Source organism: Durio zibethinus, chromosome 27 (genome assembly GCF_047325235.1).
Source record: "Durio zibethinus cultivar Kanyao isolate XHJ-2024 chromosome 27, ASM4732523v1, whole genome shotgun sequence".
Lineage (NCBI taxonomy): Eukaryota > Viridiplantae > Streptophyta > Magnoliopsida > Malvales > Malvaceae > Durio > Durio zibethinus.
Window position 1 is genome coordinate 17,229,994 of NC_143188.1, and position 142,423 is coordinate 17,372,416.

Below are 142,423 nucleotides of genomic sequence, written 5' to 3' on the forward strand. Positions count from 1 at the left end.
AACCTAGATTCTGGGAGAGATGTCCATGTCCAATACTGAGGTGTCTCTCCCCATATAATTGACAGTGCTCTTGCCCCTAGCATATAGCATTTTTTCCCAGTCTCTTTCTCCAATTGAAAGCTCTATTTAGACACCAGCAACCTTAATTTTTCAGATAAATGCACCAAATGGAGCAAAACAACACATATTTAAACCAAATAGTACAAACTATGCATGTTTAGCTTTGAAGAAATTGATCAACTTAGCCATGATTCCTTCTGGTCCATTATCAAACATCCCTTAAAAATGCTATACATAATTAAAATTATTCTAAAAATTAAATTTAAAACATCCCTTAAACAGATGTTCTTGTAGCACAAAGTTGGAAAGTGGATACAGGGTCAAATTTGAACTTACCATGGTACCATTTTCAATCAGAATGGGATGAAAGGAGAGATGAAAATAAAGATCCTTCTTTGCCCGTGAAAGCAATGACGTAGATGAGTATCTTGAAATGATTTCCTGATAATCACAAGGCAGAAACCTCTCCCACACATCATCAGAGTCTGCAACTTGTCTCAAGGCAGAAGAAACCAGGGCCGATCGACATGCGTCTCGAGGCGAAGTCAATGATATGATCAGACACACGCACTCTTCAGGCAACAACTCTGTAAAATCCATTGTTCTTCTAAATTTTGGATCAGACATGAAATAAGGAAAAATGGGTTTTCCCCGGTTCTCTCTTCACTTCCTCGTAATCACTTAATTTTTTTATAGTATTACAGGACGGTTGTCTGCTGGAGATTTTTTTGTTATTTTTTTTATTATTACAGGTCGGTCGTGTGCTGGAGACGACGTGTCTAGGTTTGGTTCACAAAATTTTCACTTAAATCCTTTGCCGTTAAGTTTCGTTGACTACTAGAATTTAATAATTATTTAAATTATTTATATTTTATTATAATTAAATAACTTATAATTTTTTTATTTTAGATGAATTAAACTTAAACATTTATTTTTATTTCAATTGGAATCCTCAATTAAATAAAAATAAATATTAATGATTAATCACTTTTTGTTTAATAAAAATTTAATTGATAAAAATAAATATTTAAAAATTTAATTAATTATAATAAAATAATAAAATTTTGGGTGATTATTAAATTTTTATTTGATGATTTTTTTTTTATCTTTTAACTTAATTGTTTTCTCTGTTAAATATTTGATAAATGCATTTTTTAAAAATTTAATTAATAAACGGAAGAAATATGTATACTCATTTTCTTTTTTTTTTTTGAAACTCATCTAAATATAAATAATGATTTTGTAAATTACTTTGAATATTCTATAACTTATAATTTCTTGTTAACCTTATCTCTATTAGTTCTTTCATCCAATTAAACAAAGCCACTTAACATTTAAACCCTATCTAATTTGCTCAACAAATTAGAAAAATCAATGAGCCTCTTTTAATAATCCATTCCTCTTCAAAATTTTCCCTTCCCTCATGTTTCTATCATTTTTCTCTCTTCTTATTTTCTTGTTTATTCTCAATTTTTCGTCTAACTATTATTTTCATAAAATTTCACAAATAATTTATTTAAAAAAATTCTTATCATATCTTTAAAAATTATTTTGCAAAAACTAACAAGAAATTAACTTAATTGTTAAGGATAATTCACTTAGATGTAATCATTTTAGATCTTAAATTTGAATCCAATTAATAATTTTTTGTTAAAATCATCTTAAATATATAATTTTTAATTATTATTTTTAATTTATTAAATACTATATATTTTATTTTAATTTATAAAAATTGAATAATCATTTCGAATGAATGATTTTTTATTATTACAAATCGATCGTCAGCTGGAGACAACTTATCTAGGTTTGGTTGACAAAATATTCACTTAAATCCTTCATTGTTAAGATTCGTTGACTACTAGAATTCAATAATTATTTCATTTTTTATATTTTATTATAATTAATTAAATTATAAAAGTTTTTATTTTATGTCAATAAAATCATAAATATATATTTTTTAATTTGAATCCTCAATTAAATGAAAATAAAAGTTAACGGCTAATCATTTTTTGTTTAATAAAAATTTAATTGATAAAAATAAATATTTAAAAATTTAATTGATTTTAATAAAATAATAAAAATTTGGGTGATTATTGAATTTTTATTCAATTGGGTGATTATTGAATTTTTATTCAATGATCTTTTTATCCTTTAACCTATTTAATTTTTTGTTAAATATTTGATAAATGTATTTTAAAATTTAATTAATAAACAGAAGAAATATGTATACTCATATCTTGCTTTTTTTGATTTTTTAATTTTGGTTATTTTTAGAGGTACAATATTCTTTTATTTAAAAGAATATAAGTTATTTGAATATTTCTTTTAATTTAATATTTTGTAAAATTTATAATTTTAGTAGAATTTTGTAAATCTTATAGCTTATGAGATAGGTGTCACATATTTAAAAATATATTCTGTAATTATTTTTTTTAAAAAAAATCTCTATAATACTCTTAATAATTTACAAAACTCATTTTCTTTTTATTTTTTTAAAAACTCATCTAAATATAAATAATGATTTTGTAAATTACTTTAATATACTATAAATTATAATTTATTGTTAACCTTATATCTATTGGTACTTTCATCCAATTAAACAAAGCCAATTAACATTTAAACCCTATTTAATTTGCTCAACAAATTAGAAAAATCAATGTGCCTCTTTTAATAATCCATTCCTCTCCAAAATTTTCCTTACCCTCATGTTTCTATCATTTTTCTGTCTTCCTAATTCCCTGTTTATTTTTAATTTCCCATCTAACGACTATTTTTGTAAAATGTCACAAACAATTTTTTTTTTAAAATTTCTATCATATCCTTAAAAAATGTTTTGCAAAATCCAACATGATTAAATCAATTGTTAAAGATGGTTCACTTTGACATAAAAGTTTTGGATCTTAAATTTGAGTCATATTAATGATTTTTTTGTTAAAGTTATCTTTAATACACGATTTTTAGTCATTATTTTTAATTTATCGAATATGATATATTTTATTTTAATTTAAAAACTCAACAATTTATTTATCATGAAATTTTGTTAAAAAAATGTTTTGTGAAAAGTAAATTTTGTAGTTTTTTTTTCAATTAATGATAAGTTCTCAATCTTTCCCTATATTTTTCTTTTTATCTATCAGTATTAAGACTAAGACTAGAAATGTAAATCATATATTAGTCTTAATAAGTTATACGAGTTCAATTCGAATAAAATTCGAATTCGGTTCAATTATTATTGAGTCGAACTTGAGTAACTCGACTTATCAATCGAGTCAAGTTCAAACATTCTTATACTTAGATCAAGTAACTCACGAACATAATCGAATTTTTATATTTTAATATATTTTAATTAATAAAATATCTCGAATTAAAGCTCGAGTATAAATAATTAAGCTTTTATCGAATATAAGAATCGAATTTATTTTTACATGTTAATTAAACGTAATCAAATGAGCTCGAATAATTTAATTTTTATCTTGAGTCGAATTCAAACTAAAAATATAAAATTCGATCGAGTTTGAATTAAGTTTTAAATCTCAAATTTCAAATCAAATTTGAGTTTAAACTTGATATTGTGTCGTAACGATTTTGGAGCTGTCCGACGAATTTAGAAATTAAAGCAAAAAAAATAAAAAACAGAGTCACCACCAATCTTTTTTGGCTAGGTGCAATTGACCACTTATTAAAATTAGTTAAAATTTATTAAAAAAATAATTTTATGGTATGTAAAATAGTCTAGATCCAGGAGTCGGTTATACGTGGAGAAGGATTAGTACACCCATAGTGCCTATTTAAAAACGGTACCACTTAACTACGTATTATCCTTTGATTTTGATAAAAATAATCTCATTTTCGATGTTTAAAAAATAATTTTCTTGATTTTTTTTCATTTATTGGAAATTAGTTTTTTATTTATATTATATTATCTTTTTATTATTTATTGTTCAAATTTTATTCGAGAAAAATAAATTGAAACCCTTTTATTGAAATAATTTTTAAAATATTCTAGTACTTTGATAACATTAGAAGAACTCTTTTTCACCTAGAGATTTCTTAAGTATCGCTTCTCGAAATACCTTATAATCTCATCTTCAGAGACTCGAATTTATCTTTCGTAAAAACTATGCCATGCATGCAATACACATGATACTAAGTTAATGCACACATTTTATTAATCCTTTTTTTAAAAATTTTATTGATTTATTGATTTTTATTATTTAAAATTTTAGAGAAAAAAGGAATTTTTATTATATTGAAGATTTTTCATAAATATTTCAATATACTGGTAATATTTTAAAAAAATCTTCTTACTTAGGTATTTTTTAAAGCATCTCTATTCGAAATATTTTTAGAATTCCGTCATCGGATAAAATTTCTTTTTTTCCATTCATTTTTTGATCACTTATTCTTAATTTATTAGTTAATTTTTATTTTTTAATTTTGTGACAGGAAAAAAATTTTTTTATTATATTGAAAACTTTTTATAAATACTCCAATACACTGGTAGTATTTTAAAAAAAATTTTTCACCTAGAGATTTTGTAAGTATCACTACTTGAAGTATCTGTAAATCTCATCGTTGAATAAAAATTTTCTTTTCTTACACTTTTTATTATTTTATATTATTGGAAAGTTCATTTTTATTATTTTATTATTTTTTAAAGTCTATTTTTAAAATTAACAAAATTATAAAAATTTTAACTACATATTTTATCATTTATTTTTATTTACTTTAACAAAATTTATTCTAACAAATATAAATATTTTAATATGCATAAATATTATAAAAATAATACATATAAAAAATTAAAAAAAAATTTACCTGAATTGGACCTATTAAGGGTTTGGTCAATGCAGGTCCAATCGGTTTAGCGGTTCGATCCAGTTTGGTTGGTTTAGCGGTTCGGCTCGATTCAACGGTTTGAGGTTGATTCGGTTCGGTCTATGTCGATTCAACTAGACCGATCGTAGGCTAAAGGAGAAACAGGTTGTCGGATCGAGTGCACGGACCCCAAGTCGGGTCATAGGTTGACGCGTGAATCCTTGGGTCTCAAAACGACGTTGTTTTGATGCTTATTGAAATGACATCGTTTTGGCCCTTGGCAATTTCTATAAAAGCTTAAATTTTTTTTTCATATTATTTCTTCCTCTAAAAAAAAAAAATCTCTCTCCCTACTCTTTCTACCTCTTTCCCCAGTTGGTCGCTGATTGCTATGCCAACCGCTGTTAATGGTTGTCAACCGCTGCGCCGATCACCAAAAAATCTCAAAACTTACCCACAAACTCCTCTCAACCCCTTAAGCACAAATTCGACCTTCCTTTCTCCAAAAAGGGTCTAAAATTCCCTAGACCTACCTTCTAACTTTTGGCCAAACCCCTATCTTTTTTTTTTTTAGGTATTTTGACTTGCTTGCTTTTTTTTTTTAGACTGATTTTGTTTTTTTCTTTTTGTGGGGGCTCTCGGCACTAAGTTCCCCATTCCAGGGGACTGCATTTATTATTATTATTTTTGTCTGGTAGAATATTTTTTTAACAGGGGTCTCTTTTTTCTCTTTTTTTTTGGTCTAGCACAGAGCTCTATTTATAGCGCTCCGGCCATGCCTTGTGCCTGGATGAGTGGCACAGGGCTTACCAGAGACAGCTCCCTCTTTACCCCATTGTTCTTCTGTATTGTCTAGTCTTGGCCCTGTGCTTGAGCAGGTGGCACAGGGCCTAGCATGGGCGGGTGGTGCCAATGGTATCGTGCACGACACTAGGCACCAACTCCCTCTATTTTGGTTTTTCCTTCTCTTGTATTCTTCTGTTTGTTTTTTTTTTCTTTTCATTTTTTTGTGTATTTTGTTTAATTTAACAAAAATAAAATAAAAGGCAGGTTGGGCCTAAAGAACAAAATGGGCTTTAGGCCCGTTAGAAATCAAACTTTAGGCCCTGTTGAATTAAAATCGGGCCTGAAACCCAATTGAATAGAAATCATGTCTTGACTCGAGAGCCCGAGAACTATTAAAATCTGAACAAATTTAGTGTCTACAGTTGTCCCTCTTTGCACATTACTGAGAGTCAGGAATAGAGCAAAGACAAAGACAACAATTTTGTCCGAAATCCAAAGAGATTTTTTTTTGAACTTAAACTAATCATAAAGCTTTTCTCATCAAATCGAAAATGCTCCCCTCACTTGAGGTTCGATAACTTTTAAAAATTTAAAATATGAAAAAGGCTCATATTATTAGAGGCTCAACAGCTTTAAAATTTTATCTTGAAAAAGCTCCTCTTAGCAGAGGTTTAATAACTTTAAAATTTTTATCTTGAAAAAGGCTCATCTAAACAGAGGTTCAACAACTTTAAAAAAATTTTCATCTTAAAAAAACTCATCTCAGTAGAGGCTCAACAACTTTAAAATTTTATCTTGAAAAAACTCTTTTCAGCAGAGGCTCAATAACTTCAAAATCTTATATTGAAAAAGACTTCTCTAAGCAAAGGCTCAATAATTTTAAAAAAGTTCTCATCTTGAAAAAGGCTCTTTTCAACAGAGGTTTAATAACTTTAAAATTTTATCTTGAAAAAGTTTCTCTCAACAGAGGCTTAACGACTTTTAAGAAGTTCTTATCTTAAAAAAAGCTCTTTTAAACAGAGGCTTAACAACTTTAAAGGAATTCTATTTTGAAATTGAAATGCCATTTTTGAAAAAGCAAACTTCTCTCTTTTTCTTTTTCTTTGGAGTCTTTGATCATTATCCTCATCTGGAGACCAGAATTTTGTTTTTTTCACTAAAGAATGAAAAATCTTTGTCCTTGTTATAACTGTTCATGGATACGTGCACTAAGTGTTCTAGATGCAATGCATATGATGCAATCAAAATTGTTTATTTCCAATTATGGAAAAAAGATTCTTGAAATTTCTCGCCTTCTTACCTCTTTTTTTTTTTAAATCTTAGCAATCGCCATATAACCAATATGTTCTTAACATATGACTGTTGCATTCTTTCTCAACAATATTTTCTTTTTCAAGAATCTGGAACATTAATTTCTTGTCATGCTTTTCTTATCTTTTTTCATTTGTCTTTGTCAACTTTTTTAAAAAAAGTAATGTTAAGATCTTTTGTGTTTGTTTTTTCATCATTTTAAGTCAAGACAAGCAAAAATGCAATCACACATTTCTTTCATTCATTTGTAAGGTGAACAAAGATATCAAATGAGGTAAAAGAATAGACAAGTGTTATTTCTAAAGAAAAGCTAGCATATTTCATTAGACTGATAATATGTGCATGACAACAAAAATGTTTGAGTCGAAACAAAGGTGCCCAAGTAATAATCACAAGATAATCATGAACAAAATATTTTCAGATTCTTTTTCTAAAACAAAATCAGATGACTTTTCTTGCTTCTTCAGAGTTCATCAAACTACTTTTACCTTCTGTATTGTAAGTAAATCCAAGCCATATTTTCAAGTTTTCAGCTTAGATGAGTCATTATTTTTCATTATTTTGATTTTTTTCTATTATTTTGATTTTTTTTTCAAGCAAAATATTTTTTGTAACATCTAAATTTATCAAAGTAGGTAAATCACTCCCGTCCATTTCTGTCAAAATTAATGTCCTATCAAAAAAGGCATTTTTCACCATGTACGACCCCTTCCAATTTGGTGTTCATTTTTCTTGATTGTCATGTTGATTTAGAAGGATCCTTTTCAGCATTAAGTCTCCTTCCCTAAAGCAACGAGGGTGAATTTTTTTATTACGTGCTCTCATCATCCTCTTTTGATATAATTAATCATGACAAAGTGCTGTAAGTCTTTTCTTTTCAATGAGGTTCAACTGCTCGTAGTGATTTCGAATCCATTATGCTTTTTTTAACTCTACCTCTATCAGGGCTTTCAACAAGGGAATTTTCACTTCAACCGACAGCACAACTTCTATTCCATAAACCAAAGAAAATGGGCTGGCCCCAGTAGATATTCAGACTGATGTTCTATAAGCATGTAAAGCAAAAGATAACTTCTCATGTTAATTTTTATAAGTATCAGTCATTTTCTCTAAGATTCTTTTGATATTCTTGTTTACAGCCTCTACTGCTTCATTCATCTTTGGACGATATGGTGTCGAATTACAATGATGGATTTTGAACTGAATGCACACTTCATTCATCATTTTGCTATTCAAGTTTTTGGCATTATCAGAAATAATTATCTCTGAAAGCCCATATCTGCATATTATTTCTTTTTTTATAAACTTGCATACTACGGATCGGGTTACGCTAGCATACGATACAGCTTCTACCCATTTCATCAAATAATCGATCATTACAAAGATGAATCTATGCCCATTCGAAGCTTTTGGGGTAATGGGTCCAATAACATCCATGCCCTATATAGAGAATGGCCATTGAAGAGCCAAAACGTGTAATACTGATGGAAGAGTGTGAATTTTGTCAGCATAGATATGACATTTATGATACTTTCTAACATAATCAATACAGTCACTTTTCATTATCAACCAATAATAGCCAGCCCTCATAATTTGTCTAGCCATCATATGACTATCGTATGTGCCCCACAAACCTTATTATGCACTTCTTCAATAATCTTCTTTGCTTTCACTGCATTCACATACCTCAAAAGCACTTAATCTTGACTCCTTTTATAGAGGACATCTCTATCAAGGAAAAAACTCATAGCCAACTTTTTGATAATTCTTTTATCATTTTTTGATGCATGTTTTGGGTATTGTTGGCTTTTGATGTATTGCATAAGGTCATGATACCATGGCTTCCCATCAATTTTCTTTCAACACCCGAACAATGTGCTGGTTCATTTTTCACATCCAACTTGATAGGTTGGATCTTGATATTTGCATCTATTTTAATAATTACAGCTAAAGTAGCCAATGCATCAGGAATTTAATTCTTCTCTCTAGTTAAATGCTCCAACTGAACTTTTTTAAATTGTTCGACTAATTCTGAGATGTATTTAGGATACCAGACTAATTTAGAATCTCTTGTTTCTTATTCTTCTCGTAACTAATAGATGACCAGAACTGAATCTCCAAACACATCTAACACTTTGATTTTTTTTTCAATTACTGCTTGTAAACCTATAACACAGGCTTCGTATTCAGTCACATTGTTTGTGTAATTAAAATTCAACCTAGCTATGATGGGATAATAATGCATGTCGAGAGATATTAAAATTGCCCCAATACCATGGCCTAAAGCATTTATGGCTCCATCAAAATATATTCTCCAAGACTTTTCAACAGGTTCATTTTTTTCAATGGCCATCACATCTTCATCAAAAAAATCTAGGTTCATTGGTTCATAATTTTCGATAGCACGATCAACAAGAAACCCATCTACTACATTTCTTTTTATAACCTTTTGAGTCATATAAATAATATCATATTCTGAAAGCATAACTTACCACCGTGCTATTCTTTCCATCAATGAGGGTTTCTCGAAGATATACTAATAGGATCCAACTTTGTTATAAGCCAAATGGTATGATAAAGCATGTATTGTCAGAGCCTTCGAGCTGTCCAAGCCAATGCACAACACATCTTCTTTAATGGTGAATACTTGGACTCCTAATCAGTGAATTTCTTGCTTAAATAGTAAATTACTTATTCTTTCCTGTTAGTTTTATCTCTTTGCCCCAACACAATCTCATTGAATTTTCATGTACCGTTAAGTACAAAATCAAGGCTTTTCAGGAACTGATGGCACCAACACAGGTAGATTTGATAAATATTCTTTGATTTTGTCAAAAGTTTCTTGACATTCATCATTCCACTCTATTGGATCATGTTTTCTAAGAAACTTAAAAATGAGATCGCACTTGTACGTGAGTTGAGAGATGAAACGAGCAATATAATTTAATCTTCTTATAAAGCCTCGCACCACTTTCGGGGTACGAGGAGGGGATAAGTTTTGGATGGCTTGTATCTTATCTGGATCGACTTCGATTCCTCTTTCACTGACCACAAAGCTCAATACTTTTCTTGATTTAGCACCAAATGTATATTTAGTAGGATTCAATTTTAACTGAAATCTTCTCAACCTATCAAACAACTTTTTGAGATTGACTACATGATCCTCTCTTTCACGAGATTTTACAATCATATCATCCACATAAATTTCTATCTCTTTATGCATCATGTCATGAAAGAGAGTCACTATTATTTTTTGATAAGCAGCACCAACATTTTTTAACCTACAAAACATGACTTTGTAACAGAATGTCCCTTCATATAGTCACAAACGTGATTTTCTTCATATCATCTTAGGCCATCTTGATCTAATTGTAGCCTGAAAAGTCATCCATAAAGGAAAATGTCAAATGCCTAGCAGTATTATTCACTAGAGTATCGATGTGAGATAGAAATAAATTATCTTTAAGACTCATCCTATTCAAATCTCGATAATCAATATACATTCTCACTTTTTCATCTTTTTTAAAAACTAGCACTATGTTAGCTACCCATTTAGGATATTTTGCTACCTCCAAAAATCTTGCATTAAATTACTTTTTCACTTTTTTTTTTACTTTTTAGTAGCATCTCTGGTGTCATGCACCTTACCTTTTGCTGCACTGGCTTGCATTCTAGTTTCAAACGTAACTTGTGCTCTATAATATCAGTGCTAAGTCCTGACATATCCTGGTAAGACCATAGAACATATTCACATATTCTCGAAGCAGTTCTTCTAGTTTTTACCTTTCAGCTAGTAAAATGGATGTTTCAACTTTGACTTCTCTTCTGTTTTCATTATCCCTCAAATTCACTAATTCAATAATTTTTTGATGGGGTTCAATTGATTATCTTCTTGTTCTATTAATTTTAACAAATCAGAAGGTAATGTGTAATTATCTTAATCTTTTTCATTATCAAGTTTGTCAACATGAATTAAGTTTTTAAAATTAAATCTGAGATTATTGCCATGATTATCTTTGTGTTCATTATTTGAGACCCTATAAAGGGTAAGATGAACAGACTATTGGCACACAAAAATGAAATGACAAGAAAATAATGAAAAGAAAAAATAGAAAGCAAAATGAAGATGAAAATAATAGAAAAAATACGGATGTATCTTCTAAGTCTTTTATTAAAATGACAAACATAATGACACCACAAAAGATCACCTAATGCTTATGAAAAGTAATTAAGGATTTAAAGTTCTACAACACATTACTTTTTAGAAGTTTTAAAGACAACAGACAGCTCTATGACTCTCCAGTTATTTAGCTCAAAATCTGAATGACAAAGGTGTATAAATAGCTTTTCATCTCGTATATTCTTTTCTTCGTCATTCATTATTTGAATGGCCAGCTTGGAAAACTCTTCCACGAATCCTACACTTAAGGCTCCAGGCAAATTTGGGTAAATATATCCTCCTAAATGAAAAGAATCATAGAGGTATGGAATGACCATAAGCTCTGACTCCAGCTCATATTCTTCAAAATTAGCCATTCTCTTATCTTTTTTCTCATTCACCATCTTTATTATGTCCCCTTTTATTGACTTATATCCTAAGCCAAATCTGTCTTTCTTGTCATATACTGCTAATGGCTTTATGATTCCTTGTAGGTTCTTTCTTAGTCCAGTTTTAGGTTACCATCCCATTTTAGTGAGCTGCTTAACGATCATTTTAGTAGTTATAGTAGGTGTGGTGAATATAATTTAGATCCTTCAGTTATATAAGTTGCGTTAGCAATCTCAAAAGATTTATAAGAGCACTTCAAGGCTTCATTTGCTGCTTTCACATAAGAAGTATTTACTAATTGAGTTACAAGTAAATTTTTTTCTCCTACCACACATGTCAATTTTTTATCAATAATGAATTAACTTTTTAATACAATGAGGATGGAACAATACCTTCCATATGAATCCACAGCCTACCCAACAAGCAACTATATAAGGAAAATATATCCATAACTTAAAATTTTACGTTGCAAGTACATGAGCAATCTGTAATGGCATTTCTATATCTCTCAGCACCTTTTTATGGGTCTCATCAATGGCTTGAACTATCATATGGCTAGATTTTATGTAAGATTCATCTACAGGTAGTTTTACCAAAGTAATCATAGGCATAACATTGATAGATGAGCCATTATTGATCAAAACCTTAGCCATTATATGACTTTTGTATTTTACAGTAATGTGGAGAGCCTTGGTACTTCCTCGACCTTTAGGAGAAATCTCTTCATCACTGAAAAAAATATAGTTTGAAATTATCAGATTGTCAATAAGCTGTTCTATGTACTTAACAAATACATTATGAGACACATATGCTTGATTGAGCACTTTTAATAAAGTATTACAGTGTGACTCTGAGCTTAGCAATAATGACAATAGTAAAATTTTAGCTGGCATTTTATTCAACTGTTCTACCACACTATACTCATTATGTTTTATTAGCTTTAAAATTTCATAAGCTTCACTTTCAGAGATTGACTTTTGACATTTTTTATCTGGGATTGTGATAAGATTGTTATGTTTTTTTTTCTTCTTTCACCATTGCTTCCTCTTTTTTGGCTTTCTTTAAAGCTTTGGGAGTACAACACCTTTCACTTCGAGTTATACCTTTTATGCCCGTTATGTTTGCAATATCTGAATTAACTATAACATCACAATCATACTTCTATGGTACTGCTTTATCATTATAGTATGAAAAAAGGTCAAGAACTTTAATTGTCACACTGGTCGAGAATGAGCTCTTCTAGCCTCAGTGTTGATTTCTCATCATAATAAATTGTTACTGGTCTACGTACAAATTTATTTTTTGAATCAATGGTAGACACTTCAGCTTTCACCAACTTTTTTCTTTCTTTATAAAACTTTATCTGACCCATATCCATCAACTTCTGCACCTTTTGACAGAATTGGTCAAACTTTCGATAGAATGCCCCAAAGCACCATTGTGATAGTCACATCTCTCAATTGAATTAACCTTTGCAGAGTAATTTTGAGGCTCTATTGATCTTAACATGTCAGGTTTAACTAAGATTTCAAACACTTTAGCCATCAGAGTTTTATCCTCTTTTATTTTTTTTTCACATAGCTTGCTTACCCATTAATCAAAGCTTTTATTAATGATTTAGTGTGGTTCGATGGAGGGTTCCCATTAACATTTGGAGTTCTTCGTTGGCTAGTTTCAAAATTTAACACCCCTTCATTGATTAACTATTGCATTTTACGCTTTAAAGTAGTACAGTTCTCAGCGAAATGACCTGGGTTCCCATAATGATAATCACAATGCGCATTGGGGTCATACCATTTAAGAAATGAATGTTTCAAGGGTTCAACAATAACAGGAGTAAGTAAATAGTTTTCAACAAGTTGAGGATACAAATCTGTTTATGTCATGGGAATGGGGTTAAAAGTAAATTTTTCTTAGGTATTTTTTGGGGGTTTCGGACCATTATTTAGACTAGTCTCCATTCTAGTCTTGTAGGTGCAGCAGGATGATTATAGGAATAGGTGGGTGTTTGAAAGGATAGTTGAAACTGAGATGGATAAGCTAGTTGTGGTAATGGCTGGAATGGCTTATATGGATGAGAAACAGATGTAATATTATTTATGAGAGGGTAGTGGGTTTGGTACACTAGAGTGGGTATGGAGTGAAACTTTTAAACTGTTACCCCACGTAATTCATTGTTTGGGTTTCATTTGCTTTCTTTTTCAGTGCTACACCTCTCTTTGCACCACTTGTCTCTCTTACATCAAGCTTGTCATTCTTTATGATATTTTCGATAATCTCATCTGATATCACCATATCTGTAAAGTTTTTGATTGCATTGCCTATCAATCTTTTATAGTACGATACTTTTAGAGTGTTCACAAATAAGACAGTTATCTTTTTCTCAATGAGAGGAGGTTGGACTTGTGCAACCATATCTCTCCATCTCTGTGTATATTTTTTAAAGCTCTCAGTTACTTTTTTTTCATACTCTATAGAGATAGATGATTTGGAGTAAAATCCATGACATACTGATATTATGTAAGGAATGCCCTTAGAGCTTTTGTCAGGAATGAATATGAGTCTTGTCTAGTTAAACATACCATCTGACTATAAATCACGTAAGGTTATCTTGAAATACATGGATTAACAACTTCTCGTCACGAGCATACGCTATCATCTTACGATAATACATGACGATATGAGTAATTAGACATTTCATACCATCATATTTTTTAAATTTAAGGACCTTAATTTAGGCGTAATGATCACATCTATGACCAAACAAAGCTCAATTGCATCTGTGGAGCCATAAAAATTCATTCCCTATACGGCTCTAAGCCTTTCATCCAATAACTTCATAATCTCTTAGGCACTGATATCTTCCACTTTTTCAAGTATCTTTATCCCTAGTTTTTCTCTCTTTAGAATCATCCAAGTCAGGAACCAAGATTGGCTCCGGTGGTTTTTCTATCATAACAAGATTAAAAAAATTTTGGAACTATCTTGGGGTAGTTGTTGATGTCATTCCTGGATAAGGATTGAAATATCCTCTGGGAGTAAGAATTTGAATTCTAATTCCTTGAGAAGGTTAGGTTAGTCGTGGTTCAAACCCTAAAAGGTATATAGGATTCGCCATGTCTAATGATTGCTCTTGGATGCTAGGATTTCCTTCCACTGCTTTTCTTTTATCCAGATTCTTGAGCATATCCATTATTCTATTAAGATCCTCTTTTAGTTCTTCTTAAGCTTTTTCAATCTTTTTAAATTGATTGGCCTACTCTTATTTCATGATTCTTGTTTGAGCTCTCGTGTTGTATGAATGGCAAGTAGATTGAGTCAAAATTTTTTATGGGCGAGCTATTCTTGAACCTTTATTACAATAAAAATTTTAAAAAAATCAAAATGCCATGTGTTGAAAATTTTATTTTTTTGAAAAAAAAATAAAAATGGTGTACATGATGCATGAATACAAGTGGAAGATATTTGTTCTTGGATAAATTTTAACACTAAAAATTTTCATTAATTTCATACAATTTTGTTACATGAGACTTATCATCCTAAAATTATATCCATAAAAGCATTTAACTTGCTTATAATGATCTTTGACTTCATTTAGAAAGTATACTAGATGTTGTCTATATTCTCCTATAGGATTTACTTTTCTTCTTAATGTTTTTACCTTTTCAATCATCTTTCATGCTTTTCTTACTGCCTTGTAAACTTGATCGATTATGTGCTCTATGTACTGTTACCTCTTTAAATTTTTTGTTTTTCATCTCATACGGGCATCTCTTTTTGAATCACATGCGAATATCCATTATTTTTTCCTTTTATGCCACTCATCTATTATTGTCGAAATATGGTGCTTATGGTCTTGCAATTGTAGCTCCAACGATTGGATCACTTGGCAAAGTGATTTTTTTTATTTAGTACTTCAAAGTGCTTTCTTCTCTCTTTTGCAAGCATGGCTTTTAACCATTCCTTTTCTTTTTGGCATTTCACCAATCTTGCTGAAGTTGTAGAGTATAACCCCTTTCAATTCTAGCATTCTTGAAAAATTCTGGTGACCTCCTCTTACTTTTCTTGAGCTTTGCCCTTCCATTGATTCATTTTCTCTTGGAGCTCATCCATTTCACTTTACCGACTAAGGTAAGACTTGATGACTTTCTCAGTTTTGAATTAGACTCGTAACCTCTTATTTTTTTAGTGCAGATCTTTCAAATCACTATTGGCCACATCCCATTGTTTTATGACTTTTTCTAATCTGCTCTATTATATCTCTGCTTCATATTTCAATTATCCTACCTTTTCATGAAGTCTTAAATTTTCTTTTATTATTTTTTTTCAGCTTCTAATTCTTTCTTGACAAACTCAACTTCTGATAATTATACCTCTTCCAAAAGATTAACTGATTGATTTGAGCAATCATCAGGAGGGAGTATTATGTCTCTAAGCCACTTTGTTTTCCAAATTTAATAATCAATGGTGACTTTGTTGATGAGAAGCCCTAACCTCATTCTTCGTATTTTCTTTCATGCTTGGATCAACTGCTCTAAGGTTCTTGATGAATTCGGTTCCTCATAAATAAATTTTACTTGGATCAGGGCGTGAGTGATAGGAACAAACTATTTTACACCAAATTACCTAAGTACCATTAATAGAGCATAACTTACAACACCCTATAGCCCTAATAGCGGTATCCATGGCTCGTTTCTTCCACGATACAACAAGTTCACCCAAGGCATCCAAAGCGCCATTCATTCAATTTTATCCTCGGTAAGCCTTCGCAAGAATAAAATCCACTATTTCTTGGTCTTCAATGTCGGCTATTGACTTCTGCAGAACTCTTCAATTGGTGCCTTATTTTGAAGATACGACTTTAAAAAAGCATTCTTTTCACACTTGAAATAACTTCTGACCCACACATACAATAATGGCGCACATCCTATGAATCGTACCTTTCCATTTCATCGACAGAAATTCAATGATCGGATGGTTTCTACTAAGACTATTAGCGTGAGATTAATTACTTTGGTTTCAATTTGCTCAAAAAAATCTACCATAGTTATCTTAATATAACCCAAGGTCTTCGAAAAGATTACCATGCCATACAATGCTAGAGCGAACACAGTCATACCTTGATCATCATTTAAATGCCCTTGAATGAAGTTTCAAAGAAAGTTCCAACGGATGTCGAGATGTTCACCTTTAGGCTTCGTGAAAGAATCAATGGTTTCTACTTTAACCTCCATAAGCTTGGCTAACCTTTTACGATAACCTGATTTTGGCTTTTGGGTAAACACTTTATTTGGACATTGTAGTTCTATCCCAAGTAAAACAGAGTACTTTTCAATAGTTGGCATCAAATCTTCTTGATTAAAAGTGAAACGTCTATAGGACAGATCCCAAAATTGTATAGTTTCCATAATCAATTGTTTATCCATCATTACCGAAATAAGAAATACGATCTACCTGTACTTCTTGCAAAAGGTTTTTTTCTCTCTTCATTTAACTGACCCCAGATGATGGTTAAGTCTTCTAAATCATTCTGTGTGAGATCCAAGTGTACTTTATCGGGTAATATAGACACATAATTGGTAGGCAAGCAATCTTCATTCTTTTGTTGGACTTCTTTCGACCAAACATATACTTTATTATATGGCTCACATAGGATACTAATTGAGAATAAACAAATTTGTAGTTCTACGAGATCCATGAAGACTTCTCGGGAGAAATATGTCCTAGAGTAAATACCTTGATATAGAATTATATGATATGATTAATGAAAAAAAACAAAACAAAACAAAATTGAGTTAGTGTGAGAATGTGGTTTAAGAGAAAATATTTTTTTATGTTTCGAGGTTTTTTGTTTTGTTTTGTTTTGTTTTGCATTACCCATAACTTTTGGACTTAGGTATTTTCTACAAAGGGGGTGGATAAGGCTCTACCTAAGGTTAGCTTTTTAGGCTTATTACATGCTGGGTTTTGGTTAACATACGTCTAAAGGTTCTCAAATTATTCTTTACTGTCGTCCACACTGGACTAGTAAGGTACCCCTATCCTCACCCATCACAGGTTACAAACGAAAATGATTCAATTTGAGTAGAATTATTTTGCTTGTCATTGCGGAGGTTATCGCCTCACAAGGGCATAGGTACTTTACTTCCTCCTATGAGGGACAGAGCTCGGGTATAGAGCTTATATATGAGATGCATCGTTCATTGTGTGTGCACATATTTCCTAATTTATTGAGAATAATAGATACGAAAAAACAATAAAAGAAATGTGTATGAAAATTTTTTCTTTTCGTTTTTTGGTTTGTTTTTGTTTTGTTTGGCCTCTTTTTTTTTAATTGAAAGTAAAAAGAATTTAAAAACTAGAAACCGACTAAGATTGTTTAAATCAAAATTTAAGGATAACACGTAGTTAATTTTGACCTGACTCTAAAAAACAAATGACATCCCCAGCGGAGTCGTCATTAGCTGTCGTAACGGTTTTGGAGCCACCAGATGAATTTGAAAACGAAAACAAAAAAAAAAAGTTGCCACCAATCTTTTTTGGCTAAGTACGATTGGCCACCTATTAAAATCTATCTTTTTAATAAAATTTTAAAATTAATTAAAATTTATTAAAAAAATTTTTGGGATCTGCGAAACAGTCTGGGTTCAAGAGTCGGTTACGTGTGGAGAAGGATTAACACCCCCATAACGCCTGTTTAAAAATGGTACCAATTGACTACGCATTATTGTTTGATTTTGATAAAAAAAAATAGTCTCATTTTTGGTGTTTTAAAAAAATTTCTTGATTTTTTCATTTATTGGAAATCATTTTTTTATTATTAATTTAGTACTTAAATTTTATTCGAGAAAAATAAATTAGAACCTTTTTATTGAAATAATTCTTAAAATGTTTCAGTACGTTGGTAACATTAGAAGAACTCTTTCTCACTTAGAGATTTCTTAAGCATTGCTTCTCGGAATACTTTAGAATCTCATCATCGGAGGCTCAAATTTATTTTTCACAAAAAAACTATGCCATGCATGCAATGCAAGTGATAATATGTTAATGTACACATTTTATTTTTCGTTTAGAAATTTTATTAATTTTTATTAATATTTTCATTTTAAAGATTGAAGAAAAGAGAAATTTTTATTATATTGAAGATTTTCTATAAATATTCTAATACACGAGTAATATTTAAAAAATATATTCTACTTAGAAATTTTTTAAAGCATCTCTACTTGGAATACTTTTAGAATCCCATTATTGGATAAATTTTTTTCTCATTTTTTATTACTTATTCTTAATTTATTAGTTTTTTTTAATTTTATAACAAAAAAAAGAAAATTTTTTTTGTATTGAAAACTTTTTATAAATACTCTAATATACTGGTAGTATTTAAAAAAATCTTCTTACCTAGAGATTTCGTAGATATCACTACTTGGAGTACCTACGAATCTCATCATCAGATAAAAATTTTCTTTTCTTATATTTTTATTTAATTTATACTATTAGAAAGTTTATTATTATTATTATTATTATTATTATTATTATTATTATTATTATTATTATTATTATTTTCAAAGTTTATATTAAAATTAACAAAATTATAAAAATTTTAACTACATAAAAATTTATTCTAACAAATTTAAATATTTTAATATGCATAAATATTATAAAAACAATATATATAATATAAAAAAATTAAAAAAAAATTTTTTTACCTGAACCGAACCAGTCAACGGTTCGATCAATGCTGGTCTGGTTCGGTCTGGGTAGTTCGATGGTTCAGACCGGTCTGGTTTGGTCCGAGTCGGTTCAACTAGACTAGTCTGGGTCTGGGACAGAGGTAGGTAACGGGTCAGGTGCGCCGATCCTGGGTTGGCTTAGGCTGATGCGCGAATCCCTTTATGGTCAAAACGTCATTTTAACCCTTTAATGAAACGACGTCGTTTTAGGCTATCAGCTTTCTATAAAACCCCAAAATTTTTTCTTTCTCTCATTTTTTCTCTTCTCTCTCTCTCTCTAACTCCTCCCTTTCTCAGATCGTCTATCTCTACCTGATCGGTCACCGTCGATTGTCCTTGATGATCGATCGTCGGTTGTCGGTTGCCGTAATCAACTATCGAAAAATCCCAAAAAGTCCCAAAACAATCCTCTCGACTTCCTAAACCTAAATCTGGCCCACTTTAACCAAAAAAGGTCTCAAATCCCCTAGATCTACCTTCTAACATTTTGTTGAACTTTTTTTTTTTTGTATTCTGACTTTTTCTTTTAATTAACTTTGCTTCTTTTTTTGCAAGAGCTCTCAGCGCTGGGTTTTTCATTCCCAAGGACTGAGTTTGTTATTTTTCTTTTTTGTGTTTTTTTTATAGAATGCTTTTCTCTCTCTTTTTTTTACAGGGTTCCTCTTTCTTCCTTTTTTTGGTCTGGCACGGAGCTCTATTTATAAAACTCCGATCATGCTTTATGCATGGGTGAGTGGCATAAGGCTTAGCAGAGGGGGATGCCGCAGCATCAACCCCTTTTCTGCTTCATTATTCCTCTGTATTGTCTAGTCTTGGCCATGTGCCTAAGCAGGTGACACAGGGCCTAGCATGGGCGGGTGGTGCCAGTGGTGCCGTGCACGACGCCAAGCACTAGCTTCCTCTCCTTTGTTTTTTCCTTCTCTTGTATTTTTTTGTTTATTTTTTTTTCTTTTCATTTTTCTTCCTTTTTTCTTTTTTTTGTGTATTTTGTTTAATTTAACAAAAATAAAATAAAAAAATAAAATAAAATTCAAGTTAGGCCTAAAGAATAAAATAGGCTTCGGGCTCGATCGAAATCAGACTTTAAGGCCGGTTAAATTAAAATTGAGCTTGAAATCTAATTGAATTAAAATCAAATATTAACTTTTGAACCCGAAAACTGTTAATTAAAATTCGAATAAATTTAATATCTACATATTATATCAACTCAAACTCTATTATTCAGTACTTTGTTTCCATTGTTACTTATGGAGTGAGTCAGTTAATAGAAATTTGGAGTTGTCCAATAAAGCTTAAAGACGAAGCAATTTTTTTTTGTCTTTGTGCTTTAATGCTATACCTTAAATGGTTGGTTTATATCCAATTTTAGGTATACATATTTTTAGATTTAAAAATATATAAAAAAATTGATATTAAAGGGAAACAGGTAATTTTTCAGGGTTATTAAGTTTAAAAAATATAAAATTTTAGTGTTTAGCTAAAAATTATTTAATAAAATATTTTTACTATATTATTTTTGATAATATATGAGTAAAAATATAAAATAACTTATTTATTTAATTTTTTATAAGATTTTTAATTATAAATTATTTATAAATTTAATTAAATATTTCAAATATTTTTAATTTATTTATTTAAAAAATAAAATGACAATGGTTTCCTCTTAATAAACACCTTCTCATATATTACAAAATTTATAAATAAAAGTATAAAAATAAATTTCCAATATACTTTTAATAAAATTATATAGTAAAACTTGTAGTTGTTGAAAATTACTAAAAAAAATTGATAAAAGAATGTTATATTATGGAATATAAATTTACCTTTTTTTAACTAAAAATATTAAAAAAAATATGAATCATTCCAAAAGATAATTTATTGAATGTAAGATATCAAATGATTTTGAGTTTTATACTTTCAAGTTTTATATTTTCAAAATGAAAGGGATTCATTAACATTATTGTCAGATAATGATCATAAATATTTACAATCGAACATTTTTATAATTGACATTCTGAAATAAGAAAACGTAGTAAAGATTAAAATATAACTTTTTTTTGGCAATAAAACATCGTTTTTTTCCCAAATTTTTTTTTTATTTGTTAGAAGTGTATAAATTTTTTAATCTTAAAATTTTTTTGTAATACATTTTCAATAAAAACTGTTTTTTTAATTTTAAAAACGTTATCTTTGTTAAAGCTATAAAATTCTTAAAATTTTTTAGTTTAATATATTTAAAACAGAGATTGTGTTTTTAAAATAAAAAAATGTGGTTTTAAAATATATTAAAAAATTTAATTTCATAATATCTTATAAAAAATTATCTCATTTCTAAAATAAATAATATTGTATATAATCCAAAAATGTAATTAAATGAAGGTAAATAAAAAAAAAATTCCGATGAGATTAAAATTTGAGAGTAAAAGGTTAAGAATTGATATTTCTTATTACAACTTGTTTTCAATTTGAAAATGTGGAAGAGAGACTAAAGCAAGATAAAACTATAACAAAGTTTAATTAGCTATATTATAAAAGCCATTAGTACTTTTATCAAGTCTTCCTCCTCTTATTCCACCTCCAGCAACCCTAGCTTTACCATTTCCACCACCTCATGCTCCTCTTCGCCACCAGCAGCCACAATACTTCCACTTCCACCATTATTACCACCAAGCCCCCTCCAACTGCTCCACCTCCACCACTACCTCTTGCTCCACCAAGAATACCATCACTTTTTAATCAGCTTCCTGCTCCACCTCCTAGGCCTCCACCACCACCTCCCACACCTCCAGCAGTACCGAGGCCGCCTAAACCACCACCAACACCTCTACAATTTTGTAAAGCACGAAGGGCAAGTAGTCCAAGTTTAAGCATTAAAGACCTCCAGTCCCCTTATTATCCTTGAGGAAAAATGAACGATGATGCAAACTCTTGTCATCTCCATTAACATCATGATCAGCAACTGCAAAACCATCCACGAGAATAACACACAAGAAAGCAACCACAAAAAAAAAAATAAAGAGCAAAAACAAGCATCACCATCTAAAAGTTTCAGCAAAAGCTTACTCAGAATAGTCTAATTGTAATGTCAAACAAAATAGAATTACATTTTTTTCCTAAAAAACTAAGAATTTTTTTCAATCTTTTCGAATTTTTTCTTTCTTTTCTTCTTTGTTTTTGTTTTTATTTGCTGGTTAGCTTGTCAAAAAATAAAGAATGAGTTTATATTTAATAGAATATCAATGTATAAATTTTACATTATCTGTGAAGATAAAATCACCTCATTAAAAATAAATATTGCTCTTTAAAATAAATATATAAAAATAATATTTTTTTTAAAATTTATTCGTTAACTAAATAATATCATTTAATTTCACTGATAATGTATTAAATTTATATATTAATAATATATTGAATATAAATTCGTATGAAATTTATTAATAAAAAGGATTGAATTTAAATAAAAAATCAAATTAAAAGGCTAAACTTAAAGCGAAGGTGTAAAAATCGGCGCACCAGTCACTAAAAATCATTACATCATTTACTAAAAAAAAAAAAAAACTATATCGTAAACCATTCAACTTGGTAACCGAATTTGTTCCCCCTTTCTTCAAAACAATCAAACAATTACATTATTTTTCAGTATTCCCAATCTTGATTCTGTCATGAAAATGATTAAAAAAACGTGGATTTTGCATGTTAAATAGAGCACGCATGGTTTAACCGGTTCAACCAAGCTAAAGCAATATCAACAATGGCAACATCAATCTCAAAAAAATCTTCATCCAACGCTGCCCGACCACCTCAGGCAGTAAAATTTGCCCGAAGGACATCAAGCGGTAGAGTTATGAGCTTATCCAGGGACGATAACGTAGACATCTCTGGTGACCTATCAAACCAAAATGACTATATCAATTACACAGTTCTTATGCCACCAACACCTGATAACCAACCAGGCTCAGAGCCCTCTTCAGACTCTAAATCTGAGGGGCAACAAGGCACATATGGGACATCTCGGTTCACCTCAGACTCGCAACGTATGAGAAGTCGAGGAGGGGAAGAGGAAGGTGGTGTGAATGAGCATGGAATGGGGGCTAAAGTACATAGAAGGATTTCAGTAATGAAGTCAGCAAATAACAAGTCCATGTTGTTAAGGAGCCAGACGGGGGATTTTGATCATAATCGTTGGCTGTTTAAGTCAAAAGCAAGGTATGAGACGTTTATCAGAAATATTATATGTGACACAATATAATTAATATAGTTAAAATTAATTAATATTCAACTAACATGATACGATATAATAAAATTAACATGATTATATATGAATAATACGATTAAATACGATTAATTATCTAAATAATATCGCGTGACATAACACAATACAATTAAAACGATTATATATAAATAACATAATCAGACACAATTAATCATTTATTTAAACAAAAAAATGATTTAAATAGTATTTAAATTAAAAAATTCAAAAATTAAATATTTTTAATTTATTTAAACACTAAAAGAATATGATAAATATAATTATTAATTTATTTTTTAAATAAATTAAAAATTATAAATAATATTGTATCTTAAATGTATCATTATTGTCTAACATAAATACAATATGAATAATGTCATATTTTAATCATATTGACATGATTAAAATACGAAATACAATTATATTAAATTTATATACGATTTTTTTCATATTAATTTTATATTATATTATCATATCGTATATAAAATATAATGTCCTTATGAAATTCTAGATTAAATGAATTTTGAAATTCCATCCCCTGCATATTATATTTTATTAGATATATCTTATTATATTTATATTCATGAAAAATATATATTTATGGATGAAATTAATATACAAATAAAAATAAAATTTACTGATTTATAATATTATGAAAAAAACAAATAAATAAATAATTTTATTTAAATTATGAATGATGTTTTTTTATATATAAATAAATTGTTAAACAATATATTTTTTTTGAAAACAAGAAAAATAAAATACATCTTTAAATAATTTTCTTTAAGATATTTTCTAGCAGTTTGCTAAATGGTCCTAAATCTTTGCAAGCAAGAAAAGATCTAAAATAGAATTTAAAGTAAAAAATTATATGCATTAATGATTAATAGTTTGTATATATACAAAATAAAAGAGATAGTAAGCTAGCTTATCTCATCTAATGTTTTTTGCTTTTAAACTAGTTTTATCTTAAATTTAAACAACCTAAAGAAAAAGGAAAAAAAACATTTGGAAAAACAAAAAAAAAATCATTTTGATTTTTTTATTTTAGTTTCTACTTTCTCACTACCTTCTCATAAAAATAAAAAACCTAGCCACCACCATACAGTTACCGTCCCTCGTACTCCACCATTCTGTTCGTTGTCTTCCGCCACTCGCCGACGCCCATTCATCACCAAATTTCATTTTCAAACTCCTTTCAATCTATTCTTTTCCTTCTTCGTGTTGGATTCTTACAAAAAGAGTTGGATTAGTCTAGATCTAATCCGAAACCCAATTGCTCCTCCCCTCTAAAACTCTATTTCGCCTCTACCAACACTAGAATCAAACCTAGAAATCCTTTCCTCCATCAATTTCCCTCTATTTCAATCGTTAAAACATCAAAAACACCTAAGAAAATCCTTACTTTTGCAAAAATTGAGTGAAAATAAATAACAAACAACATTTTCAGATTTGTTTTATCTTGAAAATTTGTCTACTGAGGTAATTTCTACAAGAGAAAGAGTAATCCCTTGCCATGTACAAACAAGGTGTTCATTAAGCGGTTGAAAACATGAAATCGAAAAAAATTCATGGTTGCTCTTAGAACACTATCCTAATAAAAAAAACAAGAGAAACAAAGAATAAGATAAGTATATCTACAATCACATGTTTTAAGTTATCAGATATGATATATTTTATTTTGATTTAAGAGATTGAACAACTTATTTACCCTAAATTTTTACATACAAAAAAAAATATTTTAATGGGATAAATTAAAGTGATGTTGATGAAATTATGATCAAAGTTCAGTGACTAGGTAACTAACATATTTTTCCTATCCAAAGGCCAAACACAAGGTCAAAAACAGACAACAAGAACATGCTTATTGCCGATATTGTAGATGCTACTTGTTAATTTCTTGTGTTTCTTCTAAGCCAAGGTTCCAAAACAAAATTTTGGATCTACGCACAGCAAGCAGACGATCGTTACTATTTCAATTACTCCCGGCTTATATCATATCTTAACAAATTCCATCTTTATGCCCGCATCACCACTTGGGCATGCAGCAGACAGGTAATGGATTTTACAGCCGGTCGATTTGGTGATCGAACTGAAAAATTAATAACCGAATTAACCGACTCTATTAAAAAGGTTGAAACCAACCAAACCATTCTCAATAACCGATATGTTAATTGGCACATCTGCCTTAGGGGCAAAATGTTTCCACAATATTAAACTTTACAAATATATTACTTTCAACACAATCTGCCTGCGGGGCAAAATATTTAAACATTATTGGAAAGTGCATGCCATAACTTTTTCTCCTCAAATACAAAAAATTAAATATTTAAATCCTGCAAAGGAATGTTGAACCAAATAGAAAGGAGAAGATTATATTACCTACCAATATTTTTAGGCCTCACCTCAATTCCTTCAATAATGAGGCCACGCTTAGAGTAATTACAGTTGATCTCCCGAAGGGAAAACTCCACTGTCCCATCATCTCCATATTCATTCAAAAACTCACCCATTTCAATCTCCACCCACCCATCTCTTCTTTCTTGAGCTTGTTGGGGAACATTTTGTGGATAGTCTAGAAACACACTCCTCACTTCCCCTGTTGTGGTTCCTTCCACATTCACATGCACACCTACAGTGCTATCTCTAAACCCATAGCTTCTCCTATTAAGCTTAAACACAAGGTATGCTGCATAGTTTGTTCTGGGAGATAAATTTCGGGTCTCAATCCTTCCCTTCACTTCCAGCCACCACACTACTCTGAGCTCAGCAACTTCAGAGAACCTGTCAATATGTTGGAGACAGAACCACAATAACTTGAGCTCATCAACAATGTCATTCTGTAAGTTGTAGATTTACGCAGATAAGCATAGTTTTTTTCTTGGCAATTGATATTGTTTTTCCTAGCCAACACAGTCGCTTAATCTGTTGATAAAGTACTAAATCAGGGATCAAACCCTGACAGCCACAAATATAAGAAAAAGGACATTGTTTTTCCTAAGCAGCAGTATTGAGTCATGGCCAATTAAGATCTTAAGATGTGAATATCATTGAACAAATAAAAACCAAAAAGAAGAAGAGAACAAACCTAGATTCTGGGAGAGATGTCCATGTCCAATACTGAGGTGTCTCTCCCCATATAATTGACAGTGCTCTTGCCCCTAGCATATAGCATCTTTTCCCAGTCTCTTTCTCCAATTGAAAGCTCTATTTACACGCAACCTTAATTTTTCAGAAAAATGCACCAAATGGAGCAAAACAACACATACTTTAAACCACATAGTACAAATTGTGCATGTTTAGCTTTGAAGAAATTGATCAACTTAGCCATGATTCCTTCTGGTCCAGTATCAAACATCCCTTAAAAATGCTATACATAATTAAAATTGTTCAGAAAATTAAATTTAAAACATCCCTTAAACACATGTTCTTGTAGCACAAAGTTGGAAAAGTGGATACAGGGTCAAATTTGAGCTTACCATGGTACCATTTTCAATGAGAATGGGATGAGAGGAGAGATGAAAAAAAAGATCCTTCTTTGCCCATGAAAGCAATGATGGAGATGAGGATCTTGAAATGATTTCCTGATAATCACAAGGCAGAAACCTCTCCCACACATCATCAGAGTCTGCAACTGGTCTCAAGGCGGGAGAAACCAGGGCCCATCGACATGCGTCTCGAGGCGAAGTCAATGATATGATCAGACACACGCACTCTTTTGGCAACAACTTTGTAAAATCCATTGCTCTTCTAAATTTTGGACCAGACATGTTTCTCTCTTCTCTTCCTTGCAAACACTTTTTTTTCATATTATTACAGGTCGGTCGTCTGCGGGAGACGACGTGTCTAGGTTTTGGTTCACAAAATATTCACTTAAATGCTTTGTTTTTAAGTTACGTTGACTACTGGAATTAAATAATTATTTAAATTATTTATATTTTATTATAATTAATTAAGTTATAAATTTTTTATTTTAGATGAATTAAACTTAAATATTTGTTTTTATTTCAATTTGAATCCTCGATTAAATAAAAATAAATATTAATGGTTAATCACTTTTTGTTTAATAAAAATTTAATTGATAAAAATAAATATTTAAAAATTTAATTAATTATAATAAAATAATAAAATTTAACATGGTTGGTTTAGATTTTGGTTTATCTTTTCAATGGTACTTGGTAACGGCAAGATTTATAAAGTACAAACCCAAAGTAAAAAATAAAGGAAGAAATAAACGCAAATGACTGATGCGGTATCTACCTCGTCCATTAGATAATGATATGAAGAGGAGACTTCGAGAAGTCAATGCCACAGTAATGAAAAAAAAAATAATTCAGATTTGGCTCATTAAATTAAGATATTATTATAAAAATATTTTGGGTCAGACTTTTAAAGACAATTATATATAGTATCTACAATTTTTTTACTTTTTGAATCAAATTGTTTAAATAATAAAAAATATTGTTTTATTTATTTTTGTAATATAAAATTTTTTTTCATTAAATACGAATATTTAAATATAAAAGATAAAATAATTAAAGTGAAAATGAAATTATATATTTTTAATTATGAATGATAATTTTATTTATTTGTATTTTATTATATTTTTAAATATTATCCAATTTATACCCTTAAGCTTAGGAAAGTGTTTATTTTTCAAGACTTTCTATCATTTTGTAAATTTAAATGCATTATTTTTAAATTTAAATTTGATAATTATATAAAATTTGAAAATAATTTATGAAAAGACAAATAATCTATTTTCACTTAAAAAATTCAAAAAATAAAAAAATTATAATAATTCATTTTTAATGTGTCTCGAAATAGTTCATTTTTAATGTGTCTCCAAATTAGAAAATAAAACCACTCCGATGACTAAAGATTTATTTTGATAAAAAGAAAGATTGATTATGATAAAATTAAAAATAATAGTGAAGATAAAATTAATTATGACAACAGTAAAATTTATTATTATAATGATGATATTAAAATCAATAATAGAAAGATACATTTGGATGTAAACACAATAATAACAATGAGATGAATTGTGATGAAAAAAATAATTATTAAAGATATTATATTAAAATTTATATATAATAAAAAATTTTAATTATTTGACATTTATGAAAAGAATTTAAAAATAATAAAATTATATTTATGTCAAATAATAAATTTTAATAAATAATTAAAAATTAATAAAAAAAGATAGTAACATATCAAATGATTTTTTAAATATGTATAATTAAATTATCAACTGTTTTGACAAAATGGTAATAAAAGAAGATTTATAGGACAAATGAGTAAAAAAAAGATGCGATGGCGCGCCGCATCCCTTTCTCACCAGAAGACAATTGAGCTTTCGCCGGTGCCATATCAGCACAGTCGTGCTGCAACTGTGTTACCCAAACAAAAAAACCACAAATCTGCGACACGTTTACAACCAAAGGAGGCTTCATCTGACCAAACAACGGACACGATTGAATCCCAATCATGCCAAAGTCAGCCTCGCAATAAATTAACTTTGGTGGTGTATGGGACCAATTCGGACTAGTCCTTTCATAGTCCGAAAACAAAATACAAACAATTACGTCCCAACAATTGCAGAAAAGCATAGTACGTATCAATGCCTTGTCATGGAAAGGACTAATAAGTAGCTGTGATTGTTATAAACATGGGATGTTGAAGCTTGATTTTAATAATAATATTAAGTTTTACAAAGACATTAGTTAGGTTTAAGTTCTATCATACTTAAGTTTGATTTAATTTTATAATTTTATATTCAAATCATCAAATTATAAGTTAGTTTATTAATTAGTTAATTTATTTGTTTGATTTTTTATATAAAAGTCGTGATACAAGAAATAAAAATATTATAAATATTAAAATTTAAATTTATTAAATATTATTTTTTAAAAATAATTATATAAATTAATTAAATTTAATTTTAAATTTAATTTTAAATTTAATTTATTTAATTGATCTAATTCATTGATTTTTTACATAAGATGCAAGTAATGATTTATAGTTGTAATTTTTCTTTCAATTATAAATTCACGAAAAAAATCGTTTGTATAGATTCCTTAAATTGCTGGGTTGTAGGGTCTAATGGAGGCATTCAAAGATACGACTCAAGATAGGATCAGCACTTTGTCTAGACAAAATCGTGGCGACCCTCAAAGTTGGATGCCTTTTGTTTGCCAAAGAGTGATGACGAGTCTTACAATTGATAGTTATTAAAAAAAAAAAAAAAAAAAAAAGAAAAGGGAAAGGGAAATGATTCAAGATATGCAATTGCTATAAGTTATTGTCTAGGTTTGCTATTACTCTGTAATTTATCGTCGTCGTATTATATTTTATGTCAAATATAATTTTAGATATAATATAAATAATTTTTACATAAATATGATATAAATATATGAATAATTTAAATACAAATATGATATATTTATCATAAATATTATATGTGATACAAGATAATTAATATAGTTAAAATTAATTAACATTCAATTAATACAATACGATATAATATAATTAACATTATTATATATGAATAATACAATTAGATACAATTAATTATCTAAATAATATGACATAATACGATACGATTAACACAATTATATATAAATAACACGATTAAACAAAATCAATCTATTTATTTAAACAAAGAAATCATTTAAATTAATATTTAAATAAAAAATTCAAAAATTAAATATTTATAATTTATTTAAACACCAAAATGATATGATAAATACGATTATTATTTTATTTTTTAAATAAATTAAAAATTAAAAATAATATTATATCTTAAACATATCATGAACATGATATAAATAATATCATGTTTTAATCATATTAACATAACTAAAATACAAAATATGATTATATTAAATTCATACATAATTTTTTTATATTAATTTTATATTATATTATCATATCATGTATAAAACTGTCAGATCAAATCCTTATGAAATTTTAAATTAAATGAGTTTTAAAGTCTCATTCCCTGCACCAACGGATCTGACCTTAGATTTTAAGAGATCAAATAATATTATACTTGGCTTTATATTTTATTAGATATATCTTATTATATTTATATTCATGAAAAATATATATTTATGGATGAAAGTAATATACAAATAAAAATAAATTTACAAAATAATAAATTTATTGATTTATAAATATTATAAAAAACAAAAAAATCAAATAAATAATTTTATTTAAAATTATGGGTGATGTTTTGTTATATAAATAAATTGTTAAATAATATATTTTTTTCAAAACAAGAAAAATAAAATACATCTTTAAATAGTTTTATCTAAGATGTTTTCTAACATTTTACAAAATGGTCCTAAATCTTTGCAAGCAAGAGGAGATCTAAAGTAGAGTTAAAAGTAAAAAATTATATGCATTAATGATTAATAGTTTGTATATAAAGCTTATCTCATCTAATGTTTTTTGAATTTAAACTAGATTTATCTTAAATTTAAACAACCTAAAGAAAAGGGGAAAAAACATTTGAAAAACAAAGAAAAAAAAATTCATTTTGATTTTTTTTTTATTGTAGTTCCTACTTTCTCACTACCCTCTCTTAAAAGAAACTCTAGCCACCACCGTACAGTCACCAGCCATCGTCCGCCACCATTCTGTTCGTTGTCTTCCGCCGCTCGCCGACGCCCATTTATCACCAATCTTCAATTTCAAGCTCCTTTCAATCTATTCTTTCCCTTCTTCATGTTGGATTCTTACAAAAAGAGTTCGATTAGTCTAGATCTAATCCGAAACCCAACTGCTCCTCCCCTCTACAACTCTATTTCGCCTCTACCAACACTAGAATCAAACCTAGAAATCCTTTCCTCCATCAATTTCCCTCTGTTTCAATCGTTAAAACATCAAAAACAACTAAGAAAATCCTTAAATTTGCAAAAACTGAGTGAAAATAAATAACGAACAACATTTTCAGATTTGTTTTATCTTGAAAATTTGTCTACTGAGGTGATATCTACTAGAGAAAGAGTAATCCATTGCCATGTACAAACAAGCACGAAACAGAAAAAAAATTCATGGTTGCTCTTAGAACACTATCCGCAACCACTTGTCTTAAGTTGTCAGATACAATACATCTTACCTTGACTTGAAAGATTGAACAACTTATCTATATTGAATTTCTTCGTACCATAAAAAAAAATATTTTAATGGGATAAATTAGAGTTCAGTGATGTTGATGAAATTATGATCAACGTTCAGTGACTAGGTAAATAACATATTTTTCCTATCAAAAAGCCAACACACAAGGTCAAAAACAGACAACAAGAACATGTTTATGCTGATATTGTAGATGCTACTTGTTAATTTCTTGTGTTTCTTCTAAGCCAAGGTTCTAAAACAAAATTTTGGATCTACGCACAGCAAGCAGACGATCATTACTATTTCAATTGCTCCCGGCTCATATCATGACTTAACAAATTCCATCTTTAATCTCGCATCACCACTTGGGCATGCAGTAGAGTGGTAATGGATTTTACAGTTGGTCCACTTGGTCGATCGATCTGAAAAATCAATAACCGAATTAAACGACCATATTAAAAAAGTCAAAACCAACCAAACCATTCTCAATAACCGATATGGTAATTGGCAAATCTGCCTTTGGGGTAAAATGTTTCCACAATATTAAACTTTACAAATATATTACTTTCAACACAATCTGCCTTTGGGGCAAAATATTTAAACATTATTGGAATGTGCATGTCATAACTTTTTCTCCTCAAATACAAAACATTAAATATTCAAATCCTGCAAAGGAATGTTGAACCAAATAGAAAGGAGAAGATGATATTACCTACCAACATTTTTAGGCCTCACCTCAATTCCTTCAATAATGAGGCCACTCTTAAAGTAATTACAGTCGATCTCCCGAAGGCAAAACTCCACTGTCCCATCATCTCCACATTCATTCAAAAACTCACCCATTTCAATCTCCATCCATCCATCTCCTCTTTCTTGAGCTTGTTGGGGAACATTTTGTGGATAGTCTAGAGACACACTCCTTACTTCCCCTGATGTGGTTCCTTCCATGTTCACATGCACACCTACAGTTCTCTGTCTAAACCCATATCTTCTCCTTCTAAGCTTAAACACAAGGTATGCTGCATAGTTTGTTCCGGGAGATAACTTTCTGGTCTCAATCTTTCCCTTCACATCCAGCCACCACACTAACCTGAGCTCAGCAACTTCAGAGAACCTGTCAATATGTTGGAGACAGAACCACAATAACTTGAGCTCATCAACAATGTCATTCTGTAAGTCATAGATTTATGCAGAAAAGCATAGTTTTTCTTCTGGTAATTGACATTGTTTTTCCTAGCAAACACAGTCGCGTAATCTGTTGATAAAGTACTAAATCGCGGATCAAACCCTGACTGCCACAAATACAATAAAAAAAGACATTGTTTTTCCTAAGCAGCAGTATTGAGTTATGGCCAATTAAGATCTTAACATGAGAATATCATTGAACAAATAAAAAAAAAAAAAAGAAGAAAACAAACCTAGAATCAGGGTGATCTGTCCAATTCCAATACTCAGGCGTCTCTCCCCATATAATCGACAGTGCTCTTGCCCCTAGCATATAGCATTTTTTCCCAGTCTCTTTCTCCAATTGAAAGCTCTATTTAGACACCAGCAACCTTAATTTTTCAGATAAATGCACAAAATGGAGCAAAACAACACATACTTTAAACCATATAGTACAAATTGTGCATGTTTAGCTTTGAAGAAATTGATCAACTTAGCCATGATTCCTTCTGGTCCAGTATCAAACATCCCTTAAAAATGCTATACATAATTAAAATTGTTCTAAAAATTAAATTTAAAACATCCCTTAAACACATGTTCTTGTAGCACAAAGTTGGAAAAGTGGATACAGGGTCAAATTTGAACTTACCATGGTACCATTTTCAATGAGAATGGGATGAGAGGAGAGATAAAAATAAAGATCCTGCTTTGCCCATGAAAGCAAAGATGGAGATGAGGATCCTGAAATATTTTTCTGATAATCACAAGGTAGAAACCTCTCCCACACAGCATCAGAGTCTGCAATTGATCTCAAGGCAGGAGAAACCAGGGCTAATCGAAGTGCGTCTCGAGGCGAAGTCAATGATATGATCAGACACACGCAGTCTTCTGGCAACAGCTTTGTAAAATCCATTGTTCTTATAAATTTTGGATCAGAAATGAAACAAGGAAAAATGGCTTTTCGACTGTTGTCTGCTGGAGATGGCTTGTCTAGGTTTGGTTGAGAAAATTTTCACTTAAATCCTTCGTTGTTAAGTTTCATTCACCACTAGAATTCAATAATTATTTCAATTATTTATACTTTATTATAATTAATTAAATTATAAATTTTTTATTTTATGTCAATAAAATCTTAAATTTTTATTTTTATTTTTATTTGAATCCTCGAATAAATGAAAATAAAAGTTAAAGCTTAATCACTTTTTGTTTAATAAAAATTTAATTGATAAAAATAAGTATTTAAAAATTTAATTGTTTCTAATAAAATAATAAAAATTTAAGTGATTATTGAATTTTTATTGGATAATCCTTTTATCCTTTAACCTAAATAAAACTAAATAATTTATTTATCTTTAATTTTCGTTAAAAAATTGTTTTGTGAAAAGTAAATTTTTTAGTTTTCTTTTTCACTTAACGATAGATTCTCAATCTCTCCCTCCACTTTTCTCTCTATCTATCATTATTATGATTAAAAAGTATAAATAACATATTAATATTCATAAATTATTTGAATTTGATTTAAATAAAATTTAAATTTAATTCGATTATTATTAAATTGAGTACGAATTCAAATAATTTGATTTATCGATCGAGTTGAATTTAAGTATTTTTATATTTGACTCGAATCACTCGTGAGTTTAATCAAATTTTTATATTTTAATATATTTTAATTATTTTAATTAATAAAATATTTACTCGAACTTAAGTTCGGATATAAATAATCGAATTTTTATTAAATATAAAAATTAAATTTATTTTTATATGTTAATCGAATTTAATCGAACAAATTCAAATAACTTAATTTTTATCTTAAATTAAATTCAAACTAAAAATAAAACTCAATTAAATTTAAATCAAATTTTGAAACCAAATTTTAAATCAAACTCAAATTTACACTTAACATTATATAAATTCAAACTTAATCGATTGTATTAGGACTTTGATTCCGTTGTTACTGTTGGAGCGAGTCGCTCAATAGAAATTTGGAATTGTCTGATAAAGCTTAAAGACGAAGATTTTTTTTTTTTTTTTTTTTTTGTCTTTGTGCTTTGACTGGTTTATTAACTCAACCTGCATTTAATGCTATACGGTTGATTTTTAGATTTAAAAAAATATTAAAAAAAAAAACGATATTAAAGAGAATAAGTAATTTATGAGGTTTATTAAGTTTAAAAAATATAAAATTTTTGTGTTTAGTTAAAAATTATTTAATAAAACATTTTATTATATTGTTTTTGATAATATATGAATAAAAATATAAAAATAACTTATTTATTTAATATTTTATAGATTTTTAGTTATAAATTATTTATATATTTAATTAAATATTTTAAATATTTTTTAATTTATTTATTTTAAAAAAATGGCAATGGTTTCCTTTTAATAAACACCTTCTCATATATTACAAAATTTATAAAAATATAAAAATCAATTTCCAATATACTTTTAATAAAATTATATAGTAGAACTTGTAGTTGTCAAAATTACTATAAAAAAATGATAAAAGAATGTTATATTAGAGAATATAAATTCACTTTTTTTTTAAATTAAAAAAATAAAAAAATGTGTGAATTACTTGAAAAGATAGTTTCTTGAATGGAAGATAACAAATGATTTTGAATTTTATGCTTTCAAAATGAAAGGAATTCCTTAACATTAATGTCAGATAATGATCATAAATGTTAATAATTTGACATTTTTATAATCGACGTTATGAAATAAGAAAATGTAGTAAATATTAAAAAATTAACTTTTTTTTTGCAATAAAACATCGTTTTTTTTCTCCCAAAAAAATCCTTTTATTTGTTTGAAGTATATAAACTTTTTAATCTTAAAATTTTTTCATAATATATTTTCAACAAAAATTGTGTTTTTAATTTTAAAAATATTATTTTTGTTAAAACTATAAAATTCTAAAAAGAAAATTTTTTAATATATTTTAAATAAAAATTGTGTTTTTGTTTTAAACTATATTAAGAAAAAATTTAATGTCTTAATATCTTATAAAAAATTATCATATTTCTAAAATAAATAATGTTGTATATAATTTAAAAATACAATTAAATGAAGGTAAAGCGTGCTTTTGTTAGGAGAATCAATTTTTTTCCTTTTGATTTTTAAAATATGAATTCAAATTCAGTTCTTCCAGCAAAGATAACAGAAATATATCTGCTCATTACTGAATTAAATATTTCAAATGCCAATTTTTTAATCTAATTATGATGCCCATTCATCAAAATAAATAGTGAAATCGATGATATGGTAGCAAATTGAAGGTTAGGGACAACTTTTATATATTGTTATTGATAATATATAATAGATTTGCTTATTATTTTTAAGATTCTATCATGAGAAATTGATATATGACTAAAGAAAATTTGCATTTTGTTTGATATGTATGTGTGCACAATAATCTATGTAAATTTATGTGAAAGAACTACTTTGTGTGATGAAATACACATGTAGAGGCCATGTTCAATTGTAATGCCATGATAATCTTTGTAATGTTAAAGATATAAAGAATATATCCAATCTTGTGAGTTGTGATAATATATATATATATACACACACACATAAGTAACTATTAAGTTTTCCATGTCCTTTAAAACAAAAATAATGAACGAACAAAATTACTCAGCAGTGTTAAATTCATTTTATACTTCCACGGGTTATCTCATTTTATGGTTTAAGTACACATTATGTGAATTATATGACAATGAATTGAAACAACCATAAGCCTAGAATTGACTGTGGAGTACTAGTTACTTACATATTTGTAAGACCATAATTATTTAAATCAAAATAAAATTCTCAAGAATTGAGCATTAAATTTTTTTTTGAAATTGTAGATCTTCATTGAAAGAATTAAGTACATGTGCTATTGTCATAAGTTCATATTTTGTTTCATACTTGTACTTGATTAATCTAGAGAAGAATGCATGATTTATAGTAATTTATTTATTTATTGTTTCAATGCTTATATCTTATTGATTAAATATTTTATTTATGTTATGCAAGAAAAAAAACTTATCATTTACTTCAATTTCATTGAAGAAGTTATATGACTCTTGAATAAACATGGAATTAAAAATAAAAAACTATTAACCATGAAAATGAATAAAAGGTAACATATTTTTAAGGGAGGTTTGTAGTCTATGTTACTAAAAGGTTAAAAGGAATCGCGATCTAATCCATTTCATTATTTGACATGTGAACTCATGATTGGCTTATTTTACAAATTTTATTATCAATTAAGAAATAGTTTTCACTACAAATGAATTTATAGCATATATTACTTGTATGACAAAATTTTCTAGTCAAAGGCAGAATAGTGGAAACGGAAGAGTATAGGCTTTCACACCTAAGCCCACTATTTTGATATGAAAAAAAATTTTATATAAAAAAATGTCTTACTTGGTCGGTAGTCATGAGTTTAGCTAAAAAAAAAAAGTTTTGAAGATAACAATGTGACTAATTATTATATTTGAATATGTTTAATTTGATTATTGTGGGCCATAACATATATGATTGCATTGGTAGATATAGTTTGAACTAGATAATTTATGGGTAAAAGAGAATTATCTCTCTTTGTGTGATCTAAATGAAAAATTAAAAGAATAGAACTTGATATAATTAAAAGGTTCATGACAAAAAAATAAAGAAATATAAATAAATTAGTAGAGTAATTTTAACAAAATAATTTTAATAAAATGAATAAAATTTATTTTTATTAAAAAATTTTAATAACATTGATGTTGACACATAGATGACTCAAGATGATAAACTTACCTTGATATTGGAGTTGATATTGATGTAGAGGCTTGTGCTTTCAACTTGAGAAAAGAACCAACTTACGTGAACAAAACATGTGTAATTATATATATTTTAGACTGAAACATAGTGTCCTGAGTGACGCGGTCAAGTACATTATTGCTTGTTTTGTAATTATCATTCAAGTACCAACCATCCGGTTGGAGCCAATCGTTTTTGTTGAAAATTCATTGCTTTGATGCCGGAAATTTGAGCTGCAAGAATACCTATTTGGAGTCCATAATTCCATTTCTCATTCAATTTTGTTAGCTATTTGCTGTTGTGATTTAGAACGGTGTACATTAAATTTTTATTTTGACAAATAGATTTAATGTTTATATTAGTTATTCATGTTTTGAATAATTATATTTTGAACAAAACTATTTGTTTATAATTGTTAAGAATAAAAGAGTTATAATTATTTATAATAATTGATAATGAAAAAATTATAACTATTTAAATATGTTTAAACATTTACCTATAAAAGTTAATAACAAAAGTTATAATTATTATGCTTAAACATTTTTATTTTGTAATAATTATTTTGGAGATCGCTTGACGAATTTACGAACATAAGGTATTACCATTAATATTTTTTGATTATATGTGATTAATCACTTATTAAAATTTATTTTTTTAATAAAATTTTAAAAATTTATTAAAATTTATTAAAAAAATTTTTTTGAATATACAAAAACAGTTTAAGCTCAAGAATACAGTTAAACATAGAAAAAAATTAACACATTCACATTCACATTCACATGCACACCTACAGTTCTCTCTAAACCCAGGTCTTATCTTATTAAGCTTAAACACAAGGTATGCTGCATAGTTTGTTCCGGGAGATAATTTTCTAGTCTCAATACTTCCCTTCACATCCAGTCACCAAACTAGCCTGAGCTCAGTAACTTTAGAGAATAAGTGGTGAGCAAAAATTGGTTTGAACCGATTAAACGGATCGAAATCAATTAAATTCAATTGAATCGATTTGATTTATTCGATTTTATTTATAATTAATTTTTTAAATCGATTAAATTAATTAATTCGATCAATTTTTTATTTTTAAAATTAATAATTGAACTGACCGAATTAATCGACTTTCTAATAAGTAAAAGTAAAAAAAATTAAAATAAATATTTTGATTTATTTTTTTTATAAAATATTGTTGAAATTATTAAAATTTTTAGTCATTTAGTTTGAATGATATTTGAGTTTGAATTTTATTAAATTGAATTTATGATTAAATAATTATTCATAATATAAAAAAATTATTAAAAAAATTAATTATTTAACTGAACTGAATCGATTTTGATCGATTCGGTTAGAATCAGTTATTTAATAATATTCAATCAATTCGTTTATTTGTTAAATAAAAATCGATTAAATCGATTATTGATTTTTTTAAACCGAACTGACCGAATCGAAACCATCCAAACCATTCTCAATAACCGATATGATAATTGTCACATCTGCCTTTGGGGCCAAATGTTTCCACAATATTCAACTTTACAAATATATTACTTTCAACACAATCTGCCTGCGGGACAAAATATTTAAACATTATTGGAATGTGCATGCCATAACTTTTTCTCCTCAAATACAAAACATTAAATATTCAAATCCTGCAAAGGAATGTTGAACCAAATAGAAAGGAGAAGATGATATTACCTACCAATATTTTTAGGCCTCACCTCAATTCCTTCAATAATGAGGCCACTCTTAGAGTAATTACAGTTGATCTCCCGAAGGCAAAACTCGACTGTCCCATCATCTCCATGTTCATTCAAAAACTCACCCATTTCAATCTCCATCCATCCATCTCCTCTTTCTTGAGCTTGTTGGGGAACATTTTGTGGATAGTCTAGAGACACACTCCTTACTTCCCCTGATGTGGTTCCTTCCATGTTCACATGCACACCTGCAGTTCTCTGTCTAAACCCATATCTTGTCCTTCTAAGCTTAAACACAAGGTATGCTGCATAGTTTGTTCCGGGAGATAACTTTCTGGTCTCAATCTTTCCCTTCACATCCAGCCACCAAACTAACCTGAGCTCAGCAACTTCAGAGAACCTGTCAATATGTTGGAGACAGAACCACAATAACTTGAGCTCATCAACAATGTCATTCTGTAAGTCATAGATGTATGCAGATAAGCATAGTTTTTCTTTTGGTAATTGACATTGTTTTTCCTAGCAAACACAGTCGCGTAATCTGTTGATAAAGTACTAAATCGCTGATCAAACCCTGACTGCCACAAATACAATAAAGAAAGACATTGTTTTTCCTAAGCAGCAGTATTGAGTCATGGCCAATTAAGATCTTAACATGAGAATATCATTGAACAAAAAAAAAAAAAAGAAGAGAACAAACCTAGATTCTGGGAGAGATGTCCATTTCCAGTACTCAAGTGTCTCTCCCCATATAATTGACAGTGCTCTTGCCCCTAGCATATAGCATTTTTTCCCAGTCTCTTTCTCCAATTGAAAGCTCTACTTAGACACCAGCAACCTTAATTTTTCAGAAAAATGCACAAAATGGAGCAAAACAACACGTACTTTAAACCATATAGTACAAATTGTGCATGTTTAGCTTTGAAGAAATTGATCAACTTAGCCATGATTCCTTCTGGTCCAGTATCAAACATGCTCTAGATAATTAAAATTGTTCTGAAAATTAAATTTAAAACATCCTTAAACACATGTTCTTGTAGCACAAAGTTGGAAAAGTGGATACAGGGTCAAATTTGAGCTTACCATGGTACCATTTTCAATGAGAATGGGATGAGAGGAGAGATAAAAATAAATATCCTTCTTTGTCCATGAAAGCAAAGATGGAGATGAGGATCCTGAAATATTTTTCTGATAATCACAAGGTAGAAACCTCTCCCACACAGCATCAGAGTCTGCAATTGATCTCAAGGCAGGAGAAACCAGGGCTAATCGACGTGCGTCTCGAGGCGAAGTCAATGATATGATCAGACACACGCAGTCTTCTGGCAACAGCTTTGTAAAATCCATTGTTCTTATAAATTTTGGATCAGAAATGAAACAAGGAAAAATGGCTTTTCGACTGTTGTCTGCTGGAGACGGCTTGTCTAGGTTTGGTTAAGAAAATTTTCACTTATATCCTTCGTTGTTAAGTTTCGTTCACTACTAGAATTCAATAATTATTTCAATTATTTATACTTTATTATAATTATTTAAATTATAAATTTTTTATTTTATGTCAATAAAATCTTAAATTTTTATTTTTATTTTAATTTGAATCCTCGAATAAATGAAAATAAAGGTTAAAGATTAATCACTTTTTGTTTAATAAAAATTTAATTGATAAAAATAAGTATTAAAAATTTAATTGTTTCTAATAAAATAATAAAAATTTAAGTGATTATTAAATTTTTATCCTCTAACCTAAATAAAATTAAATAATTTATTTATCTTTAATTTTTGTTAAAAAAAGTTTTGTGGGAAGTAAATGTTTTAGTTTTTTTTTTTTTTACAATTAATGATAGATTCTCAATCTTTTCCTCTATTTTTCTCTCTATTTTACAATTAATGATAAATTAATAAAATTTAATTTGAATAAAATTTAAATTTGATTCGATTATTATTAAGTTAAGCACATATTTAAATAACTCTATTTATCGATTGAGTTGAGTTCGAGCACTTTTATATTTAATTTGAGTAATTCATGAATTTAATTAAATTTTTATATTTTAATATATTTTAATTATTTTAATTAATAACATATTTTGAATTCGAACTCAAGCTCAAACATAAATATTTGAGTTTTTATTGAATATAAAAATTAAATTTATTTTTATATATTAATTAAACTTAATTGAATAAACTTAAATAACTCAATTTTTATTTTAAATTAAATTTAAATTAAAAATAAAATTCAATCAAATTTAAATTAATTTTTAAAATCAAAATCAAATTTAAATTTAACACTATATTAATTCAAACTTTATCGATTATACTTTTAATTAAGATTTTGATTCCATTGTTACTGTTGGAGCGAGTCGCTCAATAGAAATTTGGAATTGTCTGATAAAGCTTAAAGACGAAGCTTTTTTTTGTCTTTGTGCTTTGACTGGTTTATTAACTCAACCTGCATTTAATGCTATACCTTAAATGGTTGATTTTTAGGTTTAAAAAAATATAAAAAAAACGATATTAAAGAGAATAAGTAATTTATGAGGTTTATTAAGTTTAAAAAATATAAAATTTTTGTGTTTAGTTAAAAATTATTTAATAAAACATTTTATTATATTGTTTTTGATAATATATGAATAAAAATATAAAAATAACTTATTTATTTAATATTTTATAGGATTTTTAGTTATAAATTATTTATATATTTAATTAAATATTTTATATATTTTTTAATTTATTTATTTAAAAAAAATGGCAATGGTTTCCTTTTAATAAACACCTTCTCATATATTACAAAATTTATAAAAATATAAAAATAAATTTCCAATATATTTTTAATAAAATTATATAGTAGAACTTGTAGTTGTCAAAATTACTATAAAAAAATGATAAAAAAATGTTATATTAGAGAATATAAATTCATTTTTTTTTTAAATTAAAAAAATAAAAAAATGTGTGAATTACTTGAAAAGATAGTTTCTTGAATGGAAGATAACAAATGATTTTGAATTTTATGCTTTCAAAATGAAAGGAATTCATTAACATTAATGTCAGATATTAAAAATTAACTTTTTTTTGCAATAAAACATCGTTTTTTCTCCCAAAAAAATCCTTTTTTGTTGTTTGAAGTGTATAAACCTTTTAATCTTAAATTTTTTTCTTAATATATTTTCAACAAAAATTATATTTTTAATTTTAAAATTATTATTTTTGTTAAAACTATAAAATTCTAAAAAGAAATTTTTTTAATATATTTTAAACAGAAATCGTGTTTTTAAAATTAAAAACGTGATTTTAGAATATATCAAAAAAAATTATTTAATAATATCTTATAAAAATTTATCATATTTCTAAAATAAATAATTTTGTATATAATTTAAAAATACAATTAAATGAAGATAAAGCGAAAATATTTTTAATTCCAATGAGATTAAAAATTCAAAGCAAAAGGTTAAGGATTGATATTTCTTATTACAACTTGTTTTCAATTTGAAAATGTATAAGAGAGACTAAAGCAAGATAAAACTATAACAAAGTTTAATTAGCTATAATATCAAAGCCATTAGTACTTTTATCAAGTCTTCCTTCTCTTATTCCACCTCCAGCAACCCTAGCTTTACCATTTCCACCACCTCATCCTCCCCTGCGCCACCAGCAGCACCAATGCCGCCACTTCCACCGTTATTTCCACCAAGCCCAATCCTTCAACTGCTCCACCTCCACCACTACCTCTTGCTCCACCAAGAATACCATCACTTTTTAATCAGCTTCCTGCTCCACCTCCTAGGCCTCCACTACCACCACCAAAACCTCCATCTGTACCGAGGCAGCCTAAACCACCACCAACACCTCTACAATTTTGTAAAGCATGAAGGGCAAGTAGTCCAAGTTTAAGTATTAAAGACCTCCTGTCTCCTTCTTGTCCTTGAGGAAAAATGAACGATGATGCAAACTCTTGTAATCTCCATTAACATCCTGATCAGCGACTGCAACACCATCCACGAGAATAACACACAAGAAAGCAACCACAAAAAAAATAAAAATAAAAAGAGCAAAAACAAGCATCACCATCTAAAAGTTTAAGCAAAAGCTTACTCAGAATAGTGAAATTGTAATGTTAAACAATATGGAATTACATTTTTTTTTCCTAAAAAACTACGAATATTTTTCAAACTTTTCGAATTTTTCTTCCTTTTCTTCTTCCTTTTCGTTTTTATTTGCTGGTTAGCTTGTCAAAAAATAAAGAAAGAGTTTATATTTAAAGGAATATCAATGTATAAATTTTACACCATAAAATAAATAAAATCACATCATCAATAAATAAATATTGATCTTTAAAATAAATATACAAAAATAATATTTTTTTAAAAATTTACTCATTAACGAAATAATATTATCTGATTTTATTGATAATATATTAAATTTATATATCAATAATACATCAAATATAAACTCATATGAAATTTATACTTAAAAGAGGGTTGGATTTGCATAAAAAATCAAACTAAATGGCTAAGCTTAAAGTGAGGGAGTAAAAATCGTCGCACCATTCACTAAAAATCGTTGCATCATTCACTCAAAAAAAGGAATTATATTATAAACCATTCAACTTGTTAACCGAATTTGTTCCCCCTTTCTTCAAAACAATCAAACAAACAATTACATTATTTTTCAGTACTCCCAATTTTGATTCTGTCATGAAAATGATAAAAAAAAAAACGTGGATTGTACATGTTAAATAAAGCATGCATGGTTTAGCTGGTTCAACCAAGCCAAAGCAATATCAACAATGGCAACATCCATCCCAAACAAATCTTCATCCAACGCTACCCGACCACCTCAGGCAGTAAAATTTGCCCGCAGGACATCAAGCGGTCGAGTTATGAGCTTATCCAGGGACGATGACATAGACATCTCCGGAGACCTATCAAACCAAAATGACTATATCAATTACACAGTTCTTATGCCACCAACACCTGATAACCAGCCAGGGTCAGAGCCCTCTTCAGACTCTAAACCTGAGGGGCAACAAGGCACATATGGGACATCTCGGTTCACCTCAGACTCACAACGTATGAGAAGTCGAGGAGGGGAAGAGGAAGGTGGCGTGAATGAGCCTGGAATGGGGGCAAAATTAGATAGAAGGATATCAGTAATGAAGTCAGCAGACAATAAGTCCATGTTGTTAAGGAGCCAGACGGGGGATTTTGATCATAATCGTTGGCTGTTTGAGTCAAAAGCAAGGTATGGGATTGGAAATGCGTTTTGGCAAGAGGATGATGGGGATCAATACGGAACAGATGGTGGAGTCACAATGTCGGATTTCATGGACAAGCCATGGAAGCCACTCACTAGGAAGGTTAAGGTTCCGCCTGGAATCCTTAGCCCTTACAGGTGCACAACCTGGACATCCATCTACATATTTAAAAACTGTTTCTGAATTGAATTTTATTGACAAATCAGTAGTATCGAAAATTCTATGTAATTTTCTTATGTTGAGTTATTGACTGGCCTAAAATTAAATTAAAAACTAAAAAAAAAGTTAAATAAGTGAAATAATATCTCATAGTAACTTTTTATTGGAGTAATGAGATCATAGTCATAATATTTTTATAAATTTAGAACTTTTAAATTTAACATAAAAAACCTTTTAATAATATAATTTATTGAAAGTATAGAGTTTACATAATATTGTAATATTTAGTATATTAATTGTTAAAATGACAATCTCTATATATAAAAAACAGGTTGTTGATAGTGATACGTTTGGTAGCTCTATTTCTTTTCCTTGCTTGGCGTTGGAGAAACCCAAATCCTGATGCAGTGTGGCTCTGGGGAATTTCCATTGTTTGTGAGTGTTGGTTTGCCTTTTCTTGGCTGCTAGACATCCTTCCCAAGCTCAATCCTATCAACCGAGCCACTGACCTTGCTGCCCTCCATGACAAGTTCGAGCAGCCTTCTCCCTCCAACCCAACTGGCCACTCGGACCTTCCTGGCGTCGACGTCTTCGTCTCTACCGCTGACCCTGAGAAGGAACCTCCCCTTGTGACTGCCAACACCATTTTATCCATCCTGTCTGCTAACTATCCTGTGGAAAAACTCTCTTGCTATATTTCAGATGATGGTGGTGCCATACTCACATTTGAGGCCATGGCCGAGGCAGTTCGTTTTGCTGAGGTTGATTGTTTACAACTTTTATGTCACCTTTTTTCCAACGGTGAAACCTTTTTATGTCTGTTTTTAATTTGATCAGTTGCTTAATGGATTTTTTTTTGTCTAAATTATATACAAGCAGGTGTGGGTGCCATTTTGCCGAAAACATGACATTGAACCGAGGAATCCAGACAGCTACTTCAACTTGAAAACTGATCCAACCAAGAATAAGAAACGGCCTGATTTCGTGAAGGATCGTCGCTGGATCAAGAGAGAGTACGATGAGTTCAAGGTAAGGATCAATGGTCTCCCTGAGGTAATACGTAAACGGAGTGAAATGTACAACTCAAGGGAGGCAACGAAGGAGAAAAGGCTTGCCAAAGAGAAGAATGGTGGCTCACTGCCACCAGATTTCAAGGTCGAGAAGGCCACCTGGATGGCCGATGGAACGCACTGGCCTGGGACATGGTTCAATCCAATTGCTGACCATTCCAAGGGAGACCATGCTGGAATCTTGCAGGTAATCACTCAGAATAAAATTTTTTCCCTGAAATTTTGTGGTTCCTTTTTTTTTTTCAATCAAACTAATGAAACCCAGTTTTGAGAAAACATTTCTTTTTTGAGGATTATTGAATTTTGAACTATATCAACCTGAATTCTGGAATTTGTCATAGGTGATGAGTAAAGTCCCAGATTATGAACTAGTGATGGGTCACCCGGATGAGAAAAAGTTAGACTTCACAGGGGTAGACATCAGGATACCAATGTTCTCGTACGTTTCAAGAGAGAAGCGGCCAGGTTTTGACCACAACAAGAAGGCTGGAGCCATGAATGGATTGGTTAGAGCTTCAGCAATATTGTCCAATGGACCATTTATCCTGAATTTGGATTGTGACCATTACATATATAATTCTCTAGCCATTAAGGAAGGAATGTGCTTCATGATGGATCGTGGCGGTGACCGTATTTGTTACATTCAGTTTCCACAGAGATTTGAAGGGATTGATCCATCAGACCGATATGCAAATCATAACACTGTCTTCTTTGATGGTAATGTTCAGAATTTTTATCTGTTATTCTTATCCTTTTCTTGCTGTACAGAAAAATAGAAGACATTATATAGTTTAATACTTTGTCTTGTCCTCTTTAAACTTATGATTACTCAATTTAGTGTTCTTCTTACTGAAATTTGACATTGTTTTGGTCACAACAGGAAGCATGAGAGCGCTTGATGGTCTTCAAGGCCCGGTGTATGTAGGAACTGGGTGCATGTTCCGACGTTATGCACTCTATGGATTCCACCCACCAAGGGCAAATGAGTATTTAGGCATGTTTGGGCAAATCAAGGCTCCAGCTCCAAGTGTTCCAAATAAGCCACAGTCTGAAGAAGATGAATCGCAGCTCTTAAATGTGCATCCTGACCTGGACCTTCCACGGAAGTTTGGTAATTCAACCATGTTCATAGAAAGCATAGCCGTGGCTGAGTTCCAAGGACGTCCCCTTGCTGATCATGCTTCCGTGAAGAATGGTCGACCTCCAGGTGCATTGCTCGCTCCACGCCCACCACTTGATGCACCTACTGTCGCTGAGGCAGTTGCTGTCATTTCCTGCTGGTACGCCCGTGCTCTCTTGATTCTGCATATGTACTTCGTATGAAAGCTTGAAAACATTTTTCCTTCATTTTCATAGAAGAAAGTTATATAATTGTTTACATTGTAATCAGGTATGAAGATAAGACCGAATGGGGAGAGAAAGTAGGTTGGATTTATGGCTCTGTGACAGAGGATGTGGTGACAGGCTACAGGATGCACAATCGTGGATGGCGGTCTATATACTGTGTTACAAAGCGTGATGCATTTAGAGGAACTGCGCCAATCAACCTCACTGACCGCCTTCACCAGGTCCTGAGATGGGCTACTGGTTCAGTGGAAATCTTCTTCTCTAGAAACAATCCTTTGCTTGCAACTCGGCGCCTCAAGTTCCTACAACGCATTGCATATCTTAATGTTGGCTTCTATCCATTCACCTCTATCTTCTTGGTTGTTTACTGCTTCCTCCCAGCTCTTTCTCTCTTCTCAGGGCAGTTCATTGTCCAGGGCCTAAATGTAGCATTCCTTTTTTACCTACTCATCATCACTTTAACACTCACCCTCATTTCCCTTCTAGAAGTGAAGTGGTCTGGCATTGGCCTTGAGGAGTGGTGGCGGAATGAACAATTCTGGGTCATTGGTGGCACAAGTGCCCACCTGGTGGCTGTCATCCAGGGTCTCCTAAAAGTAGTAGCTGGCATTGAGATCTCTTTCACGTTAACCTCAAAATCAGCCGGCGAAGATGAGGATGACATTTATGCCGATCTTTATCTTGTCAAATGGACCAGCCTCTTCATAATGCCACTGACGATCATAATTGTTAACCTCGTGGCAGTAGTGATTGGGTTCTCAAGAACTATATACAGTGTCATACCACAGTGGAATAAACTGTTCGGAGGGCTATTCTTCAGCTTTTGGGTGTTATGCCACATGTACCCTTTTGCCAAGGGATTGATGGGGAGAAGAGGAAGGGTGCCCACAATCGTATATGTTTGGTCAGGTCTTGTGTCAATTACTGTATCTTTGCTTTGGATATCAATCAGTCCTCCAGATGGAAATACTAGCAGCTCTGCTGGTGGTGGAAGTGTTCAAGTATAAGGACTGAAAACTTTCTGGATTTGTCACATGTAACCTTAGCAAATATAATTGCTTGGAAGATGCACTTGAGAACCAGCAGGCATCAACCATTCAAGTATGGAACAAGATTTCCCCTGCTGCTCAAGTTAGTAGAATCCTGGGAGAAAACATCTGAGAAGTGAAAATTACCCTGCCTTGTTTGTTCATATCTTTCTTTTTTTTCTACCAAAAGAATGTACATGATAACTGACTATATTTTTGCACATAGAAGCTTAGTAGGAAATACTATATAGTTTTGTATGTGAAGGACAAAGAATACCAGTGTATTTCACATTGTAAAGGAAATTAGCATCTACAGTTACAGATTGCTTGATATGGAAATTCATCGTAGCAGAAATTCACGCATTCGAACCGGTCTCTTGACAGCATTTGTGAAACCCTGCATGCACAAGAAAAGCCAAAACAAAACAGTACATCATCTAGTCCTCAGATAGCCCTGCAAGAGCATGAAACTCTGGAAATTGAGGACCATCAGGCATCAACCATTCCAAATATAGTTGGAGCTTTATACATCTTAAATTGCAAGAACCAAAATTTAAAATGTATCAAGTATTTAGTTGGGAACTGGCAACGAAATTTTTGGTATATTGAAGGTTGAGAAGTCAAGTCAGTAGAATTCATACATAGTATTATACATTTGGCACTGCCACATATATCCCACATTGGAGAGACTCTGTAAGAACAGGAGCAAGGGATTTTAAACGAGGTCAGAAACTTGGTAGGTTATTTTAACTTGTAGTTCATTTAATAGCAGTTAAATTAACTTTCCAATGCCTTTTATTTATTGAAAAAATTAAAAAAAAAAGCTTGTGAATTTTTCACCTTGTGGCAAGTCACTTAATGTACGATAAAGAATAACAGGAGACTTAGCTTACAGATGAGAAGCTAAGAAGAAAAGAGCAAAAAGAAAGCCGGGAGAAGAGTGAAAATTGACTTGAAACATTCTGCTATATGCCTACATGCTTATAGCCCTGAAATTGTTGATGAAAAGGTAGAAACATAATGTCGTTAACCAAAGGAAAAATGGGAATGCAACACAAGACTTTGTAAATCAACCCATTCAGCGTAATCAGTGAGTTAGCGACCCTATCATTTTAATGCAACATTCATGACATGACCACTCAACCAGGTATTCTACCAGTCATTAACTCATTATGTACATAGTATAAAGATGCGCATAATTTACCTCTTGATTTTGATAAAAGGAAGCTCAATGATGAGGAAATTACCTCATTAAATTTATATAACACAGGGCGCAAATCTCTTTCCAATGTCACTTCCTTCACTGCAGCAATTTCAGAATCCTGAGAACCTTTGCTGGTTGGATTTCTAAACCTGGATTATAATTAACAGAAATTATCAGCAAATGAAAAAGATATATACAGGCTGTAATTAATGATTCTGGTATGATCTACTTATTATTTTTATAAACCAGATGAGGTTTCCTCATCAACTGGAACTGAACCTACATTTGCAGCAGTTATGACATGACCAAAGGAAATATAATTGATTACTCTACAAGCACAAAATGCCGACATAATAGTCCTATACTGACACCAACAGCTATATACAACTGCACGCAAAGGGAGGGGGAGAAAACAGATAAAGAAACCAGGGAATTTGCTGAGAGTTTAGAAACAGTGTCTGAAGCAGAAATGTAAAGGGTGATATAGAGATCAACAAGAGTAACCTTCAAATAGATGTTGACTTCTGCTTAACACCAATACTCAATCATCTAGAAAATAAATGCTTGGAAGTCTAATGGCATTAAAGGATGGGTCATATTTCATAAGGAACCAAACATAGCAAAGAAATAGCAATAATATGAAGTTCAAATAAATTGGACGAATTATCACTCACATGAGCCAGGTTTTTATTCTCAAACTTTTACCAAGTTAAACATAGCAATAACGAAAAGAATAAAGGAATAGCATATTATAAATGAAAATTAAAAGAATAAACAAAGTGATCACCTTTCAAAAAAATTGAAACCACTAGTTGGCTTCCTGGTATCTGCAGTGGATTTTTGCTTTGCCCCAGCAGTGGCACTTCTGCTAGAAACCAAAGATGATGAAATCGTAGAGGTACTTGAATTACCTTGCCTTGTATTGGATATATTCTTCACATTTTCGTAGTTCTTTGTGCCTGCACCTGCATTCTCACCGATCATTTTAGCAGATTTTGCTCCACTAGCTTCTTTCCCAATGAAGTCCTGGTCTCCATTGCTGCATTTATCACTTCTATGCACAGATTTTCCAGTGCTTACTTGCAAAATCTTTTGCTTCTCGACCTGAAATCAGAATAAATTGTGAAAACATTTGCAACTCACAACACAATATAACAATTACTTTTCTAATTAAATTTCCTTTCAAAAATAAAAAGGAAAAAGAAGTTGAAGACTATAACATGCCACTCACCTGACAAAAGATAATTTGAGCAAAGGAAAAACATGAAGTTAAACAAAAAGTTTATACTAATAGCTAAAAGCTCAAAACCTATCCGAGTATAAAAAAAAATATTTAAAAGAACAACTTAAAATGCAAGGGAATAATGGACTTTTTTCTAAACTATAAATTGACCAATTCTACACTTCTTGCCGTGGTTTTAAAAGAAGCAAAATTGTAACTAAGGCAGGTCTAGAATGGAAGTAGGGAACTGGAAAAATGCAACCAAATGCTCAAAATTTTAAGTCAGTGAAAAATGGCACCAAAGACTGGTTCCAACACATAAAATATCATTATGAATTGCGGAAGTTTGCATGCCACTGAAATAGTAAAATTTGATCTTCTTTACTTCTTAACTCATTTATTATGTGCAAGTCCATAATTTTTCTCATTGTAACAGAGAGTTTAGAGCAGGGAGCCTCGCCAAAAAAAAACAAAGCTTCAAAGTTGTCAAAACTGCAACATCAGTATTCTGTCAAATGGCTGTCTTTACAACACATTCATGTTTCATTAGCCTGATTAGGAAAAATAAATATACTGAAACATGTCCATCCTATATAGAACATCAAAATTTTAAGATATTAAATAAAATCTTACAACAATTTAAGGAAAAGATTTGGCAACAGCACTGAGAACTTCAGGGACATGCATGACACCAAAATAACAAAACAATATTTTTTTTTTATATATGTACCCTAATTTTGTTGCTTCTTTCGGAATGAATTTCTTGTTACATGCCCTAAACATCTCACCAAGAATAGAACCGAAAAAGTTACCCTCTAGCTCAATTATTTGAGGATCACACTCCTTATTTAGCTAAGGCAATCTCAAAAATTGGCAAACATAAATTTCTGGGATTATCTAAAGTAATATAAAATATTACTGAGATTAAAAGAGATAGTAAATTGTTACAATCTAATGAGAACTAAAGTAGTCTATTACAATTTTCTTTCCTTAAAGCCAACTTTATCACCAATAACAGCCATCAAGCTATATGCCAACAAAAGATAGGCATCAGTGAACAATCAAATACCAAATCTTAATAATAGAGCAGACAAATATACAGCAGACTATCAAGAAACTACATTACATACCTCATGCAATAAAACCTGCTTCATAGCTAAGGCAAGTACATGATGATCTGATCTGTAGTCCTGCTTATGTCAGAAAGATAGATATTCAATAGGAATCATGAAATAATGAATAAATTACTTGCAATTAAACATAAAGCACAACTTGAAACCTTGTATGAAATAAACTCGCCGATGGGGGGTTCAAAAGAGAGCACTGAGGCATCTAAAACTTCTTTATGTCCCAGGTTACTGGACAGAGAATCAGACTTCATGTTCTTATAGGTTATAGAATAGGACACCATCACATTAACCAATTGAGCCAAACTATTCTTCTCAGTTTCTGATAATAAGTGCAACGCCACCTGTTGAAGCCACATGAGAAGCCACAGATATGAGAAGATGGAAGAACTGCTATGTTTTTTTAATAAGAGAACAGAATTAAAAAGAGACATGCAACCAGAGAGAGGAGAGGGTGAACAACAACAGTAACAGTAGGCACCTATGTCCTGATTAATGCATGCCAATTAATATCAATCAAGTCAATATAAACAATTAATAGTGTCAGTAGTATGTATCTGTACGTATAAGAGTTGCCTCAAGCATTATGAGCACAGCTAGAAACACATAGTAAACAACCAAAAGACTAAATAATGGCTACCTTTCAGAAACCTTGACTCAATAGCTCATAACTAGCACAAGGAGCTTACCATCTAAGGAAAAAATATGGCAACATTGTTCATAACATCATTCCTTGTGATCAGATATACCTTTCCTCATCTACACTCTCAGAGTTAATGAAGGCCATAAATTAATTCCTTCTTTGAAGGTTGATATACTAAATATGACAAAACCATTGATAAACTTAAGGGGCCAAAAATTACTTAGGACTCTTAATGATCTTTTGTTAGACATACATTATTGTTTTGCTCAAAACAAATAAAACTTGCATGGGAATTGTATACTCAACCTTGGGGATGATACCTTTCCAAAAGCCTACACCTATTTGATTGCAACTAGCCCTGCCCAAAGATTAGCTTCTTGCTTACCTGGCAAGCAATACTCCTTCTAAGCACTCTTTAATAACAGTGGGAACTTAAAATTTAATAATCTTTAAATGCTACTTCAACTCAAAGTATGAGTCAAGCTCCAATGTACATAATTATTAAAGTTCCAAACGAGATGCAGTTTAGTATTTATACTGTTTCCTTATAACTCAGGTGCAAGATTCATGTGCAGAGTATCATTGATCATAAATGTGCAAACTATTTTCCCAGTGTTCAATGAAAAGTAGTCTCCAACTAACAAATAATGGCTCAGCTAACCCATTAAAAGGAATAAAAATATATCAAATGCAAGTGATAAACATGTTTTGAAGTAAAAAAAAAAAGACATAAACCATAGGATGCTTTATGTTTGCATGCTTCAAGGACTTGATAAATATACACGAAACCGAAAGAAAGAAATTGAAGCCAAAAAAGGTAAAAATAAGAATTAAATCAATTTAAATCAATTACCGGTCTCAAGTTTGGTGGTGACAAGATATGCAACAAGGGAGAAATCAAGTCCTCTATACAAGACTTTGTCGATAAATGTCTTGAAATGTACGGTGGAATTTTCTGGTGCCAAGACCTTAGAATATCTGCCTTCTCCATTAGCATTGTCCGGTATCTGAAGAATTGTACCCAGTATAAAACTATGAGACTGTTAGTTCTCCATGTTTGACATTGAGCTCTACAGAACTCAGGCATGGAGTAGAGTTTACCTTTGATATGACTTTGGCCACTCAATAGTTGGCTTTTGGACTTGGGCAACTATCCGATGCAAAGTAATTGCGACAGAAGGCTGATAAACTGCAGTGAAAGATAAAATCAGATGAGTGTTTAGAAGAAGATAACATCAAAATGGTGAATAAACATTGCAGGAAGTCGAAGGTAGGTACTGCATATATTGACCTTGAAGGGGCATTTGCTGTGTCCGTATAACATAGTGTTGCATCAGATCAGAGATGCCAAGAGAATTTAAGCATTTGACCTTCAAATAACCAGAGTATATGGTAAAGATTTCATCGTAAAAACAGAACAAGGTGGTGCACAAAATTGTATAGCCATATGAATAGGCCAACTACAAATAAAGGTGAGCAAGCCTTACTGTCTTTTGCATCACAGGATCATGATACTGGAGTTGCAAAAGATTTTCATGGATCCCATCCAAAATTACATCATAATCACCACTGCATAGTCATTGATAACTTAAACTTAGAGGCAATAGATTCAAAACAACAAAAAAAAAAAAGGCATTCTCATCCACTCAAGGATCAGATCACACCATTTGGAGGCAAAAAGGAAATAAAAAATAATAAAACCTAAAAAGAATTGTAATACAAGACATCCAGAGGCTTCTAATACTTACCGGTTGGATATGAGGGAGTGTAGAAAGTCAAATTCACCATAGCCACTTCCAGAGCTGCTATTAGATTTTCTGTCCTGCTTCATTTTTCTTTTTTGAAAAATCTGGAGGACAGCATCCTCAAATATAAAAATGCTTGGAAGGATAATCAACCAAAACAATTTCAAAGGAATTCACTACCATACCTCTTTCCATATATCAAAAGCACTTTTTGAGATATCCTTTCGGCCAACCACTTGTGAACTGATCTCCATCTGGAAAGAGCAAACCATGCTTATCATTACTCAATTGACCAAAATAAATATGCCCATCTTTTAAAATTTTGAAAATTGAAAAAGAAGAAAATGAATTAGAATAAAAAAAATAGCTGCAATCATTTACTGTTGAAAGAATAGAATAAGGGAAGAAGAGAGCAGTCAATCAAAAAAAAAGTTGTAAGTTCCTTTTCACAATTGATTAAACCCCTAATACAACCAATTAGATTGAACCCAAAAAAGCAGTTAAAAAATCTTATCTAAACTACTTGAGGGGTTAAGGTTATCAAGCAAGCTTGCACAGGGAAGAGATAACACATTTTCATTCATCTAACAATATATACATAAAAATATATATAAATATTTGCAGCAAAGCTATAGTGGTATATCTTCAAATGCTTTTGTAACTACATTAATCGATTAGCTTCGTCTTACAGATCTCAACGGATTGAAATTCTAGAATTAGATGAAGACAGGGTCAATGAATACCTCTGAACCTCCTTTAAAACAAATTTGATGGGTAGAAAATTATTCAATTTTGGCCTCGATTACACCTTTTAACACACTTACCAGGCATCAAATTACACTTGAAACTAAAACATTGTGAATTGGTACAGCAGAAAAATCCATTTTCTTAATTCTTCTGATAAGGAAAGTCTAAAGGATAATTCTATCTTAGCAGGCAGCATCTTTCACCAAATCTTAAACCTTTAACCTTTTTTTGAAATTACTAAGATTAGCCAAACCCCTCCCTGTTACCGTGCTACATTTCATAATGAATGTAGTCAAAACCATCAGTGACATAAAGGTCCTACCACATTGAGGGCTTCCTTCTTCTTGTTGAGAAACTGGAGGGTATTCAAGCATGACCTTATATCACATTCTGTAAAAATTTAACAAAAAGGAATGAATATAAGTACAATGAAAAAAGGGCAGGAAGAAGTACAACTAAAATAGTTCGTATTGAGGACCAAATATAAACGATCATATTGTAAGAGGGATTAGACTACAAAAAACAAGGACCCAGATAGAACCAACATAAACAAGAGAACAAGCAATTTAGAGCTAAAGAAGCTTTAGTAATAAGATGAATTTCATGACTGGTGGAACTAAATAAACAACCTGTCAATAACAGACATCAAAACTCACCAGTGAACTCCGCTAGTGCAGTAAGAGCAATGGAACTTGTTTTCATTCCCTCCTTGCTACAAATATACTTGAGCCTGTGAATAAACATTATTAGAAAATCAGGTTAACAAATTCATTTTTCTTACTCGTTACAAATATATTTTGCACCCCACTGTCAAGTTGCATTGGAAATTAAAAATAGCCAATACAATTATGTTAACATGTTTTATGGACAGCTATGTAATTGTTGGATATGAGAACATCAGAAGCAACTTGAAGCATTACAACTAATAATATTGCAGATGAATCACCTGCTTACTATGCGACTCACTGTTGGCTGGACAAATATATGAACCCTGTAAAAAATATTTGGTATCGTCAGGATTAGTTGCATGCACCTCAAAACTCCACTGATGAAGGCAAAAAGGGGAAACTTCCATGGCATATTACACATACTTGGAAAGAGAGTTTGTGTAAAACCACTAACAAGAACAATGCAAAACAAAAAAGCATAAGCAACCAAGACTAATTCATCTAAAAGCTGGTATCACAATCACTAGTATTACCATTAAACAAGAAGAAAAAAAGGGAAAAAGAGATTGTGGAAAGAGACTCGTCATATAAATTCAGGCAAAAGAAATAAAGAACATAGTAACACTTGCCCAGTAATCATTCAAATAACCAATACCATCAACACCAATTTGAAATCACCAACACTTTATTACTGTTGACAGCAAAAAGAACTTACTTTGCTACCTGACGCAATGGTCTTAAGGCAGGTGCATAGAGATCATTACATATGCAAATCACCTACATAGATGGCCCACAAATTTAGTGACAACTACCGAAAATATTTTTGAATAGATCACATTTGACATATCAAACTCACAGGTCTTGATAGGGATGTAATTTTACGTCCCTTTTTGTTAGCATTATTTTCCTTCCCAGAATCAGACTTCTTTTCAGCAGACACCTGAATTTAGTAATTGTATAATTGATACACTGTACAGAAAAAACTATAAAGCTAAAATAAATGACATATCCAAATTTGAATCCTTAATGCAGAAGTCAGGGAGACACAAAGGTAACTCAAACTACAGATAACCATAGAATACTTATAAAGCAGCAAAGCAGCTAATCACCACCTCAAAAGAGTAATAAAATTAAGTAAAACTTATGACTAGCTATGTCGTTGACCAAGATTAGATAACCACCAACCCATTTCCTTGTAAGTTGTGTAAAATTTTGGTTACAAATGTGCTAAAGGCTAATAGAATTAGAGTGATATACTTGTAACACACTAATTTAAGCAAAGATTATCCTATAGCCGGTGCTAATTTAGACAGCACTAACAAAGTTTACACGTTTGGAAATTCTTAAGAGAGAATATTTTGGCATTTTCTTTTGAGTGACTGAAAGTAAGTTTTATAAATTGATTGAAGGTAAGCTTTCTTCCTCCCCACAACGTTCTAATGTTCCAACCACCGTGCAGAAAACAAAATAAAACACCAAAATCCTCACTGAAAGAGGGAATGCAAAGTAAAGTAGATAGGGAAGATTATTTGAGTATGTTCTGGTGACTAGATGCATGATCCAAATGTGCTTCACAAAACCACAGGACATCAACAATGGGAACCATGTCATACCATCTTCAAGATAACCTCCACAGCACCCTTCCCATCACCAAGAGCTCCATCTATTTCATCAATAACCTACAAACAACTCAACTCAACAAGCTTTTGTTTGGGCCCATTTTGCATAAAAAAAGGTTGTGAGACTTTAAACAAAAATAATATAATTAATAACCAACCAAACATTTGGGTCTCGCGTCAGCCATGACAGAGTTCATCTGAACCACATCAAGGATTTTAGCTTCAATTGTTGATGATGACCGATCATCGCTAGCATTAACCTACACAGAACTCTTATCAAATACTTCAAAAGATTTGTGCAGAAGTTTGAGCTGGTACAGAAGTAAAGCTCCAAAACGCAGATTCTAAAATAAATAAAGTTATGTCCTAAACATATGCAAAAAGTAAAAGAATCAGGTAAAAATAACAAGATAGACCTATCAATTATAAAATCATTTTTAGCCAATTAAATTCACAAAAATACTTCCTCTATGCCAAAGCAAATCATATTGAATGCACAGTAACAGACAGACAAATCAGAAACTGTGCAATGCAACGGTTGAAGGCAAAGATATTGTAGCTAATAGCCTGCAATTCTGATGAATCTATGGGATCTTGCATGAGTAAAACGTAAACACAAAAGACCTCCACAACACGGTATCCACAATGCTGTGCAGCTACATGCGCTAGCGTGGTCTTTCCAAGCCCTGGGGGACCACAAAGTAAAAGAATCTGCAATCACAATTAGATTCAATTAATGAAGGATTTCAAACTTAAAAGTTGATGATGAAGAGCACTAAAAGTAAAAGATTCTGAAGCAAATTTCAAACAATTTCTAATCTACTAGAAATGCATTTGCTTGTATTTTTTATGTCATCAACCAAGTGAAACGCATAAGATTTGTCAACTAGTAGCTAGAGATCTTAGACAGTTATCTTAAACCTATCCTTCACAACTTATTTAAGTGCACCAAACAAGATAAGCAATGGATGAGGCATTCATAGTAAAAATCATATTGCATAAGCAATGATTTGCATATTAACATATCAAAAACATTCAAAATTAAATATCTACTAAGTTGAAAGACTAGAATTTTTTTTCAACTGACATCAAGAGACATTAAGGACAATAGACAGCAAACTAGACCAGAGTTACCAGGAACAGATCAATTTGCCTAGGATACATAAGAACAGTAAACTGCTCTTTGTAGAACGTGGTCAGATAGAGCAGTCTTCTCTGGTGATATTTCTAAGGTCCAATTTTGGGCCAAATTGAAATGATTTTCTAACTCCTCAACTTTCTGAAGGAAATGCATTAACAGAAAGGCATGCAATCTAACATGAGATACAAAGTAAAGCAGATGAATCAACCAAAACAAAATTCTCTCAAATATACCATTGCTTACCTTCTGTTCTGGTGGACCAGTGACCCTTGACTTTTTGTTCCACAAGTCCTGCATACCTTTTAAATTATTGGTCCCATGACCCACGTTATTAATGGGTCTGTAGCTTCCGTTACTCCATCTATGTCCTCTACTTTTTCTTGAAAAATTACAATCAAAAGATTTTTGATGTTGAGTAGAATGTCGTCTGAGAGCTGACAAAACCTCATCTGAGGTACTCCTAATTTCAGATCCAAAAACACAGGAATCCCATTGTTTTAACCACAATAGGACCTGCAGTAAGACCAGCATCAGAACTTGATGATCACTAATGATATAGCTCAGAAGAAAAAAAAAGGCTTGAAATTATTATCATCTTTCTGAACCATTTGTTTATGTACCTCACGATTTGTCTGTTCATCACTAAGAAGCTCAGTGAATGAACTTGGAGCATATTTGTCTACCCAAAGTTGTTCATGAACCATCGGTGTGTCAGGAAGAGTTATATCACTCAGATGTTCAGAACTTGCTTGCAAGGCCTTCAACACCCAATTAATGAATTGTCAGAAATATTACTTTCAAGGAAAAATTACAAGACCATAGGTAACCATCATTGATAGAGCCAAGGACTCAAATTCAATTTACTTAAGCACTATCGTATATTGAAGCGAAAGCTTCAAAACTATCTAGTCAATAATGTAACATTAAAAAATGTTATGATCAACCAAGAAATATTTTATAATTTCCTTTAGTTTTGACTTTTAAACTCAGCAGTGTCCTACAAGAATGTAAAATTCAATTTGTTTGTTGCAAGTCCCCCTCTTCATATTTAACTCATTAATTCTTCTTTCATTTGAAAGATTGTCAAAACAATATGATGGAAATATAAGGAAACAATTTAGAGTAGCAAACTGCGATTTGGTAAATATACGAACAAGTGGGCACAAATAAGTAAAACTAAACATTTTTAAATGAATTTATGCAACATTTATAGTATTTTTTTAAACAGTAAACATTAATTTGCACATGAAATTAGTCACCATGGTAATGTACCTTGGCAAAAGCCTGCTGTTCCACTCTTTGCAATAGAACATTGACTGGTTCAAAAATAAGGCCTGAAAAGAATTTAACCATTAATTCAACTTAAGGCATAAGTGATACATCAGTGCTTGCAAGGTATTCGAAGACTCAGATAAAACTTGAATTCAGCTTTGTTAAGTCAAGCTCGAATAGCTCGACATATTAAGCAAGCCGAGTTCAAGCTTCCTCATGTCTGGTTCAAATAGCTTACAATATATATGAATTCGAGTTCGAATTCAAATACAAATAATTAAACTTAAAGCCACACATGAGAATCAAATTCTTTTTTATTTGATAAATGAGCTTATTTGAATGAGTTCAAATAGCTCGACTTTTATTTTGAGTATAACTCGAACTTAAAATTTAAAACTTCCGAGGTTGAGTTAAGTTTCGAGCGACGAATTTTGAATCAAGCTCAAGCTTTTTAGACTCGGCTCCATTACAACGCTAATTCAACCAAAGAATAAGAACCACGTAACTATATTTAAGAGTTTTTCGAAATATCCTAAATTTCTTATGTCTTTAATCTTATTATCCCATCTTATGCACAATTACTAGAAAAATAAACTACATCTCCTATACCTAATTTTTCCTACCGTTAGATCGTTCTTTGAGATTTAATTTCTTGAATCCTTCATCTCTCTGCGCTCTACTAATTTTCGCATAAACTCTTTCACCACCGCTCGGAGCCGTGACGGGCAAGAAATCGCCGTCGATCGCCGACGCGTATCTGGACAAATATACCTCCTCATCCTTTTCAACTGCGGCCGCAACGTTAGTCTCCTGCGGCGCCGAGTACGGCAGCCAGTCTTCTTCCTCCTCCTCGATCTCATTTGTTTTGGTTCTCTTGTTTTCCTCGGCTGAGGGCTCAGTTTCGACGGATTCTCGAGGGCGCTTTGGACCTTCGATTTCGAGGTTTTCTGAGGGCGGTGATTTTGGAGGACAGGGATCACGGGGGGGAGAGTCTAGGTAGGGTTCTTCGTAAAAATGAGAGTTGGCTTCAAGTAATTCGAGCTCTTCTGGTAGCGGCATGTCCATGTCTATGTCCATTGGAAGGAACGAGGTGGCGGTGAGTCACAGTCGGTGAGAGGAGAAGAGAGAACGGAAATGAATTGGGAACTCCATTTTTTTTTTCTTTTCTTTTCTTAATTCGTTTTTTGGCGGGAAAGTGAAGGGAAAAGAAGCGCCAAGCAGACTACTTAATTTCGATTTCCGAAAATACCCTTTAGGCTTTATAATGGTTAACCGTCCGTGCTGCCCATTACTATTGATAAGTCTTTGGGCCTTAGAATTTTAAATTTCTAAATTGTCATTAAATAAAAATAATTTTTATAGTTTTAATTTATATCAAATTTATTTCCTTAGAATTTTAATCTAGAATAAATACCATTTGATTAAAAGTGTTTTTTTATTATGATCAGTTAAGTAAAAATTAATTTACTTAAAATTTCACAAAAACAAAAACCCCCTAAAGAAAAATTATTCATTATCATTTTAAAAAATTAAAAAAAAAATCTTCGATAATACTTTATTTCAACCATTAATAGCATAATTAGAGTTGAGAAACAAAATCAAGAAAACTAAAAGTTTATTTAAAATTGTATTGTTTTAATTGATTTTTTTATTTATTTTGGATTAAAATCGAATATTAAATATATATATTAAATTTAGATCAAATTTTAAATTGAGATAAAAAAATTAAAAAAACATTCTAATCGAATTATATATTTTTATTAATTTTTATATATTTTGTTATTTTTAATTAATTAAAAATAATTATTTTATATATAAATTTATTTAAATATATTAAAATTTTTATTAAAGTAATATATAAAAAATAAAAAAATTATAAATTTATAAATTAAATTAAATCAATAAAATTCTATTCAAATTAATTTTAAAAAATAAATTTAGATTCAAATTAAATTTTTAAAACTCATAACATTATATATTACCTGAAAAATCAAATCCACCCTTACTTGATTTAAACAGCGATCACTCTTAAAAATAATATACACAAAATTATAAAGCCAAATAAATATTTAATGTAAAAAAATAGTCCTAGAATAGGGTGGGCTAAGAAGGTTGTTCAATGAGCAATGGCCCAATCCCCCAGTTTGAAACTCTCCAACGCATGACTCCCGTCATCGTGTCAACCCCCTTAAAAAACCACTTTGCACAACATCATCTTTGATATTTACACCATCCCCTTCCCCTCCGCCCTTTTTTTTTTCTCCTAAATATATAAAAATAAAAAAAAAGAAAAAAAACGTACAAACAAATTGTCGTACGTATAAATTTTTTTTATATATAAATCAATTGACTGCAAATCCAGCATTTGTTCATTTTCCTATTTTCTTCTCCGATCCCATCGCCCCTCCGTCGCTCTCTTTCTCTTTCCTTTTTTTTTTTTTTTAACACTTTGGGAATTGAATTTTTGGTTGTGAAATTTAGGGTTAGGGTTTTGAGAGATGGGGCAACAGACGTTGATCTACAGCTTTGTGGCACGTGGCACGGTGATCCTCGCCGAGTACACCGAGTTCACGGGTAATTTCACAAGCATCGCCGCTCAATGTCTCCAGAAGCTGCCTGCTTCCAACAACAAGTTTACCTATAACTGCGATGGCCACACCTTCAATTACCTCGTTGAAAATGGATTCAGTATGTATTTATTTTCGCTCTCTTTTCTAGATTTTTTTTTAAAATTTCTCTTTGCGATTTGCGATCTGGATCTTCGTGTTTTTTGGTTGGTTTGACTTTTTTTTTCAAATTTGAGTGATTTTCGGATTCTTTTATTTTTCGATTGATTATTTAATGATTCAAATATGAATATCGATATGCGATCCTTTTTGCTGTTTAGTTATGATAGGCTTAGTTTTGATTCGCAAGGTTTGTTTTTTGTTTGTTTGGATTTGTTGTTTTCATTTCTGAGCTTTATGTTATGTTCTGTTTGGCCTCCGAGAAAAACGGAGACGAAGGGAAGGAATTTGAGCTTTTGATCGGTGGATTCTATTTTTACAGGGTTCTACGTCGATTTCCTTGATTTTTCACTCGTTTTATTTGTGCATATGCCTGTGCGATTTTTGTTGGTTTATCTGTCTTTGGTGGAATGAATCAATAAAATGGAGCTAAGATAGATTAATTGATATCATTGAATGTGTTCATTAATGTTCATCACGAAGAAAGAAGGTTTTCTCAGTGTGAATATATAGCTTAGGGGTGTTAATGTTTTCTTTTCCTGTTAAAATAGGCAATGGTGTTTCTTTTGGATGTATAAGCATATTTAAGAATCATAATAGTTGTGTTAATGAGGGATATAATATTGTATCTTTTGAGGGTGTTGCTTTCCTTTTTTGTTTTGATAGGCAAATGGAGGTAATATTGGGTGTGGGTGCGTTAATGAGATGAGTCTAAACATTATCAGGTTAATGAAACATCATTTGAAGGGCCACATGCTTTACAATTGGCAAGAAGCATTCTATCTGAAGTATGTTTTATTTTGATTGCCGCTTCTAAGCTTTTTCCTTTTCTCTTTACCTTGGCTAGCCACATTTCATTGATGTTTCCTCTCCCTCTCAAAAGTTAGTGTCTGTGTGGACGCATTCATTCAAGTATGTGTGTGTGCTGTGCATCTGGATTGGCTCCAATGACCATGCCTGCAAATTAGTTCTATGCTGGTGGTGGTGATAGTAGTAGTTACAAATGAATTTTTGATACGTGGAAAGTAAAGAACAACGGTCACTGTCTCATTTATCAATTGCTACTGCCTGTGGCTTTTTAGCTTTTGTGTGGGTGCATGCACTCACAAGTGTGTCTTATTGATGTTGGTTTCAACGCTGCTGATTATATGCATAATGGATTGCCTTCAGAGAGAAAAAGGGAGATATTTTCTTTTCCTTTTTTTAAATAAAGTTGTTTAAATCATAGATCTAGGTGCTGACTTCTGGTGTGAATTTGTTGAATGTGGCTTGAATAGGAAATGAATCAAGAAATGATTGCGTATTTTCATACTCTGTAATCTGTTTTTCATGCTCATTTTGTGAAATACATTTGGTGCTGCAGCCTACTGTGTGGTTGCCGTTGAATCTGCTGGCAGACAAGTTCCAATTGCATTTCTGGAAAGAGTTAAGGAAGACTTCAACAAGAGATATGGAGGGGGGAAGGCTGCAACTGCTACTGCCAATAGCCTGAATAGAGAATTTGGGTATTTAGTACTCTATGCTTCTTTTCATAGATCCATTATTTTACTTCTTGGCAACGTTCTGAGCTCTTTTTACATGCTAGGTCCAAATTGAAGGAGCATATGCAGTTCTGTGTGGACCACCCTGAAGAGATCAGCAAACTTGCCAAAGTGAAGGCTCAAGTTTCTGAAGTTAAGGGTGTTATGATGGAAAACATTGAGAAGGTAATAGGCTGCTGCTGACTCTGTAGCTGTTCTAGATGTAGTTTGAGGTTAAAATATGACAAGATGCACAGCCAGCTTTCGCAATTTGCAAGCATGGCTTATAAAATAGAATGATACTTTCAGATATATTGCTTGTAGCTTGTTGTTTTCTTCGGTTGGTAACATTTGTCTTTGGCCAGGTCCTTGACCGTGGTGAGAAGATTGAGTTGCTGGTGGATAAAACTGAGAACCTTCGCTCACAGGTTAGTCCTATTCAAACTGCATTTCTCATGGCTAACTGAAACAATGACTATTGCATTTTGGCGAAGCTGTTTCCTTATCAAACTTGGTTTTAGTAATTTTTATAATTCTTGTCAATCTAAGTTTCTAATTTAAGTACTTTGTCTTGTATGGTTTCTTTATGCCTCCTATGTTCATGCACTGTGTGATGCATTTAACTTCATATACATAAGATGCATATGACTTGATATTGAATTCCAGGCACAAGATTTTAGGCAGCAAGGAACTAAGATGAGAAGAAAGATGTGGATTCAGAACATGAAGATAAAATTGATTGTTTTGGGTATCATTATTGCCTTGATTCTTATCATTGTGCTGTCAGTCTGCCATGGCTTCAAATGTTAATCTGTCTTGGATTTCCCTCGTACCACCTTTGCTGCCTTTCTGACTGGGATGTCGTGATAGATTGAGTTGCTTTACTTCCTTTTTTTTCAGGTCACATGTTTCTCCCTTTGCTAGCCGTTTAGGATAGGGGGAGGCTTTGTATCTTGGTTGGCTGTATAGAATATAGTTTGAACTTCTTACGGTAGATAAATATTTCTACGAATGATTTCTTCTTTATGTTGTAATGGAGGAATACTTGGATGCCTGCATGTCCTATTTGCCCCTTTGAAATGTTATTAATCTGTCTTCATTTTGTTCTTGTTATGATGTAAATCCTTTTATATGTATATTCTTTTCACTCTCTTTGTGAACCTTTTGGAGGTAAGAGGAGGGTGTAGCTGGTGGTGTAGACAGTGGCTTTTGGTAGTTGGTTCCTTTCAAACTAATGAGATTATCTTTGGTTTTACATTATTCAACTACGTTTTCAAATCAAACTTATTGAATAGCATGTCAAATATAACATTATTATTGCTATAGCAATGAATGTAAGATAGGAGTTAGCATATTTGCTTCATAATGACCCAATTTGAGTTTCTAACCACATGATACGATCTCTTCTCCAATTTAGCTCAAATAGAATTTGAGCTATTTTTGAATTTTTTGTTTTTCCTTTACAATGAAAGATCATAGTCTAAAGATAAGGAAAAGATTGTGCAGATATAACAATAACAACAAACTAAACTTTATATTTCATAATTTTGAGGTCGGTTATATGAAAGGTAAAAAAATAATAATAAATTATGTTAGATCGTAATTTTAAATTTTTTTACATCACTCATTTATATCAACAATATTTTTATATTATTTTAACTCATAATTTTTTATTATTTGTATTTATATATTTCATGATCTATTTTTAGGGGAAGATTGCGTTGGTGTTGGAGTTTAAATTTTAAATCTTTTAGTTGTCACTTTCTAAAAATAATTGTATGATTAAATTTTGAATTGAGAATGTTTTGTCTTTTTCACATTATAAATATAGCTAACTTCTTATTGTTTGATTAGGCTTTGATCTAAGGGCTATAATTTATAAAATCACCATAATTATAGTTCTTGGCTAAGTTTTATGGTAATTAAGATCTTCCCATCCTTACACCCCAAGAATCTTATGAATAATAGTGGTAGCAGAAAAAGAGAAAACCAATGTCCATAGGAAAAGATTATATTTTTATGTAAACCATAGAAACAATACGAACCAGTACTGTCCTGTCCTCATCGTTTGGTACATAATGCGCTGAGATTAGATGCCATAAATGAAAACCTAATGCCTGACACGAACACAGCTTAGTATTTGTATTCTCAATTATATCAAACGCCTAAAGCCACCAACCTTCTGGATCGCCTGATGCCCAAGTTGGCTGGATGTTCGTTGTCTCTCCATTGCTGAAAAACCCAAATAAAACAAAGAAAATTCAACCGCCAGCAATCCTTCAAAACTAGAAGTAATGGATTCACTTATTCATGAACAATCTCTATCTACTTACCATGTATGAAATATGAACTTTCTCATATGTTTGGTGGTATGATATTTAACTATTTAATAATCACAAATAAGAGATTTTTGTGAAGCCGGAGATGAATGCAATTGGTTTGTCAAGATTTTTAAAAAAAGTCATAAATCTTTACATTGATTGTGTATTAAAGTCGATAAATGATTTTATCACTTTCAATTTGTAAAATATTTTTTATAGGATAAAATCGTAAAATTTAATATACCAAAGCAAATAAACTTTATAAGTTCATGCGGACAATAATATAATTCATACAGATACCTTAGAATGTGACTAGGGACGAAAATTCAACCTGACCCCGACGGGACCCGACCCGACCTTATGAGGTTGGTTTTTTTTTTTTTTTGAAATTCGAGATTCGGGTCAGATCGGGTAATGTTAGAAAGCAATCGGGTTCGGGTTTTAAGCAAACCCGACCCAACCCGATATTATATAAAAAATTATTTTTTAATTAATTAATTAATTATATTTATATAATGATTTTTTAATATTTATATTTTTAAAATAATATTTTATATTTAAAAAATAATATTTTATTAATTTCGGGTCGGATCGGATATGGTTTATATAGTATCGGGTTAGGTTCGGGTATGAAAAAAAAAAAAAATCGGGTAGGGTCGAGTTCGAGTTTATTAATGCATAAAGTAGGATCGGATTCGGGGCGAGCAAAACCCGCCCCGAACCCGATCCAATGCCAACCCTAAATGTAACATCTAACAAATTTATGATTCAAATTTTAACACTTTTAATCTCTTTCTCTATCCTTAATTTTTTTTTTTTACGAAAGAGATTTTTGCAATCAATATTTTTTATAAATGAAAATGAAAGACTACTAAGTATTCAAAGTAATCCATTTATAATATGAAAAAGTACAGGTAAAAGCAGTTAACAGATTTTTGAATGTTTTCTTGCTTTCCATAACTACCAAGTTCAGCAGGGCCATCCATCATCCACTGCTGAGTTTGACGGGCGGCCATCCTTCTGAATTTTGTGTTGCTTTCATGAGCTGCTAACCATAGAAATGACACTCCCTTGCACTTCAGCATCCGGATCCATACCAAACTCAGGGTTGTCATGTGATAATCAAATCAGTTTCGCCATTATTTTCTCAATTGCAAGACTCAAATCACAGCTTTTTCCTTCCGATGCAATTCACCATCATCAGTAAACTAATGGTGAAAGGAGCATGCAGAATCCCACATGCACAACGCTCTTCCAAGTAGCTGACACTTTACCCTTTGCATGCCTAGCAAACTGCTTCAGAGTCATAAATTTCGTTTTTAAAAGCTTCATGCCAAAGAGCCTCATCTTATTGTATCAGTCTGCTGTATATTTTGGGTTGGCTAATATAATCAATGGGAAAAAAAATGAAGAAATTTAGTCGAGATACTTTGATCAGAAATCTTTCGAAAGATTGGATTCAAAAAAGCATAGTTTCTTGGACAATTTGACGAATAAAAAACTACTAAAAAAAAAGGGCAAAATTAAAACATATACAGATTAAATATAACAAAATTTTATTCTTGAAGATAATTTTGATCAAGTTATTAATATGGTTTATGATATAAGGAAAAGAATTAAGAAAGGAAAATAAGGTAAGACTAAACAATACTTTTTTAAACTTTCCCAGCTAATAAGCATTTTTTTTTTGTTTGGGATCTTTCAATATCCGAGAATCACTTTAAACTCTTATTAATCTTGAATTGAGTAAGATCACACCCCCTTAAAAAAAATAGAATTTATTATCACTCGAACCAACAAACATTGATAATTAATAAGCTTTTAATTCTTACAAGAGAATAAAAAAATTTATACTTTCATACAATATCTTAATTGAATTATATGTAATAATTAATAAATTCGATTTAATTCTCTATCCATACATGCCAAAATCCTTACAAAAATCTAATTTATTCTACAGTTATTTGGAATTGGATTTGTCAAACAAGGAATAACCATATTAGTGTCTAGTAGTTTCAAATAGAAATCTAAATGGGGCGTAGCCAAGTGGTAAAAACAGTGACTTGGGGAATTCTACTTACTATCTTAAACATCTTTTCACACAAAATATAAAATTTTGCAAGAAAATCAATTGCACTCCTTAAGGAAATGACCGTCCTACTGTCCTATTTCAAACAATGCAATCGACTACTATCCAAGAGCATTCAACTGCTCTTGCTAATTTCATTCCAAATATTATTTTTATACTTCATTTATTAAATACAAATGCAATTTCCATGATTTTATACCTTTGTAGTTCGTAAAAGAAACTCTAAAGCACTTTATAAAACATATATTTTAATAATATATACATCAAAGCCACCAAGCTAACTCAACAAGCAAAGTGAGGTTTCCCAGTCAAATCTTCATAGGATTTTGCTTATTTAGCAGTTCCTTCAAAACTGATAAAACCCAGGTGAAGTATAAATTAAACAACCATAAAATCAACAAGCTAACTGATCTCTGAACGAAGAGATTTCTTCGAAGATAGGAAGCCTCCTTGATCGGTATGGAGTCCATTGGCTCATCAACTGGTCAAGACCTTCTAGGAAAGTATCTTCTAAATTCAACCCTTTGGAAGTTGAAGCTAATGAAATGGGCTGTCGTGACTCAAATTCCTGTAGCAGCTCCTTCACACGGTTTCTTGATTTGGGGTCATTGGATCCTGGAAGTTTATCCTGTATTACTTCCTCGAGAATGGATCGTGCTTCCAAGTAACGTGCTTGTTTGATCAAACACTGGCAAAGGTTGCAAGCCTTGTTGGCATCAGGGTCTATTATCTGAGCTTTACGATAAACTGCTTCTGCTGCTAAATAATTTTCTTGCTGCATGTAGGCCCAACCCAAGTTTCCCTGTATTACAAATTTGTCAGAAATTTTTTCAAAAATCAATACTGTTAACACAAAAGGAACAAAACGAACATTTCTTTGCAACTTTATGCAAGTGAAGTGATCTTAAATTGCTGGCTGAAAAGATCAGAAATGGTGGAAAAAAGAACCAAAGGAAATTAGTGGAAGTAGTACGAAGCATGCAGTTCTATCAAAATCTACAGCAAAAATGCAAAAAGTTATGAACTGATTTTGTTACACAGACAGTACCAAGTATTGATTAAGAGGAAACAAATGCATTATATGACAGATAACTAACTAGAAAAATTTTAGTACCAGAATCCTAGAGCTCTCCTGCTTGATGGTAACTTGGAACTTCTTTCCATGGGACCGTGCTGTCTTGGTAGGCTTCCCATTGAAGGCCTCACCTTGGTAAATCATTCTAAGCTTCTGTTTCAAAAGTTGTATCTGCTCGTCAATTCTTCCACATTTCTGCTAAACCCATTGCAATTAGCATGAAGACTTTATAATCGTACCTATGAAGACGATGAAAGCAGGAAGACAATCCCTACATCTAAAAACCTTAAGAATATATAACAAAACCTTTTCTTGATTTTTTTAATGAGAGCAAGACTTAACAACACACAATTGAAGTGGTTTTTGCAGTTCACCTGACAGAAACAGTATTAGCAAAAAAAATTTATTTCAGGATTTCCTACCTAGTGTTTCGTTATTAATTCTAGCGTCTTGATTGATTCTTGAATATGATTTTAATGTCCTTGAACTCATTTTATATATATAAGGGCACATGTCACGCCAAGCACTCCAAGGCAGTAGGTAGGGTACTTCAATTTCATATTGGATAGGAAAGGAAAGGTCGCTGGCATAAGCATTGGTACTGCACACCCCAATAAGCTGATTTTGGGGAGAGAGCGTAATGGTGATGTGACACACATGTCATGAGTAATTCCCATAATTAGTGCCTCACCTTAGGTGCTTGGCAGCTCCTTACTAATTAGACAGATAAATGCTCAAACATCATCATTATTTCAATAACTCTAGAAAGGAGATCACTGGTTGGAATCCTCTCATGGGCTTATCTAAACATTGTTATATATAAACTCTTTAATACAGCCAATAACCACGTGGACTCGTAATTTCAATGATCAAATTCAAATCCTGACATCATCAGGTAAAAAGTATGGAATATAATGTAATACAGCCTAAGGCTCCAGGTTCAATTTGCATTACCTTATACAAGTCAATGAGGACATTGTCTAGTGATTCCTGAGCTTGCTTGGAGCAGCGGTCCCTAAAAGACTTTATGGCTTCAATAGCTTCTTCAGCTCTATCCTGCTGTTTCATAACCACTGCCATGTCTTTTAGTGCACTGTCTATTCTATCTCCTGCATTTATAGCCTTCCAAAACAAAAGTATGGCCGCTTCTGGATCCTTATCTACTAACTGCAATACATAGGGAAGATAGCCAAATTGAACCACCCAAAAAATTTTCAAAACATGAAAAAGTGATTTTTTACGGTTTTACCTTTCTCTACAGTGTAATAACAGCAATTGATGAACAACAAAAACGAATAGATATAAATTGATAATTATAACAGAAAACGAAAACCCTGCATAGTAAATAACTCCCACAATCAAGGGCTTTTCAGTAATTATAAAAGCCTAAAGAAGAAAGGTTGACTCAAGATATAAATGGATGAACACCAAAACGAATAGATATAAATTGATAAACTAAAAGGTAGATAATTATAACAGAATCTAACGAAAACCCTGCATATTAAATAACTGGCACATTCAAGGGCTTTTCAGTAATTATAAAAAGCCTAAAGAAGGAAGGTTAACCTACGAGGTCTAGGCTGAATTTAACTGCATTAAAGAAACCCCAGATAAGCAAATCAAACTGCCTCCATAAAATGGGGATATACGGCATGCATACGAATAGATATACGTAGATGATATTTATATACCTGAACATGTTTGGCTCGAACGTAAGGGCTGTCCCCAGGAGGAAGCTTGTGAAGGACATGGTAAGGAGGAGAAGGAAGCAGCTCTTGCAGCTGTGTCTCTTTCTCTTTTCTCTGTTTCATTTCTTCCTTATGATTTGAGGAAAAGAAAGGGAAGATTTTGGAGCTGAATTTGACGGAGAATTTTGGAGCTGAATTTGACGGAGTTTTGGTGGTTTCAATGGCGGAAACAGAAGAGGAAAGAGAGAGGGAGCTTACGAGGGAGGCTTTAATAGGATAGAATTATAAAATATTCGCTGGAAATGGTGTGGGGGAAGATGGGATGAACTTGGACGTTATGTTATCCAGGTTCTTTCTGGTTCGGGATTTGCTGCCGCGGTTTTGACGTGTTTGCTTTGCCACGTTTGGGTTTGGAAAACATGACGGCATTTTGTTTCTAGAACTTTTTAATCATTTGGTCTTCAAAGGACGGTTTTGCCCCCTCTGTCCATTTTTTTTTTCTCATTCATTAATTTTTTAATACTATTTGCCACTAATCGGTAGGGGTAAAGAAAAAATTTTGAAGAAATTATAGTACTTGAGTTAGTTTGAATTAATTATTTTAATTTAATTTAAATTAAATGTGAATATTAAATATATATTAAGAACTAATCGAATTTTGAATTTAAAAATAAAAATTAAATTGAATTATATTTTTTATTAATTTTTATATATATTTGAAATTTTTATAAAATTAAAATAATTTTTTATATTAAAATTTATTTAAATATATTAAAATTTTATATAAAATAATATAAAAATAACTTCAAAAATCAATAAATAAAATCAAAATAATAAATTCAATTGAATTTAAATTTGAATTAAATTTTAAAATTTTATAATATTATATATTATTAAAAAATAAATTAAATATGATCCGAATCATTATTATTCTTAATTGATGGTTAAAGTATGTTGTTTACTGCGTTGGAACATTCAATGGATAAAGAAAAATTTTAATATGTTGATATTTATGTCGAGATTAATTGCTATAATTAAAGTTTCAATTGCCAACCATTAGTACTTTAATTTGATTAATCTTTGCTCGAAGCATGAATGATTAGCTTAAATGAAATATTTTAAAAAATATATATAATTTGAATTTAATTGTTTTTGAACAAGATACACTTCTAAGATCGAATGAATATTTTTATTTTGATATTTAAATTTATTAATAATTAAATCTTAATTATGCAAGTTAAAAATTTAACATTCTATTAACAAATAAAACAACAATTATATAAAAGGAGAATTTAATTTTTGCCCCTAATTCTTAAGGAACACACCGAACTCCATTAATTCCACCTCTTTATTTTTCTATTTAAGAAAATGGCTATGATGTGTTTAAAAATTTGTGTTTAAATTTAAAAATTAACGAACCTATATTTTATTTATTTTGACTATAAATGACAATTGATCAAATTAAATTAGGGTGAATTTTTAATCGTATCCCATTTGATTTGATTTTATAAATTTAATATTTAAAATATGATTTGGTTTTATTTGATATTAAAATATTATTTTTATATTTAAATTTAATTTTTATATATTTAAATTCGTAATCATTTTTATTCGATTTAAAGTTAATAAAATATTAAATTTTAATATAAAATATTTTTAAAAATATAAATATAAAATTAAATAAAATTAAATATAAAAATATAAAAATAATATTAAATAAATAATTAAAACTAATATATATATATACAGAATCAAATCAAATTTATATAATATCCAATCTCAACTTTTTTTTAATATTCTATCTAACCCAATTTAAAACTTAATTTTATAAAATTAAATTAAATTAAAATTTATCGAATAAAATTATCATCCTATTTTAGATAAAATTTATGAATTTAATATTTATAAGTTAGAAGGGCAAGGTGTGGGTCCTTGCCACTTTTATCAGTCCAGTTAAAACCCTTCATCTCACAAATCTATCACCGGCCACTCTCCCAGGGCGCCAAGTTATCCGGTGAGGGCAGGTAAAAATTAAAGACTAAAATTGCTATAACATTATAAAAATTTAAAAAAAATTTTTTTTTTTTACATCAAAAAAATAAAGCCCTAATATAAGTTAAAAAAAATTTAAGTCAAAATCAGATCTTTGACTTTTTTTAAATATTTTTAATTATTAAATCAAAAATTTAAAAATATTTTTAAAAAAATTATTTTTTTACGAAACAAACGAAACGGTAGACTTTTTAATCTATGATGCCTCAATCATATCGAAGCCCACTTCGACCTCATAGCCCAATCTATAATACTACTTATGTGATGTCAACTGCTAGACTCTCGCCCACTTTCGACTTGCTTTGCTCTTGAGGTGAGAGAAGCTTTATTGTACTATGATAAGTGTTTTTGGACCGATCTAAATTAGTGTTATAATGTGTTATGAGTTAAAGTTTAACTCAGGTAATCAAAGCTTGAGTTTGGGCTTTGATGTAGATATTCTGGATTATAGCAGCAAAATACTATTCTATTTAATCTGTAATACGTTGAGATCTCAAGAATATTTTGATTTTTTGTTAAATTAGATATATTTTTTAAAATATATGAAGATAAATAAATTATTTAATTTTTTTATATCAAAATAAAATATATTATACTAACAGTTTAAAATAAATGATTAAAAATTACGTATTTAAGATAATTTCAATAAATGATCACTTATCGAACTCGAATTTAAGATTTTTTCATTAAAGAAAATTAATCTTAACCAATTGAATTGATTAATTGAATATTATTATTTTTTGATTTGTCCTAATTGATCAATCTTTGGAACGCTTTTTGATATTTGCTTTGTCTTTGTTTTTCTTCTTAAGTTACTGTGTTACGTGATTATTACTTTTTTCTTGTAAAATTTGTTATTATTATTATTTTTTTGTAAAATTAGTTGATTGAAATGTGTACTATCAAAGTTTATATATCCGGTGATTTTTTTTTATTTAATATAATATTGAAGCATCTTATTTATTTTTTAAAACACTTAACGTGATATTTGTTCTCATTTAACCTTGTGATAGTTTTACCACGGTTGTCATCCTGCTTACTCTTTTTTTGAATGCTTTGTATAGTTAAATTTTATCACTATACCTTATCTAGGAGACCATTTTTTGTTCTTATATTTTATTAAGTTAGGGATGATAACAATTAAGTTCTGATCGAATTTTATTTTATTTTTTTAATATTATATAATATTATAAAATTTAAAAATTTAATTTAAATTTGATTCAAAATTAAATCGAATCAAATTTTATTTGTTCAATTCAATTTATCGATTTTTAATTTTTATATATTATTTTAATATAATTTTTTATATATTTAAATAGATTTTGATAAAAAAATAATTTTATTTTATAAAAATTAAAAATATATATAAAAACTAAAAATATATATAATTTGGTCTGATTCTTTATTTTTATAAATTTTTACATTTGAATCCAAAATTTGATTTAAATATAATATATATATTTAATATTTAAATTTGATTATAATCTAACCAAATTAAATACTATAATTTTGAATAGATTTTTTTATTTTTATTTTACCCCTATATTATTAAGTGGTCAAATTATCACAGCTATTATCCTATCTATTCCTTTTTAGAATATTTGGCATGGTTAGACTTTGCAATCGTGTCTTATTTCAAAACCCTATTAAATATTTAGACTAGCTTACTTTACCTTTCTCGTTAGGATATTTGGAATGAAATTAGATGAGTCAAATGTTAGATTTGATTTTACTTGTTACGTGATCATTATTTTTTTGAAAGATGTAAATAATATATTAATATTTGCATGCTATTTATATTCGATTTGAATAAAACTCAAATTTGACTTAATTATTATCGAGTTGAGCTTAAACTCGAATTCAAATAACTCGATTCATTGATCAAATCAAGTTTAAATATTTTTACACTTGATTCGAGTAGTATACGAGCATAATATTTAAATATATTTTTATTAATAAAATATCTTAAACTTGAATTAGAATTCGAATACAAATGATCAAATTTTTATCGAATATCAAAATTAAACTTATTTTTATATGTTAATTGAGTATAATCGAACGAGCTAAAATAGTTTAATTTTTATCTCAAATTGAGCTTAAGTTAAAAAATTAAAATTCGATCAAATTTAAATCTCAAAATTTGAATCAAATTTGAGTTCGAATTTAATATTATATCGATTCAAAATCAATCGATTAAAGTATACAACATCAATACTTATATACTAATGATTTTTTTATCTATTATGATATTAAAACATTCTACCTACCTTTTTTTAAGAACATTTACCTTGACATGTTTTTAATATGATATTGATAAAATTAATGAAATAAAATATAATTTTAAATAAATTAACATTCTACGTATTTTACTAACATATATGATATATCGATATTTTTGGATAATAATTGTTGATTATTTTTTAAATTAAAAAACCGCAGCCGGTCTCCCTACAAATTATATTCAGACCAAAATAAAAATGTCCATTATTGAATAGACAATAAACAAAAAAAGAAGGAAAAAAAAACGTTTTCCCCACCGAACACTCACCCGCGGGAAAACTAACGGTTAATAATTTAAGACATCATAAAATATTAAAAAATGCCCTTTCCTTGCACCACCTTTTGCCACGTGTCATACCGAAGTCCAGGCCCTCCCTTCCACTTTTTTTTTTTGAAGGCTTTTAATGACTATTTTTCCACTCCAAGTCTTCTGCTTCAGAACTGTCTTTCTCTCTCTCTCTAAAAGTCTTCATTTTTTTGCACTTTTTTCTCTCTCTAGAAAGAAGCGTCGGTTCCGACATGAACGCGGTAGCGCCGCCGCAGCTCGTCTACGGCGGAATCGACCCCGTCCGCTTGTCTTTCCTGCGCTCTAACATAGTCTCTATTCGCACTCGAACGAGACCGGTACGCGCCGTCGCAACCGAACCTAAGCCCAGTCGTAATGTGCCGCCCCAGCCCTCTCCTTCAAACAACAACATCAACGGCTCCTCCAAGCCCCTGTCATCTAAAAAATCCGTTAACGGAGTACGTTCTTATAACTTTAGGAAAAAATAGCTTATTTTTTTTCTGTGAAATGAGATTTGATTTCATTAGGTCAACTTTTGTTTGGTTGCTGAGAAAGTGAAGGAAATGAAAGGAAAATTTAAGTAATGTTTTAGGTTTTTGTATTATTATTAGAAGAGTTTATATTTATTACAAGATTGCCACTACATTGAAATTAACATTTATTAATAAGTAAAACTTTTAATTTATTTTCCAAATAAGGTGCGACAAAAATTCTTATTCTTGAATTTCTGAATTATTATTTTTTGGTTAATGTTTTAGTCTTTGTTTACTAATTGCTTTGATGATAATTGAACAAGCAGAGGATGGGAGAAGTTTCACAGGAAATAAAAAGAGTAAGAGCACAATTGGAAGAAAATGAACAGTTGGCTATACTAATGAGAGGACTTCGTGGCCAAAACTTACGAGATTCACAGTTTGCTGATGACAGCATTCGGCTTCGGTTGGTTGAGGTAAAAATTCAGTTTTTGTAGCATATATATGTATGTCAAGCTTGAATTCTATATTTTTTTTTTTTATTCTTTTAGAGTGATATTTAGTACATGGAAGATCTGATAATTCGTGTATTTGAGTCATGTAAAATATTGAAATTTGTGTACTTGTGTAAAATATTGTAATTTGTGTATTTGTACCGTGTTTTACACGAAAATTACGTGTCACAATTCATGTCAACACGAAAACATGAAATGTGTTTTTTTGGTTTTGTTAAACCCATATATAATTATTGTTAAAGTTTTAAACCGTGTCACCTTGTGACTTTTATTCGTATCGTGTTCATATTTTGTTACCGTGTCTTGTTTTAGATTGCGAGGTGGACAACTCATTTCATTTTTGAAAAGTTGAAAATTTTAAGGGCTTTTGAAAATTTTAATGAACTTAGGGCAGTTATATTGATGCTTTTGAGAAATTTTTGGCAATTATGGTTTCTAGCTATTGAGCTGTTTCTATATTATAGTACATTGTTGGCTGGTCATGGATCAATCTATCTCTGGTTACATAGGTTGATGAAAGCAGTGAGTTCTTACCTTTGGTATATGATCCGGAAAGCATCTCTGTGTACTGGGGAAAACGCCCACGTGCTGTTGCAACTCGTATTATACAGTTACTATCTGTTGCTGGTGGTTTCCTCTCACGTCTGGCTTTGGATATCATAAACAAAAAGGTCAAAGAGGTGAATACTTGATGCCCTACCCCATTTTTTTGGTGTTTTCTTTTGATTTCTGAATATCCCAAGTGCCACAAATTTTTAAAAATGGTTCTGTCTCTCCTTCATGTTCTTTCATTGAAGTATTTGGGCTTCCTGTACCGTGTGTTTCTGTCTGTTCTCATCTAAAATATGCACATCCTTGTTTGATTAATTTTTTTTTCTTGTTCAAATTTGATTATCTCTTTTTAATTTGTTTATTTTTCATTATCAGAATGAAGTTGCTAGAGCTATTGAATTAAGGGAAATTGTTACTTCTTTGGGCCCAGCGTATATAAAACTTGGGCAAGCATTGAGCATTCGACCAGATATACTTTCCCCTGTTGCAATGATTGAGCTGCAAAAGCTTTGTGATAAGGTAAAGTTATCACATAGTCATTCTTCATTCTTTCCCTTTAATGTTATTATATTGAATCAATCATTTCCCTATGCCTCAAAAGTTGCTCAAAAGATATAACTTATCAGGAGTAAGAAATTTAATTTTACATTTGGCATTTGGCACCATTATAATAGAGATAGATAATGTGAGAACACGTCTGCAATTTAGTTCTGATGCCTGTTTTTAGATCTAATGTGCATGTCTTTTGGCCTGGAATATGATCCTTGATTGTTGTCTTATCTTTGGGATGAGCTCCTCTTAAATAGTCTTTTACCGCAGAAATAACTTCAGCAAATGGCATGACTTGTTCCACCTGAATCGTTAACCTTGTTTGATAGATTTCAACGTGACACATGATTTATTTTAGTTTGTTTGAGTATTTCATCAGTAGCAAAACAATAGGTTTTGGAAAATTGGTTTTGATGGAGCAGGGCCTTCTTGATATGTCTCTGCCAACTTTTCATCCTTTATTATACAATTCACAAACTTAAGTTTGTTGGGGGAAAATTACTCTTAAATAATTACATGATAGGGATTTTAATTTGAAAATTTTGTTTTCTCTCCAAAAAGCTGACAATATTCCATAAGGTAGGTATTGCTAATCTTGTTACCATTCATATATTTTTATACTTCTTTAGGGGCAGCGTCGTAAGTGTATTTTTGTAACTGACTTTTGTTTGCTCGTATGCGAAGGTTCCTTCATTTCCAGATGACATAGCAATGGCTCTTATTGAAGAGGAACTTGGTCAGCCATGGCAAGAAATCTACTCTGAACTTTCCTCTTCACCAATAGCTGCTGGTAATCTCAGCTTGAATATATGTTGCACACATATATACATATATACATACATTGATACATTTATATTTATATTATGTAGATAACTTTTAATAGCTTTTACCTGCTATTCCAGATATATATATTTTAAATTGTTGTGGGATATCTATGGCAGCATCTCTTGGACAGGTATATAAGGGATGCCTGAAAGAAAATGGAGATCTGGTGGCTGTCAAGGTGCAGAGGCCTTTTGTTCTTGAGACAGTTACTGTTGATTTATTCATTATAAGGAACTTGGGTCTGGTGCTCCGGAAGTTTCCTCAGGTAATAATATAGCTGTTAGTACTTTGCTATTTGTCAAAACTTTTCTTTCTTATAGAGGGCATCTATATTCTGTAGCTGTATATTTATAATTTGCCATGCTTTACCTACTTGCTTTCCCTTATTCATTCCAGATCTCTATAGATTTGGTTGGATTGGTTGATGAATGGGCTGCTCGATTTTTTGAGGAGCTAGATTATGTTAATGAAGGTGAAAATGGACAACTCTTTTCTGAAATGATGCGAAAGGACCTTCCACAGGTTACTGTTTTCTAAACTTATAGCTGTATCATGTCTGCCGGAATCATTCCTGACTCTGGTGAAACCAGTCTTTATATGTAATCTGGTTAAAAGAAGTTAATTCTTCATGTTGTTGTTAGTTAGTTAGTTAGTTTCTTAAGAATATCTAGAGAAACTAGTGGATTGTCAAATTTCGTTTTCAGGTTGTTATACCAAGGACCTATCAGAAATATACGTCAAGAAAGGTTCTTACTACAGAATGGATCGAAGGAGAAAAGCTATCACAAAGTACAGAAAGTGATGTTGGTGAGCTAGTCAATGTTGGAGTGATATGCTACCTAAAGCAGGTAATGAACTAATTTGGTATGCACATCCTAGTTTACGTCGAATGGAGATATGGTCAAGATATGTTCTCTTTTGAGGAGGGAATTTTTTCAATGTGAAACTTCACTTTCTTGTCAACCTTTTCCTGGTTGCATTTTTTTTATTTTTCACTTTTGAGGTTAATTTTTGCTAAAATGGGATTAGTTGCCTTAAGCAGTTAAATATGTTATGCTTCAACTTGTTGATGATAAGAATGATAATAATGCAGAAGATGGTGGAAGGAAATTCTCTGTATCAGAGTGGCAGTACTGCAAAATATTGTGACATTTGGAAATGTTATTTGTTCTTTCTTTAATTTCAAAAAATGTTAAACACAATTCCATAGATATTTATCCTATGTAATTTTTGCAGTCAAATGATAGTTGTAAAATTCACTTTTGGTTAAGGTAGTCATATTGAAGATAAGAGAAGGAATTCCTTATATATTAAAAAATAATTTTGTGTAAAAGGAGGTTGAATTTAAGTTTCTTTCTTTTTTTCCGTTTGAATATTCAGGAGCTAATATCAAATGGCAAGGTCGCTTGTCTGCATTGTTTGTGCATAACGATCACGAACTATCACTTAAAATATGTCTTCATCTTCCTTTCTGTGCTTGCCAATTGTTTGTGCATGTCTAATTGAAACAAACAGCTGTTGTGAATATTCACCACATAGATCACCGATATGCCAGTGATCTAAGAAGGAAGGAAGCACCGCACATTTCTTTGTTTTAGATATTTTATTGCTCTACATCAGACAAGTTCCTAAGCTTATTATCTAATTTGTGTTACTTATCCCATTTTGATTTCAGTTGCTTGATACTGGGTTTTTCCATGCTGACCCACATCCTGGGAATTTGATCCGCACTCCTGATGGGAAGCTAGCCATTCTTGACTTTGGTAATAATACATTCTAAAGCTTACACTGCAAAAGGTCTTCTTTCAACATGTGTAAAGGCATCACATAGATCGAGCTACTTCTTTTTGATGTAGAACTGTATCCTTATTTAAGTGTTAATCTTGGGTAATGCAGCCATTGCAAGCTGTTATTCCCCTCCCAATTATAAAAGCATTCCCTAGATTAATGACAAAGTGTTTTATGTTTCCCTTCTGTACATGCTTGTACCGGTTGACTCATAAAATGTGTCTTTAACCTAATAAAGAAAGAATAGCAGCTAGTCATCTTCGCTCCAAGCTTGAATAATCAACCAGTGCTTGCTTTCTGAATTACTGCTTAAATTGTAAAGCCCAAAAAGAAAGAGTATCCCGTTACGGGCCGTTGAGAACAAACTTAATCTTTTTGTATGAGCTTCTCATTTTTGGTCTATTTATCAGATCTATCTATTCCTAATGCTTTATTCCTCATTTGATTCGGTCAAATGGAAACTGATATTCATTATTGTGAGTGTTTGAATTTGTGCTCAGTGTTGGCTTCCTTTTGTTTTAAATGCAATTTATTTATGAGTTTCCAAGGATTACTCATCTGAGGACTGAAAGAAAAGCTCTGTACTTCCTGAATGATAGTGGCAATCAAAACCATAAGAATAAGACCAAAATCTCTATAACTGAGCCTTAGTCCAAGTGCCTTTATGTGGACTTGGGGATTTTAGAAGTCATTTGTGTCTGTGTCTAGAGCACAAATGAAGTGTCCTTCTTTTAAGGATACAATTCATTGCCTGATTCATCTATAAACTAATTACTGCTTGTATGAAACAATAGCTTTTTTTGCTCATGAGCAACTGTAACTGGATATGCATTGTTTCCGATGATCTATTTTAATTGGTAAAAAATGATTTACTCTCTATGCAACCTATCAAGGGCAGGACTTTTGGTTCTGCAAGTTGAAGAAAATCCATTTAGCCAACCTCCAATGTAGTTTTGTTGGATTTAGCTGAGTTGAGAGATTGATATATGGTTGTCTTTCAACAATTATTTGGTAGTTCTTTTCATCAATCATTGATATTATGCTGATCATGCATATAAACGCTAAATTTTACTGTGAGAATACTTTCTTTTATTTTTTGAGGCTTTATTTTGTAGATTGTAAAGTTTGCTTGTGATGTAACAGGTCTTGTCACAAAATTAACTGATGATCAGAAGTATGGAATGATTGAAGCAATTGCTCATCTTATTCACAGGGACTATGCAGAAATAGTTAAAGATTTTGTTAAACTTGATTTTATTCCTGTGGGGGTTAATTTGGAACCCATCCTGCCTGTTCTGGCAAAGGTTTTTGATCAGGCACTTGAGGGTGGGGGTGCAAAAAACATCAACTTTCAGGAGCTGGCATCTGATTTGGCACAGATAACATTTGATTATCCATTTAGGATACCTCCTTATTTTGCTCTTATAATTAGGGCAATAGGGGTGTTGGAAGGAATAGCTTTAGTGGGGAATCCTGATTTTGCTATTGTGGATGAGGCGTATCCATATATTGCACAGGTATGAATATTCATTTGTTGCAAATTGTATTTTAAATGAATTTGATTTATCAGTGTAATGATGATGTGAAATATGCCCGGGCCATTGTTATTTTGAATTTCTGATAGCTAAATAGATAACTGTCTAATTCATTAGTTTTATGTTTAGCATATGAATGAGGGCCTAAGAATGCTTCAATGGTAACATTGTTTCTTTATGATGGTCTGGCCTTTGTTATAACAGTATACACTGGCCATTGTTATTTTGAATTTCTGATGGCTAAATAGCTAATTGCCTGATTCATTAGTTTTATGTTTAGTATATGAATGAGGGCCTAAGAATGCTTCTAGGATAACAATGTTTCCTTATGATGATGACCTGGCCATTGTTATTTTGAATTTCTGATGGCTAAATAGCTAATTGCCTGATTCATTTATTTTATGTGTAGTATATGAATGAGGGCCTTACTTATGATGACCTGGCCTTTGTTATAACAATATGCACTAGCCATTGTTATCTTGAATTTATGATGGCTAAATAGCTAATTGCTTGATTCATTAGTTTTATGTTTGGTATATGAATGAGGGCCTAAGAATGCTTCTAGGATAAAAATGTTTCCTCATATATTAAATCAATGCTACTTGTCTTAGAGACTATTATAGAGTTTCATACAGGGTAACAATGTCACCCAAAATGTTATTTGGTCCTCTGGTTGAAATTTTTAAGTATTGGCCGTTTATTTGCTGTTTGACAAATAAGGAAATGAAGAAAGAAGAAGACATTTTGAATTCACTATCTGTTACTGCAAAAACTTGAATTTATCACTTGAACTCTTTTCTTTGAGTTCTGATTGACCAGGTTGTTGTATGTTCATGGTCAATGTCAATGTAATTATTTATGAAAATTTAGTTAGAATACACAATGAAACTTGTTTTAAATTAATGGTTCTAACATACCACAATAACATAATTCTATGCCATTAAGCTTGAAAGTAAGAAAAAAGACAAAGTGAGGGCTACAAATGACAGGGAAGGAGGTGTTGAAAAATTTGCTACCCGGGGACTTTTGGGGACTTGGTTTAAGATGGCTTGAATTGTGTAAAAGAATCCATGTGACTGACCCAAACACCAATGTAATTAGATAGGATCAAGATGGAAGTGTACACAAAGATTCGGACTACTGCTGTTGTGCTTTCTCTTAATAGATGGTCAAATTTTTCCAGAATATAAGTTTATCATGCCCTTATGTTTCTTTCTATGATTAGAGACTCCTCACTGATCAATCCCCACGGCTGAGGGATGCTTTGCGTTACACAATATATGGGAAATCTGGTGTTTTTGATGCTGAAAGATTCATTGATGTCATGCAAGCCTTTGAGAATTTTATTACTGCAGCAAAAAGTGGAGGCGGGGAGAATTTGAGTGGGGATATGGCTGAACTAGGCATTCTACTGAATCAAGAAAATTTTACTTTCCCTAGATTTCTACCAAGTGAATCTCAATCAAAGCAGCCTATTCAAACAAGAGCAGCCTTAGCATTTCTGCTGTCCGAGAAGGGGAACTTTTTCCGAGAATTTCTTCTGGATGAGGTATGTTTACATCTTATATTCAAAAGATATGTTTACATCTTATATTCAAAAGAAAGAGAATGTTATTTGCTGGCTAAAAATAGTGCCACCCTTCCCTATATTAAGGGCAGAGGCATATTCTTTTTCTCTCTTGAATGCTACATCTCTTTTCATCTTAATAGTCCTTAGTATTGTTTTATTGTTATTATCTTGTTAGCAAGAATTTTATCTACATTTTCCATTAGTAAAATCATTTCGAAGTAAGGACCATTTAGTGCCAGTCTTTAGCTGGAAGGTGACAAAATCTGTTGCAATGCAATCCATTCTTTAGTGGCTTTTCTTCCCATTTGAAAACCTCAAAAATTTCCATAATAATTTCGCAAATGATTTATAACTCAAAAGGGTTTTTGGGAGTTTTATTGAGTTGCATCCTTAGAGATAGCACAAGAAAATTTCCCCTCCTAAAACAATTTTAACAAGAAATCTTTAATCCAGAATTAATTTTCCTCTGCTCAAATAGAAGCAGTAATATTTTCTGCTGCAGCTGTATTTCAGAAAATTTGAGCCTTGACCTTTTGAAATCTTTGCCTCCGCAATACAAGGCACATCTATAGATGATGTTTTAAATGAATTTACTAAATAGAATAGACTTTTCATACGGTTGAAGTTGCTTCGCAGGTATTATTTCTTCTAGTTTCAAATAGGTTTACTTTGCCTCCAATCATCTATGCAAAATGTCTACCCTGCCGTCATTTTGTGGCCCACTATTTTTGCCTAAACAGATCTGATCATATCAACCTCCTATATCATGCAACTCATTTCAAAACAAATTCTGCTTGGTTGTAAACTCTTAAGTAGCCAAGATTTATTGTTCTTCAAAGATACGAAAAAATACATATTTTATAAGATCAAAAAAAGAATCATCTTGAGGAGAATAACTTGTCCTATTGAGAAAAGATTATAGTTTCATGTGTGGTTATTTATTGATCAAGTTTACTATGATTTTAACGGCTCTTATACTCTGTCATCACCGTTGATTCTCTTTTCATCATTGCTTTAGTTTTGATCTGTTATAACTTACTAGCAAATTCTTAAAATTCTCTGGAAACAATGGAACAAAGTGTTATTCTATGCATGCTAATAATTTTCTCGTAGATTGTTGTAAGTGTGCTTGTGGCCTTTATGTATGGTATTCTTCTTTCTCTTTTGGTGTGTGGTTATGCTAGACCTTTTCAATGTCCGTACTGATTATCCACTTTTTACATTTGCTCTTTTGAGAATTCTGCTCAATTGAAAGAAAACTTGCACCTTCCTTCTTTTTAGAGTTAGCGATTCATGTATTCATGTCGTATAAAATACAAAAATTTATGTATTTATGTCATGTTTTACACAAAAATTACGTGTTATAATTCATGTTGATACAAAAATATAAAATATATATATTTTTGGTTTTATTGAACTCATATATAATATTTTACTAAAATTTTAAATTGTATTACTTTCGTGTTTATTTTTTCGTATCGTGTTTGTGTCATATCACTGTATCGTGTTTTAAATTATCAGATCTACTTTTCTTTGTGTGAGGTTGGTTAGAATGATGCTCAAATTTGTAACTAATGTTTCTGTGCTGCTGAGCAGATAGTGAAGGGCATTGATGCACTTACTAGGGAACAGTTAGTTCAAATAATGTCTGTGTTGGGAGTCAGAAATGCTGCCCCTGTGTTCAGCATGGTTCCTACAGTTGGACCCTTCAAGCCAGCTGGACTTTTGCCTTCAATAACTGAAGAGGACAAAATTATATTGAATAATGTCCAAAAAATTCTCGAGTTCTTAACAGCCGGCAGTTCATTATCAGCTACTTCAAATCAGGTACTCAAATGTTTGCTCTTTACCTGAAACTTAAACCATTCATGGAAGGAACTTCCATCTTTTTAGTAGGAGTGAAAAAAAATCGAAAAAATAAAAATTTGATTCAAAATCGTGGTTTTTGGTTTGGTTTAGATCGATTTTTTTTTTTATTTGGTTCGAAATAAATTTTGATATTAAATTTATATATTAGGTTTAAATTAAATTTCAGATTAAAAAATAAAAAACAAAAAAAACTAAACCGAATTATATATTTATTAGTTTTTATATATTTTAAATTTTTATAAAATAAAAAATTATTTTATACTTAAATTTATTTAAATATATTAAAAATTATATTAAAATAATATAACAAATCCGAGGATTCGAAATTTCGAATTGAATTGATAAAATTAAATTCGGATTAAGTTAAATTTAATGAAAATTTATTTCGAATTCGAATTGAATTTTAAAAATTTATAATTTTATATATCGTTTAAAAAAATTAAACCGAATTTGATCTTATCCGAATCGTTTTCACTTTTACTTTTTAGTTCATGTATTTTCGTCATATCTCATTAACTGCATTTATTTTGTTCACATAAGCAGGGTGTGAATGTTGCTCAGGCTATCCAAGAGTTGCTTCCAGTGTTGCCAGGCGTATCTGCCAGGGTGCTTCCTGAGGTGCTCAGTCGGCTATCATCTCGGGTATTAGCACGCTTAATTCGAGATACATTTTTATAAACATTTTCGATATACGCCAACTGCTTTCCCCAATTGTGTTTATATTTTGTATAGGGATATAATATATATTAAATGCAATATAATTACGTCTTTCGCATTTCGTTCTGCTCAATGTCGATGCACAACAGATATAACCAAAATTTTCTTGTATAGATTAGATGGGATCTTTGTCCACATAAGAGCTACAAAGCACGTACACAATACGTTAAGACTTGATAATTTTTAAAAAATAAAACACGAATACAGAAAGACATGATCATGAAGGTGCTGTCCCAGACATGCAATTCGTCACTTATCAGAGTTGCACTTTACAATTATTCTTTTAATCCTTCCAGACAACGAGTTACTCCTGTATAAGATGATGTTGGGAAACACGTTTATCAAGGTCTTCAAGATAATAATGGCAGTCTCTGCTCACCTGAGGCATATGAGATGATGCTCTTTTTAAGTGGTGAAATATAGTGAGCCCCATGGAATGCAGCAGCTCGTAAAATATTTAAAGGACCAAAATCAACAGTGTATGCCTTCTGAAAACCATCCAGGACTGCCATCATCATAACATTTGCCGGTTTTCTGTCTGCTTCATATTTCTTCAGTAGCAATATCTGAAAAAGCAAAAACACAACCACTCCAGGATGAGTAAGTAAGCATCACAAACGGCATAGTTTCAGATTCTTTCCTTGAAAGAAAGAAGAAAATAGAAAGAAACTTATGGTTGCTGAAGAGACCAGATTCATCACATGTTATGAGGGTGGTTAGTTCTATTACATACCTCCCCAATGTCAGTGCCTACTGCAATACCCTCTGAAATGACACTTGAAAGTGTAGATGCATCTCCGAAACCCAAATTAACTCCTTGGCCAGCCAAAGGATGTACAGTATGAGCTGCATCACCAATTAGAACAACACGATTTGATGCATAGTCATTGGCATGCCTTAAGGATAATGGGAAGACCATTCTTTCAGAGGCCAACTTGACTACTTTAGGTGGAATTTCAAAGCAATCATTAGCCGACCTGGATACATCTCCTTTGAGCCAAGAAAAAATGTCTGCATTACCCAATAAGCTTGATGTAGGGTGAGGACCATATCCATGATCCAGAGCATAATTTACAGCTTTCAGAAAGTCATCCTCACTCATTGATTTGAACTCTGATGACTCTTTTGGGTTCATAGTCCAAACGATATTGCTAAACTTATCACCTATTGGCAGAAGTGCAATTGGACCAGCAGGTAGAAACCTCTGCCATGCACAATGATTTTCTACAGCATGTTCTACTGTACATATTATGGCATTCTGTGAGTAGTTCCATCCAGTTGTTCTGAATCCTGCTAATTCTCTAACTCGTGACTTTCCCCCATCGGCTCCTACCTGAGATGAATCTCATGTAACTTGACACCAATACAATTTTACTAATGAAAAATGTCAAAATCTTCAAGGCATTAGAAAATACTTTTTTCCTATTAAGTATATTCAAAACAAGCAATCTAACTCATTGGGGTGCAAGTTCAATTACCACCAACTTTGCATATAGGCTATTTCCATCCTCCAGTTCTAACTTAGCTAAACGCCCATGAGTGAACGATGCTGTTACTGATAATGTGCTGTCCACTTCCAAGGATGAAGAATTTGGTAGTATAGACATTGAAGTCAATCTTGATGGGTATATTTTCTTCTGAAAATCTGTATCCTGAAAATATTTAATTTACCTAGGTTCAATAATATGACTGTAAAACCATGATCATAGAAGAAAATAAGCAGCACTTTTTTACAATATTATTAGTGGAAATGTGCTTACTTTCGGGAAATGACTGCATTCTTAATGTTGAATATTTGGGGGGGAAAAGAAAGGGTGGGGTGGAGGGGGGAGGAGGAGCACAATGGGACCGGAGAAACTAGGTAATTCCAACAAAGAAGATTAAAAAATAACTGCATAATTTTTTGTCTTTGCAACAGTAAAGGAGGGCCAAATAACCATTCGAGGATAAATGAAAGGAAGAAACTTCAAGTGAGATGCAGTAATTATGCTAAAGGTTGCATAACTTATCAATACCTGCAAACGTGACAACAAAGAACTAAGAAGCACCTTATTCTCCACCACACACCTAAAAACAGTCCAAAACCAGCATGTAGGCATTAGCATCTAAAAGATAACAAGAGTTGCCTCTTTAGCTTAAAGCAGGCGTTTACCCGAGTACTTCTTTGTTTGCATCCCTGGCATTGTATTTTGTATAACCTAGGCCAGTATAATCCCAAACCTATAGTAGATCAGAATAAATCTGTAAGCAATTTTTTGATTGAAAAACTTCTAGGTGCCATTAAAAATCAACAATGTCCATGGAAATAAGACATGTTCAGTAGCATGCTGGTTCTTATTTTAACCTAGACAATGAATAAAAGCAATGAAAGGCAATAATAAAGATGGCATGATCTGCAAAAGAGAAAATATAACAGCCAGCACCTGCATCTTATCAAAGTAGGCATGCCGATGCTGCTCGACATATTGCCAAGCACCAATATCTGTAACGTGTGGCACCACAGTTATTGAAATCAGAATAAACATGACAAACAAGCATGAGATATTGTAGCTAATTAAGGGAAAATATCAACTAGTGAAAGCAATACTGAATAATCAATTAGGCCAGTGGTTTCTCTTTCTTGTATACTTTACCTTTCAGACAGAGAGTCCAAAATAATCGTAATTAGTCCTCCGATAATCAACTTTAATTTAACAAATCATTGCTAAGATCATAATCTTATAGCTGTGTCTAAAACATAACCAATTTTAAACTTTCTACTTAAATTTCATTTTCAAAGTTTTGCAAGATGCTAGCACAAAACCATTTATTGAGCTCTGCATAAGGTTTAAAACTAGCTAAGACATTATGTTTGTTACCTTTGAAGAAAGATATAGTCGCAGGCGTAACTGTACTGACCCTGGGATCAGGATGGACTTCTTTCTCAATGAAATGTTTTCTCCTCAAAGCCAGATTGCTATCAATGATGGCAACAGTCAAATGTTTCGTTAACGGTCTGGTAGCTGCAAATTAACATAGTATAAAATCTAAAAATTCAATCCTCTCAGAATTTTATGTTCATCAGCAAGAACATGCTCTTAAGATTGAAGAAGTCCTAATCATACATATTTATACGTGTCACCAGCATCCATGTGTGTTATATCACCCATGAAGTGCCTATTGCATGCATGCTTATGCCGGACCGAAATTGATGAACCATTTTTTATATTTCCAGCATAAGATGTATTGCATAACATAACAAGGAAATGAAGGGTAAATATAAAAAATTTAGCTACCCAAGGAACAAGCAAGAGCCAGGCCAACCATGCCACCTCCAACAATGGCAATGTCATACCGTAGATCTTCACTCTCCTAAAAAGTTGGAAAAATTAGTCAACTCAATCCAATATTTTGCATCAATTAGGCCTAGTTTAGCATTGCTATTGAAAGTGACTTTTGCATTCAAAAGCTACTTTTAACCCAAGCTCAATCCTAAACAACAACAAAAATGTTGCTTTTAACCCAACCTTAATCCTAAACAACAACAACAAAAATGGTAGCTTTTCAGTCTAAAAACTTGGTTTGCAAACCCAAACAAAAAAACACCTCAAGAGCAATGCTAAACTAACCCTTAGAAGCAAAACTACAAGCGCAACGATCAAAGGAAAAATTAACCACATTTAAGCTGGAAATACCAATAAAATTTGAAATAAAAGCAGAAACTTTAAGCAAGAGAACTAAATTAAAAAAAAAAAAGATTACTTTTTCAAGGTTAGCAGCATTGGAGGTAGATGATATTGGGGCTGCATCATTAGAAAATGGCTGCCTCCAGGGAATTCTCAATCTATTAACATTTGAGCCAAATTTTCTTGCGACAGTCCTGTTATTATAGCCGATAATCCCTCATTAAAAGCGAAAAAAGCACCGAAAAAGACATTAAAAAAGGAAATCAGTTTAGATTTTGGTCGAATTCGAACCTGTTCATTGTCGGAATGCTGCTGCTAAACGTGGTTTGGGTTTTCCCAGAGCCAGAGGGAGAGTTGTCGATCGCAACTAGCGTGATTGACACGCGCCGTGGCCTTTTCAATCATGAAAGGTTGCATAAAAACTGTCAACGTGGTGCTAACTCTCTTAACAATGACAGGTGGCAAAAAGTACGTGTGAGCTGAGTCATTTTCATTTTTTCGTTAAATGAAAAATTTTTTTTGGCTCACTTATAAATAAAATTACAGGAAAAATGTTATAAAAAAAAAAAAAAAGAGTTTCTCGGTCTGTTTATCTCTCACATTTAGGGCTTACAAGAAAAGAAAGAAAATTTTGAACTTAAAAAAATTATTAAATTTTTACTTAAAATTTATTTAATGAATAATTAATAACAAAAATATTAATTTAATGTACCATAAAAAATAATTTAATTTTTTTATAAAAAAATTGTAGTCAGAATTAAAATTTAAATTATAAACTTATTAAATTTGGATGTTATCTTTTAAAAATAAATATACGAATCAATTAAAATAAATTTTAAATTTTAAATAATTTAACTTTCAACTTTATGTAAATAGGTGTAAGTGGTTTAAGGGTTGTAAAGCGTTTGAAATTTTTATTTAATGATTAAATTTTAAATTTGAATAATTTTAAATAAAAAAATAAATTAATTTGGGTAAATTTCATTGTTAGTCCACTTATCTTTTATAAATAAATGATTGACTTTTTGGACAAGAAATTTCATTTATAAATTTACCACATAGGTTTATGAGCAATGTCACTCATTGTATGAATATTACTTTAGTTGTTTAATTATTGATTTAAAAGGTTTCATATGATAAATCTAAATTTTTAAGTCATAGATGAAAATGATACATTTATGAAAGATTTTGGACTATTCGTGAATTTTTCTCAACAAACCCAATTTAATTTAAATTTCCTGAGAAATCAAATTCAAAACATTGACATTCATGATAAACAGTTGAATATTGGAAATGAGAAGATTAAATTTCAAGAGAATATTAATTAAGAGTTTATATTTTCTTATAAAATTTAATAATATCGAAACATAATCCGTGTTGAGTGTCGTGTAAAAAATCTCAAATCCAATTGTCATATGAATGTAAATTTTAAAATACGATATAATATAAAAAAAATAATATAATTTAAAATTTTAATAATAATTATATATAAGTCTATCAACATAAAAAAAAAAATTTATTTTCGTATCGACAAGAATTGTAATATATAATTTTCGTATAACAACGATACGAATATACGAATTTTAATATTTTATATAATACGAATATATAAATTATCATATCTATATGTATTATATGTATGAAACCAACCATATACAAGTCAAATTGGACGTTGTAGTATTTACTTTGAAGTGTTTGAATTGAAGAAGTGATCCACCTGCAGGAAAGAAATTTTGGTTCAATGTATATTTCAGAGTCCAAAGTCATTTTTTAGAGCAAAAATAATGTGGTCTGTCCCAAGTAACATGGCCTTGCATTGCCTTTAAGGGGTTATTATTGCTCGTGAGAGGGCTAGAACGTAGCAGCTGATGGTTAAGAATTCAAAAACATGCAGGAATAAACCATGCTTTCCTCAAAGAAAATTATTGAGAAAGGTGGCCTAGAAATTTGAGGTTTCGATAACCTCATCTACGATGATTCATTTCGAAATCGGCCAATCACATGTAGGGGCGGATCGGGCAGGCGGGAACCACGGCCTCTCCAAAATTTTTTTTTACACCATTTTAGATCAGTCACTGAGCCTACCAAAACTAATATATATCCTCCCTTCTTCCATTCATTTCACTGTTTGACCTCCCTTTAGTTATTGTCTAGCTTTGCCTCTGATGACATGTCCATCACCTTTGCAAACAAAATGAAGTTTTTTATGTAATTCTCTGTTTATTCCTTTTTGAAACTATAATTATTTCCTCTCTTTGCCACTTTTTGATTGCAGGCTTTCGTGCCATGAAAAAAGCAAAACAAAATGTGAAAGATAAAACATGATTAGATGCCCATCTCAAACTCAAAATATAACAAACAATGAGTACATATTCCCCCGACAAAAACAGTCAAAAGTTGGGGGGTTAATGATACTCCAATCCTCTTTTTTTTCTTGTTTCACCCCATTTTCACCTTACTAATGAGTGCTGAGGGCAAAAGCAAAAGAAAAACAACTTCAAGTGGTGGGAGCTGCTATATGAAAATATAATTGCACTTGCCTTTTATATAGATTTGATAATTTATGTATTTAAATATTGTTTGTTTCGGTTCATTTTTATGGTTTTTTTAGTATTATTTTTATGTTGTATCATCATATTATGTTTAAAATTATTAAGTTTGCTTCTATATGCAGGCATACATCCATATTTTCCCAACCTAAAAATTCCACCACATCTTCTTATTCCTATTCCTATACCACTCTCTTCTATGTAAAGCAAAGTTATGCTAATAAATCATATACATGGAGCTGTTTCGTCGCCATTTTTATTTGGTTGATCAAATACACATAATAAAGAAAGCAGGATTCATGGTCATGGTCTGATCAATAAGTAGGAAGCAAATATAGAAAGGATATTGGGGTTGTACTCCTGGCGGCGTCGGCGCAGAACAGGTGCACTGCTCTAGTGTGCTCTTGCTATGTACCATCAAGGAATTTGGATAGCAAAGGTGAAGAAATTAACAACCGAAGCAGCAGCACCAGCAGCAGCAAGAAGAGGTCTGGTGTGGTAAAGAATATTAAAGATGGGGTCATGACAGAAGTTGGGAATACTGATGAATTACAATCAAGCCCAGACAGGATCATCAACGGTGGCTGCAGCAACAGTAGATACAGTATTAGTGGGACTAATGGGCCTCACATTGAACTAATTCCGACTCCCAAGAGTAATCTCAAGAAAACTACAATACTTGACCGGGAGTCCCAATCCAAGATAGAAAGGAGGAAAGTAAGTTGGCCAGATGCTCATGGAAAAGACATTGCCCATGTTCAGGAGTTTGAGCCAAGGTAACATTATGTATCCCCTGATAGCTATGGTAAATTTTGGATATGTCTGAGCTCTTTTTAAACCAAAACACCAATGAGTTTAAAAGTATACTTATTTGCCTATCTTTCCTATAAGAGTAACTCTTTAATTACCCTTTTATAATTGACCCTGTAGGTAGCTCCTAGCTAGCTAGCCACTAATTTACATTAGCTAGTGGCCTTATTCATAAACAATCTGTAACAGTTTGAATTAATTTCAGGGCATTAATGAAATGAAATATTGGAGGGACAACAAAACGTGGCATGTGTTTCACATTTACAATTTCTTAATATAATCCGAAGTTTAACTCGGTTGATTAATGCAATTGTTTTTAAAAGATAACATTCAATAAATCTAAAATTTAAATCTCAATATTTGTAATCTTTTTTTTTTATTCTTAGGGCTTTCGTTATTAAAAAAAATTGGTAACAGCCCGTGAGGATATATAGAAAGAGAATTCCTAGCTAGTTGACAACTAAATTTCACATAGCAGTCCAAGAAATGTTATCTATATTTCTGATTCTTTGTTTGTTTGTTTGTTTGTTTTATCATAAAAGTGTGTCAGATGATGGAGAGCTGAAGGGAGTCAGGAACTCTTGCGTTTGTGCAATTCAGTGAAGCAACAATATTTCCGGACAGGTAATGTCCTTCTTCAGGATGATCTTAGCAGCAAATTTATGATAATCTTGGATGAAAATTGTATAGAAGATTTACATGAATATTCTACTGCTTATTCATTGTTAGCCAAATGTGAAGATCTCAGAAATGAAAAATGAATCAAATTGCAGCTCCCAAAAATATGTAGCAGTGATATGCTGCATCAGATTCAACAATGTCCCAAAGCTGATTGACTATAGCATATGCAGACAGATTTGTGTGAGTAGCTAGTTTCGTTTATGGTTTAGGAATGCATGAAAAATTTGGATCAATTTGAATATCGAACTTCCATTTGAATCAATTTTTTTGTTATATTCAGATTAAATTTGGATATATATATATATATATATTAAGTTGGAATCGAATTTTAGATCGAAAAATAAAAATTAAAAAGATTAAATTGAATCGAATTATATATTTTAAATTTTAAAAAATAAAAATAATTATTTTATATATAATTTATTTAAATATATTAAAAATTATATTAAAAATTTAAAATTGACAAATTGAAAATCAAACCGAATCAATAGAATTTATTTAAAATCAGATCAATTTTCAAAAAAATCAATTCAAATTGAATTTTACATTTATAATATCATACATTTTCTAAAAATATTAAATCAAATTTCAACCGGTATCACTTCAAGTTGAAGGTGTTGATTTTGAATGTTTCCTTGTACCTACCCTCAAAGTAAAACAGAAGTAAATTGGTCATAATTATTGCAAAACAGGTACATATGTTTCTTGTTCTTTTTAGGTGCATGTGTTAATAAATGGCCCCTTTGGCTTTGGCAAGTGAATCTGGTGATCAAATGAGTTCGAAATCATATGGAAATTACAGCCCGCCAAGAAGCTGATAGCAATTTTCAAAACTTTCATTCACTTTGTACCAAAATCTTAAGTTCACCTTGAAATCTTTGAAAGCTTGAATATTATAATTAAGGACGAAGCAGTTCAATTATTAATTTTAAAAATTGAAAATTAAATGACTTAATTAATTAATTTAATTAATAATTACTAAAAACAAATTAATTGAATTAATTTGTCCAAATTTAATCGGTTTTAATAAATAAAATCGATTAAAACCAATATATGTTCAAATTCTACAACTCAAAAATCAAATGAATTAATCAATTTATTTAACTGATAATTACTAAAATCGAATTAATTCAATCAATTTCATCAAATATAATCAGTTTCAATTAGTAAAATCGATTAAAACCGACAAATGTTGAAATTCTAGTTGTTATGTATGATCTTGACGAGTTCCAATGGAGTATGCTTGGAATTGAAAATTTCCCAAAAAAATCCAAGTTTCCAATATGATCTAGAACTTGACATTATTATGGGTTTTCATATACTTGTAGGACCCTAAGAAGACAAGTTATCGAAATCTTTGCTCATTACCACAATCATGGCATAAATGCACACGCCTCTGCGGCACTAAGGTAAAACATGATTGCTAAGAAGCTTTATATTTGATTGAATTGTCTGTCACTTTACTTGTTAGAAAGAAAAATTAAACTAATAATTTGTCTTCACATATATATATATATATATATATATAACTTAACGCTCAACAAATTAATTAATCACGACATACTTCACGAGATATAAAAAATAAAATCAAGTCAAGCATGTATTGGATTCTCAATTCTGTACTTTTTGCAATCTTAACTTTATTTGATTTTTTTTTATTTTTTTATACATTTTATTGATTTTAATATCAGAATATACTTTGAAATATTACTTTCGACATTCCAATTTCTTTTTTTGTGATAAGCCACATCAACTGTCTAACTCAACTTTTAGCAAAATTTAAATCACCAAGTCAGAAGATGCATCAAAATTATATTTATATATATATATATATATATAAAGCTATCTCCATACTTTAGTTTACTCCAATTTCTTGCCAAATCAGTATTTTTACTATTTATTTCAGTACCATAACAACAAATGACTACTCAATTACCTATTGATTTCGTTGCCATCTAAATAGTCCATGACTGCAATCTAACTACCATATATTTTTCTCTCCAGGCTTACTCTTGCGTGACACCTATCCAAAATAGACAAAGGAAAGATCTAAAAGAAAGATACGATACAAAAAACCAAAAACAAAAAAAAAAAAAAAGAGATTGAGAGAGATTGAAAGGTAGAAGAATGGTCTAGAAAAAGATCAGGTAAAAAAAGAAAGGAGATCGAGAAGGATGAAAAAGGGTTTTCTTTTCTTTAGCATGAGAGTTTCTAGGGTGACAAACAATTTTGTGACAAAAGCTTGAAAGAGAGATCGAAAAAAAAAAACAAAAACGAAGGAGGAGCTTGTTGAGAGTGGTTAATTGTGATTCTTGCTTATATATTTTCATTTTTAGTTTTGTTTCCTTTTTCTTCTTCATATTTTGGTGTTTCTACAATTTTTCTTTTTTTATATTGAATTATCAAATTCAAACAACAAATTTTTTATTTTTTATTTTTTGTGCAGGTTTCTTTCATTTTTTTTTCTAGGTGAAACTTCATGTTCTTTGTTGCCTTTTTTGGGTATTTTTGAAATTTGTTTTATTTTGGGTTTATGTTGCTTTAGTTATTTGCATTACTTGTTTTCTATTTCCGTATATGAATTTCTTCGCATGCATTTGAAAAGTTAGCAAGAAACACTCAGTTGTGTAAATGTCATTTGATTTTTAGTTTGACATTAATGGAGGTGTCTTTTGAATATTTTGGGTTTCTATTTCTTTGATTTGTTGGTTTGTCTATTAATTGTTTTTTTATTTTCATGCGTGAACTTTTTAATGAAAAGGGATATATGTGGGGAATCTTCGAATGATGCTTATTTTATAGCTTTTCATGTTGGTTGCACCAAGTTTATTTTTCTTTATTAAATATTACTTTTTTTAAATATCTTCTGAAAGTACTATTATATGATCAACTAATACTACAGTTAAACGTCACCAATGTCCATGAATTTGAAGATTTTTTTATCAATAGTCATGTATGCAGTAGGTAATCTTTTAGGGGGCATTTGGTTCACCTTAGTAATATCATAATGACTCTCGAAGTTATGCACGGTAACAATACCAAACCAAATACGATGAAGTTGGGTCTTGAGCTAATCCTTGGCTAAACCTTGGAAATCTTATTGCCATAATGCCTTTCAAATCCTCCTAGCTACTATCTTACTGAAATTTTAGATTTTGAGAGAAAGTATGATCTTTGAAAAGTGTGGATTCCTGATAAGGGGTGATTCTTCATTGTATGCGATTGTTATATTCTTGTGTTTGGTTGGGAAGAATCTCATATTACTTAATCATATATTTTTACTATAATGTCCTTCACCACATAAAAAACATAATAAATTGTCAATAAAAATAATAAACAAATAATGCATTTCAACTTCTAGAAACACTATATCCGAGTGCCCAAATATAAAAAAAAAATTAATATTAATCAATTGCTACGTTTAGTTCATCCAGGAAACGCATGAAATAATTCACAATTATTATGTTTCAAAGCCTAGAAACGTAGTATCGGAGTTGTTTATAAAGAAAAATTCAGTATCAATTACTGCATTTCTATTCTAAGAAACATAATAAATATGACAAATATTGTGTATCAAATCATAGAATATAAAAAATAATTATTGTGTTTAACTTCAAAGAAACGCAATAATTGATTATAGGCATAATTTAAAAAATGAACAATTATTGTGTTTTACTTCAAAGAAATGCTATAATTGATTATACACATGTTATATTACAATGAACAATAACAGCGTTTTTGTTAAAATAATTGAGTTTTAATTACAAAAAACAACAAAAACCCTAATCCCAAAGTTGAATCGATTTTATTTTTACAAAAGATAAACCTTAGAATCTCAAAACACTCAGCCAAACCTTGAACCCCAAAACCCTTTACCTAACCCCCTTGGGGCTTTGTCTCTATCATCACCACCATCACCATCGTCAATCATTTGCTGTCGATTGAGGTAAAATTTTATTTATTTTTCATATATATATTAATAAGTATCTATTGTCTATTTTTGCACAAATATCCCATAAATATGTCAACTATTGATTGAATAGTTTTCAAATAATAAACATTGAAACTCAGTTATTAAATTTAGAATCAAAGATATGTCATTTTCATTCATTAATTTGTTATAAACAATGGCTTACATCTCTGTCATACTGATTAACTATATTTTAATATTTTTATTGTTAACGAACTCTTAGGACAGAAATATTAAAAGAATGAAAATAAAAAATATGTTAAACCTTAGTCATCTTTATTATGTAAGTGTTGGAATTTTTTTCCTTCTCTAGTGTAGGTGAAATTCTAGTGTTGTTCATATATATTAAAAAAATTTTTCTTTGCACGCATGCTAAAAAATGTCCTATCCAAGTTGTAATATTGCAATATACATTATTTTAACCAAAGAAAAAAGAAGAATCTTTTTTTTTTTTATGCATGTTCTCAAATGGTGATGTTATTAATTTAGAAAAGAAATTAATCTCTAATTTGTTAAAGAATTTCTTTTGTTCTTCTATAATGGCAAAGCTAGAAAGCTCTATCAAGGTATAAGACTCTACAGCACAAGTAAAAGCTTACTTAAAATAGAAAGTTTGCCTCATAATGGTTAAATTATTAAAGTTGAATTTGATTTTTGATAGGTACGGTGAATATAACTTTTATTGTTGATTATTAGCATTTATGTATATGTATAAATCAATTTATGTATTTTATATTCAATATATGTAACTTATACTAATGCCATTCTATATTTAAATTGCTTGATATATTTAATATATGTATTTGTTGCTAATGTCATTCCATATTTAAATTTGTATATATTAGTTATATTCTGACTTCTGAAGAATACATGTGTACCTTTACTTGACATGAATAAGAGCATGATGTTGACACATTTACTTAAAAAAAAAAGTTAAGGGATGTGGTAAGTTGTTTGAAGTAACTAGAAAAATATACATATTGACTTCAATGTGTATGGGCAGGTTGTGTTAAGTGGTGTAGTGAAGATGGCTAGCTATATTGAATATGTCGTTCGATAAACAATATCCATTAACTATGATAGGTTGAGGAAGGTTTCAATAGATTTAAATGACATATATGAGATTTGGTTATGGTAAGTTATAATAATCAAATAGATTCTTATTGATCATTTATGTCTTTTTTTATGGAATGCAATTACGTTATTGTTAACATTTTCTAATATAATCATTTAAGGAACACTTTGACATCTTAACTGAGTATAAAAAGGTTGTGTTGCAATATGCTGTGTTAAAATTTAGAGACTTTAAAAGTAGATTGACAACAAAATTTATTTTACCATTTGTTGACAATGCTAAACTATTGGCTCATACCTCATCATATCAGTGATGAAAAGTGAGCAAAATTTATTTCAACTCATTTATCAGATGAATTTAACATACACATAGCAAACTTCTTTTATTTTTATTGATTTGATATTTATTAATCACATATTATTTAATTTAGAGTGAACTGCAAGCTAAACCAATTGTTATTGACTTTATTTTTTGCAAAGAAAAAAAAAACCCAAAAGAAAATACAGATCCAAAAAAGTGTATCACCATCAAGCATCGAAAAAGGGGTATGCAAATGTGAAGTACAAACTTGTAAGTATTTGATAACATTTATTATACACATGGTTTATGATTTTGAATTTCATTTAATAAAGTTGCCAACTTACATTTTCATATGGCTTCAGGAAACATCCAACTCAGACACTAAAATATCAAGATGAGATGTTTGAAAAAAAAAATACATATGTCAAAATCTAGAACCTATGGAATTAAAATAATTGAACAAATGGTCAAAAAGATTGCAAGTTTATTTCAAAGTTATATCTTTTTTGATACTTCGTCATTTATGCATATTAATATATTGTAATTATTTACATTTTACATGTTGTGTTTTAGGACGACATTGTTGTGAGATTCAACTAGTTCTGACGAAGATGTGATGACATTAGCTTTCAATTTAAAAGACAAATCGAGCTGTGTTAAGAGGGTTGGGAGTTTTGTTTCTTTAACAACTTATTTCAAAACTCAACCTAAACCTCATACCTCTAAGACTATTAAATATAAAGCTTAATAAAGTAGTAATATCAATGAATTGATCTAGGCCTCTTAGAGTAGCAATAACAATAGCAACAACCAAAACCTTGCACCTTCTAGTCCTGTATCTAAACTTGTCAATTGAGTCTATATTTACCTTTATATATGTTTCATTTAAAGCACTCAAATAACCTTTGAACTATTTTTATCTATTATCTATTGAATTCTCCAATATCAATTCAAGTTTTTAAGAAACAAGAACTAGAGTTTCAAAACAAAATTCAACATAGTATCAAATTATCTAATAGTTGTCTCTTCAGATTTGGTTATTTGACACTTTATAATCCTAATTTTGTGTGATGAGAAATGATATAGAGGAAGCTAATAACCAATTCTTCTATTGACATATGTCTAAATACTTGTAATCCCCTTTATGTTTGAAGCAAATGACATAATTTTGTAAAAACTCTCATATCCATTTTACAATTGCTACACATTGTTTATCGGTTTAAAAAATCATTGCAATTAAGTTCAACTCTTTAATTTATAGCCTATCATAAGTGCTATCAACATAAGATAGTCTACTTTTTTTTTTAAGTTTCATTACAACTAATATCATAGCAACAATAAGTATCAAGTTAACATAGTCTCCATCTAATTCAATTGCAAAATAAGTACTGTTACAAAATACTCTTTTTTTTAGCGATAAATGAATTATAATTGTTTAGAATAAAGATTTGATTAATGTTAAAAAGATATGTTGAAAGCAAATATGTGCATTTTGTAAATGAAATCTAAGACACTAAAAAAAAAAAAAAAGGCCAACAACAAAACATATATGGATCAAGGATTAAAACCAAAATGGAAAACGCATATCATAGATGTATATTTTTTCAATTAAGATCTAAACAAATAAAACAAGAACACATTTCAATTAAACAAATAATGCAAAATTGATCATGATATAACAGATAATAGATACGCCATTTATTGATAAATTAAACAGCATGAAGATAAAAGCACGAAGGTTGAAGCTAATGTTAGTTGAAACAGAAAAGTCTTTACTTACATATTTGCGATGTTGTTTGAAAAAAGAAAGTGCTCTTTGTTATTCAACATAGTTTAGCTTCAAAAATGACGTTTCTTATGTAAGAAATGTTGTAATTGTTATTAAAAATTAGGTTAGTGTTGATTAGAGAAAAGAATGATTGTTGTGATAGAAATTTGATTTATAGGGGAAAAAAATGAAATTTACGAATGAATAGTTACTGCATTTCTTTGAATAGAAACGCAGAAAATAATCATATTTATTGCATTATAAAGCTAAATCACAGTATTTGATAACTATTACTGTGTTTTAAAGCATCCAAATACAATATTAAAGTGAGAAAATTTTCAAAAATGTAAAAGTTGTCAAATACTGCATATTTGTTCAAAGAAACACAGTAATTAATAACAAATACTACGTTACAAACCCTAGGAATGCACTATTCAATGAAAAAAAATATAGAAAATTAAGTACAAGTCAAATACTGAGTTTTTGTTAAAATAAATGCAGTAAATAATAACAATTACTTCATTTTAAAACAAAGATACCCAATATTTGAGTGGTAAAATTTTAAAAAAATTTACTAAAAAAAATTACAAATAAAATATTATGTTAAGCTTATAACAAAACAAAATATTTGTGTTATTTGTTTTCAATAGAACGATTGTAAAAAAAATAATAATTTAGTTGGTTACCATACGTTAATTTTTAAAAGGGTAAAATAGAAAGAAATACTTTTTATTCATGTCAAATGTGGGAAAAAAGTAACTTTCCTATCAGAAGTTTAAAAAATCACAGAGAAATGTGTCTTTCTTATTTAAGGACTTTTAAGTACTATTAAGAATCTAAGATTACCTTAGGAATCAAATACCCGTGAACCAAACATGAGAATCACATTCTCACAACTATCTGAATGGTCATATGATGGTTGCACCTAAAGCTTAAGATCTAACTTTGCTTCATCGATGGAGGGGAGAATTTGTCCAGTAATATAGGTGTAGTCACCATATGTAAACTCTAATTTTTCTCCCATTTTTTGGTTTTTTTTTTATTACGATTGGGGTATGAAACCCTCAACCTTAGAGCCAACTTCAACACCACTGAACTAACATCTCATTCTTTTTAATATAATTTAGCTCCTTTTCTTTTTAATCTATTTCTTGTGCCCTAAACACCTAATTTCTCATGAGGTATTTTATTCTAAGAAGGAAGGGTTGATTGACTTTTAAAATAAGCAAGCTGTATCACAGTTGAACTGAAAATTTGCTAATAGTTCATTCTTTTTCAACCTATTTGTTAAGGTATAGTTAAAGGAAAGCTGGTCAGTTGCGAAGATGTTTCGAGGTATGAACTTGTAGTCCTTATGTTTCAAGTTTTTTTACTTTTCATTTTTTTTTTCTTGGCTTATTGAAGTATCCAATATTTGTTATGGAAGTTATAATTTGTTGCTGGAAGGGATTTAAGCATAAGATAACATTGGAGGATGATACAAATACTATCAAACTGGTAACATCTCTAGATTTAATAGAGCATGTGATTAAGTCCTTTATCCATGTTGTAGCCATAATTGTTGTTATCATATGTCATATTATCTTTTGGTTTTATTTAGCAGAGATAAAAAAAATTCTAATAAGATGCAATCATTAGATAAGGTACTAAGAATAACTTGAATACTTTTAATCAAACACAATGGTCTTTCCTTATTTTACTACATTAACGATAAAAATAAAAAATAAAAACTTGGGGAAGCCACAAAAAAATGTAGAAGTTAAACTTAGTTAGAAAGTAAAAAAAAAATGGAAGTCCTTTTTAAAGACAAGACAATTGAATGAGTTCACCGTGACAATAAGTACATAAAAACTTAGGCATTGAAATAAGACAAAGAAATAGAGGATATTAGTTTTTAAATATTAATATACATATAAAAAAGCATAATTAATAGAATATTTTATATAAATGAACTACACCTAAAAACTTTGCTTTAGGATGTGACAAAAAGTCTAACTATGAAATTTTTCTTTAACAAAATTAAGAGCACAACTTTTTAAAATTGTTGGACTACATATAAATAATGAATCGTTATAATATTAATGACTTATTTATGTTGTAAGGCTTCTCAGATTGAATAAGTCCACCTTTAAGTCAGGTTCTAAGGCCTTTTTCATAACTTTTTAAAATTAGTTTATACTATGATTTTCAATTATGGCTACTACAATAAATTAACCTTTTTAAATTTTTAACTACAGAATATATGACAATGGTAATTTATACATAGAGATGTCAATTTTACCCATATCTAATGGAGAATCGATTTTTTATCTGAATGGGGATGGAGATGCACATTACATTATGGAGATAGCGATAAATATAATTTTAAATTTTTATTAGGTACCAGAATAGGGATAGGTAGTATAACACCCGTCCTGTACCTATACCCTACATATATATTTATATATATTTAGTGGATATATTTTTTATTAATTAATATAAATTATTATTTTAGATTAATTAAAATTAATATAGTTTTATTAAAAATATATATGTTAATATATATTTATAAGAAAAACCTAAATATACAATATAAGAATAAAAAAGCTAAAAAATAAATTTTGATTTATATATATTTTAAAAGTTATAGGTATGGAGATTACCTATACTCATTGAATACCTGCAATGATGGGGATAGATTTAAAATAGACATTGAATATGGGTAAAGAGATAGATATAATATAAAAATCTGGAGATAATAATAGGAAATACTCTATCTTTCTCATACCCTACCCGGTAACTTCTCTATTTATACAAGTAACAACATTGAGGAAAATGAACATAACTATAGGGAAATACTATAAAAAATTCACCTTAGACAAACGTAGTCTTTGGTTTTATTTTTGATATGAAGCAAATATATATGTGTATTTAAAATAATTCTTAAATGTCTGTCACTATTTCTTAAGATGGACAAATAAATTTTTTAAACATAATCATATTAATTCCGAATCCCATACCAGTATGTCACATCATAACACATAATAATTTTTTTTATGCAAAGAAAAGAAAAAAATATATAGAGCTGAGAATATACCATACCCTTAACTCTATCCCAACTCAATAACTTGCTAATTTTTTATTATACATCCAATGAAACACTAAACACCATTGATCATTTTTGTACTAAATGTTTAAATCCAATCTAACATTTTTATTTGCATACATTTTGAACTCCCTTATGATCATCTATTTATATTTGTAAGTGATATTTTGAGTTTTGTTATGCTTAACTGTTTATATTCTTATCCTATCTTTTAAACTCCCAAATAGCTAACTGTTAGAAAAATGGGGTCCAGTCCCATGTAAGTGGTTTTGGACCAAGTAAAGGCCATGGGCCTTGATCTTTTATTTTACACAGAGCCCTAGCTACTTAATAAAAAAAGAGGTGGGGTTGTTTTGTGTGTGTGTCGAAAACCAAGCAGAAAAAAGAAGAAAAGCCAAGAAAAGCAGAGAGAGAAAAATGAGAAGGGAGAGTTGGTTGAACGGAAGTCAATCCGTGGTCCGATTGAGTTGAAACCTTGTCAGGAGGTTTATGATTCAGAGTTCTACATTCTGAACGGTGAAGATCGGGTTTAAAGCTCTCTAGGAACAAATCCATGGTGTATTTGTTGAGTCACTTATTTGGTGAGATTTCTCCAATTGTTTCTCTAGTTGTTGATTAGCTCTAGTTTTAGCTAGAGAAGAACTTTGTATAACTATTATTTGATAGTGAAGATTTTTCTGGTGGCCCGTGGTTTTTTCCCTCTACACTGAAGGATTTTTCACGTAAATCTTGGTGTGCTTTATTTTTTCTGCACATTTGATTATTGATTGTTGTCTATTGCTTCTGTATTGTTGTGATTATTGCTTCAGGCGCAACAAGTGGTATCAGAGCAAGGGTTATTTTGAGACATCGATACAAAAGCATCCCAGGATAGAAGTAAATTCTGTTTGAGATCATGGAGGGTGATACAGGTTCCATGATAAAATTGACAGCATCGAATTATTCAATTTGAAAGCCTATGATGGAGGATCATCTATACTGTAAAGATTTGTATGAGCCAGTATTGGGTGATTCGGTTAAACCAGTAGATATGAAAGATGAAAGCTGAAAGAAGCTAGGTAGAAAGACGCTGGCTACAATCAGAAAATGGGTTGATATCAGCGTGTTCCATCATGTAGCGCAGGAGTCAGATGCTCGCATTGTTTGGGAAAAATTGGCAGCATTGTATGAGAAAAAAATAGGTATGAATAAAGTTATGCTTGTTAAAAAGATTGCAACTTTACAGTACAGGGATGGACGATCTGTTACAAAGCACTTGAGTGATTTTCAAGATATATTTAATCGGATGACTACTATGGAACTTAAGATGGATGATAAAATGAAGGCATTATTTCTTTTGGGTTCATTGCCAGACAGCTGGAATACTCTAGTTGTGACTGTTCTTAATTCAGCTCCTGATTATAAGGTGACATTGGAGATGGTAAATGACAGTATGCTTAATGAAGAAGCGAGGTAAAAAGATGTAGACCCTGGGAATCAAGCTCTGGTCACAGAGAACAGGGGTAGAAACATCGACAGAGGTCAGGACTTAAAAAACCGTGGTAAGTCTAAACATAAATCCAAGTCTAGAGGTAAAGCGAAGTGTTTCCATTGTGTTAAGGCGGGTCATATAAAACGAAACTGTAGAATCTTAAAGCAAGAGCGAAAAGATGAGAAAGGTAAGAGTTCAGATAATGGCAATGTTACAGCAGTGAATTCAGATAGTGATTCAGTTATTTTGATTTGTACACATGGTGATTGTAATCATGTTAGTGATCCTGACATTAAGTGGATAGTTGACACAGGAGCGGCATATCATTGTGTTCCTAAGAAAGAGTTGTTTACAACTTACAAAGCAGGAGACTTTGGTTGTACCAAGATGAAAAATAAGAGTGTGTCGCAGATTGTTGGGATTGGTGATATTGTTGTACAAACTAGTACAGGCTGCATGTTGACTTTGAGGGATGTCAGACACATTCCAGATATGAGAATGAACTTGCTTGCTATTAATGTCCTTGATAAGGAGGGATATGAAAGCCGACAAAAGAATGGACAGTGGAAGCTTCTCAAAGGATCTATGGTAGTTGCAAGGGGAAAACTATGCTGCACAATGTATAAGACATGGATGCAATTGAACGGTAACCAGGTAAATACCGTTGAAAATGATGCTTCAGTAAATTTGTGGCACAGGAGGCTGGCACACATGAGTGAAAAAGGGTTACAGGTTTTGGCAAGGCACTCTCTCATTCCCTTGACCAAAGGTATGTCTCTCGATTCATGTGATTATTGTTTGTTTGGTAAGCATCATAGAGTTTCTTTTCGTAAAAGTTCTCAGAGAAAAGAAAATAGATTGGAATTAATTTATTCTGACGTATGTGGTCCCATTGAGGTTGAGTCATTAGGTGGTAGCAGATATTTTGTTACTTTTATTGATGATGCTTCACGTAAGACTTGGGTGTATATGTTGAAATATAAAAGTCAGGTACTGCAGTATTTTTAAAAATTTCATGCCATGGTTGAAAGGATGACAGGGTTACCCTTGAAGTGTATTCGAACTGATAATGGTGAGGAATACACATCTAAAAGCTTTGAAGAGTATTGCTCAAAGCATGGGATCAGGCATGAGAGGACAGAACCTGGAACACCGTAGCATAATGGTATAGCTGAAAGAATGAATCGCACCATTGTGGAAAAAGTCAGATGTATGTTGAGGATGGCAAAATTACCAAAGCCATTCTGGGGTGAAGTAGTCAACACAGCTTGTTATTTACTTAACAGGTCACCATCAGTTCCTTTGGGCTTTGACATTCCAGAAAGAGTCTGGACAGGAAAAGATGCTTCATACTCTCACTTGAAAATTTTTGGGTGTAAAGCATTCATGCATGTGCCGAAAGAGCAGAGATCAAAGCTTGACAGTAAAGCTACACAGTGTGTGTTTGTAGGATATGGTGATGAGGAATTTGGCTACAGGGTATGGGATCCAGTAAAGAGAAAGACAGTCAGAAGCAGAGATGTGGTCTTTCATGAAAAAGAAACCATAGCAGACCTTAATAAAAATAAGAAGATTACACGAGTTACTGTTGAGTGTGATGTTTCAACACCGACAGGAATTTCACAGGAAAGAGCCACAGATGGTGAAAATGAGCCAGAAACAGAACTTGGGGATATGGATGAGCCAGCTACAGTTGGTGATGAGCCAGATGCTATTAGTTTTGAGCAGAGAGAGCAATCCTCTCTACCTGAGAGTGTTGAGCAGAGGGAGCTACCTTCGGCATCAAGTGATGTAGAGTCTCAGCCCAGGAGATCTACTAGAGAGCGCAAGTCATCTACCAGGTATCCAAGTTCAGATTTTATTTTAGTTACCAGTGAAGGGGAGCCAGAAAGCTTTCAAGATGTGCAGGATACTCCGGATAGAGAGTACTGGTTTAAAGCAATGAAAGAAGAGATGGAGTCATTGCGAAAGAATGGTACTTATGATCTTGTTAAACTTTCAACAGGAAAGAGGCCATTAAAGAATAAATGGGTGTTCAAGTTGAAAAAGCATGGTGACAAACTAGTAAGGTACAAAGCTCGATTGGTAGTAAAAGGTTTTTTTCAGAAACCAGGCATCGATTTTGATGAGATTTTTGCTCCAGTTGTAAAAATGAGTTCTATTCGAGTGGTACTGGGATTGATAGCTAGTTTGAATCTTGAACTTGAGCAACTTGATGTTAAAACTGTATTTTTGTATGGTGATTTGTAGGAGGACATTTATATGAATCAGCCTGAGGGTTTTGAAGTGAAAGGGAAAGAGCACTTAGTTTGCAAATTGAAGAAAAGCTTGTATGGCTTGAAACAAGCTCCACGATAGTGGTACAAGAATTTTGATTCTTTTATGGTGAGTCATAGCTATAAAAGAACAGCAGCGAATTCTTGTGTGTATGTTAAACAATTCCCTAATGGTAACTTCATTATCTTATTATTATATGTTGATGATATGTTGATTGTAAGACAAGATGCTAGTATGGTTTGCAGGTTGAAAGAACAATTGTCTAAGTCTTTTGATATGAAAGATTTAGGTCCAGCAAAGCAGATTCTTGGTATGGACATTATCCGGGATAGGAGAGCTGGAAAGCTGTGGTTGTCACAGGAAAAGTATGTTGAACGAGTGCTTGGTAGATTCAACATGCAACATGCTAAATCAGTTAGCAGTTCACTTGCCAACCATTTTCACCTAAGTAAGAAATCTTGTCCAGTGTCTAAGGAAGAGCAACTAGCTATGTCTAGTATTCCTTATTCTTCTGCAGTCGGTTCTTTAATGTATCTTATGGTTTGTACAAGGCCTGACATTGCTCATGCAGTTGGTGTAGTGAGCAGATTTCTTTCTAATCCAGGAAAGGTTCACTGGGAAGCAGTGAAATGGATTTTTAGATATTTGAGGGGTACCTCAAAAATATGCTTGACTTATGGAGTTTCACAACCAGTTCTAGAAGGGTTTACTGATGCTGACATGGCAGGCGATCTTGATGGTAGGAAATCTACTTCAGGGTATTTGTTCACTTTTGCAGGAGGAGCTGTATCTTGGCAGTCTAAGTTACAGAAGTGTGTTGCTTTGTCAACTACAGAGGCTGAGTATATTGCAGCAACTGAAGCATGTAAAGAAATGCTTTGGATGAAACGTTTTCTTCTTGAATTAGGGTTGAATCAGAAAGAATATGTGGTATTTTGTGATAGCCAGAGTGCTTTAGATTTGAGTAAGAATACCATGTACCATGCTAGAACAAAGCACATTGATGTTAGATATCATTGGTTACGTTCAGTGATTGAAGAACAGCAGATACTATTGAAGAAAGTTCATACTGATAAAAATGTGGCAGATATGTTGACTAAGATACTTCCCAGAAAAAAGCTTAAGCTTTACAGTAACTTGGCCGGAATGAGTTCCCTGGCCAAGGTAAGTTTCAAATGAAACTGCTATGGTGATGAATCTCCTCCTAATGGGGCTGGAGGGGGAGATTGTTAGGAAAATGAGGTCCAGTCCCATGTAAGTGGTTTTGGACCAAGTAAAGGCCATGGGCCTTGATCTTTTATTTTACACAGAGCCCTAGCTACTTAATAAAAAAAAAGGTGGGGTTGTTTTGTGTGTGTGTCGAAAACCAAGCAGAAAAAAGAAGAAAAGCCAGGAAAAGCAGAGAGAGAAAAAAGAGAAGGGAGAGTTGGTTGAACGGAAGTCAATCCGTGGTCCGATTGAGTTGAAACCTTGTCAGGAGGTTTATGATTCAGAGTTCTACATTCTGAACGGTGAAGATCAGGTTTAAAGCTCTCTAGGAACAAATCCATGGTGTATTTGTTGAGTCACTTATTTGGTGAGATTTCTCCAATTGTTTCTCTAATTGTTGATTAGCTCTAGTTTTAGCTAGAGAAGAACTTTGTATAACTATTATTTGATAGTGAAGATTTTTCTGGTGGCCCGTGGTTTTTTCCCTCTACACTGGAGGGTTTTCCACGTAAATCTTGGTGTGCTTTATTTTTTCTGCGCATTTGATTATTGATTGTTGTCTATTGCTTCTGTATTGTTGTGATTATTGCTTCAGGCGCAACACTAATAATTTATGTATGTTGATTTCATTTCCAACATCCTTATGATATTTTTAGCAATTTTTTTATGCATGTTATGTTCTATTTACATTAATAATTGAATAAATATATTTTTTTATTAAAAAAACTCGACTCCGTGAAGCTGGGAATGATTTCTAGTAGATATATATAGTTACAAAATAGTATTGGAAAAGTTTTAATGTACTAAACATGAAATGAATTTCAAATGATGAAGAACACCTTGGCTTGGCTAGATTCCTAATTCAACAACAAAATGCAATGCTTTTTTGTGTGAATAGCTTAACAAAAAGTGAAGCGTATGCAAGAACAGTGGTGGTAGTAATTTTTTTTTTTTTATCAAAAGCCAGATATTCATAAGATGATTTATTATTATTATTACTGTTTAATAAACTGGACAAATTTTAATACGAAAAATTTAGGTATTGAATTTTTAATTTTAAAACATTTAAATACTAAATTTATGATATACAAATTATTTGGTATGCTATTAAAATTAAATGTTTAATCAACTTTTTGTTATTTTTTATAAAATAAAGATACAATTTCATAACTATTTTTAATTGGTAAAAGTTTTTAAAAAATAAATAGTTAAAAAAAAGAATATAAGATTAACGGAATTATATAAATTTTTCTTAAATAAAATTTACTTAATACTCTTTTTTATTAAAAATCTTTCATTAAATGATTTCTTAAAATGATTTATCAAATATGTTGAAAAAAATCAATCGAGAATGGATTAATTTATTTAGCTTAAGTATTATACTTTTTTTTTATTATTGGATCAAAATTAAATTCATAAAATTTATTTTTAGTCATTTTGATTCATGAATTAAAAAAGTAAAAAATATTTATATTAGTATAAGTGAATCCCTACTCAAATCAATGATTTAAAAATTTTTAATAATTTGGAAATTTTCAATAATTTTTGGTAAATTTTTATACAAAATTTATTTTTAAACAATATTAAAACATTTTGCTTGAAGTCTAACTCAAGTGGTAAAGGTGAAAGGAGAAGTGTTAAGTCAAATAGATTTAAATGTGAAATTCGCGAATATCAATTAACAACACATGCAAATTTCCTTAATTGTGACTATCATTTTATACAAACGAGATTAGAATATTATCATATTAATTTATTAATTTTTAAATATATTGTAGTGGAATATGTTACAATTCTTTAAGCTCATTAGTGAAATTTAAAAACTTTATGGTATCTGAAATAATTTTTATTGCCTTATATTTGTCAAGTAAATATGGTGTTAATGCAAAAATTAAATCAAGTATGGTATTATAGGTTTTGCATATATTCAAACTTCAAAAATAATTTTGTTCATTAAATCAATCTAAGGATGAAAATAAATAGTAAATAAATGGATATCCCCTTATTATTCGATATATTTATGTTAGATTCAAATAGTTATAAAATAATAATTAACGAATTTGGATAAAAAATTTATTATTCGTAACAGATTCAAATAGGATAATGATAATATCTCTAAATATCCAATCTCCGATCCGTATGTTTATTAAATAATAATGCATATCCGAATAAATAACCGAATCAATTATCCGTTTACATATGTAAAATATGTAAAATTTTATACTTAGTGAAAGGTTTCGAATCTTAGTAAATATATTTTATTTGTTATTAATTAAGAGTGAACTTAAATTTTAATTTTAATTTATTTTATATTTTGATAAAAATTTTAAATAAACAAATATTTTAATGTATTTATTGAAATGGATTTAAATAATACTATTAAATTTAAATAAATATTTAAACAAACTCAAATACTATAAATATTAAACAAATTTAGATACTGATATTGATATATGTTCTGTTACCATCTCTAAATCAACAACTGGACCAAAAATTCATGATCCAAAACAAAACTGCACAGCACATAAAAACAATTCCCTCATTAAAAAAAAAAAAAAAAAGGATGATGAGGCTTTAGCCTAGCTTGATTGTTATTGTAATAACAATTGCCACACTGGAAAGGCAGAAGAAAGACATAAAATGTTTTATGAATTGTTTGCAGGTCTTTTAGGTCAATGACCCTATAATTGCTTGGGTAATTCAATGAAAGAGAAAAAGGTTCAGACCCCAAAGACACAGTGCATCAAAATCAAAGTCTCTAGATTTCAAACGTTCTCAGATTGAGGTTTATGATGGTATTTTTGGTAAGGTGACGGGGTGCTTTGATGTAAGCTTGCTGGGAAGCTGATGAGGAGGTTGGTGTTACCTGCAAGAGAACTAATAATGGAGAGTTGGGGGCATCGAAGGTGTGATTACAAGATATGTTTCGACGTTCAAATTAATTAAGTGTAGCAGGAAGGAGATGGAGAAAAGAAAGAGAAGGTTGAAGAAAGTGAAGGTGAGTGAGTAGAATGGTTAAATCGAGGTATTTGTGTCTCAATTTTACTTTTTATAAAATAAATTGATAAAATGGATTGATATTAAAATAGTTAGTTAATAATTTATTTGTATTGATGTGATCAGTTGATTTATTTAATATTGATTAAAATAATTTATATTGACGTGATCAATTGACTTATTTGATATTGATTAATATTTAATTTAATATTATTATTTATCCAATCTATATTAAACAATAAAAAATATAATTTTTCAGTTTAAAATCCTATTTTTCAACCTAAATTAAAAAGTTAATTAAAATTTTTATGGTAAAAAAATGCATTTGAAATAAAAAATTATTATATTATCCACTATTTTAATATTTTAAAATTTTTTAATTAATAACAATATTTTTCACAACAATTATTAAACACTTACAACTTTTACTTATATTTTATATCATTTTTTTCATTTTTTCTTTAAATCGTAGCAACAAAGCTTAAGTAATCCTTTTTAAGAACCGGACCAACACAACTAGTCGCCATCTTGGCGGTCAATGAACGTCGACTTGACCCGACAGTTAAAAACATTGACTTAGCAATCAAGATAAAATTTAAGGTGAAAATAGAAGTTTTTTTTTTTAAATCAAGATAAAATATATTATATGTAACAATCTAAGATAAATAACTGCTAATCGTAATAATCTAAGATAAATAATTACTAATCGTACATTCGAAATAATTTCAATAAATAATCAACGACACGATTCGACACGATTCAAATTTAAAATTTTTTCATCGAAAAAGATGAACTTAATCGATTGAATTAACTATTTATTGATGAAAATAAAAGTTGACTTTACTGTAATGGTGAGGAAAATGTTATGACCATGGCTTGTTATTAAGGTCCCCTTTTATCTCTCTACTTTGACCATTGCCTCAAATTAGTGTGAAAGATCCCGCATCCAGTATAATTGATGGAGCTTTTGCACCAGCTTGATAACAAATCAATTGACTCCCCTTCTTCACAAATATTACAGTTTTTCACCAAAAGGGTATTCTGAAATTGTTGCCATATTCAAGTATAGCTCAACCTATCATATAGCAAACATCCGAAAGGAACAAATACAGATAAAAGAGAGAAATAAAGCAAGAACTTTTAAAACTGATTCATCTCCAAAAAGGAAGAGATGGATAAAAAACAAGAGAAAATGACACATTACACAAGAAGAAAACTTAATGACCTCTTAAAACAAATTATCTGAATGGTTACAAAAATTGACTCTGCTGCCAGAAATAAAACTTTGCCAGTTCTGTTAGTAACTGTTGTCAAAAGTTAGTCACACTTTAAGATGTAAATCAGTAATCCAAAGAGTGTAACATCCCACCAAATGCCAAGCAAACGCTGTAAAAATCACATATCTTTTTTTTTTTTCACCTTTTTTTCACCCCCACAAGGATACCAAACTTTCCCATGAAGGGATTATCCACACTTCATAGAACACAACTCCAATCATCTATTTCTCTATTTCCTTTTCTCAGTAAGAGAAACACAATATTTATGGATTAATGAAACACTATTTCCTATTTTGCTATGTGCTAGAACTTGTTTTGCATCAGGATCTTAGCCTGACTTCAATGATTCTGACTCTTACCTTTCTTTGATTTGCTCTTCTCTTGCATCTTCTTTTTCTTTTCTTCAGCTGTAATCCACGTATAATCTGGAGGTATTGCAAATGGATCTGGAAGATTTTCTATCTTATTGTAGCTATAATTGGATGAGCTAGGGCGGTGATATGGTGCCTTTATCCACTGAAACCAAGATGAACCTAAGGAATGTGTCACTGCAGGGCTTTCTCCGCCGGCAGTGGGGCTTGAAGGGGGTGTCAAGAACTCATCCACAGGCTGTAGTTCTTCAAACTTCGTAAAAGTAACCATTACTCTGATTGTTGGAACCACTGGAATAGCAACCTAAGTGCAACCATGAGAATTTCTTAGTAAAATGTTAAAACATAATCAACGAAACGAGACAAATATTATTTGTCATTGAGCTTAACCATGTGCATGTGTTTCAGACAGTAGCTGAGCTAAATTATACATAACAAGTCTTGATATGCACTACTCACCAACTAGGTGTCCTTTTTGTTTCAATTAAAAACAAAGGACTAAAGGAACAAACCAATCTATCATGATACCTACTAGAAGGAATAAAATCTCAAATGTAAAAGATAAACAGAAAACCTCCAGAGAATTTTCATGCACATAATTTTCTTGGATTTCCCAATCATTACTGGATGACTACAGCAATGACTAGCATTTCGTGCACATAACCACCATCCCCATTTTTCTCTTTTATTTTTTGCAGAGAGCCCAAATACCAACTGGCACCATTAAAATGAAAGAACGTAAGTACACCTCCATTTGATCTGGCAAATCTATACATCAATAGATGGAAGGAAAGAACTGGATCTTATGCCAGGCACATAAATACCAAAATCCTGGTCTTAAACCCTAAAGAAGTCAAGTATAAGCCCAATGTGGCTTCTATAAGATTAAATGGATTACGACGTCTTAATTTAGAAAAGCATATATTTTTCATGATAATTCACTAAAAGCTCTAATATAAGGGATCAAAAATTTGGGTAATAAGCAAGCCTTAAAAGGCCATACAAAAAATCATTTACAATTGTATAGGTCATCACTCTACGATTTCAAAAACCTATACTTCCCATACCATAGATTCCTCTAGATGGAAATGTCTTCACACAATTGACAAGTGGCGAGACCAAACAATCATAAGAGAAAGCAGAAAAAAATTGGTCCATAAAACATGTGCATTATGCGAATCAACATAAATCTGAACAATAAAGATAAATAACGTTAAAAAAAAAAAAAGGAACATAGAGCTCACTACAAAAGCTGCAAAAGGAATAGCAATGATAACAAGATCCAATCAGACAGGGAAAGAACAACAAACCTTGACAGGGAATGTTCCTACTGGAAGCTTTGTAGTGAGAAGTTCTCTTAACCGACGAATTGCCTTAACCTTGTTTGCAAGAATGTCTAGCAATGGCAGGAGTTCTTCAGTTTGCAATGGGAAGTTTGGAGAAAGCCAAAGAATAGGCCTCAATCCTTTCTTATACTCATTCTCACGGCCAGTGTCCTTACGCCGATTACTACTCTCTGAACCCATGGAAGTAGATATTCTCGAATCTCTTATCCTCCGATGATCATCCCTTGCCACAATCTCCACAGAATGTCTACCAGGTTTGATCTGACTGCCAGATGGAAAGTCTCCTAGTAAGTCACTCACCTTTTCATCCACACACAGAGAACTTCTTGGTGGTACAATCTTCCGATGCACTTCTTGCTTTGACTCCCGTTTCCTCCATCCACCAAACCATCCTTTCTTTTCCTGCTTTGTCTCTCCATTTTTATAACCATTGGACTCCTCGATATAAATTTCCCTAGACTCATAGCAACTACGGCGATGCCTAATAATGCCATCACCATTCTCATTGGATATTTCTGAAGAATCCAACTTAAGAGCAACTTCAAGTTGTCTCCTTTCATCTTCTGTCAAGATCTCATCAAGCTCTTCACTCTCTGTTTCAATTTCATTGGAAGTTGCAAAGAATTCATCATCTGTCATGGCCCCAGGCACCTTCCTAGATTTGATGCTTACAACAACACTGTGCATATCATACACCTTAGCCTTCCAGGCACCAACTGTTTCTGTTTTCTCTTGTCGCCTCCAAGTCAATTGTGGCAAAAGAACTGCCTGTGTCACATCTATCCCAGGTCTGAATATATTAGTCTGAGACATTGCATCCACCTCTTGTCGAACCTCTTCCTCAGTTGCTTGGGAACCAGCACCATCCAAAGCATTCATCACCTCTTTATCCTTATGTGAGATCATACAAAGTGATCCAGTAGGAACCTTCCCGTCCCCAGAACCATCACCAAGGAAAAGAATACTCTGATCTGAGCGCTGAATTCTGAATCCATCAAATCCAGCCAAAGTCATATCAGCTCTCAAATTTGCACCCCTCTTCCAAATTTTATACGTATCTGAAGGAGCAATTCTGGAAATGAAAGGTATCACAGAACTCTCAAAATGGAATGTGATTTCCATGTAAAAGTCTCTCATCCTTTGCATAGTTCCCACCACACGAGGCAACCTTCTACACCACTTTGCCCATGCCAATGGCTGGTAATGCCGAACAATAATCATAGCAATAGCTTCTTCCCTATTACAAATTGCTTCTTGGAGCGCACTCCATCCTTGTTCATTCTGCAAGCTCCAATCAGCACCGGCAACCATAAGCATTTCAGTTGCAGTTTCATCACCAAGTTTAACAGCCAAGTGAAGAGGTGTATCCCGGTTAAGAACATCCCGCCTATCAATCACAGCAGCGATCCCATCAGCCTTCTCTTCCTCAGCCAATGAGGCTGCTTCTGTTCGAATCTCAGCCAGGTTACGAAGATGTGGGAGAGCTGCAAGTATCCTCCTGAGACTGGCATAATCCCTCGTGGCAACAGCCTTGTGCACAGGGCTATGTGCATACTTTGAAACATCAATACCAGCCATGCCTCAGGAGTTAAAATATGCTGTCAAACTCAAGTCTAGCTTTTCCAATTAAAACCCAATTTCAATCCTTCAACACTAAAACTCAATTTCAACTCAAAAGCCCCAACAATGCAAGACAGCAGAAGTAGACAATTCCTCCCTACAGACCAACAAATTCTAACATATGAAAAAGGAAAAAAAAAAAAAAAAAAAAACAAAACAAAAACAATTCATAACATTTCATTAGAATAAGCAGTACATTGCAATTTTGGCCAAAAACCAATCAAACACAATTCAAATTCCCACATGGAAATACAATATTAAACAATTATTATAACTCACACAACAGAAACAAGAAGGGAAAACAAAAAGAATCTTCTTTGGGGACCCAAAATAGAGATACAAAAAATAGGATGATGGGAAAAAAAAATCTCACCCGGTTCCTTCGTTCTTCTTTTCTTCTAAGCAACCAAAGACTGCTCCCAACAAAGAATAGAATTCTCAGACACTTAACCCCACTAAAGACCCCTCCCCTCCTCTTTCTCACTTAATCTTCTTCAAAGCCGAAAACAAAAGAACCTTGTGATCCAATCCAGATCAGACAAACTGGAGAACATGCATGTGCGTGTGTGAAACAAAATAATTAAAAAAAAACAACTTAAGAAAAAAAAATGATGGGCATAGAATTGAAGAAAATAATAGCTCTACAAGAAACTAAACAAAACCCCACCTTTCAAGAAAACCCAACAACAAAAAGTGCTTATAAAGGAAAAAAAAAAAAAAAAGGAGAAGTACCCAAGTTTCTCCTTTTCATAAAGAGTTGAAGAATGATTTTTTGAAAAGGTCAAATTTTTAAAATGGGATTTTTGTGTATGTGATTGGAAGTTTAGTTTGGGGTAGGAGGGAGACCACCGGAGAAAAGAACAGAGAAAATTCAACTTTTGTTTTTTTTTTTTTTTTTTTGGTTTTGTTTTGAAAGGATAACATTAAGAAGAGTGAGAAAAAGAGGGTCCAATATGGGAAGGCTGCATGTGAGCCAGGAAAATATGGGAACTTTGCTTATTTATTTCCTTTTTTTAATTTATTTTTTCTTTTAAAATAATTTAATTTAATGTGATTATTAAAGTTACTTTTAATTCAATTACTTACTATGATTGGTTAGAGAAAATAATTATTTTCAACAAATTGGCTTAATTAATTCAAAAACTGCCAAATTAGGGGAATTAATTATTTTTTAAAGATGGGTTAGCCCACAGGCAGCTACTGCTTTCAATGTTGTATAGCATGTTGGCTCATTGTCAGAGTTTTTGACCCCACCCATTCACTTTACCCAGTTTTCTGGAATATTTTTTGGATTCCATTCCTCCTTTACCCATTTTTTTCTTTTATTTATTTCAAAATTTATTTAAATGAATGATAAAATTAATTTGAGTAAGATTAAAAATAATAATAATAAAATTAATTATTATTATGATAAAATTAAAATTAGTTGTACGATATATATTTAGATATGAAAGTAATAATGACAATAAATTATATTAGAATGAGAAAAAAATTATCATAAAGGAAATTAAATTAAAAATTTTATATAATAAAATTTTAAATTATTTAATATTTATAAAATTTATTAATAAATAATAAAATTAATTCAAAAATATTTATTCATGTATTAAATAATAAAATTTTATTTATTATAGTAAATTATTGAATTTATTTTACAATTTTTAAATAAAAAAATTATAAAAACAATAAAAGATTCAATGACATTTTAGACATAATAATAAAACTTAAGGATAAAAATGAAAAAATATCTCACTAGCCAATCATTAAGTAGACCAAAAAAATCAGTCAAGGACTAGTTATTTTTGAATCCCATTGTTATCTCATTTGAAAACAAAAGTTGCAATTGAGAATTTTTTTTTATTGCAATTGCACCACCAAGGGTACTTCCGCGGGGGGGGGGGGGGGGGGTGCAATGCAATTTGAATGGTGCTTAAGACATCAATTGAATGGTTGATGAAAAGATTTTTTGCTATAATGTTTTATGAGAATTTTTTCATAAAATGGCAATTGCATTTTTTTTATTTTTGATCAAAATTTTTAAGGTTTGATTTAAACGTGTAATGAAAAGACATTCATCAGATCATAAGTGCAATTTTATGAGGTATTATTAGAATATACTGTCCAAAATGAATGGATGCATATTTCATAGAAACAAATAACTACAAATGATAGTTATGTATAGCATGCATCTTAGTTTGAGACAAAACAAAGAAAAGCTACCTTAAAATAGTTGACAATGTTTGAATTTGGATTCAAACATTAACCATAAACTGCCATGGCCTTTCACTTGTTTTCCTATATATAAGACAATCAACCATATGAATAAAATGATGAAAAAATGATGTAAAATCATGATAAATTGAGATGTGCTCTTTTTTTTTCCTTTGGCATGTCATTCGGTCACAATGAGATACAATTAAATGTTGAAATATGTTCATGCATAACACAAGATAAGTATTCTTCACACGAAAATATGTAATAAGTTGCGTAGAAAGAAAGAAAAAGAGCAATTAGAAAAAGTAAAGGAATAAGAATCCCTTACAAACTCTCAGAGGAATATTTTCTTTTAGTGTTTAAGAATTTATAGTGTAAATAGTGAACAATTGTTGAATGTATGATCATTTTCCTAATTAATGGATCAAATTGGTGATTTTCTGCAACACTTTCGTTGTACTTTTGCAAACAAAGTAAGTCTTCTATATATTTATGTATAAGATCATGTTTATATTATTTTTCATTGGTATCAGTGCCATAAAGCCTTAATTCCATATTGTTTTGTTGTTTTCTTGAAACACCAAAACACATTCGAAAATCTACAAAAGAAATACACAAAAATCATGTAATTTTGTTAAGAAAGGTATTGTAAATGTTTTAGAATATTCAAACACAAGTTGTCAATGTAGTTTGGATTATTTTGAATCAATTTTTCATTTTTTTAAACTTAAGCATTCGAATGCTTGATAAGACATTTGATTGCCCTAATCAAAATTTAAAATTTTAACAATGATTTTTAAATAAGCATTCGAATACCTATATTATAACATTCGAATTACCTTTCATTTTTTCAAAACAAAATGGTAAAATTGACAATGCATTCAAATACCTTCTCAGAGCATTCAAATGTTTTACATGATTTTCAAACGAATTGAAAAATAAAGAAAGCAATCAGTTGCCTATTATAGTACTCGCTTCCCTATAACATTTTTTTTTAAATGATAAAATTTTTAAATTTTTTGATAATCCTTGATTGACTTTAGGAGTATAAATGATAAAATAATGATTAAAACGTGTTTTAATTATTATAAAACTTGTGTAAATTGTATTTGTGAAATTCTTTTATATATGTTACAAAAATATTCAATGATTGTGAGAACTCATAGTATTGTAAGAACTTAGATGCAATTGCTTATAGTCATAAAGCTACTAATTAAGTTAGCGCAATATTGAATGGATCCAAATGATGATGATATTGTGAGACATATCATCAGAGTTAATGACAAAAATTAAAGAGTTCATCTTGTGTGACAACATCCATATAAAGAGAATCTAAAAATATACATGATTTTGAATAAATGCATTCCTTAATAAAATCATTTTTGGAGATCATTGGATATCTAATGAGAGAAAACATCCTAATATTCTAACTTTGATAAAAAAAAATTTGTTAATATGTGAGAAAAGGGCAAGGAGGATTACAACTATATATAATGCAAAAGTCTCAATAGTGAAAAGCATAAAAATTTTGAAATTTTATAGATGACTAATAAGAATATAAAACTATCAAAGGAATTTATGGATTCGATTTAACCACTAGATAAAGTGATACATATTAATTGGAAACATAGTTCAAATAAACCCTTTGTATGTTTAACGATGAAACTTGTTTCTGTGTTTAGTATGTACATGCTTTATGAGACTTACTTATGTAAATTCAATCAATGTATGTTATTGATTGAAAGTAACTTTATGGTTAGTGAGAGTTTTAAGGTATTAATAAATTAGTTACCTTATAATGATAAAATTTGCATAATGGAATAGAATAAGTGATAATTAAATATATTAAAAATAAATTTTGATTGCGAATATAATGACTTTTTTATTTCATTTTTATGTGAATGATTCCCTTTATTTTATTTGTGACACTGTGACAAAATATATGTGTAATGCTAGGTAATTAATTCGTGCATAGATCTTTAAATTTAGAATTATCCTTTAAAAATAACTTTTGCATTTAAGTACATAGTTACCAAAAGAGAATAATTATAAACTCTAGAGTATGAAAATCCAATATGTGTTAGAAGAATAAAAAGTGCTTAAAATTCTAAACATTATTCTAATGGAGCTTAAGTATAGAAATATATCATAACATAGAAGGGACTAATGACTTATGAATGAAGCTTGCAAAGAGAAAAGGCAACCGACCATTTGAATTAAATGATGGGAAAATGTAAAATCATAACAAACAAAGACATAATCTTCCTTTTTCTTTGGCATAACATTCGGCCATGATGAGATAAATTAAAAGTTGAAATATATTCATCTAGAACATGAGATAAGTCTCATTCACGTGAAAATATGTGATAAGTCACAAAAAAAGAAAGCCAAAGAGTAATTGGAAAAGCAAAGGAATAGGAATTTCTTGCTAACTCTAAGAGGAATATTTAACTTTGATGTTTAATGATTTATGTCGTAGATAGTGAATAATTTTTGAATACATGATCTTATTCTCAACCAATTAATCAAGTAAGCAATCTTTTGTAACATTTATGTTATATTTTCACAATCAAATAAATTTTTTGCATATATTTATTTATATGATCATGTTCATATTATCCATCAAGCATTGATCATAAAACGACATCTACAATACAATAACAATCCCTCTAACATGCATCCAAAACAAGCTTCAGTTATGCCTTTTTCTTTTTTTTTTTTTTCTAACTTCTTAATAAAAGTTATTCTATTAAATTTTTTATAAAATAGTTATTCTATTATGAAGCAAAAAGAAATTATCTTCTTATACAAAAATGATAATCATTAAATTTACTATACAACTTATATGAATTAATTTAATAATTTATCATTATTAAAATTATGTCACATTGTAAAATTGATTAATTGAAAATTTCAAAAACTCAAACTGTTAGAATCTAAAATTATCAATATAAATATTTTAAATATAAATTTTGATAAAGATAGGAGAGAGTTGTTGTTTTTTTAGTAACTCAATTTCAAAGAGTTTGTTCTCAAAATATTTTGATGAAAAATCTCATACACCTATTTATTTTATTTTATTGTGGGTGAATGGTAACGAATATAAATATTTTTTGAGTTTATATTTGATATACTATTAATATATAAATCTTATATACTGTTAATGAATTAAATAATAATATATCATTAACGAATAAATATCATCTATTAAAATAAATATATAAAATAATTATTTTTTAAAAAAAATTATTCATTAATGTCAAATTATTATCCGATTCATTTTATTAATAAAATATTATTATTTATTTATTGATAATATATAAAATTTATACCCCGATAATGTATAAATATAAATTATTTTTAGAATGAAAAATCATGTTAGGATATATTTTCACATCCATAGTAAATGGTAAAGTATGATGGCCCTATTGTAGCAATAAATTCCATCATTTTTTATCAAATTCTTTCTTGAGGCAATCAGATGACAAATCTCAATGATTTTGTTCCCCCTTAAATAGCTTGCTTTTTTTTTTTTTGTTTTTTTTTTTTACTTTTTACCCTTTGTTAAAGCCCTTTTTAATTATATTACTAACCAAAACCTTCTTTGGTTGGTTCTCTTCCAACAATATGCTGTTGATAAATTTGTTCTTTTTAACTCTAGGACCCTACATGTAACTAAAAATTGTGGATTTTTGAAGGCATGGCCATGATGAAGATGACAAAAAGTAAAGCATGCATGAGAAACAAATGCTTCTTGCCATTGCAATTTTCAATGAGATTATGGGAAATTTTCCAATTCATCTAGAGCTAATAAAATAAAGTATATGCTTGCAACATTTTTTAAATTAGATTGGCAAACCATAATCTTGAATTAAAATAATTCACACGAGAGAGATGAGTAAGGAAATTTATTGTTTCGTGCAATGTTGATTGTGACTCTTTCAATTGCAATTATAGAATATTAAAATATTCCTTTAGGAATAGAATATAAGCATATTCCTTTGAAGGTACCAGGTTCATGAATATAAAGGTCTCTTCGTTGGCTACTTTTTTAAGATGCTCCAAGGCTAAGGTTATCGGTGGATTCAAGATTTCTTTTTATTTTTCATTTTATTAATAAAAAATATTTAAACTTTTTTTAAAATATCAATTTTTTTTTATTTTTTAATCTTTGAAGCATGAATGTGCTTGTGTTCACATAGGACCATGACTTTGAAAATTACTTTTTATTTTAAAAAAGTTATGTTTATTATAAATTCTTTTTTGTAATTACCAAGAGCATTCATGCTCAAATTTAATGGTTAAAATATTAAAAAAAAACTCTAAAATTATTTATTTTTTAAATAAATTTTTATATTTTATTGTATTTAAATAAAATTTTATCTTTTGATTTGTATTCAAATAAAATTTTATTTTAAATAAAAAATTAACTATTTTAAGGATTTATTTAAATACAACTTAAAAATTTATTTAGATGCAATTGAAATAAAATAACTTATTTCCCACATGATTGATACAGAAAGAGAATTCTTCCCCTTACCAACAAGTAATAATTGGTAATTTTTTTATATATATGCATTTTATAATGATTTTCTTACTTACATTAATTTTATAAATATGGAGTAGTTCTTTTGTAAATATTATATCCTCCAACATTTTTTTTTTTCAGTTAAAAAGGTTGTTTTAAGGAGGAAATTGAATGGAAATCCAACATCAGTCAATTTTTTTTTAATTTTTAGATTATGATTTTTTTTATATAAAAAAATGAAACTGAGAAAATTTAAAAAAAAAGTGGTGATTTTTTTAACCCAAAATTTTGTTTGTATTATGCATTCAATAAAGCTTTTTTTAAAAAATATTTTTCGAAATTTTTTATTTTGTTTATACCTAAATTTAAATAAATCTATAATTTATGTTATCGTGTAAAATATTATATTTATATTATATTTTATATAAAAATCATATATCAGTGTTAATATAAAAATATAAAATATAAAATTTAATTTTATTAATTTATTTATAATTTTTTTAAAATTTTAAATTATATTATTTTTATATTTTTTATTTATATCATTTTTGTATCATATTTTATATCTTTTATTTGTATTTTTTTATTATATTTTTAATTATCAGGTGTAATTTTAAATAATAAAAGCTGCTTTTCTTGGCATAACCAAAGATGAAATGGGAACTTATTATTGCCATAGTTTAGTTCAGTCTACAACACACCCACGATATCAGAGACTTTGACTCTCTCACAATAACCAAACAAATTCAAAGGATATTAAAAAAAAAAACTTCAGGGATGTGGAACCAGATTACATGTTGATCACTTAAGGCAGGGCCAATCAGAGGTTTAGGGTCTGTTTAAGCATTGATACAGTGGAGCACCACGGTCTCAACTGTGAGCCCAGGTCCGAACCCAAACAGGACTCCCCACTCGAGCCCTTCTCCAGTGGTCTGAAGCCCATCTTCTTTTGATTTCTTCCTCATCTCATCCAAAATGAACAGAACACAAGCACTTGACATGTTGCCATACTCTGATAGAACGTGTCTTGTGGCTCGTAGCTTTTCAGGCTTGAGGGCTAACTTGGCTTCTACCTGGTCCAATATTGCCGGGCCACCAGGGTGAGCGATCCAGAAAAGGGAGTTCCAGTCAGAGATGCCCAAAGGCTGGAATGCCTCAGCAAGGCTCTTTTCGATGTTCTTGGAAATAAGCCCTGGAACATCCTTGAGGAGGTGAAATGTGAGACCAACTTCACGAAGGTGACCATCAATGGCACCATCACTGTCTGGCAAGATTGTTTGGGCAGCTGAGACTAGTTCAAACAATGGCTTCTCGATCTCAGGCACTGGGTCTGCACCAATTATAACAGCAGCAGCACCATCACCAAACAATGCTTGGCCTACAAGACTGTCTAGGTGAGTGTCACTAGGACCACGGAAGGTAACAGCCGTAATTTCCGAGCACACAACGAGTACACGAGCACCTTTGTTGTTCTCAGCCAAGTCCTTGGCCACCCTGAGCACCGTGCCACCGGCAAAGCAACCCTGTTGGTACATCATGAGGCGCTTAACGGATGGGCGGAGGCCTAAAAGCTTGGTGAGCTGGTAGTCAGCCCCAGGCATGTCCACACCACTAGTGGTGCAGAAGACAAGGTGGGTGATCTTGGATTTGGGCTGGCCCCATTCCTTAATGGCTCTGGTGGCTGCTTCTTTGCCTAGCTTTGGTACCTCAACCACCACCATGTCTTGCCTAGCATCCAGTGAAGGTGCCATGTATGCACACACGTTGGGATTTTCTTTCAGAATCTCTTCTGTCAGGTACATGTATCTCTTCTTGATCATAGATTTTTCACCTAAAAATAAATGAAGAAAATTATTTTAGTATTTTAAACCGATTTACCCTAAAAAAAAAAAAGAAAAGCTTCATTTTTCTGACAAGACAAAACAAGCATGAAGTACATGGCTCAATAATGGTGTACACAATGATTAAAAAATAATAATAATAATTATTGCTATTTTTTTTTATTAAATGCAATTACAATTTCTTCCACTTACTATTTTTGTGGCTCTTAACTGGCTGACAGCTATAATTGCAAGCACAGGCTGATTTTTATGGGTCTTGTTATTATTGGACTCAAAAGGGGGAAAGCTTTTAGATTTTCTTTTACTAAAAAGGGGTTTCCACTTTCAAATATAAGTTTTTAAATAAACCAAAATTCTGACAAAATCATTGCCTAAATCACTTTAAAAAAAAAAGTTCTCTGTCACTCTCTCGTAAAAGCTTGAAATTGTTTTCAAATATTAGCTGTTGGCATATTAAGTTATTTTGTGACGGACAAAAAATAAGGTTGCCTAAACCTTTTATGAATCAAAACCTTGTTCTTTATGTTAGCAAACTTGAACCTTGGAGACAAATTAAGTTAGAATTTAATCTATTTTTCAAGTCAAACTTTGTAGCTAACCATTTTTTTTAAAGCTTCGCATGAAAATTATGTGAACCATGCACATCCCACATCTCCATTCTATTTTCATGCCAAAATCACGTATGAACACTAAATCACCTTAAATTTCTATGTGAAATAAGGTAAATTCTATAACAAATGACACCAAAAAAAAAAAAAGAGAAAAGAAAGTGCTTACACATGCGCTTGAATTTCTCTTTCAGCTCAGTCTTGTGCTCACTGTTTGTGATACGGAAATAGTAGTCAGGGTATGTGCTCTGATCGACACAATTTGGTGGAGTTGATGTGCCGATGGCCAACACGGTGGCTGGCCCTTCGGCACGTTGAGCCCTACGAACTTCCTCGACGGTCACCATTTTTTTCTCTTCAACAAAAACAACCCTAAGGGTTAGCAGCCCGTGGCGGTGGTGATGGAAGTGGTAGGAGAAGAGTGTTTCAATGGAAGTGTGCAAAGAGTTTGGTCGTATAAATAAGATTTTAAGGGGTGGATATGACCAATGCTATCAGTCTTAAGCTCCCAACAACTTGTAAAGCTCGATGGCACGTGAAAATGGAGTTTGGTGCATCTATCCATCTCTCATTCAAACTTCACTTTCCTATCAAACCATTCCCCACATGATTTCCAAATTGCTCGTGTTAGTTCCCACTTACCACATCAAATTGATCAAAAGCTCCATCATGTTATTCTACAATATGATCTTACGGTCATGATTAGGTTTTGTTTTCAACAAATTAAGAGTGTGAGTTGAATTTGGGAGGTTCATGGAGTTAGACAATACTCATGACCAAAAATGTGGAAGATATGTAGGGTCAAGATTCATAAAATGCTAACAAAAAATTAACTAACCCTCTAAATAAATCTTTGATCCAAACGGGAAAAAGCAAATTTCATTGGGGTTGAAAAATAAATGAAATTATAACACCGGTCACGATTAGTACGATGACATATTTTTTAAAGCTAAAGTTTTACATTGAAAAGTTATATTTTTTTTATTATTTAGCATTGAGGTTGGATAAAAAATAAATTTTGAACCCAAAAATTATTTTTTATAGTAATGCTAAACTAAGAAAAGATATTAATTAGAAAAGATATTAATTAATGCTGATCAAAACAATATTAATTAATTAATTAAAATACTACAATTTTCAGCTAAGATCCTCAAGTGTACTTTTTGATAACAACTAAAGTAACAATTAATCTAAATAAAATGAGAGGAAATGTCGCTTGAGTTTAGCCTAAATAATAAAGATATAAATACTATGAACTTAAAATTATCGAGGCCAACTTAATTAATTAGCTCATTTTATGGTATATATTGTAAAACGAATATAGGGATTGAAAATTTCAAGTAAGGGCCAGTTTGGGATTACGATTGGTTCTTCAAAAATTGCTTTTGGGCCAAAATTCAATAGTAAACGGGGTGCGATTGGAAGAAAAAAAATGTTTGGAGACCAAGCTTTTGTCACCAATAAAAATAAATAAATAAATAAAATAAACCTAGGTTGTTTCATTCGAGTTTTGCAAACCATCCTTTGTGGGTTAAAAGATAAATATCCTATCATGTCTCAAACGTCAAGATTGACCCTAGATTAATTATTTTATTTTTTTATTTCATTTTAAATATATTATCGTCATTGAATCGAGAGTTTAACTAAGTAAATTTTTGTAATTATATTTAAAAAATATATTTAATTCAAATCTTTATACTCTCTTAAATCAATTAACATATTATTAAAATTGATGCTTGAAGGTTGTAGGATCGAGATAACATATACGCGTAACCAAATAAATAATAAAAAAGAGTTCAAAAAATATTTTAATACGATAATAATATTTATATAATTCTGTAGGACTCAATCACCAAAAAAATAAAATAATAATCTGCTAAGTATCTCTTAAACAAACTCAATATACATTTATTAACTTGGATTTTTAATTGAACCACAATCTTTGTCGTTCAATATTACTCTTAGACAAGCATGTAGGGCAGATGCAAATGATTAAGTGTGGTGTCTATGAATATCTTTAAAAATTAAAAAATTTTGAAAAAAAATATTTTTGGAACTTCTCAATTTTTTTGTGAATTTTTTCGATAAAATTAATAAATTTATCAATAATTTTTTATATATTAGTAGTGAACATCCTTAAAAAAATTTAAATCCGTCACTACAAACGTGTAACTGTTGTCCTTTTCTCGTTTTACAAATTAATATGTATATATTGGATTGATTTGTCTTTTGGTGTCACTAAAACTCTTTTTTAGGCAAATTAGTTTCACTAAAACTGACTCACTATTTCTCTCTCTTTATGACTTTCTTAATTATCATATTCACGTTACTTTTACCTTCAATTCTTATGCCCCACCTGTATATACGTAAGGTCGGTAATTCAACTCGTTCCCGACGGATTTCGATCCAATCCGACCTTATGAGGTTGATTTTTTTTTTTGAAATTCAAGTTTCGGATCAGGTTTGCCTAAAATTCGAATCTGATCCAATCCGATATTATATAAAAAAATATTTTTTAATTAATTATTTAATTTTTTATTTATATATATATTTATATAATGATATTTTTAAATATTTATATTTAAAAAATAATATTTTATTAATTTTGGATTGGGTAGGAGTCAGATACGATTTATATAATATCGGATCATGATCGGATTCAGGTATAAAAAAATAAAAAAAAATTTAGGTAGAGTCCGGTTCGGGACGAGCAAAACTCGACCCAAACCTGATCCGATGTCAACCCTATATATATGGAGGTAGAGATAATTTATATTAGTATTATTGCTTTTAAATTACATAATTATTCTTTTATGATTCTGTAACTTCTTTCTCTTTTCTTTTCAAAATTTTTTCTCTTTCCAGTATTACTTTCCTTTTCAATCCAAAATCTCCCAAAAATATCCAAATACCCTTCAAATCCAAACAAAATCGATTTTTATCCTTTGGACAGATGTTGTCAAAATGATAGACTTGCAATTAGAAGTGACAAAATGAATCCGAGAACTAATAAAAATATCAAAGATCCGAATTTAAAATAACTCTAATTTAAAATGATTTGAACATAAAATTAATTTTATCAAAACTCGTAATAACCAGAACTTAATATTAAAATTATGATTAACAACTTTTTTAATAAAAATTATCAATTTTATTCTACCCTAAACCTGATCCAAAGAATTTGAACTTAGAATAGCTCTCACGCTAAATAATCTAAACTCAAAACTACTTGAGTTTAATGTGACATGAATCCAAAATGATCCGATTCAAATCTAATTCTAATTGCTTCTTCACCTTCTAAAGAAAGATTCTTTATTGTAATTGACTTGATCACAATAGCATATAAATAGCATTTGTTGTGCAAAAACTCTAAATGAGTAATTTCATCCTCAACAAATTTTTCAGTCCTTATGGTTGATGAAATTCTTTCGTCAAAATGGAACATCAAATTTCAAGAGTTACTAGCATAGAGACATCTTTATGGTTATTCACTTATAGTTTAGGTTTTTAATCTTCTATTTTATGATTTCTTTGTAAAAAATAATAATATATATATGGATATGTTGCAATTGAATTTTACTTAAGGAATAATAACATTTTAATTAGAATTATTGACTTAATAGGGATGACAATGGTGGGGTATGAGATGAGTAAATTATTTCTATCTTTATTGGATTTTGATATTATACTAATTGTTGTAGTCATATTTAATAAGTATTTTAAATTTATTTTCATATTCAGTTTATGATTATTTAACGAGTACAGGTAATTTTTATAATTGTAATTTAAAAAAAAATAAAAATCAATTTTTATTTTTTTCTTTTTATTTATCACATTTATATAATTTTTTAATAAATATATATATTAATATCTATTTTAAATAAAAATATATTAATTCTAATTAATTTAAAATAAAATTTTATACTATTTAATAAAAAATTTATTTATTAAATATATATAAATATATAAAATATATATACAATACCGGTACTACATTACCTATGCTCAAATCCGATAAAAAATTTAAGGTAATATTAGTCCTATCTTCAAATTTTAATACGTATTCTTATCTCTATTGAAATAAAAAATTAAATTTCTTATCAAATATAAATAAAATTGAAATCCTAATCGACTTCTTATTTACTAGAGATTGGCCTTTGGCAATAAAATCCTAATCAAATTCCAAAAGTTACTGATTTTCTCTTGCCTGTTTGCTATTGGGGCTGGCTGAAACCCTTTGAAATTGGTAAAAATTTGGGCCTTTTAAAACTGGTCGAAAATCTCAAATTTCAATTATTTCTATCCATAATTTATATTTGGTCATGTTTGGTTCGTTATTGATTAAAATAAGAAGAAAAGGAAAATTAATTAAATGAAAAAATAGAAATCTCTTTATCTAATAACCAGGCAAAGTATAAGAAAAAATAAATAAAATTCTCATAAAATTAATAATAATTATAAATTAAAAAAAATAGAGAACTTACTTTATTTCTGTTGTTAGGACTTGAACAACCACTTGAAATGTCGATTGGCTTCAACTCAGCAAAACCTTAAACTTCTCAAAACCTAAATCAAAATTGTCAAAAGGTTAAAAATTCTTTGGTTTAGGTAAAAAAAAAAAAATTACATGAAAGTTGTTCTTTGATTTTCTGATCGATGAAGGCTTTTGGAAAGTGATATGAAGCTTTGTGGTTTCATCTACAAAACAAATGGTATGAACAAAGTTATTTTTACAATGCTTTAAGAAATCCACATTGATTTATTTATAAGTGGAATATCGAAATCCACCAAAAATGTTCAAAGATATTTTTTATTTAAAACTTACAATTATTTATCTTCTTTAATTTTTTTACCAGTTATATAACTCTCATATTTTATTTTATTTTTACATTAATTACTGTAAAGAAGATATTTTTTATTTTTTTTAAATGAAACTGTAACTTGAGATCACAAGAAGAAGAGACTATAAAAGTTGAAACTTAATTTTAGAGCTATCGAATGATAGATTGGTAGATAAAACAATTAAGTTAAATTTTAAATTCATATTTTTTTAATCTTTATATCTCAATGAATCTGTTTTTTTTTTTTTTTTTTTAATTTAGCTGCAAGAAGTTTTTGAATTTCACTTGATATATTTTCATTCCAAACTAATCTAAATAGATTTATTTACATCGAATGTAACGAATTCATAAAAAAAATTATCATAGCCTTCTAACGGATTCAAACTCATTCCAAAACTGATGTAGCTTGTTATTGATCGATGCTGATTTTTGTTGGATAAATTACTATAAGAAGCTAACATTCTAATTGTTAAAAGGAGTTAAATAATCAACAAGTGGTTGGTTCAATCGATTAAATTCGTCTTCTTTGACAAAGAGTTTTTGGGTTCTAATCCTGTTAGTGGTTATTTATTGAGATCATCTCAAATGCACGACTTGTAATAACTTATTTTAAGTTATCAGGTATGACACATTTTATTATAACCTGAGGGACTGAGTAATTTATCTACCATTGATTTATTCTAAAAAAAAAAAGAGTTGAATAGAGAATTTACAATTAATCTAATTAATTTATATAATTATTTTTAAAAAATAATATTTAGTAAGAATTTAGTTTAAAGCTCAGTACTTATAATTTTTTTTTCTATCTCCGTACTATAAACCTCTTTGTAGCAAAAAAATTGGTTTAAAAGCCTTAAGAATATATGACTATGTAAAAAAAGGCCTGAATTCAATTTTTCTAATACATGATCAGTTTGGTCCCAGGACCAAAGGAGCAATGAGTACCAAAGAGTTCATTTATCAAATTGAAACAGTAGGGAAGGGTAGCTTAGCAATGGTCCAACAAAAAAATTTAACTCCACAAACTGAAGAACAAGCTTTCTTGGCCTGTTTTGATTTGAACAAAAGATCATATGATGATTCAACAGAAGAGAAGCTGAAGGGGAATGATTTACAAATTACCAACCAAGTTTTGGTTCCTGCCAATCTTGTGCTATTACCTGCTTGAAATATTTGTTGTCCTTGGTGGCCTAACCTGATCAGCTGGACCCTGGAGGAATCTTCAATGGCAATGCATTGATGTGGTGGCTGGTTTCTGATAAATTTAGAAATTAAATTTTAACATCTGTGACATCATTTGTAAAAATAAAATTAGGTCAAGTGATGAGAGCTAAGGCTGATCAGTCAAAACCCTAGGGATTTGTAGGTATCAGAGCTGCTTGGGTTTGTAACAGTTCCTTTGAATATACCTTGGACGGTTAGGTTGGACTTCAGAACTGCTTAGGTTGTTCTTTCCTCTTTGAATTGTAGCTCTGCAGCGGGTTAGCTTGTCCATGGAAATGATGCTGATTGGATTGGGGCCAATATGTCTTCATTTTGTATCTTTAACATTGCAAAATGCTAACATTAGATTGCTTGGCTAACTCAAATTCATCACATCACATGTCTATAATCATCAATTATGGACAAAAGCTATGACGTGGATTTAAATAATATAATATAAAAATAATATAATTTAAATTTTTTTTTGAAAAAATTATATATAAATGTGATAAAATAAAAATATATATTTTATATTTTTATTAAAAATATAATATAAATATATTAATTATTAATATTTTATACTATATAAATACTCAAATTATCAAATTTAACAAAAATTCTTATGTCAATGATAAAACGAGGCCTCAAAATTTTAAGTTTTAGGTTGAAGTTTCAAAAATTTTTAATTATATATTGAGTTGTTAATTATTTCTTTATTAGTTGTTGTATATATATATATTAAAATGATTTGATTATAATTATAAATTTTATTAAGTTATAATTCAAAAAATAATTGTTGACATAATCTGTATATTGGACAATTGGGTCGGGACGAAGGCCTGGAGAGGACTTGAAAATAATTAAATAATAAAAATTATCATTTATTTTTTTTCTTAACTTAATTTATGCTAGAAAGAAGCCTTGACTTTGTACATATTGGCCTCTCACTTTAATTCATGGCTCCGCCCCTGTTTGAGATTAATAGAATTTAAAAGCTTATTCAATGAGGAAGTTAATTTCAACCACAAGTGAACTCAATTCAATTTTGTTCTTTGACTATAGCGGATGGGGGAGGGAGATGCGTGGTGTCACATCAAAGAACTCCTTTCTAAAGCTTTCTACCTAATTCACTCTACCCTCGTGAAAGATGAAAGGCTAAATTGTTTATGAAAGACTATTCTCGAGTTAGTAATTTGTATATTCGTCGGGTATAATGGAGCGAGTATAGTCAAATTGATATAACGATAAATTTAAATTTGGTTTAAAATTTATTCTTTGAACTTTAATTTAAATTTAATTAAATTTAAATTTATTTTAAGATAAAAATTAAATTATTTATATTTATTTGATTATATTTATTTATCGAATAAAAAATAAATTTAATTTTTTATTTAATTTTAAACTTGATTATTTATATTCAAGCTTAAACTTAAAAATATATACATATATATGATAAAATAATAATTTTAATTAAAATAATTTAAAATATCTATTAAAATATAAAAATTTAATTAGATTTGTAAACTATTTAAATCGAATATTAAAATACTTAAATTTAATTTGTTCAAGTTCGATTTAATAATAATTAAATCGAATTTAAATTTTATCACAATCGAACCCAAATAACTTGTTAGTATTTATGTATTATTTATATCTTTATTCGTATTATGTAAAATATTGATAAATTTTATATTTATATTATATTTTATATAAAAATTATAAATTATAATTCATGTTGATACGAAAAATATAAAATATATTTTTTTAATTTTTATCAAATTTATATATAATTTTTATTAAAATTTTAAACCTATTATTTCATATATTTTATTATATCACTTTTGTATTATATTTTTATATCATATTTTAAATTATCAAATATATTTTAATCAATAAAAATTACTTTACACAAATTTTTTTTAAAATTTTTAGCTTTTAAATCTTAAAATGTTGAGTCTCGAAAAAGATCAAACTAGGCTTGCCGGGAGGTTTGGACATTAGTCGAGCTCGTTAAAACCTATAAAATGAGAGCGTCGGAAAGGTTTTCCTATAATTTTCTCTTCCAAGCTAAGGAAGAACATGCTTCGCTTCATCTTATTTTTAGTAGAGAAATGGTAGTGCAACGTGGCAATGTCCAATGACTCACTTAATTTTGTTAAATGTTATGGTGATCATAACTATATATTGTACTCTTATTTTTAATTCACCTTTCCTTCCTTTGAATTGAAATAGCACATCATTTGAAATGGAAGAACATGTCCAATATTTTTTACTTAGAAGACGACCAGCCGGTTTTTCGATGAGAGCAGTAGATTGCCTTAAGCACTTTTCCTGAAACAGATCTAGAAACCTGTTGAGTAATTGATTACAAGCATTTGATTGCACGTAATTAGAGTTGTAATTGAATCAAATCGAATTGATGTAGTTAAAATTTTAAGTTTCAGTTTGATTCATAATTCAGAGTTTAATATTTGATTCGAATTCGATTAAATTTTATTTTTTAAATTTGAATTTGATTTATGATCGAATTCGAGTTATTCGAATTCGTTCGATTAAACTCGATTAATATGTAAAAATAAGTTCGATTCGTATACTCGACAAGAGTTCGATTATTTATGCTTAAACTCAGACTCGAAATATTTTATTAATTAAAATAATAAAAATATATTAAATATAAAAACTCGATTAGACTCACGAACTACTCGAATCGAATATAAAAATATTTAATTTCGATTCAATCGATAAATTAAATTATTCGAACTCGAATTTAACTTAAAATAATCTAATCAAATTTAAATTTTCTTTTAATCGAATCTAAATAACTTTTTAATATTAATATATCATTTATATTTTTACTTAAAATAATATGCGAAACGCAATCGATTGGCCCTCAATGATAGTTGATTGCTTTTTCAAACAAAATATCTCAAAATATGATGAGATTTAAGTTTAAAACATCAAAATTTTAAAATTTTATTTTGTTATTAAATCAAAGTCTCATTGACAATAATTAAAAATTATTTAAATATTTAATTTAATTAATTTTTTTTAATATGATAATTTATGGATTTATGTAATATCTATTTTACATTAAATATATAGAAAATAAAAAAATAATTATATTAAAATTTGTGTTAATAAATTAAATATTGAATATTCTTTATTTTATCAAAATATAAATAATTTTTATTAAAAATTTAAAAAATATTATTTTTATATATTTTTACATTATTTTCATAGTCTATTCTCTAAAATTGTCCTATCCATCGCATTAAAAAACAAAAAAACCAACTCCATTTTTACTACCAATAAATTTATTCATTCAATAAAAAATTGCCCCCTCACTCCTCCCTAAAGCCAGCCCTATTTCCACCGCCTCTCACCCATCCGCCGGTTAGCCCCACTTTCTTGCACCACGCGCCGCCGTGCTGTAAAACCCTAATCAATATTTAATCTTTTCGGGCCCCACACTAAGATTCGTTGCAATCTTATACCCTTAACTAAGCACGTGCATGGCACGTGTCTAGCACAGTAACCCTTTACAAGCAGAATCGAAAAGGGTAAGCAGCTTTCGTAATCCCCTACCTTAAACCCACCCAACCACCCACCCACCCGCCGCCGGCGCCATGCAAGCCACATTTCTAACCTCACGCGCCACCTTATTCCCCACGACAGAACTAGTCGTCCCTCCTCCAAACGGCCGCCGATGTCTCCGTATAACTGCACAATCCCAAGCAACGGTAACAGCTGACCCTCCCTCTCCGCCTACAATAAAGCTCAACAAATACAGCTCAAGAATAACGGAACCAAAGTCACAAGGCGGGTCCCAGGCGATGCTATACGGCGTCGGATTATCCGAAGACGACATGTCGAAACCCCAAGTGGGAATTTCGTCGGTTTGGTATGAGGGGAACACGTGCAACATGCATTTATTGAAGCTATCGGAGGAAGTGAAACGGGGCGTCGAGGAGGCTGGGATGGTTGGGTTTAGATTCAATACGGTCGGAGTTAGCGATGGGATCTCGATGGGGACGAGAGGGATGTGCTATAGTTTACAGTCAAGGGATTTGATTGCTGATAGTATTGAAACAGTTATGAGTGCTCAGTGGTATGATGGGAATATCTCTATTCCTGGTTGTGATAAAAATGTAAGCATTTTATTTCAAAGTTTAAACTTTGCTATTTCTTTTGGTTCTCTGTTTTTGTAATAAATATGTGAGCTTTTTTATTCAAGCTTTAGTTTTTCTTCTTCTTTTTTGGGTTTTTTTTTTTTTTTTAATTGATTGTGATTGTTTCTCTTGATTTTGACTATATTTATTTATTTTTTGGTATATTGTGAAAGGAAAAAATGGTGTTTTGGTTATATGCTTATTGATTTTGATTGTGATAAAGTGCATAAAAGAAAAGGATGTAAGCTGCATTTCTCTGAAGAATGTTCCCTATTTGGTTTAAATGGAAAAAACCAATTAAAGTGATCAATTACGTTTTATTGAAGTAGCTTTCTGTTAATGCAATTGTGTTTCAAGAAAATTCAACAATCATAAATTGTAGTGTGAAACATGTTGTCTTTCACAATTGTGCATTATCTCAATCTAATGCTAGCTAGTTCTCTAGATGCCAGGTACAATTATTGCAATGGGGAGGCTCAATCGGCCAAGTCTTATGGTTTATGGTGGAACTATCAAGGTTTGCTGCTTTGCTTTGTCTAGTATAAGTGCTTTAAATGGACTACCGATGTTCTTTCATTGCAAATGGCTCATTTAGGCATGATATTTTACTAGTTTTGCTCTTACAACATTCTGTGGTAAGTTTTCTTTGGTACATCACTACTGTTTTTTTTTTTTAAATTCTTAACTAAATATTCGATAAGGCCGTAAGGATTGGTTTCGAAGTGGAAAGCACTCATTATCATGAATACTATATTCTTTTCTAAATTGCAGTGTAATTTACATGTTCTTGACTTTTCTTATCAATGCATCCCCACCAAAAACCAAATGGCTACATCCATTGGGCCTAGTATACAATGTAGGGATGCTGGCAAATATGTATGCCAAAAATTGTCTAAACCTTTATAAAAGAATTTGAGGCATCAAATGTTCTAAGTTCTAAACTGAAATTTATTATATCATCATACAGTAGTCTGTCATAAATGAGATTTGTTGCAATCTGTTGCTCTGCTTCTCCTCTCCCTTTCATTGTTTCTTATAAATCATATATTCATTTAATATACTCAAGTGTAGTTCATTAAAATTCTGGTATTTTCCCCCTCTGCAAATTTAAATGGTTATAGGTTGTCAATTTTACTTATGCATTGATTTATTTATTTATTTATTTTTGTACTTGTTCTTTTGCAGCCTGGTCATTTTCAAGGCAATACATACGATATAATATCTGCCTTCCAGGTAAGCGCAGTGATATCTATCTGAATGTTGTTATGCTAGTTCTTCTCATTATATCTTCATATTAGCTGGATGTGTGCCTTGATGTTGTTATTTCTATGCCCCCAAAATTTACCTTTTTTTAGACCCTTGGGTGTCTGTTAATTCTTTGATTTTGGTCACTTAATAAAAATTCATGGGACAATTACTAGAAAATTTCCTGAATTAGCACAAGGAACTTGGGAAATTATGAGGACACTATGATCTTTTGTGAAGGAAATTACACTTAGATAAATACATGCAATATTTTCTATGATCTATGGTCTTTTTGTCAAGTATATGGGCAATTAGTTATGAAAAAAAGTAAAGGTTTACAACCATAAGATTAAACTAAAATATACAAAGCTAAATCTCCATGGCTAGAACTGGAGGAGTTCCTGTGTTGGACACTGTGTATGTGTACAATCAACAACCGCATGGTGGTGTGTAACAAACAAATTTAACTGGTGACCTTTATTTCTATTTTAGTTTATAATTGGTGATGCTCTGTGGAGTTTGTCTTTTGTGTTAATCTCTTCCAATGCGGGCTTTTTTGAATTTACACTCATTCTATCCGAAAAGGGAGAAATTTTGCATTTTCTGGTTACGAGCAATGTGATATCTTCCTGCCATCTCTCTAAAGTTGTAACAAATATGTGAGGTATTGACACAATATTTTAGGTGGACTGGATTGTGAGTTTGGTTAGTTGGTCTCTGGTGCTGGGCACACAAACTTTGGGGGGCTCTTTCTTGTTACATTTCTTTCGGTTTTCCCTTCTTCGTGAACTGAAGTACCACTCACCATTGAGGGGCAAAGTTTGCTTTTGTTTTTCATTCTCTTTTTTTTTTTTTTTTTGTTTATATGACTTTTGAGGATTAAGATAAGGACCGACTGACTGTTTGAAGTTTGTCAAGATCAAGCAATTTCATTAGAATGTCTACAATATGGTAATATGTGAAGATTAACTTCTATGACATGAATTTATCTGAAAATACCAACATATTTTGTCAAATTTGGTAACATTGTAACTGTTTCTCTTTTCCTTTTGATTGGGCTTACAGTGTTATGGAGAGTATGTAAGTGGATCAATAAGTGATGAGCAGAGAAAAAACGTTGTCCGTAACTCATGCCCTGGAGCAGGGGCTTGTGGGGGAATGTATACTGCAAATACCATGGCTTCTGCAATTGAAGCTATGGGGATGTCTCTTCCTTACAGGTAGAATTATGCACTCCCAGGGTCTTTTGGATTGGGAATTTGTCTTTTCTGCGTTTTTTCTTACCTTTTTTTGTTTATTACGAACAAGCTCTTCAATACCTGCTGAAGACCCATTGAAATTGGATGAATGCCGTTTGGCTGGAAAGTATCTGCTAGAATTGTTGAAAATGGATTTAAAACCACGAGACATTATCACCCACAAATCTTTACGGAATGCAATGGTTATTGTCATGGCTCTAGGTGGTTCAACCAATGCTGTGTTACATTTAATTGCTATAGCAAGGTGAGAATTTGTGCCAAATATCCCCTGGATATGAAAATTATTGAAAAATTGTGAAGATGAGTCGTGGAAAGATTCATGGCAGGTCTGTTGGTCTTGAGTTGACTCTTGATGATTTCCAGAAGGTTAGTGATGAGGTTCCATTTCTGGCTGATCTGAAGCCCAGTGGGAAATATGTCATGGAAGATGTGCATAAGGTAAATTAACTGAATATCTTTTGCCATCGTTCTTTTCAAGTTTCATTTTTCTTCTATAACTTATGAAGTATGAAATTAATAGCTTTCTCTATACATATCTATCCTATCTTTTCAACTTACGGGAAAAACATCACTTTTTGATAGATTGGAGGAACACCTGCTGTTATGCATTATCTTTTGGAGCTTGGATATCTAGATGGGGATTGCATGACTGGTCTGTCAATCTGGATTCGATTAACATTTCTTTACTTATTGCAATTTTAGAGTTTAATTTTTCAATATTCTTAATATTTAATACAATGATATTTCCTCTCTAGTGACTGGGAAGACATTGGCAGAAAATGCACAAAGTTTCCCTCATTTACCTGAGGGGCAGGTTGGTGCTGGTGTTTTTCACCCCAAAAGAAAATACTTTCTTCCTTCTAAATATTAAAAATTTGAGATGCAATGAAATACAACTAGTCCGATCAGTCTCAAATTTGTTTTCCAGGATATCCTAAGACCGGTGTCAAATCCTATCAAGAAAACAGGGCACATCCAAATATTAAGAGGGAATCTTGCTCCAGAGGGTTCTGTAGCAAAAATTACTGGAAAAGAAGGACTATATTTCTTTGGTTCCCTTTCTTACCCTTTCTTTCCATTTTAAGTTTGTGCTTTATGTTCATTGTGCTGCCATATGTTTTTAATAGTTATAAATCTAGTTTGCCTTCATAATAATGATTGCAAAAATTGTTCTTAGGTCCTGCACTTGTCTTTGAAGGAGAGGAAGCTATGCTAGCTGCTATCTCAGAGAATCCTATGAGTTTTAAGGTATACGTGTCAAGTGATGGCCCTCTGTGCTGAGTTTTTTATTAGCAGTTGACTATGAGAAGTTGTTTTGATTATTTTTTGTTTCAGATAGATAAGCTACTTCATTTTAGCTGATGAATGCTGTGAATTTGTACTCTTTGTAGCTGGATTTTTCCCTGTTCTTTTGGATGAACAAAAGTTATCAAAAAAAAAAAAAAAAGATTACTATGAGACCTTGATTTCATTTGTGTGCATAATTTAAGTCTTAAAATGGCAAGGCCATGGGGTTTTACTGCACGTATCTGTGCGTATCTATTTGTGATTATTGATTTCCCATGTCTCTCAACTTTAACAGTACTAATACAGATTTATATTATGTTTTTTGAGTAAAACAGTTTTTGACTGCCTTATAGGAGATTGACCAGTCCCTTTTCCTATTACATACTTCAACTGTTATGTTATCTTCTTTGATGCTTATTCATTATCTGCTTAATTTGATATCTATAATTTTTGCCAAATTTTTTCTTATGATGTTCTTTAGGATGAACTTGTTGAGTGCATTTCAGTCAAGAATGTAAATTTCAATATGCATTCCATATATTTCCATTTGCATTTGCTAAATGCTGAGCGTTATTTATGCTCGTAAATTGCCAGGGAAAAGTAGTAGTCATTAGAGGGGAGGGACCCAAGGGGGGCCCAGGCATGCCTGAAATGTTGACACCAACAAGTGCAATAATGGGAGCAGGTCTTGGGAAGGTATTGTGATATTAAGTCCAAGTGGTTTGCCACCAATGGCCTATGTTTTTGTTAATTGATCCATAAAGATGCTATTCTATATATTTTCCAAAATATGCAAGATCTTAATCCTGTGAAAGCATAGTAAGTTACCTGCCTTGGTGTTTGAATAGTCCTAAAACTTTCCTGTACTCTTTCTGTACTTTCCTTTTACCATCTCTGCAGTTTTTTTCAACTTGAATTACATCTTTCTAACTGCTGATGTAAATATTGTCCCCTTCAAACTAGTATTTGATTTGAATGTTGCGAGTAAATACTGCAGGATGTTGCATTGCTCACGGATGGTAGGTTTTCCGGTGGTTCACATGGATTCGTTGTAGGCCACATATGCCCTGAAGCACAGGTGTAGTAATTTCTCATGCATCGATTGCATGATAATTTTGCACACCAATGAAAGACTAACGTTGTGCATTTTTAGACCTAGTTATCATTTTTATGTTTCTTTCTTAGATATAATGACATGCTTTATCCTACATGCTGGAAAACTGAAGCTCTGAAAATTTTATAATACCTTTCCAACTCGTATTTTTTTTATAGGAGGGTGGCCCCATCGGTCTAATTCAAAACGGGGACCTCATCAGCATTGATGTTCAGAAGAGGGCGATAAATGTTCAGTTGACAGATGACGAACTAAACGAGCGGAGAAAGAAGTGGACTCCACCTCCCTACAAGGCTAACAGAGGAGTTTTGCATAAGGTGAAGCTTTGCATAATTGGAACTATATTTTACCTGTATACATATATAATGTTAATCGTAGAATCTCTGAAAGAACCATCTGTTTTTCATTTTCAGTACATCAAGAATGTGCAACCAGCTTCCAAGGGCTGTGTAACAGATGAATAGGCAGGCAGTGTGGCAGGCAAATAGCCGAAAGCAGGCTGTTAATTATTAAAGATTATAGAGTGAAAACGGTCTTTTGCAGGCAGCTCAGTCTTGGCTTCCACCTAGCTCTTCAACTTCCAGTTAGCTCCCTATATCAGCCATTGATTTTCATTTTCCTTCCTCTCATTCAGGGTTCGCTGCTTCTTTCTTAGACAAGTGTTTTGATTTGTTTGTTTTCCTAAGCCTTGAAAAACAATGTTAATGGGATTTGTATCATTGAGCAGTAGTTAATAAACTCATCCTCTGTAATATAAGTATTTCAAAAATCAGAGTGAACTGAAAACATGCTTAAATTTAATGAATGTGGGGGGTTTAACCTAAATGATTCATTCATTTTTACCAAAAAATTTGATGCAATTACTATATCACTATTTAGCATCTCAAATTTTGGCTAAAATGAAGGCCAATGGCTATTTGAGGAGAATTAAAATAAGCCAAGAATTCTTTGATGAGAAAACTTATTTTTATTTATCTCTAAGTAATAATTATTTATAAATACATGTATCTAAATCGTAAAATTTTGAAGTGTAAATTATTAAAATATTATCATAAAAAATTAAGATATTTTATATACGATTATTAGATCATTATATGCGATAATTACACGATGAGCGTACGTGACAATAATTTTAAAACATTGATTGATCATATTATTACTTTAAAAGATAATTTAATTTTCATTCGAAAAGGTGAAAAGTTTTTTATTATCAAAGTGAAGTTATATATGAAAGTGATAATAACTAATATTATTTATTTATTATGAGGATTAAAAATTTTACTTCCTAAAATTATGATTTTTTATATTCTAAATATTTATATTTTCAAATTGATATTTAGCGTAACAAGTTAAAAAGTGGATGGTCTAACCAAAGCGGATGGTTTTGAGATTGGCCTAAGACGTAAACTTGGCCCATTGTTTCTAACTAGTCCAGCAACAAATATAGCCCCATTTTTGTAGGGCTCCAAAACTTAGACCCGACCCGGCCCGGGTTATCCACATTGGCGACCCTGAAAAATTGAGGAGACAAACAAAAGCAAATGGTAAAGACGGTGGATACTGAGAAGCATTGATGGCATTAGCTTCTTAGGTATTTGAACGATTCAATTTCTTCTGGAAAATTTCTCGCCTTTTCCGATCCCAATCCTCACCAAAAGCGGAAAAACAAAATCTGGTAACGATTTTTTTTTAGTTTTTATTTTTAA

General features: G+C 30.6%; 15 protein-coding genes across 30 annotated transcripts in view; 6 read left to right on the forward strand and 9 right to left on the reverse strand.

Annotated features, from left to right (window-relative positions):
* Nucleotides 1–773, reverse strand: part of LOC149511076 (F-box protein PP2-B11-like) — a 5,720-nt gene extending 4,947 nt beyond the window's left edge. For 7 of the 8 annotated variants that reach the window (XM_089756631.1, XM_089756630.1, XM_089756633.1 and 4 more), the window contains exons 1-2: nt 397–773; nt 4–122 (exon numbers count right to left, since the gene is read on the reverse strand). In XM_089756631.1, the coding sequence (XP_089612757.1) occupies nt 4–122; nt 397–687 (410 nt within the window). In that variant the 5' untranslated portion in view covers nt 688–773. Of the gene's footprint in view, nt 1–3; nt 142–396 lie in introns of all 8 variants that reach the window. The other variant, XM_089756636.1, reaches the window with a different exon arrangement.
* Nucleotides 774–25,852: 25,079 nt separating this feature from the next.
* On the reverse strand, nt 25,853–27,355 carry LOC149511077 (F-box protein PP2-B11-like). The gene is made up of 3 exons (XM_089756116.1): nt 26,983–27,355; nt 26,592–26,710; nt 25,853–26,287 (listed from the first exon to the last, which is right to left on the reverse strand). Exons 1-3 carry the CDS (start codon nt 27,310–27,312, stop codon nt 25,882–25,884), a joined length of 855 nt encoding a protein of 284 aa, XP_089612242.1. The 5' UTR covers nt 27,313–27,355; the 3' UTR covers nt 25,853–25,881.
* Nucleotides 27,356–31,824: 4,469 nt separating this feature from the next.
* Nucleotides 31,825–33,827, reverse strand: LOC111279939 (F-box protein PP2-B11-like). Of its 3 annotated transcripts, none has more exons than XM_022867012.2 (4): nt 33,441–33,827; nt 33,046–33,164; nt 32,363–32,741; nt 31,825–32,049 (listed from the first exon to the last, which is right to left on the reverse strand). In XM_022867012.2, exons 1-4 carry the CDS (start codon nt 33,702–33,704, stop codon nt 31,975–31,977), a joined length of 837 nt encoding a protein of 278 aa, XP_022722747.2. In that variant the 5' UTR covers nt 33,705–33,827; the 3' UTR covers nt 31,825–31,974. The 3 variants fall into 3 exon arrangements, with proteins under 3 accessions (XP_022722747.2, XP_022722746.2, XP_022722748.2); XM_022867011.2 differs by having other exon boundaries at nt 32,344–32,741; XM_022867013.2 differs by having other exon boundaries at nt 31,887–32,049; nt 32,340–32,741.
* Nucleotides 33,828–39,077: 5,250 nt separating this feature from the next.
* On the reverse strand, nt 39,078–40,669 carry LOC111279943 (F-box protein PP2-B11-like). The gene is made up of 3 exons (XM_022867016.2): nt 40,354–40,669; nt 39,971–40,089; nt 39,078–39,670 (listed from the first exon to the last, which is right to left on the reverse strand). The coding sequence occupies exons 1-3, from the start codon at nt 40,615–40,617 to the stop codon at nt 39,265–39,267; spliced, it is 789 nt and encodes a 262-aa protein (XP_022722751.2). The 5' UTR covers nt 40,618–40,669; the 3' UTR covers nt 39,078–39,264.
* A 3,214-nt stretch (nt 40,670–43,883) lies between these two features.
* On the forward strand, nt 43,884–48,484 carry LOC111279938 (cellulose synthase-like protein D1). Its single transcript, XM_022867010.2, has 6 exons — nt 43,884–44,652; nt 45,006–45,435; nt 45,554–45,931; nt 46,086–46,461; nt 46,625–47,024; nt 47,135–48,484. The coding sequence occupies exons 1-6, from the start codon at nt 44,048–44,050 to the stop codon at nt 48,096–48,098; spliced, it is 3,153 nt and encodes a 1,050-aa protein (XP_022722745.1). The 5' UTR covers nt 43,884–44,047; the 3' UTR covers nt 48,099–48,484.
* Nucleotides 48,350–60,657, reverse strand: CTF18 (P-loop containing nucleoside triphosphate hydrolases superfamily protein). The gene is made up of 23 exons (XM_022867015.2): nt 60,131–60,657; nt 59,508–59,569; nt 58,856–58,993; nt 58,479–58,748; nt 57,719–57,805; nt 57,253–57,354; nt 57,089–57,154; nt 56,332–56,415; nt 56,191–56,252; nt 55,754–55,798; nt 55,464–55,537; nt 55,130–55,197; nt 54,246–54,314; nt 54,064–54,164; nt 53,803–53,884; nt 53,607–53,685; nt 53,417–53,504; nt 53,169–53,322; nt 51,825–52,016; nt 51,676–51,735; nt 50,111–50,427; nt 49,367–49,472; nt 48,350–48,516 (listed from the first exon to the last, which is right to left on the reverse strand). Exons 1-23 carry the CDS (start codon nt 60,582–60,584, stop codon nt 48,460–48,462), a joined length of 2,817 nt encoding a protein of 938 aa, XP_022722750.2. The 5' UTR covers nt 60,585–60,657; the 3' UTR covers nt 48,350–48,459.
* Nucleotides 60,658–61,874: 1,217 nt separating this feature from the next.
* LOC111279944 (putative vesicle-associated membrane protein 726) lies at nt 61,875–64,866 on the forward strand. Of its 4 annotated transcripts, XM_022867017.2 has the most exons (6): nt 61,875–62,195; nt 63,597–63,738; nt 63,819–63,939; nt 64,119–64,181; nt 64,420–64,501; nt 64,654–64,866. In XM_022867017.2, exons 1-6 carry the CDS (start codon nt 62,006–62,008, stop codon nt 64,683–64,685), a joined length of 630 nt encoding a protein of 209 aa, XP_022722752.2. In that variant the 5' UTR covers nt 61,875–62,005; the 3' UTR covers nt 64,686–64,866. The 4 variants fall into 4 exon arrangements, with proteins under 4 accessions (XP_022722752.2, XP_022722754.2, XP_089612243.1 ...); XM_022867019.2 differs by lacking the exon at nt 64,420–64,501; XM_089756117.1 differs by having other exon boundaries at nt 64,420–64,699.
* Nucleotides 64,867–68,295: 3,429 nt separating this feature from the next.
* Nucleotides 68,296–71,353, reverse strand: LOC111280058 (Tetratricopeptide repeat (TPR)-like superfamily protein). Its single transcript, XM_022867212.2, has 4 exons — nt 70,930–71,353; nt 70,193–70,405; nt 69,278–69,433; nt 68,296–68,965 (listed from the first exon to the last, which is right to left on the reverse strand). Exons 1-4 carry the CDS (start codon nt 71,047–71,049, stop codon nt 68,558–68,560), a joined length of 897 nt encoding a protein of 298 aa, XP_022722947.2. The 5' UTR covers nt 71,050–71,353; the 3' UTR covers nt 68,296–68,557.
* Nucleotides 71,354–75,690: 4,337 nt separating this feature from the next.
* Nucleotides 75,691–85,997, forward strand: LOC111279945 (Protein kinase superfamily protein). Its single transcript, XM_022867021.2, has 13 exons — nt 75,691–76,002; nt 76,344–76,493; nt 77,042–77,212; nt 77,460–77,603; nt 78,318–78,423; nt 78,575–78,723; nt 78,855–78,980; nt 79,163–79,306; nt 80,134–80,221; nt 81,390–81,763; nt 83,007–83,330; nt 84,948–85,178; nt 85,764–85,997. Exons 1-13 carry the CDS (start codon nt 75,778–75,780, stop codon nt 85,896–85,898), a joined length of 2,367 nt encoding a protein of 788 aa, XP_022722756.2. The 5' UTR covers nt 75,691–75,777; the 3' UTR covers nt 85,899–85,997.
* Nucleotides 85,998–86,029: 32 nt separating this feature from the next.
* LOC111279946 (FAD/NAD(P)-binding oxidoreductase family protein) lies at nt 86,030–90,065 on the reverse strand. The gene is made up of 10 exons (XM_022867022.2): nt 89,894–90,065; nt 89,679–89,796; nt 89,213–89,288; nt 88,796–88,939; nt 88,361–88,419; nt 88,090–88,157; nt 87,953–88,004; nt 87,416–87,589; nt 86,671–87,270; nt 86,030–86,503 (listed from the first exon to the last, which is right to left on the reverse strand). The coding sequence occupies exons 1-10, from the start codon at nt 89,899–89,901 to the stop codon at nt 86,288–86,290; spliced, it is 1,515 nt and encodes a 504-aa protein (XP_022722757.2). The 5' UTR covers nt 89,902–90,065; the 3' UTR covers nt 86,030–86,287.
* Nucleotides 90,066–92,253: 2,188 nt separating this feature from the next.
* Nucleotides 92,254–93,915, forward strand: LOC149511078 (uncharacterized). Its single transcript, XM_089756606.1, has 2 exons — nt 92,254–92,927; nt 93,504–93,915. Exons 1-2 carry the CDS (start codon nt 92,674–92,676, stop codon nt 93,562–93,564), a joined length of 315 nt encoding a protein of 104 aa, XP_089612732.1. The 5' UTR covers nt 92,254–92,673; the 3' UTR covers nt 93,565–93,915.
* Nucleotides 93,916–112,994: 19,079 nt separating this feature from the next.
* On the reverse strand, nt 112,995–117,383 carry LOC111279948 (uncharacterized). 4 transcript variants are annotated; one of them, XM_022867027.2, is made up of 4 exons: nt 117,076–117,333; nt 116,782–116,951; nt 114,753–116,522; nt 112,995–113,746 (listed from the first exon to the last, which is right to left on the reverse strand). In XM_022867027.2, exons 3-4 carry the CDS (start codon nt 116,364–116,366, stop codon nt 113,411–113,413), a joined length of 1,950 nt encoding a protein of 649 aa, XP_022722762.2. In that variant the 5' UTR covers nt 116,367–116,522; nt 116,782–116,951; nt 117,076–117,333; the 3' UTR covers nt 112,995–113,410. The 4 variants fall into 4 exon arrangements, with proteins under 4 accessions (XP_022722762.2, XP_089612438.1, XP_022722761.2 ...); XM_089756312.1 differs by having other exon boundaries at nt 114,753–116,505; nt 117,076–117,319; XM_022867026.2 differs by having other exon boundaries at nt 114,753–116,505; nt 116,782–117,383.
* Nucleotides 117,384–123,781: 6,398 nt separating this feature from the next.
* Nucleotides 123,782–126,030, reverse strand: LOC111279241 (chalcone synthase 1). Its single transcript, XM_022866211.2, has 2 exons — nt 125,769–126,030; nt 123,782–124,981 (listed from the first exon to the last, which is right to left on the reverse strand). Exons 1-2 carry the CDS (start codon nt 125,944–125,946, stop codon nt 123,990–123,992), a joined length of 1,170 nt encoding a protein of 389 aa, XP_022721946.1. The 5' UTR covers nt 125,947–126,030; the 3' UTR covers nt 123,782–123,989.
* A 9,186-nt stretch (nt 126,031–135,216) lies between these two features.
* Nucleotides 135,217–141,542, forward strand: LOC111279950 (dihydroxy-acid dehydratase, chloroplastic-like). The gene is made up of 14 exons (XM_022867030.2): nt 135,217–135,791; nt 136,258–136,329; nt 136,998–137,045; nt 138,123–138,277; nt 138,366–138,560; nt 138,643–138,754; nt 138,899–138,968; nt 139,072–139,130; nt 139,245–139,368; nt 139,494–139,564; nt 140,198–140,299; nt 140,601–140,681; nt 140,876–141,034; nt 141,131–141,542. Exons 1-14 carry the CDS (start codon nt 135,270–135,272, stop codon nt 141,179–141,181), a joined length of 1,821 nt encoding a protein of 606 aa, XP_022722765.2. The 5' UTR covers nt 135,217–135,269; the 3' UTR covers nt 141,182–141,542.
* A 737-nt stretch (nt 141,543–142,279) lies between these two features.
* LOC111279951 (RING/U-box superfamily protein) overlaps nt 142,280–142,423 on the forward strand; it is a 7,534-nt gene continuing 7,390 nt past the window's right edge. Inside the window, exon 1 of the mRNA XM_089756206.1 lies at nt 142,280–142,392. The gene's annotated coding sequence lies outside the window, so the exon portion shown is untranslated. The remainder of the gene's footprint in view (nt 142,393–142,423) is intronic.

What these genes read in the sequence shown, in the direction of transcription:
- LOC149511077 (XM_089756116.1), bottom strand. Translation starts at nt 27,312, where the DNA reads ATGAAAAAAAAGTGTTTGCAAGGAAGAGAAGAGAGAAACATGTCTGGT. An exon ending in TCATTGAAAATGGTACCATG is followed by an intron (nt 26,711 to 26,982) that starts GTAAGCTCAAAT and finishes GCGTGTAAATAG; the next exon opens with AGCTTTCAATTGGAGAAAGA. An exon ending in ACATCTCTCCCAGAATCTAG is followed by an intron (nt 26,288 to 26,591) that starts GTTTGTTCTCTT and finishes ACATATTGACAG; the next exon opens with GTTCTCTGAAGTTGCTGAGC.
- LOC111279939 (XM_022867011.2), bottom strand. Translation starts at nt 33,704, where the DNA reads ATGGATTTTACAAAGCTGTTGCCAGAAGACTGCGTGTGTCTGATCATA. An exon ending in TCATTGAAAATGGTACCATG is followed by an intron (nt 33,165 to 33,440) that starts GTAAGTTCAAAT and finishes GTGTCTAAATAG; the next exon opens with AGCTTTCAATTGGAGAAAGA. An exon ending in GGTGAGGCCTAAAAATGTTG is followed by an intron (nt 32,050 to 32,343) that starts GTAGGTAATATC and finishes TTGATTTTTCAG; the next exon opens with ATCGATCGACCAAGTGGACC.
- LOC111279943 (XM_022867016.2), bottom strand. Translation starts at nt 40,617, where the DNA reads ATGGATTTTACAAAGCTGTTGCCAGAAGACTGCGTGTGTCTGATCATA. An exon ending in TCATTGAAAATGGTACCATG is followed by an intron (nt 40,090 to 40,353) that starts GTAAGCTCAAAT and finishes GTGTCTAAGTAG; the next exon opens with AGCTTTCAATTGGAGAAAGA. An exon ending in ACATCTCTCCCAGAATCTAG is followed by an intron (nt 39,671 to 39,970) that starts GTTTGTTCTCTT and finishes ACATATTGACAG; the next exon opens with GTTCTCTGAAGTTGCTGAGC.
- LOC111279938 (XM_022867010.2), top strand. Translation starts at nt 44,048, where the DNA reads ATGGCAACATCCATCCCAAACAAATCTTCATCCAACGCTACCCGACCA. An exon ending in AGGCAGTTCGTTTTGCTGAG is followed by an intron (nt 45,436 to 45,553) that starts GTTGATTGTTTA and finishes ATATACAAGCAG; the next exon opens with GTGTGGGTGCCATTTTGCCG. An exon ending in GTTGCTGTCATTTCCTGCTG is followed by an intron (nt 47,025 to 47,134) that starts GTACGCCCGTGC and finishes CATTGTAATCAG; the next exon opens with GTATGAAGATAAGACCGAAT.
- CTF18 (XM_022867015.2), bottom strand. Translation starts at nt 60,584, where the DNA reads ATGGACATAGACATGGACATGCCGCTACCAGAAGAGCTCGAATTACTT. An exon ending in TTACATCCCTATCAAGACCT is followed by an intron (nt 56,253 to 56,331) that starts GTGAGTTTGATA and finishes CCATCTATGTAG; the next exon opens with GTGATTTGCATATGTAATGA. An exon ending in ACAGCAAATGCCCCTTCAAG is followed by an intron (nt 53,505 to 53,606) that starts GTCAATATATGC and finishes CTTTCACTGCAG; the next exon opens with TTTATCAGCCTTCTGTCGCA.
- LOC111279944 (XM_089756117.1), top strand. Translation starts at nt 62,006, where the DNA reads ATGGGGCAACAGACGTTGATCTACAGCTTTGTGGCACGTGGCACGGTG. An exon ending in TGATGGAAAACATTGAGAAG is followed by an intron (nt 63,940 to 64,118) that starts GTAATAGGCTGC and finishes GTCTTTGGCCAG; the next exon opens with GTCCTTGACCGTGGTGAGAA. An exon ending in CTGAGAACCTTCGCTCACAG is followed by an intron (nt 64,182 to 64,419) that starts GTTAGTCCTATT and finishes ATTGAATTCCAG; the next exon opens with GCACAAGATTTTAGGCAGCA.
- LOC111280058 (XM_022867212.2), bottom strand. Translation starts at nt 71,049, where the DNA reads ATGAAACAGAGAAAAGAGAAAGAGACACAGCTGCAAGAGCTGCTTCCT. An exon ending in TCCTCATTGACTTGTATAAG is followed by an intron (nt 69,434 to 70,192) that starts GTAATGCAAATT and finishes TGGGTTTAGCAG; the next exon opens with AAATGTGGAAGAATTGACGA. An exon ending in AGGAGAGCTCTAGGATTCTG is followed by an intron (nt 68,966 to 69,277) that starts GTACTAAAATTT and finishes TTTGTAATACAG; the next exon opens with GGAAACTTGGGTTGGGCCTA.
- LOC111279945 (XM_022867021.2), top strand. Translation starts at nt 75,778, where the DNA reads ATGAACGCGGTAGCGCCGCCGCAGCTCGTCTACGGCGGAATCGACCCC. An exon ending in TGCAAAAGCTTTGTGATAAG is followed by an intron (nt 77,604 to 78,317) that starts GTAAAGTTATCA and finishes TCGTATGCGAAG; the next exon opens with GTTCCTTCATTTCCAGATGA. An exon ending in TGCGAAAGGACCTTCCACAG is followed by an intron (nt 78,981 to 79,162) that starts GTTACTGTTTTC and finishes TTTCGTTTTCAG; the next exon opens with GTTGTTATACCAAGGACCTA.
- LOC111279946 (XM_022867022.2), bottom strand. An exon ending in GCAAACAAAGAAGTACTCGG is followed by an intron (nt 88,005 to 88,089) that starts GTAAACGCCTGC and finishes GACTGTTTTTAG; the next exon opens with GTGTGTGGTGGAGAATAAGG. An exon ending in CTTTGTTGTCACGTTTGCAG is followed by an intron (nt 87,590 to 87,952) that starts GTATTGATAAGT and finishes AAATATTTTCAG; the next exon opens with GATACAGATTTTCAGAAGAA.
- LOC149511078 (XM_089756606.1), top strand. Translation starts at nt 92,674, where the DNA reads ATGACAGAAGTTGGGAATACTGATGAATTACAATCAAGCCCAGACAGG. An exon ending in GTTCAGGAGTTTGAGCCAAG is followed by an intron (nt 92,928 to 93,503) that starts GTAACATTATGT and finishes TTATCATAAAAG; the next exon opens with TGTGTCAGATGATGGAGAGC.
- LOC111279948 (XM_022867026.2), bottom strand. Translation starts at nt 116,366, where the DNA reads ATGGCTGGTATTGATGTTTCAAAGTATGCACATAGCCCTGTGCACAAG. An exon ending in TAGGAACATTCCCTGTCAAG is followed by an intron (nt 113,747 to 114,752) that starts GTTTGTTGTTCT and finishes GGTTGCACTTAG; the next exon opens with GTTGCTATTCCAGTGGTTCC.
- LOC111279241 (XM_022866211.2), bottom strand. Translation starts at nt 125,946, where the DNA reads ATGGTGACCGTCGAGGAAGTTCGTAGGGCTCAACGTGCCGAAGGGCCA. An exon ending in AGAGAAATTCAAGCGCATGT is followed by an intron (nt 124,982 to 125,768) that starts GTAAGCACTTTC and finishes ATTTATTTTTAG; the next exon opens with GTGAAAAATCTATGATCAAG.
- LOC111279950 (XM_022867030.2), top strand. Translation starts at nt 135,270, where the DNA reads ATGCAAGCCACATTTCTAACCTCACGCGCCACCTTATTCCCCACGACA. An exon ending in TCATGGAAGATGTGCATAAG is followed by an intron (nt 138,755 to 138,898) that starts GTAAATTAACTG and finishes ACTTTTTGATAG; the next exon opens with ATTGGAGGAACACCTGCTGT. An exon ending in CTCATTTACCTGAGGGGCAG is followed by an intron (nt 139,131 to 139,244) that starts GTTGGTGCTGGT and finishes TTTGTTTTCCAG; the next exon opens with GATATCCTAAGACCGGTGTC.